At 40.2% G+C, this 105,468-nt stretch overlaps 6 protein-coding genes across 8 annotated transcripts in view; 3 read left to right on the forward strand and 3 right to left on the reverse strand.

Annotated features, from left to right (window-relative positions):
* Positions 1-9,003, reverse strand: part of tpp2 (tripeptidyl peptidase 2) — a 15,235-nt gene extending 6,232 nt beyond the window's left edge. The window contains exons 1-22 of one of the 2 annotated variants that reach the window (XM_061035783.1): positions 8,742-9,003; positions 7,796-7,924; positions 7,482-7,577; positions 7,062-7,166; positions 6,780-6,904; positions 6,504-6,667; positions 6,210-6,364; positions 6,046-6,122; positions 5,829-5,956; positions 5,430-5,678; positions 5,227-5,342; positions 4,483-4,654; positions 4,209-4,366; positions 4,048-4,124; positions 3,837-3,943; positions 3,314-3,468; positions 3,092-3,208; positions 2,883-2,983; positions 2,698-2,794; positions 2,474-2,611; positions 2,129-2,373; positions 1,684-1,762 (exon numbers count right to left, since the gene is read on the reverse strand). In XM_061035783.1, the coding sequence (XP_060891766.1) occupies positions 1,684-1,762; positions 2,129-2,373; positions 2,474-2,611; positions 2,698-2,794; positions 2,883-2,983; positions 3,092-3,208; positions 3,314-3,468; positions 3,837-3,943; positions 4,048-4,124; positions 4,209-4,366; positions 4,483-4,654; positions 5,227-5,342; positions 5,430-5,678; positions 5,829-5,956; positions 6,046-6,122; positions 6,210-6,364; positions 6,504-6,667; positions 6,780-6,904; positions 7,062-7,166; positions 7,482-7,577; positions 7,796-7,924; positions 8,742-8,906 (2,955 nt within the window). In that variant the 5' untranslated portion in view covers positions 8,907-9,003. The remainder of the gene's footprint in view (positions 1-1,683; positions 1,763-2,128; positions 2,374-2,473; positions 2,612-2,697; positions 2,795-2,882; positions 2,984-3,091; positions 3,209-3,313; positions 3,469-3,836; positions 3,944-4,047; positions 4,125-4,208; positions 4,367-4,482; positions 4,655-5,226; positions 5,343-5,429; positions 5,679-5,828; positions 5,957-6,045; positions 6,123-6,209; positions 6,365-6,503; positions 6,668-6,779; positions 6,905-7,061; positions 7,167-7,481; positions 7,578-7,795; positions 7,925-8,741) is intronic. The other variant, XM_061035792.1, reaches the window with a different exon arrangement.
* Positions 9,004-16,081: 7,078 nt separating this feature from the next.
* Positions 16,082-54,468, forward strand: rasa3 (RAS p21 protein activator 3). Its single transcript, XM_061035806.1, has 24 exons — positions 16,082-16,310; positions 30,127-30,244; positions 30,855-30,958; positions 31,937-32,031; positions 34,048-34,124; positions 38,399-38,479; positions 38,574-38,646; positions 40,182-40,255; positions 40,349-40,453; positions 41,744-41,900; positions 42,006-42,154; positions 43,215-43,329; positions 43,484-43,558; positions 43,647-43,770; positions 44,251-44,357; positions 45,150-45,227; positions 45,389-45,466; positions 45,717-45,790; positions 48,800-48,906; positions 49,970-50,052; positions 50,173-50,381; positions 50,467-50,570; positions 50,676-50,859; positions 51,237-54,468. The coding sequence occupies exons 1-24, from the start codon at positions 16,256-16,258 to the stop codon at positions 51,310-51,312; spliced, it is 2,502 nt and encodes an 833-aa protein (XP_060891789.1). The 5' UTR covers positions 16,082-16,255; the 3' UTR covers positions 51,313-54,468.
* A 2,108-nt stretch (positions 54,469-56,576) lies between these two features.
* On the forward strand, positions 56,577-63,599 carry pros1 (protein S). The gene is made up of 14 exons (XM_061035817.1): positions 56,577-56,784; positions 57,395-57,552; positions 57,739-57,763; positions 57,843-57,926; positions 58,052-58,174; positions 58,368-58,493; positions 59,304-59,432; positions 59,536-59,776; positions 60,558-60,744; positions 60,927-61,091; positions 61,262-61,430; positions 61,851-61,987; positions 62,086-62,314; positions 63,106-63,599. The coding sequence occupies exons 1-14, from the start codon at positions 56,706-56,708 to the stop codon at positions 63,291-63,293; spliced, it is 2,040 nt and encodes a 679-aa protein (XP_060891800.1). The 5' UTR covers positions 56,577-56,705; the 3' UTR covers positions 63,294-63,599.
* A 2,279-nt stretch (positions 63,600-65,878) lies between these two features.
* Positions 65,879-80,222, forward strand: gas6 (growth arrest-specific 6). The gene is made up of 15 exons (XM_061036005.1): positions 65,879-66,408; positions 66,647-66,807; positions 69,072-69,096; positions 69,208-69,270; positions 71,836-71,958; positions 72,954-73,073; positions 73,976-74,098; positions 75,145-75,266; positions 75,439-75,557; positions 76,208-76,397; positions 76,516-76,680; positions 76,762-76,930; positions 77,133-77,272; positions 77,347-77,548; positions 78,133-80,222. Exons 1-15 carry the CDS (start codon positions 66,333-66,335, stop codon positions 78,282-78,284), a joined length of 1,950 nt encoding a protein of 649 aa, XP_060891988.1. The 5' UTR covers positions 65,879-66,332; the 3' UTR covers positions 78,285-80,222.
* Positions 80,223-80,370: 148 nt separating this feature from the next.
* LOC132972930 (transmembrane protein 255B) lies at positions 80,371-97,714 on the reverse strand. 2 transcript variants are annotated; one of them, XM_061036095.1, is made up of 9 exons: positions 97,522-97,714; positions 96,881-97,023; positions 96,670-96,732; positions 87,526-87,615; positions 86,330-86,410; positions 85,217-85,302; positions 84,441-84,600; positions 83,650-83,793; positions 80,371-81,981 (listed from the first exon to the last, which is right to left on the reverse strand). In XM_061036095.1, exons 1-9 carry the CDS (start codon positions 97,583-97,585, stop codon positions 81,745-81,747), a joined length of 1,068 nt encoding a protein of 355 aa, XP_060892078.1. In that variant the 5' UTR covers positions 97,586-97,714; the 3' UTR covers positions 80,371-81,744. The 2 variants fall into 2 exon arrangements, with proteins under 2 accessions (XP_060892078.1, XP_060892070.1); XM_061036087.1 differs by having other exon boundaries at positions 83,650-83,796; positions 97,522-97,713.
* Positions 97,715-98,425: 711 nt separating this feature from the next.
* Positions 98,426-104,058, reverse strand: grk1a (G protein-coupled receptor kinase 1 a). Its single transcript, XM_061035829.1, has 7 exons — positions 103,357-104,058; positions 102,432-102,559; positions 101,837-101,994; positions 101,229-101,312; positions 100,085-100,209; positions 99,374-99,575; positions 98,426-99,040 (listed from the first exon to the last, which is right to left on the reverse strand). Exons 1-7 carry the CDS (start codon positions 104,056-104,058, stop codon positions 98,748-98,750), a joined length of 1,692 nt encoding a protein of 563 aa, XP_060891812.1. The 3' UTR covers positions 98,426-98,747.
* Between the last annotated feature and the right edge of the window lie 1,410 nt (positions 104,059-105,468).

Genomic DNA, 105,468 nt, shown 5'->3' on the forward strand with positions numbered 1-105,468 from the left:
TCAGTCAAATCAAAAGTACTACGACGTATGTGTGAAAGAGAAGCACCTGCAACCCACGAGGAGAGTATGAATAAGCACCAGACATTAAATATGTTCCATTATACAAAGTAACAGAGAAGCATCAGGTGAGCAGTTTTACATCACCGTCAAAGAAGTATATCATTCAAGTTAAAGTTATAGTATGTAGAATTGTATGACAATGTTTACATTCAAGTATATCTAAATTAATGGAAAATGGACCACAGTAAGCCTATGTTATACAGATTTTTTTGTTGGGCACTTACATTACCTCAAATATTTCCATCAGTTATCAAAGCCAGAGATATCTGTAATTTTATAGTTGTAACGGGACGTGTCTTCGTGGCAGCCGCCATTTTAGACACAAAATGTTTATTGTTGCCATGGAAACACCAGATGTTAAGTCAAACACAGCTGCATAAGGAAGCGTGAGCTGCTACTGAAAGCTGACGTACTGCTGCTGTATGCGCTGCTGTGATAAAAAACGTCATGGTAAATTATACTTGGAAACATCGTCTGTAAACATGTTGTTTTCCTCAGGTCGGTTTCGCCCATTCGTATTGACTAATGACAAAAAAAAGTATCAAGCAGCCACCTGGGACTAAAGCTAACTTGTGAGAGATGCTGCTGGGATGGAAAGCATTCCTGTCCAGCCCTGAATGTTTGGTCACTTTATTTTGTGCAATTGACTTCCCTCTGAAGACCACACATGAAGAATCAGGGCTTGGTACCAAAACTGGGAATACATTTTTTGTTACTTCCAAGTTTGTCTGCAGCACAAAGTGTACAAATGTAACAGTTTGATCAACTTTAATTTGTCTTATTTTAGAAAATGTTCCTCTTGTTCCGACACCAAGGTTTTTTTTAATCCTTGGCTTTCCGTTTTGTTTTAGGGAAAACATGCTGAAAAGGGTGTTCCGATTTTTTAAAGTCAATCAATTTTTATTTGTATAGCTTCAACTCATAACAAGTGTTATCTCGAGACACTTTACAAAAAGCAGGTAAAATACCTTACTCTTTGTCTGTTAACATTACAAAAGAGCAGGTAAAAAGACCATACTCATTGTTATGTTACAAAAAGCAGGTAAAAGACCTTACTCATTGCTATGTGAGGTTTTATCTACAGTAAGGATCTTTTTGGTGTCAGCGCCAAAAGACAGGCTTAACACTGGCTTCATTAACCAAGCAGTAATATTCAGTACTGCTGAACAAAGAGCATCTGAAGCAAAGTGAATCAATTGTATCGTGAATAAATAACAATAACTTAATTTGCACACATTTAGGCGTTATGGAACAATGGATTAAAATATGTCGCCATGCAGCATCAGAAAATGCAGCAGCCACTTTCAGAAGCAGCGGACCAGATGCAGCTCATCTCTGAAGATGATGAGTGAGTGATAAAAATACACCGAAAACACAATACAGAAAAGTTAAAATCATCAGATTACTGGTCTGTGAGCCTGTACTGCAGGATCTCAGGTACTTAGGCATTAATGACTGTGTTTCAGATTTTGACAAGGTCAGATTAAAGAGTTAATGCACATGTGTTTAAGTCCCTGATGAATCAGAGGATTGATAACTATCATCACTTTAGATCCTGAGGATTAGGATTGATAAATCAAGAGATATAGAGGAATAAAAAATAAAAAAAATAAGGCCACTCACTGCTTTCTTGCCATACTCGCTCTTGGGGACAACCAGAGAGCCTGAAAGATAACATCCTGGGCTCGTCCCCTTTGGGATCCTGGAAACAGGGAGAAACAAAAAGGGAGAAAGGCGGCAACAGAGTGAATAAAGGCGGAAAGATTAAGCTAAATTTGATTAAAATTCTATTCAGGAAATTGGACTGAGAACTGCAGGAATTGAGTGATTAACCATTTAAAACCTCTTAAATAAATCCATGGCTATTTTGACAGTTGACCAATCAAAGTCCTCTCTTTTTTTAAACGCAGAATTGTCAGATGTAATCTTCTTTTAAAGGGATTATTTTCGGTTCTTGTTTCACTTCTGAATATATTAGTTCCATCCCAATAATATGGTTCATTTCATAATATGCTGTTCTATATGACCGTACAGTACACGAGAAACGTCCCTTGATAAATTCACTTACTTGTCATCTGGCAAAGATGTGACGTAGAAGGGCTGCGTGGCGCCCGGGCACAAGGTGACAGAGTTTGCCTTCTTCTTGGCCATGAGGGCCGCACGGTGCGTCTCGTACACGTCCAGACCGAGTGTGGTGGACAGACGGTGAGAAACTACGAACGGTAGGTCCTTAAGGCGCTCTAACTCACTAGACTGCTCGTGACGGACCTGCAGACGCACAGTGAAGTCGCCCTTTTCCAGCTTCAGAGAATACTAGAGACGGAAAAGAGAAAGAGGGAAGAAGGGATTGATTAAAAACAACAGATATGAGCGGTCACATGGAATATGTTCGGGGCAAACTCTCAATGTGTACCTGGTGTGGGTAGGCGTCTCCTGAACCCAGTAGCCTCTTGTTCTGATCAAACAGCATCCAGAGCTGACTGTCAAACTCAGACTCATACAGCAGCTCACACAGCATGGGACAGCTGGGCGTAACCTCTCCACTCTTGGGCTAAGGACAGTTTCAAAAGGAAGATTACACAATCATACAAATAGTAAAAGAATAAGTGTCTTGATCTCATGTTCAGTTCAAAGTACCTGGTGAAAGTTGTAGGTGAGAACAATCTCGTAGAGTTGTCTGTTATTAGGCAAAACATCTCTCAATCCAAGAGCTTTTATCTTTGAACTGACAGGCCTAAAACAACAACAACAGGGAACAGGAAATGAAATGCCAGGATGTGGAGCAATGATACGTGTGTGTGTGTAATTGTTTGTGCGGTTACCTGAGAGGCTGAACCCAAGACTTGAGGGTGATAGTGGGGGACACCTCTTCGTACCTCAGAGGTGACGACACTTCAAAATTAGTTACTCCCTCTGAGGCATGCTGGGTAGACACAAATGAGGGTCAGAAAAATAGAAACTGATTGTTTCTGAGGTTTACGCTTTTCATTTTTTCTGGTTAAATATCCATGTGTGTGTGTGCTCTTCTTACAATGTGCAGGGGTGAAGGGGAAGTGTTGAGTCCATGGAACGAGACGCTGTAGTCCACAGTGACGTCACCAAGGCTCGCCCACCAGCGTGCGATGCATAACTCTACTATCCTACCTGACTGGAGAGATGAAAGAAGCAAAAAAAAAAAAAAAATGAACCCACCATTTGACATTTATGTACATGAAGTGTTGTGTATACGTATAAATGAAGCGTGTGTGTGTACCAGCACAGGGAACGCCTCAGTTAACGAGCCTCTTTCTAACAGTGAAGAGAACTTGTAGAACTCGTTCGCTCTGTACGCTTTCTGTTTGACCAGGTGCACCGCGTGGAGGACGAATTTCGATGACACATCTCCTGAATGAGAGGTCAGAGTGATCTCTGTAGGAGGGAGACGGGGAGAGGGAGGTGGAGGAGCAGGAAAACAATAAGGTGAGAGGATGTAATGGTGGAAAGCAAGAGGTGAAAAAAGAATGCGGGGGAGACAAGAAGCAGAAGAAGAAGAGATGCCTTTAAGATGAAAAAGCAACCATCTATTTCTTTATATTGCAAATGGATTTTCATATTTACCTATGCTACTGTATATTAGACTTTTTTTTTTTTTTTTATACATTTTCTAAAAGAAACCTATTTGACAGAAACCCTTTCAAACTCAATTAAGAGCAGAATAATTGAATGTCAAAAGCCAAGCATTATTCTCTTGTTACAAGAAAACCCTTTGACTTCATTACACACACAGAAACACTGACCTGCCCAGGAGGCTCCCTGAGGAACAGTGAGGAAGTGGCGTCTAATCTGGCCTGGTCTGAAGTGGACGTCTGTGAAACACACCTCCTGATTTCGACAATCTGTCACTCTGTTGGAAGAGAGAGAGAGAGAGAGAGAGAAATAGAGAGCAAGCTGTGAGACACACATACATCTTTAATTGGAGGTAAAATGTGGTTTTATGGAAACACTTACTTTGCGGGAATAATAACTGTGATTGGAACTCTGAATAGAGGGCCACAGGTCGGAGCCGATGTGTCATAGCCGCACACCTTTAACAAAATAAACAGGTTTACATTGATAGACTCAGAAGCAGGGACAATATTTTTCTACACTTTAAATTTCCCTGTCATTACCTCTGTGTAGTGCACTCCTTCTCTCAGTCCCACAGGATCGATGCGGACATTGACGTGACGACATTGGTTCATCAGCTCCAGGTGGGAGGGGCACTGAACCCACGGGGCGGCACATGTGAGAGCCAAGTGTAGCTGCAAGGAGATTCGCTCAGAGTTCCCTGTGATGGACGTAACAAAAATATAATTATTGTAAAAATAAAAACCCTTTTATAAAATGTTTTTTTTTTTTTTTTTTTTTTTTTTTTTTTAATGTGTAACTAACTATGACTAGTACCTGTGTTCTCTGGGAAGATAGGTTCGATTCCTACTCCATGGTCTGAGGGTGAAAGAATTTGGGCTGGGTCCCTGAGGTAGATGCCTTTCTGTGCTCCTACGCTTATTGAGAAGCCAAGATTGCTTGTGGGTAAAGAGGCATGTTGAGTGAGGTAGTCTAATGCCTTGTCAACCTGAGAGGGACACAGAAATGTTCATTTCAATAACAGTAGAATAACTTTGTAAGCCCTTTTACAAGACACAAAATGTAAACGTTCATATTATTTTTACAAATATTCTTTAGATTTTCTTAGGTACATATTACAAGTTAAGACACTTGAAATGAACTATAACAGTTCTGGAGTTTGTAGTAAAGTAACTGCAATACTATTTCAGAATTGTGGATGTCTTCACTACGTTATACTTTTGTGTAGTTTAAGGTATAGTGGAGTTTAAGTATCAAGTTCTATGAATGACAAATTCAAGTTCAGTAACTCAAAACAATACATCTGTGAATTATGAATAATAAGGAGAGGTGCAACGGATCACAAATATTACCTACGGACATTTTTTAAATATTTTTCTTGTATGAGCTTTGACAATCTTGAACACTTCACATACACTCACTGTTCACTTAGCGAATGTGTGTGTGTGTCACTGGATCAGATCATGGACCAGCTGTGATCCAGCCTCACCGATAGCACCAAGTAATATACAACAACTGAGAAAGGGAGTGTATTCCCTGCTGCATCTGTAGTCAATCTACCTGGATTATTCCATGGCCCTGAGCAAACACCTCAATGTCATCGACCTTCAGAGCTGTGTTTTCAAGCGCTCTCCTCACGGCAGGAACAGAGGGAGGGATCCCATTCTGCTTCAGTCCTTTACAAACAAATAAGCATCAGTCCCACATTTCTTTGAGTGCTACATATTCCTATGTGGACTTTCAGTCTGTGTCCCTGGAGTCACCTGAGAGGATAAGTGCGATGCCTCCGCAGGCGTTAGGCGATGACATGGATGTGCCGTTCATCAGCTGGGTCCCACGAAGAGTCCAGTTGGGTACAGATGCAATGGCACCTCCAGGGGCACTAATGCTGACCCCCAGGGCCCCATCTGTACTGGGGCCCCTGGACGACCAGGTGTACTGGTTAGGAGGCAGCTTCTCTCTCAGGGAATACTCTGCCACCATCATGTCCGGAGTCACGTACGCTCCAACTCCTAAAGACATAAGACAGGAGGAATTATGGGGAAAAAGTTAGCAAAGCTTGTGCTTTTCACACATCGGGTGTATGAGGTTTTAATGTGTTGTTGAATAGTAAGTACTTTGTCAGAGGGGTTAAAAAACATTGGATATATCAGTGTGTGTACCTATAACACTGTTGGTGGTTCCCCCTGGGCAGCCAACCGTGGAAAGGCAGGGGCCGTTATTTCCTGCACTTGAAACAAACATCACATTGTGCTTCTGCACAGCCTCTGTGATCACCTCGCAAATCCTCCTGGAATCAACAAATAAGACAAAATGATGTACCCATATGTGCAACATAAAATGAACCCACACAAACACACCCCTTGATTAAATACTTACCCGGAATTGGGCCAGTGTGTAGCTTCCCCATAGCTATAATTCACCAGGTCACACTTGTAGTTTATGACTTCAATCATCTTTGAGTGGCAAAAGAAATTAAAGAAATGTAATTGAAGTTGTACACAAAATACTAATCTTTAATTGACACAGTTTGGTAAACATACAGCACGGATGAGTCCTGTGCCAGTTTCCATGGTGCTGAGACGGGTGTCTCCAATCTTCAGAGCCAGGATTTGGGCACCAGGCGCCACACCGTTGCGCTCAGGTTCCTCTGGGAAGTAACCTGCTGCAATGCTTGCCACGTGTGTCCCATGAGCCCCTTTAAATACACATAAGGAAGGTTACTCTGGAGAATGCACTGCATATTTCCGATAACCCTGCCTTAACACTCTGTTACACTGAACATTTCGGGTTAAATATGAATCACATAAAGGCTTGCTTGCTTCAGGATATATTACCTCCACTGGTGACGATGCAGAGAGTGTTTCCCTCATCGTAAATATTGACGGAGTAGTTAAGCATCTCAGCATTTCCTAACGTGGCATACTCTTGAGACTCTCTGTAAGATCTCAGCACAGTGCACTGGGACAGATCGCCACACTCTGAAGTGTCAACCACAGCCCTTTAGAGTTAAAACAAAACATGACAGATATTGTGAGGAACAGATTAAAGTATTGTGGGTATTGAAGAGAAAAAGGTAGAAAAAAAAGAGGAAAATATATAGTATTGCTTACTTCCAATTGACGCCGTCATCCCAAAGTACACAGTCATAAACAGGACCAGGATCACTGTACTTCTTTTCTAGTGATGCCAGCAGCTCTGACTGACTCTGCAGCTCTTCTTTCTGCAACTTCTCCGTCTGAAGGAGAAGAAGTAGTGTACAGGAATAATGTGAGGTGGAGAAAGGCGGAAAGGCAAGGTATGAGAGCAAGGAAATGCAACATTATAGTGACTATGAACTGCATAGAAACACTGGCAGGCGTACAAAGGAATCTTTTTTTTTTTTAAGGTCTGACCTGTGAGGGTGTTGGATGAGAGAGGTCAAACTCTTCTGTTTTGCGTGAAACCTCAGCCATTGCCGCTCTGTGTGGTGGGTCCCACATCTTTTCCTTTCGTTCTTTCTAGTAGGCCAAAGTAGGAATGTCAACAAAAAGTATTGAGAAGGCTGGCACACTCACACATTTCCCCATTATACATCAAAAATCCAAAAACAAACATTTGTCTGTTTTTTCTAGTCTATAATAAAGTTAAGTGTTGCCGCTGCAATAGGGAGCACATACAACCACCAAGTGAGTCTCAAAGATTGACGTTTTTCTCAGCCAGTCCCAAACATCTAGCGCTGCACTAACCACCAGAGCCCTCAGGTCTTTTCACATAGAGTTGCAAAATCAAACCCATTAAGCACACAGTACAGTAATAATGTCAGGTCTTCCCACCTGTATTCTTTCTTTGAGCGCCTTTGGGAAAAATTCATAGCCATTTTTAACTCCAATGCGATACTTCCCTGATGGATTGACCCAGGCAGGAGGAATCTGGAAGACATCAAAATAAGACACTGTATGAGTCAAATATGATGAAAAATCCTTACAGTTCAAGACTTTGGTATGGTTAGTTATTTTCAGACTTGAATAGGTCAACAAAGATAAAATAAGTCACAGCACATCCACACATTACTGGACCTATCATAGCATATATCTTTGTCACGGCTGTTATTCGGTGAGTCTTAAAAATCACAAAGACGTCCACAGACCTGAAGTATCCTTCCAGAGAGGCCAGCGATTGTCCCATCTTTGGGTTCCGCCAACGTGGTCATATTCACATCGCCGCTGCCTGTTGTGTCAATGATGTCAATGATCTTTGGCTTCCCTTCAGTTGTAACCTAAAGAAGAAAATCAGAAAAGAATTCAGAAAATCAGGCCCAAAAAAAAGGGTTGCAAACCACACTACCAGTAACATGTGGTTTGAGGAGAATCATTAACATTAAATAAAACCACCATGATTTGAAATGTTAACCTCGATCTGCGTTACATGTTAAACCACTCTCCAAGTGTCGAAAAGCAGTATTTGTATTCACACACTGAGGAGGACTGGTTAAAACTCTGCCCTTTTAAGCACAACTGAAGCAATATGAGAAGTGGTAGGAACATAATTGTTTACCTCAATTTAGGCTTATGGTGGGCCAACCCATGTAACTCAGACATGTTTATAAATTGTATTAAAAAAACCCGAGTTATGAAAACCTGTGAAGCTGCTAAGAGTCCAGTGTGACTTAACAAAACATAAACTAAAGGCTCTTGACAGTAAACTAACTTAGCTACATGTATGAAAGTTAGTTTAATCACTGTTGATTTGATCGCAGCAGCAGAACTCTGCTCAAAACCTAATTGGACAAAATGTTCATGCGGAAAAAACTGGAGGAAATTTGAAGCGTACAAATTCTGGCAAACAGGCTAACCAGGCTAAAGGTAAGTCATAAAGTAGTAAATAAAACCAGCACCGACTCGCGATGTAACGACCGGAGAAAACACTTCATAACATTTAGTTTTTGTTTATTTGATTGTCACTACAACTATCGATCCAATTGTTATAGTATTTCTGCTGTGTGTCCATTCACCGACGCTAGCATGCTAGCCCTCGCCGCTGGGTGACTGGGGCCTTTAGCTCAAAGCTAACGAGAGGCAGCCGGTGAGGTTTACCTGCATGCCGGGGGCCCCGGGGTCCACGCCGGTGTCGAGGATAGCGATAAGCACTCCTCGGCCATCGTACTCGGGGAACCTGGTGAGATAAGACGAGGCGCCGGTTTCTTTCTTGGGGAGCAGCCCGTGAAAGGGGAACGGCTCTTCAGTTGAATGAGCAGCCATGACCAAAAAAAAAGAGCGACAATGAAAACAAAGCAGCGAAATGGGGAAGAGAGAGAGAGCAGGACGGTGGGAGAGACGTGTGCTGTTTAAAGGGGCAGTGCGGGTCCCTCTGTAAGGGTTACTCAACAGGCCTTAAACAGAATGTCTCATAATGTTTTAACTATCCATATATATGACACAGGCATATAGACAATATGATTAAAGTTTGAGAACATGTCTCAATAAGTGATGTTTGAAGACATCCACAATTAGTTTGACATTTTGGGGGGGCTTTTGGGCCAGGTGCTGTCAATATATGGGCTGTTTCATCAATAATCATGATTTGAGCTGTTTGCTGTCTCTTAACTCTAAGAAGAAAAAAGAAAATATAAAAAAAAGTCTTGAGAATCATCAGGAGATGCAAAACCCATTTTTCCATTTCTAATCTTCTTATTATGAAGTGACGGTCTATGGAGGTCAATGTTTGCTTTATTTGTCATTGCTTTACCTTCTGGGGAAAATACTCAATAAGGACATTGACTACGAACATGTACGTTTACTATGAGTCGTATTCTGTTTTATTGTTGCGTTTTGACATTACAGTTCTTACTATTAACCAGGATCTGAGTATGCCTACCTTATTTTGTTCCCTTTCATGTACCAGGTACCAGCACGGTCTGGAATGACAAAGCCCCTTTGAATTCTTGAAGCCAAGGCTGTAACTTGCTGTAAAAAAAAATCTGTTGAAATACACAAAGCTGAGCAGAGTGTATTGCCATGATTCCTCCCAACAACAAAAAATGTTTACCTGCAAACAGCACTTACTGCTTCTTCAAAAGGAAATAGCTCTTATTTTACAGAGGGGCATGGGGTCATGCCCAGGTCATTTTATAAAAACTTCTTGTCATAAATCTGAAGTCTGATAGGAAAAGTCTATAGCAGGATTTTCCCCAAGTTGGCTTTACGGACGTAAATCCCAACTAAATTTAGGAATCCTATGTTACCTTACTTCATCCTATCTTATCTCAAGTTAAGCCTCTCACTTCCACCTGCTGACATTTCGCTGGTTGCATAAAAGCAATAAAACAACAGCTATTCGGATTAAAGACGTTAGCTTACACCACCTGGAAGAAAAGTGAACGGTAGGACGGCTAAGAGGTTTTAAAGACTTTGGTATACAGAAGCTTGTGTAACACAACATTTACAACACATAGTCTGACATTTAAATTGGGGTAGAACTATTGATAATGGCTTTTCAATGGTTAACAAACACTGATCAAATCTGCAAGTTTGGAAGCTCCTATAATACCACAATGCCTATTTCTAGGCATATAATAATTCATTCTTTAGGTGAGACCGTTAAACTACATTTTTACCATGCAAAACTGGAGTGCTAGTTTACCCCCATCCATTTAATCTTATAGTACGTTCACTGGCTGATATTTGCACACCAGGTGGTGCTATAGTACTAAAAGTTGTGTGAGAGTTTGTGCTCTGTGCTCTGGCTCCTATAGCCAAGTTAAGTAAACTGATCTACAACTGAAAATATATTCATTTTGTACCCTAATCAGGGGCAAAATAAACATAGAGGACACCGATGTTCAGAGTTAACTAAAACAAATAAATCCTCATGCAAACATCTTCAAGTCCTTGCTGTATGAGGGGGAAAATGCATTTATTCCACCTGGCCGTATATCCTTTGGAGTAAAATCTTTTATCTTTCTGTTTGGTGTTGTTGTTCATGCTTAGGTGGTTTAAGTGCTGCTTCAAGAGATTAGATTAGATTCCAAACTCTGTAGGAACAATGAAGCAAAGAAACAGGTCAAGAAAGCGACAGAGTTTTCTTCGTGTCATCATGGTTTACACACTTCAGTTACATGTGTGATTTGATGGTTTGGGACTTTACCTGCTGGATGGAAACAGTCTGTAAACTCACTTTTCAGGTCAGCTGTGCTTCTGCTGTTTGTGTAGTCTGTGATTAGCTTTTATTATTATTTACATAACAGGTCTCCAATGACCACTGTCCTGCATTAAAAAAGAAGATGATGAATCTGACTCGATGTTTGAAAGATATAAGGAAGTATAAGCCTATGTCTGCATGTGATGACTATTCATTTGTCTTTAACCGCACTACCAGCACGATTGGTTTTTATTGTTTTCATTTTCTGTTTTTTGTTTCCTGCTTACCTGAGTTGGCTAAACCATAAGCTATGTTTTCACCTATAGATAAAAAATTAAAGTTGCATCGCTGTTCTTTCCACTGACCGAATCACATGCGTTCCTCTGACATTTCATTCATGCGCCATCCATAGAGAGGTTTTTACTCGGTTTTTTTCACCCCCATAATACCAGGATTAACTCTGCACTCGTCATTCACCATCTGTTCAACTCAGCACTGTCTGTCTCACATATATGTCCATACACATACAGTACAGTATGTGCACTGTATGTTGCAGGCTGCAGCAAGGAGGGTTAATCGTAAATGAACAGTTATTTTTGAGTGTGCCAACGCCCTCAAACGCTGCACTGGTGGCTGCTTTGTGTGTCATGAAACAACAGTGAGCATCCTTTCACTAATCTGCTTAGAATCAGCATCTGCCGTCTCTTCCTCTTTCTTTCAGCGGCCCCGCATTCTCACGCATTCAAACATATGCTGCACAAAAACACAGTTTGATGCCATGCTGATTCTTTCACTCAAATTTTTATATCCTTGTTCACCTTTTTTTTTTGTCTCAAGACAAATTCGACTTTCAAAGTGACTGTGGGGGCTTTACTGTGTTTCTCTGTTTGACACACGGGCTTGTGGTTTACCACAGGGCGTAGTCGCTATAGCTTAACTGAAATAAAAGCCTGTCATAAATGTGTTTGAAGCATAATTTCCCCTATAATACAGTGCATACAGCTACACAAAACGGCTTTCTCCTCCTTCCACTTTAGCTTGTAGATATGGTACTAATTTGGCTGGTATGTTAAGATAGTGTCAACCTGTGACTCTTGTCTCTTGTTGTGTCGTAGTCGGGTGACTGATGTTACATGTGTGCATGCAAAGTTACAGTCAGGAGGAGAGCCCTTCATTTACCTGTTAGGTTAAACCAGCTTGAAATGAAGTTAGAGCCAATATCTATCATCTTGCTGCACCAACAGTACAGGATGCGGCCTAAAATAATGGACCAGTATTGTTTTTCTCTTCGGTCTGACCGAAGTGTTGCTCCAAAATAAACTTGACTTGGTCGATTATTTGTTCAACATGGGTAATACCATGGTTGTTGTCTATGAAAATACCCACACAGTTTTTCAAAGATGAGATAGTCAAAGACACGCAAAGCAGTACCTGTATGCATCATGTGAGGTATAGACGCACTTTCAGTCAGTAGTCTTTAACAGTCAAATACAACTACAGTCCATCCATTCATAAATGTAAATGTAGAAAATCCAAAAGAATAATGAAAGTGGCCGTGACATTTGGATGTGATGACATTTCTTCACAAAGGATTACAGACAAACTGCAAGTTTCTTGTTTTGGCATTGGCTATGGCCCACAGTAGCCTGTGTTCAATATATTTTAAAATACGATGTATTTTTTATTGATCAATAAATAAAGATTCCAGGTGAACCCATTTGAATTACATGCAACCCCACCTGGGGTCGGGACCCCAAGGTTGGGAAAGCCTGACTTAAGTGAAAGTACCAGACAAACAACCAAAAACCAGTCCTGCAGGGGCGCTCGTGGCGCAGTGGGTAGTGCGCACATCCCATGTATGGAGGCCGTGGTCCTCCAAGCGGGCGGCCCAGTTTGAATCCGACCTGTGGCCCCCTCCTGCGTGTCGTTCCCCGCTCTCTCTTTCCCTTATTTCCAACCCTATCCACTGTCCTATCACTACAATAGATGCACAAAAGCTTAAAAATAAAAATAAAGTCATGCATTCACATCCCTAGCTGCACAAAAGTATGAGGAGCTGGAGGAGATGTATAATGTAAGTAGGCTTACTGACATTTTCTAGTTTGAACTTCTTTACATTCAGGTACATAGTTTAGTGAAATAGCCCCCTGCATATGCAAGAAGAGAAAACAGGTTCTGCAGACCTCTACACCTATTTAAATGAAACCATGTGAGAGGGAGAGGGAAATGTGTGGTTAGTAGAACTGCTAACAACACAAACATCTTACATCAGGCACCAACTGGAAACTTCTTGGTAAGCTGCCCAAAAGCCATAAAGTTTGGGGAAAAACTGGAGTGAACTAAAGTAAAAGGGCATTGACAATGGGAATGAGTTAAGTACTAAAGGAAAGGTATTGAGTTACCTTTCAGCACAGATGGTCTGATATCTGAAAAGTAGAATCCAAAGCTGTTGTAAAAATGTAAAAAATGCAACCTTCCTCCTTAAATTAATTAGTTTTTATACATGTTAAAGGACAACCCAGTGGAAAAACTCAAATGTAAGTTCAAGTGCAGTCATTGAGAAAATCTAGTGGATTGTTTTACTTTCTCTTGTTGCAGCTTTGTGGCTTGTTGGCTTTAGTCTCCTTTCATAAAGCTCAAATAAGCCAACATTAGCGACGAGACATGCAGTCTAATTAGATTTAGAGCTGTTCTGAAGAAGCCACGGCTAATCTGAACACCTTGGCTGGTAACAGAAGCCCTGCAGTTAACCGTCACTACTGATAGACAGACTGTTCTTTAGCCCCACATCTCTGCAGGGTTGGGCTCGGCCAGCTGGGTTTGTGGAGAGTCCCTGACCAGAGTCAGTCTATTTCGAGGAATGTGGTCATAGTGATGTAAGTGGTGTGGCTTGATGGGTTCAACTGTGTGGGCTGCTAATAACCCCTGTCTCTGAAACACCTGAATGGATCCTTAATCCTGTCCAAGCAAACCTCACAGGCCAGGCCAGCACCTGATCTATTCTTCTATGTGTCACAAATAGCCCAAGTCTCAGAGTCCACAAGGAAATGGGGACCAATTATTCTTATCAGGTTATTGCTGTCTTGTTTTCTGCAGCCCTTAAAAACTCTTTTACCTCAGCCCTGGAGGTTATGTTTACTTCAGCGCCTTTATTTTTCTGCCTGTTACCAAGCTAGTGTGACAAAACTTAGGTGGTGGTCATAAAATAGCATTTTAAGTTGAATCTTATCTATTTAAATCCGATAGACTTTACACTTAAAAAAACTATTTATTGCCCAGTAATTTTGACGTACACTATTTGGAGAGAACAAAAAAAAAGTAGCCATTTAACTTACCTACATTCATAAATGGCAAGCTAGTGTTTATGTTTATGCAGATTGGGACTAATTTTCTGTAACCTGTCACTTGTTTCAACACCGAGTACATCTTGCTTTGTGAAATGTAGCAGTCAATACTGTTTGGATCCATGCCATGGCTGATTTCTGTCTCTCTGTGTGAAAGCTTAAAATTCCTTGTCATTTTTTTAAAGCATACTACTGTACACCATGTCTTCAGAACCATGTCAATGTGGTGGTTTAAAGGGGAGTAAGCCTATACTCTATTGTTTGCAGTGTGCAAAGTTCAGTTCGCAAAGGAATAGAAATATATCATCCATAGAAATAACAGTGTAAAAGCAGTGTTGTTCCTTTTTTGCATCTGAAGTATATTTGATTTGGGAAACAATCTTGGGAGATCCAGAGTCAGGCTCGTGCTGCTGCATGAGGGGCCCTTTAAGGGGGAAAAACATTTCAACTCAGTGGACAGCCACATGTGATGCAGATGCAGAGGGAACAAATAAAATGCTTATCAATAGGAGCATGTTGAGCTAGCTTTTCCCCACGACTTATATTTCTAAAATCATTCAACAACGTGAGACTAGATCTTGTCAATTCACAGTCTAGCCGTCCTCATGACGTTTGAGCTCTTGTATGAGGGGTTGTAAGTGCCTAAAGAAAAACACCAAACATATGAGGGGTGATTAATGACGAAAAGTATCGAATTCGGCCTGTGGCTCCTTTCCCACCTATCATTCCAAAATCTCTCTCCCTGGTCTCCTAATCTATCCACTGTCCCAATAAATTAAGTCAAAGCCCCCCCCCAAAAAAAAAAAAGAAAAGATGAAATGTATGACACTATTTCTATTGTCTAGGCCACATGTGATGCCATGCAATGACATACTAATAACAATATTCCTCATGCCAACAAGATAGGAGATAGGAGTCACTTATGTCTGTAAACTTTTATTTAATTGAGAAATGGGTACATGTATATTCGTCATATACTCAAAAGTGATGATCATGTAAAAAAGGAAAATAAAAATAATTTTGCAACCAGTGAGTGAGATAAGTACCAGGGGAAAAAAGAGACTTTTCTCTATCAGAGAGGCTCCAGATAAGTATGGCTATTTCAGTAATCACAGTGTATGTGTTAAAAGGAAATGTGAATGCATGGAGTTGAATCAGAATCAGCTTTACTGGTAAGGTGTACTGTGCAGAAAATATACTACGTCAGTCAAATTGTAACATTACAAAGTCTGTCTTGCTCTTGAGGTGATGTTGGTTTTTCAGATCACATGATGTCCACATAACGCTGGCCTTGTTGCTAGTTTCCCTAATAATGTTAATGGTTGATTATAATCAAAATGGGTAATGTAGGATTGGGGGATGGAAACATGAGTTGGAACAGAGGCTTAATACATTCAGTCTTTGGACTTTTTGACAGGGTGATTGGTGGTAATTTGTGTGCAAGGGAACAGTACTAGAATGTTTTTTTTAATGTTTTATTTTAACAAAAAAAAAGTATATCCCATTGATATACAAGTTCTGGTCAATATGTGCAGCTAGACAAGAAAATAAATTGAGCATACTGGGCTGATCAAACATTATGACCTCAGTCATTTCAACAGATAAAAGCCATTCAAAGATCTTGAGGCGGCTTTCAATCTCAGAGCATTTATGAGATGTAAACCTAACTAAATTAAAACTTGCACTTTTGGTATGTAGACTAAGTGAATTATGTTAAACTTCATTATACTCTTGTATGTCTGGAGCAGAGGGGAGGACTCTGGCAGTCATCGGTTTTCTTAATGACACCACTTCCTCCACACGGTGGCACGTATCACCCTGCATACAGAATTAGGGGACGGTGTCTTTGGAGTCACGCCCCCCCCCCCCCCCCCCCCCAGCTCTGCTCTTGCTGCTGCTGCTGGGACTGAATGCTGGATCTGCTCGCCTGTTTTTAACCAGCCAGTGAGCCAGCCAGCAGCAGCAGCAGCAGCAGCACTGGTCGGACTGGAGTATGAGAACTGTCCGGAGAGCATAGATGAGCAAAACCTCTGGATTATCCGCGCGCTGGAGAGGCCAGAACCGAGCACCGTGGTGGACTGTCTTTATCTAGTCGTCAAAAGGGAAAAGAGCCACGGGGGGGAAGCATGGCGGTAGAAGAGGAAGGTCTGCGGGTTTTCCAGAGCGTTAAAATAAAAATAGGTAAGGAGAAAAATCCCTACCCCCAGTCTGAGCGCCTCAATGGATGGCTCCATATTAACGGGCCAGGCAGTCAGTGAAAACTGGAGGAGGACTGGTCTGTCTTGTTCCTGCTGTTATTGATATTCAAATCACGCTTTTTTTCTCCCCTTTCAGAGCATGGAGTGTGAGCTGAAAATTGTTAGATTTAAAATGTAAGGGGGGGGGGGGGGGGGTAATTCAAAGCCTTATGGGAAATTGTGGGAATTTGGCAGCTGGCATAAGAAGCCAGCTCTAGCCTACATGATCTGAACAGACTGTCTGATTTTCAGTAGTCTGTGCGACATAAAGGCTTCACGGCTGCACATTGACAGATGTTTTTTTTTTCTAGTTACTTCACATCATATAAAGCCTTTATTACACCTAAGCTGAACCATCGATTCAGTAATGTTATCCCCCTCTTCCTTCTCACAATACCACCCCCCCCCCCCCCCCCTCTTCCTTACAGCTTCATGCTTAACTGTCTAGCTATTGATTGTTAGCCCAGATTTCTATATTTAGATATCTTGCTGGTCCCCTGTGGGTACTCTTGGTTGTAGCAGGCATGTGGTGCATGCATATCTTGTGAATGGAGCCATGAGGAGGCTGAGTGCAGTGTGCATTGGAGGACAAGCGGTTTCATGCAATTCAGAAAATGGCATGACTGTCAAGGAGTTAATCAGAATGAAATGGAAGAAATGAATTTTCCACATCTTGAGTTGAAGTGTCGCAATTATGTTATAGGCTAGTGTGGGTTATCTAACCACATTAATCTAATGAATATAAACGAATAATAATAATAATAATGAGAATACTAAGGGGAAGAAATCGACAGACACTCTGGCCAGATTGTTTTCTTTTTTGAGTAACTGATTCAATTTGTGCACACGATTTCAGATAAAAGTTTACCATGCAATAACCCTTCAAATAATGTGCTTCATATGATAAACAGTCAAGAAGGAACATATTTTGGATGATACCAAACTCTGTTGAAGCTGCAAATCTGTTTTAGAATGTTTTGTCAAATGTATTTGTATTTGTTTCAGTAAACGTTTCTGTGGTTATTTTGTTGGAGAAAGATATATATTGTTCATATTTGTCCCGTGTAATATCATATCATTTAAAGCCAGCAGTGACTTGGTCTGCCTGCTCTATAGCTGTTATCTAAAGGGTCAGTGTTGGATGTTTTTACTGACATCAGGCACCCGACCCATCCTGACTGACTGACTGACTGTGCTGTCTGGTTTGTTTTGACTCCAAACATGCGACAGAAGGGATGAGCAGCGGAAAAACAAAATATTTGACACAACAAACACAAACACACACACAGACACACACACACACACACACACACACACACACACACACACACAAACAAACAAGCTGTGGGGCCGTCTGATGATGCCAGCCGGCATTACACAAAAACACTCCAGTGGAGCCTCTTCCAGTTGAGCTGGTGTAAAATGTTAAGCTGTGTTTTTAAGCTCCTTACCTGCTGTTCAAATTGGCCGCGGCATCCCCAGGAAACAGCTGGAGAGATATCATGTTTAGACCTGAAACTCCGGAGAGAGTTGCGGTGTTGAATCAGAAAGGCCTCGTCATATTGCTGCACTTTCTGAATGAACAATCAGTCAGCGTTGAGACTGTCAATGAAAACTTAATGACCGCATGACAGACGTCTTTCCTCTTGATACAAGCCCCACTGATGACTGTGTCAAAGAATCCACTTCAGGGAGTATTCACATCCTTTACAAAAGTAAAAAAAATAGCAGTACCACACTTTTGCATTTACTCTCTTTACGTATAAAAATTACGTCTGTTATAATGACGTCAAAATTCTATAGTTTTATGAACAAAATGTACTTAATGAAAAGTGCCGATGATGCATAATTGTGTACTACAGATTCCTCCATTGGCTTAATGACGTTGTGATAACAATTATAGCTTTATGATTGTCCTGACTTGGTAATTACTGGTAACTGATAATCATGAAGAACGTTTATGATGTCATCACTGCCCAGCGTTGACTCCTCAGCCTTCCTGTTCTTCTTGCACAGTGACAGCAGTAGAGTTCAAACCGTGTCGTTACCTAGCAGCAGCCACACTCGCTGTCAGTCTGCTCCCCACGGAGCTCTTCTCTCGGTAATCCCGGTGTAACACTTGCATCACATTGTTTTCATCAAAGTCTTGTCCTTTGGCAAGCGACCGCGGCCGGCTTGTGACTCAGAGCTGAGAATCGGCCACATATTTGTAGAGCAAAGAGAATAAAGAGAGAGAGAGGGGACTTATGATTGTTTTGGTTATGACTCCTCTCGGTTTCCTGGAGGAACACATGATTTTCGGAAACCGAACAGGACTACTGGGCCTGAGTCTGTGCTGTAAGAGGAACACAGGAAACAGGAAACTACCCCCAATTCACTTCCTGATTGGTTGGAATAGACTACAAAAAGGATTGTGTTTTTTCCTGCATGGCAACAAGCTAATGCAAAGCAGATGTGGTGCGTCGCAGAGCGAGGGGACAGAGGTGGTGTCTCACATACAGCAGCGGGCTGTGCTTCATCTGTCACCAACTATGTCCCTGTCAGCGCTCAGAAAGACGAGGAACTCTCTGTGGCACAGCTGGAGTCGGGATTTTGCTCTAATTAACAACAACATATGTGCATTTGACTGCTCTGCCACTGCGAGTATGACAAATGCATTTAACCATATCAGAATTGTTTATATTACTCTATTATCCTTCAAAGAAATGTGAATCACCACTTACTTTAACGTCTAAATTCCTACTGTGATACAAGCTATTGTGGAACCTATCTTTGCTCAAATCCACAAAATGTAAAAGTAGCCAGAGCAGCTTATGACCACTAGCAGCATGAACAAGAGTTATGGGCGTTCATGCCTCACAAAACCTAACAATGTACCCACAAAGGAAGTCATGGAGATTCTTCAAGCTAGCATGTAAAAAAAACAAACATGCAGGGTTTAAAATATGTCAGGAAAAAAAAAGTGTCTCTTAAGGACAAAAATGCATTCAACAACATTTTATATTCTAGCTGAGACACTCAAGCTTCAAAAAGTTGAAATGGTCAGACTGGATGTTGGTGAAATATTTGAATAAATCAGCCCTGAGATATCAACAATCGTTTTTGGACATTGAATCGCATTGACGCTGAATTTAAAAAAAAGTGATGATAAGGAGCTTGAAGCCTAAACAATAAGCTTACAGGAGCTTATAAGGTCCATAGACCTCTCTCCATTACACACAGTCTTTTGATCCTAAGTTATCCTCACAAGCTTCTCAACCTGCACGGCTGCGGATTTCAAGTGTTCCAGGAGCACTGTGTTGATATTTATTAATACAAACATTAATATAATAATAACTTTATTAGTACTTGCTTTGACACGTGCAGAAGCATTCATAAGCGACAAAGCATCAGAACCCAAACAACAACAACAACCAAAAAATGTGATTAGATCGCAACAATACGAGAGTGACTATGGATGTATAAAAAAAGAATTGACTGAATGGGCCACAGTGAGAAAAAAAAAACAGCAGATAATACAAATTGTGTCGAGGAGGTGAAGTGTTGGAGGTCGAGGAAATTCAGGCAGCTCAGGCTATGCTGACTCGGGCCTGGTCAGGAAAAGCCCCCCTCCCCCCTCCCCGCCTTGACAGCTGGCCAACAGAGGTTCCCAAACTTCCTCCTGTCCAGACTGAACAGGAGACATGGAACGATGAAGAGAATGAGGGCAGGAACACGTGTGTGTGTGTGTGTGTGTCGAGCACTCCAGCTTGTGTTGTCTTTGGGTGAAGGGCTCAGGATCCATTTAAGTTGTTGAGAAGAATAACAATCCTCGTGAGGCTATGATAACACGATGTTCTTAAGACGTGTGTGGGTTAAGAAGCTTCGACGTCACCACTGATGTGTACACTGAAGGCATGTACAGTATGTTAGCCTATGTCTTCATTTCGTCCTAGAAGGCGGCTTTCGGGGAAGTGTAGTTTGCTGTAAACATGTGTGTTGTCTGTTTAGACTCAGAGAGTGTTTCGGTCAAGGCAACTTCAGGCAGGTGGAATAATCCGGGCAGGGTGCAGCAGCTTCACTAGCCCTCACTAACGGCGAACACAGTACTAGGAATTGCGGGGAAGGCCAGCATGCTTGGTAAATGACCGGAGAGTGCCACTCCTTCAGGATGTCCTTCAAATGCCACCCCCGAGTGTGGACTCCTCGCTTGGATAACCCAACTGACTGACAATAGTGTGAACACATTCACCAGAAACGGGGGGGAAAAGAAAGCAGTGCCAGGATCGGGTTACGACTGCACTTATTATTACGGCGGCAATTTTTCATCAGACGTCACGCTCAGGGTGGAAAGCTCAAGTGTTGTTTGTCGTAGGCCTTTGCTCCAGGCTGTAACGTTACACAATTAGTCTATCTTACACATCAAATCTCACTGCTTCTTCATTTATCAGCAACTGCAAAGAAAATCTGATAATCTGCAGAAGAGGAACACGGGCCCATGTTTCAAACTAACACAACATTTTAGCTAACACAGTCAGGCTACAGTCAGAAAACAGCTATCAGTAGCATTTATGGTCCGACTTATGATAACTTAAGTATTGAAGTGGCTAATACTACTGTTTGGTAAAGTCACAGGAGACAACAGGAACAGCAAAGCTACCTAGCCAATGTATTGTCAGCTAGAAATGTACCTGCTAGCTTATAAAATGCTGAATTTATATTGGCCATGCAGCGGTTGAATGCTAGCGTTAGCTTTGTCCTCACAGTAGCTTAAAGGTGATCAAAAATGTAGCTTTTTTCCCCCCTACTGGACCTTCAGCAGCTGATACATTGAGAATCTTGAAATTCTTGCGAAAAAGACTTTCACAGGAAATAGTCATGAGGCGTTCACACACGCACACTGATTAAATCAGATTTCGCAACAGTGTTACTCTCGTCTGGTAACACAGACAATGTCACCTTGCCACACTCACACACACACACACACACACACACACACACACACACACACACACACACACACACACACACACACACACAGTACACCAAACTTCTCTCCCTTCCTGTGCTTGCAACAGACAGTGTATCTTCTCACCACCCGTGAACACAAAGATTGAGAGTATATGCATGAAGGAGAGAGTTGTCCTCATTTTACATTCTTACATTTAACTGTTCACACAGAAGTAATAAAACAGAGTATTTTGTGAAATGTGTGTATTAACATGTAAGCTGAAGGAAGTGTTGAGGTTTTTAACCCGATCCTCTTCATTCACATCCTGAATGAACATTTCTAACGAGACCTGGTTTTCGAGCGTATGTTTTTTTTCCCTGCACCGCATAACTGTACTGCACACGCCCTTTTTTGTGTGCATGTTTGTGGTTATGTATTTGTGTTTTTACTCAACTTTTCCATTGAGACTAACCAATGTGTTTGAACATTAGCTGCAGGCAGGCTCACTCTAGATACGCAGAGAGTTTGATGAGTAACTGAATGTTGGTTTATCACACACTGTGGTGTGCAAAACCGAGAAGAAGAAGAAAAAAACACCTTAACTGTAAACTCTTGTTTTTATTCCCCCATGATGATTGACCTCATGCTGCTCCATCTACTGTTGTGGTCGTGTGGAAACAGCTCAGCTCATGTGAACAGCTCGGCTGGTTTCAGTGTGGGTACATGTATAATGGGGGGGCAATTTGAGACAAGCTGCGTTGCATTTAAAAAGTTAAATTGGACGATAAATTGAGCGTGTTCGTCATTTACACGGGGATAATTACGTGTTTAGATTCATCTGAGGAGGGTCCAGTGTTTCATCTTTCATATTTGAACTGGTTGGATTGTGCTGAATCATTTAGCAGTCAATAAATAATACACGTACTGATAGCTGACTCATAATTGAAACATTTATTTAAATTGCATTCAAGATTTTAAACAAAAGTCAGTTTTGGAGTGATGATAACATGCTGCACATACTACACTACCACTTGATGTTAAAAAACCTTCTTGAATGTGTCGCTCAGCATCAAGGACAAAGTATGTCACGTTAGTCGAGTAAGAAAAAAGCAGAGTCAGTGTGTGTGGCATGTTGTCAAATAGGGTAAACATTTTTAAAAAATCTTCAGCTTGCTTAGATGACATCACTCAACCCAAACTTGGTCTGTTCTATCAAACATTTAGAGGATGTATGCTGTTAAATGTTTGATGTTTGTTTTTTTATCACCCATCGTTCTCCGCTTACAGCTCCTGAAACGGTGTCTTCAGTGACGTGCATGTGGACAGTGCAGGAGTGGACTGCACTGCAGTTGGGAAACAATGTCACTGTCTTACATAACAGTGGAACTGACATTCTACATGTTTACTTCAAAGATAGTGATTAGATCATGGTATTCAGTTCAGTGTTGTCATGTTAATTGGCTGACTATTGCCTTGTACAAGGGCCAATCATCTTAAGTTATATTGATTGTTATCATCTACTTTAAAGGGGCGTTCCAACACTTTTTACACATAAACATCAGGTAACCCGAGTGCTGTTATCGGTGTTGTCTTTTGCGACTTGAAGACAGTTCAGCCCAGTTGTTGTCATTAGTGGGTATTATGGGTTTGGTCTTAAGTTAAAGCAGATAATTGTGAGGTTTATCCTGAAAATTGTTTTCAGGCCTGAGTTTAAGAATGATCTGATACAAAAACCCTCCAGACTAGATTTGACATCTGCTTCAACATTCCCGCTGTAGAAAACATTAGAAATATGGTGTTCGCATTACAAAGTAAACCAACAGGAATGTGCACTTGTGTGTGTGTCTTGGTCCATACAGTCCCTTGCCGCATGGTGTTGTTAACAGTAAAAGGCCTGATGCAGGTCTTTGAGTCCTCATCTGATATCTGGCTTCTTTTGATTATCCAGACAGTCGTATTTCCATGGACCCATGCAGGACTTAAAAAGGTTTCATATTCACGTTTTCTGTTTTTTTCCCCCATTGTATGAAAGTATTTTGTTTTTGTATTTGTCCATAGGGCAATGTCTCCCCCGCCCATTCAAGACGAGACATCTCGTCTGTTACTCCTCACCATGAATGTAAACGTCATGAAAGGCAGACTGATGGGGCGAAGTCATACAATTGCTGAGACGGCATCAAAGTCTTAATGTTGACAAAATGGCATCACTGTAAATATCAGAGACAGAACAACGCCGTGCGATGTGTCTGAGTGTATATGTATGGGAATATATGTATGTTGTATACCCGGCATATCTCCTGCTTCTGCTAACCCGATGAACAAATCACACACTGGGACTCCAACATTATGCCGTTGTGGGGCTTAATGAAGAGGTAGTGGAGGTTGTAGGTACAAAATGCAGAGTGATGGCTCCATTATGCCGCTGCAGGGGAATCTCAATGTAAAATCATGTTTGACTGACGTGTAAGTAGTTGAGGGTGACGTTTGGAATTTCAGGGTTTTGGAGTTTGGCCCATAGTTATAGAGTCAGTATGTCTTGTTGTGTGTGTGTGCTGCTTATTATCCAGTGTTGCTTCGATGGATTTCTCTCACCAGTGCCTCATAATTATGAAGAAACCCTTTAGAACTTGACTTCTGAACAATAGTTCAAATGTTATGTGTTTTTAATTCTCGCTTTTTTAAAAGAGTTAAAACGTTTGTAGAGAAAGCCATCGTGATCAAATTTAAGCCCTAGTTTCAGTCATCAAGGAATGCTTAATTTGGGATCAAAGCCGCTGTGTGTGCGTGTGTTAATGTTTAGTCATCTTCAGACGGACACCAATGACTTACAGTTTTGGTTCACTTTTTACCCTTTACATGGGAGTATAAGAGGAACTGAGTATTATCTGTGGGGTAATAAATTGCCATCGTACAAGTTTCATTTTCTTTCTTTTCATTCTCACGACCATCTCGCTCTCTCTCTCTCTCTCTCTCTCTCTCTCTCTCTCTCTCTCTCTCTATCTGTCTTACACACTCCCACAGACACACACACACTCAGCACTCAGGGGTAACTGGGTTGTTCGCTGCTTTTAAACTACATCTTGGATCCAGTCGAAATTCCTTTCTCCTCATCTCATTTCCTGTTGTAGCTTTCTCCTCCAGAGCGAACCACTCTCCAGTTTTCTATCTGACTGACTTCTCTCTCTCTCTCTCTCTCTCTCTCTCTCTCTCCCTTGATTGAGTACACTGCTTGTGTTTTTCTCAGTGGCCCCCTCCTCCTTTCCTATCCTTAAAGCCTGTGTTTGACAGGCCAAACAGCCACTGAAAGCATTCGCGCCTGTGTATCCTCGAGTGTTTTCATGTCAGAGACTATTAGAAAAACGAGAGCAGCGGTGCCTCTGTAACTGTACGCACGAGTGTGGCCAACTGAAACCAGCCAACATGGGAGAAAGAGGAACAAAGCTACACATTCACTGACTCCATTACGCTATTTCAAACACTTGGGCTTCCTAATTTCTTCCTCCTTCTTGTCACTTTCCTCCGCGGGTATGAGGCGGAGTTCAACCTTTTTGGATTTGTCTATCAGTTCGGATTCACTTTGAACTCTGCGCTGTGTTCCTGTCACCATTATTTCCCCGCAAGTCTGCTGAACGCCCCCATGTTTTGCGTTCCGACCCACAGCACACACACACACACACACACACACACACACACACACACGTGCAAGAGTGTGTGTCTTTTCACTGTGTGTTTTCCCGTGATACTGAAGCAAGATATTCTCCACGGGCAGCTGCAGCGGTGCACAATGAAAAGAGAGAGCTGCTGCTGCTGTTGTTGTTGTTGTTGTTTATACTTCTTGCCTTTTTTAAATCTCAAAAAGGGAAAATGCACCCCTCTGGAGTGGAGAAAGTAAAGAGGTGTTTTTTTTTTTCTTGAATGAAAAAAGGGGGAAATGAACAAAAAAAAAAGAGGAAAGTAGAATGGGGTTGAAGCACATTTTTAATAAGAAATCGAAATCCATAGAAGCTCTACACGGATGACAGAAAAAAAAAAGGTGGTGTTCAGACAAAGAGCTAAAAGAGAAACCTCAGGGACCGTAAAGTCAGAGAGAATGATAGGCAGGTTGAGACAGAGGATTACAGACTGTGGTTTTATAATAAAGTCTTTAATCCTTATGTGTTGAATTGGAGGTTACTGGAGAGGCTAAGGCTTTCTCTTTGTCCCCATCAAACATACACAATGTATACACACACATCACACGTTGTACATTACTTGTTTAACAGGCAGGTATAGAGAGCAGCATAAACATTTTGACAATAACGAAGCACACAGGCAAAATAAGGCCATGCACAACAAACAAGGGAACATATCGGCCTGTTTTCAAAAGTGAAACTTGTCTTCTCCGCCCTCACTGCTGTCCTAAACTTCCCCTGAGAAACTCTCAGGGGAAGCTTCTTAACAACTCATGTAGCTATGCTAATGATGTGGTCAATGCTGCTTAGGACACAGTCATTATTCACTATGAAAATTGACCTCAAATTAGCATGAAACACGGCATCAAACATTCGTTGTAGATCCCTTTATGTGTCACAATAGTGTTATTTTTGAATGGTAAGGCAGTCAGAATAGCTCTATATGTTTTGGCCTTTAGTTAGCATTAGCATATATATCACAAAACATCGAAAACAGTTCAGTATAATGTTACTAATTTTTTATTGTAAGCAATACAAGACGTGCTTTTGTCACATTTTAGTAAAACACTAGTTATACATAACAAACCGTCATATATAAATGTAATTGAAAAATTACATTTTTTCATGCAGTCACAACAATGAGATCTGCATCCCTTTACCATTCAACATCATAGCACTACGGTGTGTTCAAACTGTGCAGGACTAAACATAGCTCATAAAAAATGTTATTTGCATATTTGGAATTGATCAAAAATCAATGCATTAATAATGTTTGAAATAAAAAGTTATTGTCTTAGTACATTACTTAATAGTTGGAAGCAACCGTTTTTCCGAGGACTACCCAAGTGATGCGTTCAGGTGCTCATGGCACAGAGTTCATTCGTGATAATGTGCACACTCAGTGAGGTGTGCATTTGTAAAAATGTAAGATTGAGTCACTAATTCCATTACTGCCCCTAGACATTTGATGTTTTGTTGACTCATCACTCGCCTGAGATAGCACCAACAACTCGAGGTGTTGAAGTTTCTTATTTGCACTGATGATTCACCTTCACAGAGAACCTTTCACCTGCGTTACTTACCACACATCAATTACAAAAATAAAGAAGTGAAGAGGATGAGAGGTTCAGGAAGGATGACTTATCTCGTGCATGTTTCAAGTCTCTGCAAGTTGATTTTCATGCTGTATTGACGTCAGTTGAAACCTCCAGTTGCTGAAAAAATACAGTCGTCACTCCAAGAAGGTTTGAAGAGAGGTTGGAGGTAATGCAACAAACATAAAAAGAAATGCAGCATTTATGAGTAAACATGCCTTTTTTGTAGATGTTTTGAGCTCTACGGTTGCTGATTTTGGCACACCGTTTTTTTTTAATGTACGTTGCATGTTAAGTCCTTAAACAAACACATGCAACACACCTGAGAAAGCCGTGCTAATCCTATGATTATCTTTTATTACTCGGATGAGCCGGATGGTTCAATCCAATCATTGGTCCTTAAAGATGATGAACTAGAGAGGGACTGGACTGAACTGAACTGAACTGAACTTGGGAGCGAGGGGTGAATGAGGACGAGCGCAGGAGAAAAATAAATGCAGGAGGAGAGTAAATGAGAGAGAAGGTGAGGTGAAGAGGAGACAGGAGGAGGATCTAATAACAGTGGGAAGGAAAGGGGATAAAGACAAAGATAAGAGAGGCTTACGTCATCACTCTGCTCGACACATAAACACAGACCGAGCTGGAATCTCTAACAACACATTTAGCCAGCATATCGTGTCTCATCTTTCAGAGCTCACGTGTCTCTTTAACTTGTGAATGAATTTTGTTATGGTGAGCTGTTGGTCTAATGATCTACACGCTAGATGAATAAGCCTCCAGAGGAGCCGTCATAACAGCGTGTTGCATTACAAACCCCACAGAGGGCACTTAATCGTCTGTTTGTCTCAGCATGGTTTTATATTTATCCTCCAGAGGGAATTATGGACTCAAGGTTCAGACATTTGTCTATGTGACTACTTTCTTTGCACGTATTCAAAAGAAATGACAGAATCTCAAGTAACAACAAAACAAACCAGAGCAGAGGAATCTCTCAGAATATGTATATTTTTTAATCCTTTTAGATGTCAAAACTCAAATATGTTTAAGCGACAACAATGTTTTACTTTGTGTCACAGGCTGGATGGCAGAGGGAAACACTATTATTTCCTTCCAGGAGAGTCTAAAAATGTGCAGGGTCAGCCCTGTATTTAAACATTAATCACTTCCGCCTTTTTACTCCAATGTTCCAGTGAATCCATCTGGAACAACTATAAATACTTTTCATTTCCAACATGGTCGGGGGGGGGGGGAACATAAAACATTCTGGACAGTAGGAGCGAACCTTTAGTTGTGGAGGTTATATGATGCTTGTTGTATGTAGAAAAATATAGATAATCATTCCTTTAAAAACTGACATTTCAGTGCTATTGGCAAAGCTGCCTGTGTGTAAATGTATGGATTCATTGATCTGAAATTCGTTCATTAGAGTTCATTAATACATTACATACATAAACATGTAAATATGCCAGATTAGCCAAAGTCTTATTTCCATCTGTGGTCCCCCAGCTGGTTGACCTCACAAAACACAGGCAGCACAACAACAAGCAGAACGCAAACAACAACACAAACTGTACAGAAGTCGACCTAGACAAACATATAACAATACAAAAGGTGGCTATACTATTTTGCATAGACCAACCAGGAATAAGACTGTAGTGATCGTCAGAGAAGATAAGATGTTGCATAAGGAGGCGGAAGGCAAAGTGCTGATGTATTTCACACCATTAGAAAGAGCTGGCGTAAAATGCACTTTTATGTAAAGTGCTAGTATAATTGCGCATAGCTTTAATGCACAAAATTAGCATATACAGACGTGTACATGCACCAAGCAGAAACCTCAGGTGAACCTGTTTTGATTTATGAAAGAAATGAGTTATGATGGGTGTGACCGATCTGACTACAAGCGGCTTGGTTGTAGCGATTTGTCAGGAGACCTGAGGCGGGACTCAGTTCTCTGCTTGTTGTTAGGTTGACTGAAAGTTTGACAGAGTTAGCATTTCCAATATGGTAACTGGGATTCTATAATAGCCCTTCGTAAAACCAATGGGTGACGTCCGTCAGGCTTTATCCATGTTCATTTACAGTCTATGGTACAAACATAGTAATGCAGAGGTAAATCACAGGGTTTTTTTTATAAACAGTGTCACTGCATGTAAGTGAAGGCTACATGATTAATATGATTACTCACCTCCTGTCAGTGTTGCCACATCATATATTTTCAGTTTTTGCAACACCAGCCTTCTTCTCCTTAAGTATATCCCTCTCAGTGTTTGAATTCTGAAGGTGTTAATTTGAGGCAGCAGGAAAAAAAACAAAGATTTTCAGAGAAGGTGGATATCTGTTTTGTGTTTCTCCAAATGTCAACACTCTCCTCTTCCTCTATTCCGGGTTTGTAAGCACTGCAGTGTGTTTAAAAAGCCTTGTGTTCTGCTCAAGACTCCTGCTGCATCTATTTAAACTTTTTCCTTGTGCTGCAGGAGAAGCTTTTGTTCTTTTTAAGAGGCTGGAGAAATGATGATCGGCTGTTTTTTTGAAAGTTATTTTTAAGCATTACAAACCAAAAGGGCTTCGCCTCATAGCTTATAACTAACAATTTACTGTAAGAAGTCAACATATTGAATATATCTTAGTTTAATTGGGTCAAAGGCAAAAAGTAAAGCCAAAGATTAAGTGAAGCACTCATTCATTTAAAGCCAGAAATCCAGATTTGCCATTTCACCGCTTGTCGGCTGAGCAGCAGCATCTGATTCCTGTGCAGATAATGGAGCGCTGTAGTGACCATGACGCGTGTAACCATAGACCACGTAGTCCTCAGGGTCCCTAGGGCGAAGAAAAGAGACAATAAGAAACAGAGACTTGACTAGCATGGATCATTGGCTTCATAAAGGAGGATGTATTGCTCCTGAGGGAGGACTGTAGCACCACCTGTGTGTGTGTGTGTGTGTTTGTGTTTGTGTGTGTGTGTGTGTGTGTGTGTGTGTGTGTGTGTGTGTGTGTGTGTGTGTGTGTGTGTGTGTGTGTGTGTGTGTGTGTGTGTGTTTGTGTGTTTGTGTTTGTTTGTGTGTGTGTGTGTGTGTGTGTGTGTGTGTTAATGTCTCGGTGGGTGGTTGGGCCACATTCCTGTGAAAGGGAGTGCTATCTGTCACACATGTTTGATGAACACATTGAGCTTCAGCAGGATTCAGGAAATGTCCCACGCAGATTCTTTCATTCTCAGATCTGACAACATGGTCAGACACACAAACACAAACACACACACACACACTGAAGGAAGCTGTGTCCACATGCTGTTTTGAAGGTTAAGGTATAATTAGTGTTTGTTTCTGAAAAATCAGCTTAGTATTTCTGACACCTTGCTGACCTAATCTCTTTACACAAGCTGTCAGGTTATCCACTGTACTACAGGTGTAAAGTTACATAATCCTTTTTTCATTTAAACTCAGCTTTAAGCTGCGTTCAAGTGTTCTTAATGAAGTAAGACCTTGCAGGCCTTTTGCTGAATACAAATAATAAACACTCACTTTCTCTACTTTCGGCTGACTTTCCTACTTTTATTGTGCGCAGGAGAGGCAAAAAACATCCCTCCGTACCCGGGGCCAAACAGGATGAGGGACTGCTACTGCACCGTCAACCTGGACCAGGAAGAAGTCTTCAGGACCAAGATCATCGAGAAGTCACTTTGGTACGTTCAAGGCCCCTCATCTCCACTCAATCAGGAAATACAAAATAAAATTTGACTTTCTCAGACATCAAACTGCCAGGCTCATTTGGTTTAAAAATCAGCTGCCTTTTAGATTGAAGACTTTCACAGACATGACTTTGTCTTTCCTCAGAGTACTTTCAATCTTTTCCCATTACGTACATTTTTTGGGCACATAGGAGTTTTTGTCAATGTATGTGGTTCAAAGTAAAGCAAAATTCACTGAGAAATAATGGAAATATCACATACATCAATTTAAGAAGAGCGGCTCAAAGGATTAGGGGGATCTATGGATTTATTATTGTTGGTCACATTTTTCAATTCGCTGGACATTTCATATCTGTATGATGCTTTGACTTTTCCTGCTCTGTAACACATGTTACAGAAATGTCCATACAGACTTTATTTCTTATCTAAGACATTCAGTCACCATTTTTTTTTTTAAAGGAAATTGTATTCATCTTACCTAAAACACCTTTCCTCATAACATTCATTCTTATCGTCTTTTGACATCTTAAATAAAATACCAAATTTCGATCAGGCAAGAGGAGTCTCTAACCCCGCTTTACCTTTTTGTCCCCTCTCTCTTCAGTCCGTTTTATGGAGAGGACTTCTACTGCGAGATCCCACGTAGCTTCAGACATCTCTCTTTCTACATCTTTGACAGGGACGTCTTCAGGAGGGACTCCAGTATCGGTGAGTTTGCAGCTCCATCATCTGTCACACTACACATTAATGCTGCAACCTTAAAGAAGCTGCTTCACTGCATCAAGTCGTGAGTGTCTGAAAAGTTTTACAAAACGTACTGCCGTATTATGATGTTTTAACCAGCTAAAGCAGCACTTCAGACTCCTGCTTAATGAAACATAACGATGATCTTTCTTGTTATAGTTACAAAAGAGACTTTTGTCTCTTCTTTTGTTTAATTTGTGTTCAGTGTAACGTCTGGGTGACGTCGAATCAATACTGTTAGATGGACAGTATTTATGCCCCATATTTGACATGTTTAGTTGGCATCTTGAAAATGATGTTCATAAGTTACTTTTGAAGATGGCAGATGAGATGTAAACAACAGTCATCATATGATAATTAATATTAGCTATCCAGAAGGCTTTTTACCCCAAATTTCCACATTGTGCCCGCCTTTATGGCTGTAGCCTCATATTTAACTGTCAGACACAAAGCGGTGTCAGACAGGTGTTCTTGTCTAACTTTAGGAAACAAGGTCATAACCATATTTCTCCAAGTATTGAATGATATCTCTGCCCTATATAGCATTCAGCTAAACTTCTATCATAAAGTTTGGGTGTCTGTTAGTGGCCGGATGTTTTTATCAGTGTTAATGGGAGTGTCAGTTTTCAAATTTCTAGATTGGTCATTCTGAGAATGTGAGCACTGACAACAAACTGAAAAGTGTGATTTAAATTTGTGGGTGTGTGTGTGTGTGGGGCTGGGTGTGGGTGTGGGAAAGGTTGAATGTATAGTTTCAGTATAGAAATGGCTGGTTCAAATTCAGGCCACTCAGGGAGTTATTCTGCACCTGGTGCCTGCATGCAATAAGAGAGATTGATGAATATCTGGGGTTTTTTTTTTAGTGTGAAACGCCTCCTAACACGTAGGCTTTTCAGGAAGTTTTGAGCTCATTTGTCTTTCTGTGCTATTGTTTGTGTAAAGGCAAGGTTGCAGTGAAGAAAGAGGACCTGCAGAAATATCACGGCAAAGACACCTGGTTTCAGCTTCAACCTGTCAGCGCTGACTCAGAGGTGCAGGTCAGTACACAGAGAAAACACACACACACACACACACACACACACACACACACACACACACACACACACACACACTCATGCATGCTTGCACACGCGCGCACACACACACTAACACACACACACTTTGTCACAAATTTTAAACAAAGCACTCACTTAAAGACCCATCTTCAGGTGTTGACCAGAATGTGTCTTGTTGATATTCAAATCTGTCATTGAACCCTTCCTCGGATTAGAATTTCTCCTGCAAATAAAGAAATTTAAATATATCAAAGTATTTTAAATGTTTTAATCTCAAAAACCTTTACACACAGCTCAGCCTTTAAGTGTATTGATGTTTGATGGTGTTCTGCATGGTCATGGTTCCACCAGGGCAGAACCCAAACAAACACAGCATGTGTGCACCTGAAACAAATGAGCTGCGGGGTCAAAGTCACCGGCCGGCTTTCCCTGTACATGCTGTAGATCCTGGGTTATAGAGACAAGCCAAAGCTTTGATCAAAATCACCATAGCCATTTAAACACATGCAATTCTGAAAATTTCCGGAACATTTTGACAGCCTGCCCCGAAAATTTATTGAGTTGCCTGTTAACATATGCACCTCGCAGTGGGAGTCTATCTATTATATCCCTGTCGGACTGGCAGAAGAATTCTGGTCAGAGTTGGAGTGAAAAATGTTGCTTTTTGCGTTCACACATGCAGCTCCTCTCGAAAATTTCAGGACGTTTTCAGGAGTTTTGTGCATGTGAATGGGACTTTTGATCACCACATGTGTTGTTAGTTTTGCAGAATGTGGCTTTAATTTTATTTTGAAAAACATTCTTCTTGTGGTTGGAAATATTGAGTATACTCCCCTGGGGTTATTGTTAAATGTCTATTCTACCTTTTTATTAAACTTTCCTTAAAAAAAAGATATCAGCCTGGCTGTTTTTTTTTAAACATTGTGATTGTCTTCTCGGCTTCACATACTTATGGCTAATTCTTGGTTCTTTGGGTCAAATGGTGAAATCGGAAGAAAGCATATTTGCACAACTCATTGTGGCGTTTGGATTTGATTTGAGTGAATTTAGAGACTTTTCTTTTATAACAAATGATTTTTCCACCAAATGCAATGCCATAGCACCCCCTTTGGGTTTCCCCAGCAACTTATAAACAAGTTAAAATATTAAAGGATGCACATGTGAATTTCTTAACGAACAATATAAAATCTCAGAAAGGTAGAAAAAAAGCTTTATTTTTATTGTGTTTTTACTGCGAGCTATTTGTCCATGAATTACAAAAATGTCTAGTTATCAGGCTTGGAGCTGTTCCATGCTCATGTGATTATTTTCTTCCATTCAGTATTCAACAGTCTCACTCACCCACACACAAGGTTACACACACACATGCAGTCACAGAGAGAAACACACATACCCAGTTCATAGTGTCATGTGCACACACACACACACACACACACACACACACACACACACACACACACACACACACACAGTGACAGACAGTCAGATCCACAGCGAACAGTAACATCTGCAGACAGATGGGTGTGTGTAGCCCTGGAGCAGGGATCTGAAACAGAGACACATTCATCCGAGGAGCCGGGGAGAGGAAGGATGTGTGAGAGAACGAGAGTAAAGAGAGAAAGCGAGGGAGATGGATCAAATGAAGTAGGAAGATAGAGTGTCTCTCTTCTCTTTTCAATAGAGGACGCATTGTTTGGCCTGTGTGCACATGTGTAAGTGTGTGTGTTTGTTCCCCATGCTTGAATCGGCCAGAAAGAGAAACGCCTGTGAGTTTGCATACTGATGCTGTTAATTAATGGAGCTTTTCTAGACAGCTGCACCACGACACTGTCATTATGTCATTAATCCAATCACTTCCAGGCTAAATAACTCCAGCATGTCTTCAGGCTGGCCATGAATCGATATATAATATCACCACCTCTACTACCACTATATGTTTTACTGGTTGTGTGGTATACATAAGAAATGTCTATTTATTTATATGTTTGCTTTCTGCAGGGGAAAGTGCACCTGGAGCTGCGTCTAAGTGAGGTCATCACAGACAGCGGAGCCATCAACCACAAACTGGCCACACGGTGAGACTGAACACACACACACACACACACACACACACACACACACACACACACACACACAGACACACACACACACACACACACACACACACACACACACACACACACACACACGCCTTTGCACTCACTGTGTTACTCATGCAATTCTACACCTCACAATTTCATGTGCGTAGAAAAACATATTACTTTCCTGACCACATCCTGTGGTTACAAAAATGATTATCTTTATAAAAATAAAACTTTCCTTGCCAAAAGACCAAAAAGCTGCGAAAAAAAAACCAGACATCAGCCGCAGCTACACTTCGTGTTAAGTGACAGCGAGGAAATTAGCATGCTCAAACACTAGACTAAGATGGCAAAACATTTTGAAAATCACACCTTCTTAAATTTGAACAGTGCCGTTTAGAGCATCACTTTTAATGCAAACCTCACTTATGTAAAGAAACAACACAACAACACTGAGGATAGTCTGGTGCTACATGTGACGGGCTGGATGAACTGTTGTTCCTGTAAACCCTCCATCCGGCCGTGAACCTGTATCACTTGTGTTGCTTTCTCTTTCTGATACATGTCGCTGCTGGTTAATGTAATGCTCAGGAGCAAACTTTGTGTTGTTTGTAGAAATCACTCTGATCTTTGCTCATATATAACTTCCAATGTAATCGACACTTGAAGGGTATTTCCATTTTAGAGACTCTATTAATATGTTTGTATCATCACTTTGTAGGTTTTTACTGGTCCTTTTTTGGTTCAATTGAGGGTTTTTGTCAGAGCACTGTTTGGTATGTGACATGCTTCACAATTGCGCCAAGTTGCATAGCTTGTTTCCCAGCAACAGCTTTGACTGGTACAGGGCTACTTGAAGGTTACAGAGTTTTTTAAACAATGACTATGTTTCTGAATGTTTGAATCAGTATGTTGTGGTATAAGTTTCATAAATCTGCCCTTCTAAATTGTCTCTGTTTGGGTTGAGGTGTGTGTGTAAAATGAGGTAAACTTTGCATGAGGTGTGTGTGTGTGAACTTAGTGTTCGGAGAGGATCAATGATATGATTATGGCTGGATTATTCTGTGTGTACATTTGTGTGTGCTTGTTTGCTCCCGAGCTCTTCTTCTGTAACATGCAGCAGTAAAGTCAGATGATGAGCCAGCGTGGCTTCTTTCCCATTGTGGGTAAGGAGCTTAGAGTAGGAGGTCATCTAGTCAGATTTCTCTAGGAAGACATGTGTACGCGGGAGATGGAGGCTGAGTCCATTCAGCTTTACAGATCAAACAAACCAGCTGAGAGAAATTCAAATCTTCACATTCTTCTACGTAAATGAATGAGGAAAAACAAACCCAAAGCAGGCTCCTACACTACCCACAATGCAACTCGCCAACCCAAAGTTAAGTTGCGCGTTTTGGGTGTGTTATTCTAGTAGTGGATAGTGTGGCTCCAAGGTGTTGGCTTATCTATAGAAGTGGGGCTACAGAGGACTCCCTTTTCACCGCCATCTTTTTTTCATTTTCAAGCTTGTTGTCTTCAGATCCATTAGGGCTGACTCAAGTGACATCACTTAAATGACAACACTTGAGTCAGTCTATCAGATTTCCCACAGCAGTCACACAGACATTGCGTGTGTAAAAATCAATGGAGTTATCACTCAGATGATTTGATGTCAGTATTTGACTTGGTTGTTGAGAAACAATGTTTTTCTTTTCCATCAAGTCAATTATTGAAATAATTTCCTCAACCATTGACAAATGCTGTCAGACAGAAAATGTTAGACATTTCACACAAAAACACAGTTACCTTTGGAGGATTTTCACAACGACAGCGACTCATAATCACGTCTGCTTTTCGTGTGTGATTTTGGCACCGTGGTGGTAATTTGTTTCCCATCTTGTTTGAGTGAGATTGTTTTTGACAGGAGACGTGGGCGCAGAAAATGAAGCAACCCATTAACCTGATGTGAGTAATGTCGACTAAAACAAATAAGTCTGCCTCACCACCGCTGTCTGGCATGTCAGCGCCCACAGCAGTGATGAGTGAGAGGGAGACAGGGAGAGAGAGAGAGAGGGATAGAGAGAGAGAATAGGCTGGATAGTAGGCCAAGCAGGGGTTATATAAACAAGCTTATTGGACAGGAAGCACTCTGGTATTAGTGATGCTTAACCCAGCCCACTCCTTATTCCTTAATAGAAAACCTGTGTGTGTGTGTGTGTGTGTGCGTGCGTGTGTGTGTGTGTGTGTGTGTGTGTCAGTACAGTTGTGGGCAGTGCTGTGATTTGCAGTGTAATTCACCATGTGGTGTGAGTAGTTGTGCATCACCATGACACGCAGGAAGTGATTCGTCCCGCTGGGTGTTGTGTCCTGCTTGGGTGCTAATCCCCTTACAGCATGATGTCATCACACAACCATGAAACAAGAACATACATAGACACACTGTAGATAGATAGCTTTAGATTATTCTATTAAATAGTGTTTGAGATAGTATTCACTTCTTTTAAATATTTGAGCAGGTCACACTGTCTTGGAAAGACATCATCCTGCTGTCTTCTACTTCTTTTTTCATCCCGCTGTTTATTTTTTCATCTGGCACCAGTGATCCATAATGGTATCATCTGACCCAGGACAATGTTATATTGCAGTATCGATAATTTGTCCCGCCCCATCATATAAGGCCAAGATTAATTGAATATAAAGTATTATGATTGCATTGACAGTTTTAATATAGATTTTATAGATTTTATTTATTTACTGATTTTCTTCCTTTATGGCTGTGTATACATTTTAAATTCATAAATGAAAGTGATTAAAAAAACAAAAAAACACTATGAAAGGTTTTCTTTCACTTTGACGCTCAGAGATGCAAGACTTCTTCTCTGGACTAACATTTGAGTGTTAAGATATGAAACCTTGTTCTAGATAACCCTCCCTGCATTCTGATCTGTAACTGTCTTTTTTTCAGGATTCTGTCCATTTTCCTGAATAATACATGGACTCTTCTGCTTCTTGATTTTTTTTTTTTTTAGTCTCCACGGTGCTTTTTGTTCAGTGTTTGTAGTTTGCTTGATCACACAGGATTTAAAACTGGCACAGCTCTCAGCCAACGGCTCAAATGGAATTACTTCCCTCCATCTCTTTTCATCTGTCATGCTCTCCGTTTGTGCACTTCTTACGTACAGACACACCTAACATCAACACAAGGGCCAATTCTTACACAGTGGGAAAATATCAGGGAGCTCTTAACTCGGCCCAAAACGTAGACGCAAAGACTCCCAGCGTAGGAGTGCACCGTGGTATGAATGGGCCAGATGTTTTGTATCTGTCAGAAGAAGGACAGGCATGTAGCTTATGATCACATGAGTGTTTTAAACTAAAACTCTTAAGAACATTAAACAATTTGCATTCATGTTTCAGTTTATTAACATTGAAAAGTGTTGCTTTTTTTTTTTAAACAATATTTTCAAAAGTCTCAAAAAAACTGCAGAAATAATAACAATAATAATAATACTGATGATGATGATTATAATTTAAATTTATGTAGTGCCTTTTAAAGGACCCAAGGACGCTTTACATGGTATATGTGAGTCCAAGATCCATTTTGCTTGGGCAATGAAGTGTGACATATCATATCGCATCGTTTCTGACGTATTCCTATCTTATCCAGTGTTTCCCGCAGCGCTTTATAGACAGCTGCCTTAAACCAGGCGTCCTCCTCCTTAACTACCCTTGTAGAAAAAAAAAAATGATTAAGTTCTAACAGCAGCTCCAGATGCTGTTGGATGCTCTGTTTGGATCCTACCCCCATGGATCGGGCCACAAATGATCCGCGAAACTGTACCAGCCTTCTGTAGCGGCAACTTATCTCTAATTTATTTAAACCAGTTTCCTGTTGTTTTACACTGAAGAGGAGGCCTGAGGAGAACATTGACGGCTGTTTGTGTTGGCCGATGGATGGCGTTGATTCTCATGAAGTCATGCCAACCTTTCACATTGTCCTGTTTCTATTTCTGTTTCTGTTTCTTGGGCTGCCATTTTTACGTTTGTAAAGCTAGCACTTCTTGCATTAGGTTTTCTCCACCACGTAGTGTTCATCTTTTTTTTTTCTTCTTTTTTTTATCTTAAGCCCTGATCATTTATCAATGCCAGGCAGTCAGAGTAAAGCAGGGGACTAGATCTGATTGTGCTAATGGTGCGTTAAAAGAAGCACCACATTAGTGTTACATGTGTGTGTGAACAAGTCTATGCAGTGTTCGTGTTCATTAATTTGTGTGTGTGCCTCTTTTCAGAGTTTTGGAGTGCCAAGGCCTTCCTATCGTCAACGGCCAATGTGATCCCTACGCTGCTGTCTCCTTATTAGGACCTTCAAGGTCAGATCTAACACACCGTACACAACTATTTCCATTGCATGTTGAAGCTTATGAACATGAGATTTTACATCCTCTGCCTGTCTGCGTCTTTCAGGTCAGAAGCAAAGAAGACCAAAGTGAAGAGGAAAACCAACAACCCCCAGTTTGAGGAGGTTTTCTATTTTGAGGTAAATATGTCTGTGTTTGTTTTACATTCACTTTGTCAGATAGCCATATAACACAAGGGTATTTGGCTATAAGTAAAGACCAATATTTATTTGTACTTTGTGCCTAAACAGTGTGACAGTGTAATGAAATAATTACCCTTAGCTTTGCACGCACACACCAGTTAGCATCATGATGTGTTGCCTCTAAATTGTTTAGCAACTTGCTAGCTAAATCAATTTAATCTCATTCTTCTTGAATTTTGAGTCCTAGGATGGGTTTTCTTTTACGATAGTTACAGTAACTTAGAGTTGCTGTAATTAATGTGACATTTTGCTAAAAAAAAATCTAACGTTAGCATGTGAGCTTGTCAACAAGCTAGCTGTCCAGCAGAGTCACTTTCGTTGATGGGGAGATTTGACCAATTCAGCATGGTAAAACGGACTCACTGTCAGCTTGACATGTTTAAATTCAAACATGTTAAAAAATAAATAAATAAATAAAAAATGTGTTTGAGGTTAAAAAAATATATATATAGAAGGAGCCCTGGAAACTTTGTAGACAGTTTAAAGTGTATATACAGCTTCTCAGGTGTTGCTCTATATTTTACCATGTTAGAATGTCTTTGAACAATGTGATTTTTTATTATTTATCTAAACATATTTTTTACATCTTATTATACTAGACCAAAAGTTCAGAAAAATGTACATAAAAGTTTATTCTATAAATATCTTATAAGAACACCACAGTTCACTTTATTTGTATTCACGAGTTAATATTTACAAGGTTTTTTTTCACACACACACACACACACACACACACACACACACACACACAAACTCCCTTTCATGCTGCCCCCGTTAACCCTCGCTCTGCAGCAGCTCTGACATTTTTGTGTCGCCCCTCCCTCTGGCGTCTCCGCTGCTGCAGCACCAAAAGACAGCAGGACAAGAGTATGATTGATTCGGACAAACCACCAAACAATCTGGCCCATTGATTTTATCTGACAACAAGACCGTCTCATTTATTCCCCACCAGCACATGAGCGGGACCCTGCCTGCAGCCCCCCCCCCCCCCCCCCCTCTGATTCACACACGGAGGTTCACATCCACACGCAAACACAGGCCATCCATCAAGCATAAATCTGTCATGTGATTGTTCCTCTTCATTCTTTCAAATTTTACGAGGTTAATCCTCCAATTTCACGTGGACTAATGGCCTAATGGCCTAATTTTACACAAAACAACTTCTTCTTTTGTGGGAGACTTTTACAATAAATGACTTTATTGATAACTTTGAATTGTATTCAAATTATTGACTTTGACTTTGGTTATTTTATTGTTCAGTGGTGAGAAATGGCAGAGATTGTCTCTCCAAGCTTACAAATTCAGATGAAGCATCAAGTGATAAAGAAAAAGATTAGAAATTGATATTGAAGAAGCTTGAAACCTTGGCTGAAATGATCGACCAGCTAGTAGTTCCATCTCTGCTTCACACACTTTGTAACAGCTTCCACTAACACACAATTCTACATGTTAACTCTGTCTCTCTTTTCTAGGTGACGCGGCCATTAAGCTATACAAAGCGGCAGTTCGATGTTGAAGAAGAAGACGTTGATAAGCTAGCATTGAGGTGAGACAGCGCGGATTTCTTGAGGTTAAGGTGCCTTGGTGTATTTTAAACATGTCCCATGTTATGAACTAAATCTTTTTTTTTTGCATTCAGGGTGGATCTGTGGAACGCCAGCAACCTGAAGTTCGGGGACGAGTTTCTCGGAGGTGTTCGCGTTCCTCTGCGTGTCTTGGGTCAGGCAGGGGTCCACGATGCATGGTGAGAGACTCATATAAACACCACACTGTCTCCTTTCACACTCCCTTCTTGGTTTGTCACTCACTTCCCTTCTGTTTTATGGGTTTTCCCACTGAAGAAGTACTGTTCTGTGCCCTGCTGCTGCTGGCGGGGTGTGATTTCATTGTCATTGCCATTCTGAGTATGTGTTGCAGTAGAAACGGCAGAGCAATAGCAACAAGTATCAACACTGACAACAGACCCGCTTTAAAGTTTTTCATTCAATTAGGGAAGATTTCGCTCAGCTTGAATTCTCATTTCCAACAGCAGAGCCTCTTGTGTTTTGCCTCAGGCTTAATGTTTTTTTGTAAACTCTGAACACTTCCCTCCATCCCCTTACATTTCATGAAATTATATTCGGTATCTTAAGCTTCTCAATGGGCTGCACATCTTTGCAGCGGTTAGCGCTCTTGCCTCACAGCAGGAGAGTTCCTGGTTTGAATCATCGTTGTTGACTTGGACTTTTCTGTGTGGAGTTTGCATGTTCTCCTCATGCATGCTGTGGTTCTCTCCTTGTGCTCCAGCTTCCTCCTACAGTCTAAATGTTTGTCGGGTTTATTGGTGACTCTAAATTGCCCTTAGGTGTAAGTGTGGCATAGTTGGTTGTCTGTCACTGTATGTCAGCCCTGTGATTGGCTGTTGACCAGTCCAGGTCGTACCCCGCCTCTCACCCAATGACAGCTGGGATTGACTCCGTGGATGGATGGATGAAAGTTTCTCAATATGATTATACAGTTAAACTTTCATTAATTGACAGCATTGAGTGATGATGACATATATGTCAAATGTTTTAGGAAATATTTTTTTAATCCAGTTTTCCTGTTTTTGTCTAATTTTTGGTCTCTACCAATTTACTGTCGAAATACCATATGTGCTGCAGCTGCAAAATACTCTGCTATGTTCCCATACATGTTGCTAGCTGTGTCTTGTTGGTGCCGGTCAGCTAGCATTCAGAGCTTTTTTTTATTAGTACGTTTTTCCACCGAATCATGAACTTGAAGTGAGATTGATAAGTGCAGTTAGTGAACCAAAACCTCTGTAGAAGTGAAATTAACTGCATAGGTGTGTGGGATTTCTCTGTTGGTTTGTCACTGTCAGTAACACCATGAAAAAGAATTGTCATAATAGTCATTATTGTCATAAAAATGAATATCTGTGTGTAACCTTGTTTTGAAAATGTGCAAACCTCATTCCCTGTAAGTTTTCCCAAAATGGAATCAGTGAGAAATTTCAGATTTGTCTGATGAGAGATCTTAAATTCTTCTTCCTCAGGTACTATCTCCAGCCGAGGGAGAACGGCGGGAAGTCAGTGAAGGTAGAAGAGCTCGGCTCTCTGCGTCTTAACATCGTTTACACGGAGGACCATGTCTTCCCCTCCGATCACTACACCCCCCTCAGAGATCTACTGCTGCACTCTGCCAACGTAGGGGTACGTGAACGTCTTGTACACATGAGGCCTCCTGCAGCATCTTGTTCTCTGATCTGGTGTACACTCCACTGTCTGAATACTGTTTGTTCATTTTTCTTTGTTTAGCCTGTTTCTGCGTCCACGGCTCATATTCTGGGGGAGGTGTGTCGAGAGAAACAAGAAGCAGCCATTCCCCTCGTGCGACTGTTTCTTCACTACGGCAAGATTGTGCCTTTTATCAGCGCCATAGCACATGCTGAAGTCAACCGCACACAGTGAGTGTGTCATCACACCTTTTACGATTTGTATAAAGAATGAACACGTCCCAAGTCACTTATTCCATTGTGTATGTCAACTACCTTTTTGTAGACATCCTACATATGTTGTTTCATATGTTAGTGACTTTCAATATCAAAAAACATCTTCAAAAAATACTAGGGCTAAGGTCCAAAATGAATTTATTGCATTAGTTTTCAATTAGTCTATTCGATATCAATTAGTCTATTCGATATGTAAAAAGTTCCTTTTTTCCGTGTTTAAGTTTAAATCATAACCTTTGGTTTACCACAAGTAGCGTATCTTCTTTCAAAATAAAAGCAGCTTTGTATTCAAACAGGATGTAAAGTGTCCTTAACTTTAGACAGAACAGAACTACAAAATAAAAGAAACACTTTCTTTGAAATGCAAAATAATGGAATTTCTAAAATGTAATAAAAAATGCAATTAATCTTTGGGCACCGGATAGCCTAGCAGTCATGTTGCCCTGTGTACGGAGGCTGCAGTCCTCGTTGCAGCAGTCTTTGGTTTGAATCCAACCTCGGCTTGTTGTCTCCCACTCTCTCCTCCCAGCATTCCCTGTCTCTCTTTATCTCATCTAATAAATACAAAAGGCCCCAAAAAATGACTTAACTTGTATGTACTAAAATGTAATTAATCGAGATCAACTATTGAATTTCAGCGATTTATATAGGGATTTAAAAATGAATCGTTTAAAAGCTCTCCTATAACTGTGGCTTTTAACTGTTTTTTTTCTTGATGAATAGAGTTCATGATTCAATATAAACCAGCTGAAAGTAGAATATTTGTGATTTGTAATGAATTTCAACACTAAATCAGGCTCAGATGCATTTCAAATGTATTGAAGAAAGTGACTGAAGAAATGAGGTCATCATATTGAGTACAATATCTGCTAGCTAAGCACATGAATTTCACTGTGCAAATACAGCGAGCCAGAGTAATGCAATGAATTAAATGGCTTGTATAAAATCATGTTATTTATTAAGTTGCTGTTTTAACTGTACTCAAACCTCCTCCTTTGCCTTTCTCTATTTGTAGGGATCCTAACACCATTTTCAGAGGAAACTCGCTGACCTCTAAGTGCATTGATGAGACCATGAAGCTGGCAGGGATGCACTATCTACAAGTCACGCTCAAACCCATCATAGATGAGGTATATGTTTATTCCTTTATTAAGAGTAGTTGTTTCTTTATTTACCAGATGTTACACAGACTTTATTCTCAATCTAATTTGTATCACATGTCTGAAGAAACCGTGCTAAATAATGTGTGAGTGAATTTTTCAATCCTTTTATAAATCTTCATAGATTTGCACAGAACACAAACCTTGTGAAATCGACCCGGTGAAGCTCAAAGAGTCGGAGAACCTGGACACAAACAGGGTGAGAAAACGACCGTGTTGTGTGTTTCTTGTTTGTTGTGTGTTCATCACGGTATCATCTTAACATCTCTATCCTGCCCCTTCTTCAGGAAAACCTTCGTCAGTATGTAGACCGGATCTTCAATGTCATCACCACCTCTGGCGTTCGCTGTCCCACCGTCATGTGTGATATCTTCTTCTCGTTAAGAGAGTCCGCTGCCACCCGTTTCCAAGGTAACTCACCTCAAGTTGAATGACTGAACTGAGAGGGAAAAAAAGAGAGAGCCTGCTGCTAATAAGAAACAGGAAACACAAAATAAAGAACAGGATGTACAAGATGTCCAAGGACACTTTCTTCTCTTACAACTCTGCTTTTTGTGTCAAGCCTGTGAACAATTAAACACACATTATGATTATGTGTGCATAATGTACTAGAAATGGGATGTACTGTGCTGCCCCCTGTTGACTGTCAAATGGTACTGCGGGCACACAAGGAGGAAACCTGAAGAAATAAAAGAGCCGCTACAAGCCCACATTTTATCTCAAGTATATAACATAATTGCCCAGTTCCCTGTAAAAGAAGTATTTTCTGTATGAGAAATTATAGAATATGTTAATATGTGCTTTTCTCTTTCCAGATCAGCAGTACATGGTGTGTTTTCAGATTACATTTATTATGTCAGTATAAAAGAAAATGTCTTTTCTGCTCCCCAGTTGACCAAGATGTCCGGTACACGGCAGTAAGCAGTTTCATCTTCCTGCGTTTCTTCGCTCCAGCCATCCTGTCCCCCAACTTGTTCCATTTAAGGCCGCACCATCCAGTGAGTCTGATGTTTAAAACTATCACACAGCCAACATAAGGGAATATGGGATATGACCATCAGTCAATAATTTGAATGACCATAAGTCAATCAATTCGATGAACCAATCAAGCCAGCTGTGAGGAAGAGTTTAAAAATGTGTATTTCCGGCCTATGTTTGTGTAGCATGTTCATTAGACAGAGTGTAAAACTGAATTTCCCCTCACTGGATTAAAAGTATAACTTATTATTATAATTATAATTATTATTTAAAAAAAGCCCCTTATGGATACAAGCTCTTTGTTTTGTCTTGGTTGTTATGAGTCCTTCTCATGTTCTGAGATAACCCAGTCTGATTCAATTTCATTTTAATGTATGTTTGTGTCGCCTTCATTCAAATTTTAATATAAAGGAAAATATTTCCCAAAAAACTGACATTCTTATAAAACACTAAAGACCTTTTTCTATCATCACATGATATCTCACCTTATTGCAAAGCCATGATAAACAATTTCACACTCTGAATACAGGTGCTGCAAGGATACAAGGATACTAATTTCATAGGAAACAGTGGAAAAAGTAGCTTTAGTACATTATGTTCCAAAGTAAATATTTCTACTCCATTTCACATTAAGGATCTCTCATGCCTGTTTATATAAAGTCAGAGTCGTACTAGATGTTCTTGATTAATTTGGCCTGAGCAGGTCGTAGTTATCCAAACAGTGCTTTTACGAAGTGGTCAAGCAGGATTGCTGATTTCTCTGGATTTAGTTTATTTTTAAATGCGTTGGTTTTTTTTTGTTGTTGTCTTAGGACCCTGCCACCTCTCGAACCCTCACCCTCATCTCCAAGACCATCCAGACCCTGGGAAGTCTTGCCAAGTCTAAATCAGTGAGTATCTGTGGGATTCAAGTGCATTTCTCAGTTTCTATTCCAGGGACCGATCTAGGCTTCTTTTGTTTTTTTTTACTCTGAAGAGTTAAATTTAACACATCGTTCTGATCTTTCCCTCTCTGTCTGTCATTTCTTTCCATGCTTTGTTCTTTTTCCAGGCCAATTTCAAAGAGTCTTACATGGCTGCGTTTTATGACTACTTCAATGAGCAGAAATATGCCGACGCTGTGAAGAATGTGAGTGTTCGGTTCCTTTTCTTGTTGCACTCAAAAAAATAAATCTCTTCCAATGCATAGACACACGATCAAATATTGTTTTTTTATTTTGTTCGTTGGATAAAGATACACCTGAGATGAATGGCTAATAAAATTCATTCCTGGACGAGGGTTGAGACAAACTGAAAAGAGTGAAGTGGAATGTGTGGTTTGATTGGACAGAAGAGATAAAAATGTTGATATATATTGCCTTATTTTCTTCGCTCCATAGTTCCTGGACCTGATCTCCACCTCTGGAAAGTGGGACCAGAAGAGTATCGAAACACCGATCATGCTCAAAGAGGGGTAGGGAAACTTTTCATCAAACTGATATTAAGTAACAATGGCGGCTAAGAAGTAAAAATTGATAAGAGATTAAATTGCCGTCATTTGAGGGATAATTGAGATAAATCATTTAAAGTGTTGTTATTGTATTAACACTGTTCTGATGAAGCTACTTTTCTAGCGTCACCAAAGTGTCTCATGCCCCTTTCACCTCTAATGAAGCAGCTTCATTTTTGTCATCTTACTACTTTATGAAGGTCGTCCTGTGCGGCACTCGTTTCTAGCTTCTTTAAATGCAGTAAATGGTTTGACTGTTAAGGCTTTTTGCCCAGACTGAGATATTTTGGGAAACACTTACACCACACTCTCACACGCCTGTGTGGTTGATATGATGCGTCTATGAGCTGCTGGTCAGAAAAACAGGAAGTTAGGAGAAATAGCTAGCTACAAGCTCGGCAACATAAGCTTTCCCTGTAAGCTTTACAGCAACTGGCAGACAGATAGTCTGTTTTCCTACAGCTGAATTGAGCCACACTAGGTGTAGGATTTTTGTATTTTTAAGCTAAACTAAGCTACATGGCTGTGGCTTCATATTTATCTCAATGACACAAGAGTTATATTAATTGTCCCATCCAATTCTCTACTAGAAAAGGAATAATTGTATTTATTTTGTTTCGTCACCAGCTAACAGGAGCTTTAACACGTTTGACTCTTGTGTAGCGATAAATAGTAAAATCAAAGATTACCTGAAGTTGTAATCAGGGTGCTTTCCCGCGACACACGGGCCGTTGTTTGATGATATTTCTGCTGAGGCTGTAAAACGGAGAAGGGTTGACAGTAGTTGTGTCAGCGCCTCGCTCATCAACATCCCCACCCTCTTTTGTTTCTGCTACCTGGGCGTAGGAGTGTAAGACTCACTATAAAGAGGGTTGATGGGAAGGGGTCAAAAGGCACCAAGGGCAGGTAAGAGCTTACTCTATATAAAGGCTTTGCCCTCGTGACCCCCTGTGTGTGCACTGTGACCTATCCAATCGTAGCTGGCCATTTTGTCTCCCGATATGCGCTACCGTAAATGCTGCTGCACTTTACTTTATATCCAGCCCAGATTTGAGCAAGCTGTCAAATAATCTGTCACTATATGTGATGGTGGTTTAGTCTTTTTACATTCACAAGGCACAAGTATGATGCCTTCAGGGACTGTATGGTATAAAGTAAAGTGGTTACTTTAAAGCCTGCTTATGAAGAAGACGTCACCAGTGCTCGTCTCGCCATGTCGGACATGCTTGGTGTGAAAGTGACAGCAAGGGTTGGTTACTGTACAAACATTGGTTACTATAGAAACGTGTTTCTGCCTGCACTCTGCTCCTTTACACCCTTTGACCACTGTGTGACCGAGTCACTAACGTAACATAAGGGTTCCCAGCACAGCTCCAGGCGTTACTCCACATGTGAAAGCAGCAGGTTTTTGGCTTAATAGTACAGATGTGATCGTGGGAGAGTAGAACATGTGCTGTTTGTAACCCCTGTGCCCCATATTCAGTGTGTCCTAGAACTCTTTGTCAAACACATCCTGTTTATTCTCCCTGAATGGTCCATAGTAGTGGTTTAACATGTTTTATCCCATTGACAACCCAGAGTGTACAACTATATCTTTATTAGATTGATTGCAGGGGACAGAAATCCACAGATCTCATTTATTTAGTTACACTGTGAAAGCTAAACTAGCTTGGAAAAAACCTTAGAATAGCTAAATTATCATGGAGGATTTGTGCTTTTATTTATTTAATTGTTTATTTACAGGTAAATTAGGAATTAGTCCTTAAAAAAAAAACGCATTCATCAGCAGAAAATCATACCTATGAAAAAAACAACATCCTTCGTCACAGCTACGTTAATAGATTAATTTTCCAGATAAATAAATTCATCATTTGATCAATAGAAAGACAGAAAAAGTGACAAATGCCCATCTTAAATATCCAGAAACGTTATAAAGGCGAAACTTTTCCAAACTTAAAGGTTCAGAAGCACAAAACTGGTACAAAACTGTGATATAAAAAGAGATGATAAAATAATATAAGATTATAAAAGGTTTTTTAGCTTTAACTTTGGTCAGTTATCTTTAGCGTTTAGAAAAACAATTAATTCGAGTGCTGGATGGCCTAGAGGTTATGACGGTACGCCCCATGTACAGAGGCTGCGCTCTTCATCGCAGCGGCCGTGAGTTCGAATCTGACCTCGTCCCGTTGCTGCGTGTCATCCCCCACTCTCTCCTCCCACTGTTTCCTGCCTCTCCAGCTGTCCTATCCATGAAAGAAGAAAAAACGGCCAAAATATAATTAAAAACAAACAAACAATGAATTAATTAATAAAAAATCAACTTGTGACAGCTCTTGTTTCTTACACTTAAAAGGGATTGTTGCTCAACAGAATCAGGTCATCCATTAACACAGCATCAAGAGGTGTTTACTGAATATTCCCCCAGTGAACGACACACATATGTGACATATGATTATTACCTGCTGTGACATAAAGATGTCATTAATTGTTGGTGTGATGGACTAACTAGAACTAGCTTTTATGTCTTCTGACTTTATTTTAAAGAAACAATTTAAAAACAATCAAACCAGTGGAATGAAATCTGACTTTAATTTTGTGTTTTGATTTGGCATAAGTCTGTATTTGTGATTTATACATGATTTCTGAAGTAAGGGGTAAAACATGGATACCTTTGACCGTCTCCTGACTCATAGAATTTGAAATGTATGAGAGCTGAACATGTGCAGCAGCGTTTAACACGAGGAGCTGCAAGCATGTGAATGGAAAGAGAAACGACAAATTCAAAGGATGTTTATTTTTTTTAACAGAAGGAAAGGATAGTTTTTATGCAATCTTATACATTTACAGTGGTGAGATTAAAGAATGCATTGTGCAAAAGAATAAAAGCATAGTGACGCATTTAACAATCTGTGTGAAACATGAGCTCCTCCGTGAAGGTTTTCAGTGGTATTTCTCTCACTGCTTTTCCCTCAGATTTATGATCAAGAGAGCTCAAGGAAGAAACCGTTTTGGAATGAAGAACTTCAAGAAGAGATGGTTTCGCCTCACCAATCACGAGTTCACCTACCACAAAACCAAAGGTGAGGACCGGGATGATTAAGAATCCTCTTTGGGATGCATTGTTTCCTTCTCGGTTTATGTTATCATGTGAACTTCTGCACGAATCAGCAGGAGGGAGAGACTCTGCTGAATGTACATTTAGTCTGAACACAATGTGTGTTCAACACATGTGGTGGAGATTATGTTCATGAGCAGGAGAAGCATTTGGGCTGCATCCAAACGAGCTGAGGCCAAATCATACACATGGGCAGTTTGTAATCCAGACTACATACCAGGATGAAGAAGAGAGTACTAAAATAACTCAGTATGCAAACTAAAAGGTTTACGTTTTTAAGTGTGTTGTTTTGTTGATGGACACTGTTCTCACACTGTTAAAGCTGTTAAATCAATGCACAAAGTGAAAGGGATAAGATGCTCAGAGCTGCTAAAACAGTTCAATTAAATAGCATAAAAATGTTCATCTTTGCTCAAATATTCACTTTTTTGTTCTTAAAAATTTTATTTTGTAAAGAGACTGCATAAACTGTGTACTTAAATATGTACTGTACTTTGGCTCAGAATGTCCCATATCACAGACCTGGTTTATGTACATATTTGATTGTTTATTTGTATTAGTTTATTTCATACGAATATGTTGGAAACTTTGATAACTGTGCTGCCGCCTGTCTTGGGCAGAAAACAATTTGAATATAAAAGCAAGTGTGTGGGTGAGGTAGAAACCTGTTAGTGGTGCATCTTGGGAAAAGTAGCACTCCCCTTGTCCTTGTATGTCAAAAAGATACTGTGTAATTACTACATGTGGACATAAAGACAGAAATTAGAACAATTAAGTTAAAAACTAAATTTTGGGGGTGACTGGGATTTAGGGAACCAGTTTCAGACTTTGAAACTCTCTGCTTCAGATTATTATTATGTGTTATGGAATAAGAATTCAGTATAATAACTAGAATAAAATTTGTGCTCTAATGACTCTATGGACACACATTTCATAAACTCATATTGATTCCATAAAGTTCGACCCTTTCCTCCATTCTCTACCTATTTGTAGTTTTTAATATCTGCTGTGTTTCCTTGTACCTCCAGGCGAGGGCGCTCTCTGCAGCATTCCCATAGAGAACATTCTGGCTGTGGAGCGGTTAGAGGAGGAGTCTTTTAAGATGAAAAATGTAAGGAACCCAACACATCAACCCCTTATAAAATCACTGGCTGTTTGCCGAAATCTGTTCAGATTAGCTCTGTCATTTAGATTCCTCCCTCACTTTTTGTCCTCTGCATCCTTCCTCCAGATGTTCCAGGTGATTCAGCCCGAGCGGGCGCTCTACATCCAGGCTAACAACTGTGTGGAGGCCCGTGACTGGATCGACATTCTGACCAAAGTCAGCCAGTGTAATCGCAAACGTCTTAGCACCTACCACCCTTCAGCCTACCTCAACGGCCACTGGCTCTGCTGCAAGCTCTCTGCAGACACAGCTCCTGGGTGCTCGCCCTGCACTGGGTATGTAAGGTTGTCCAAATCCACTTATTGTAAGGTTACTTTTCTTTATGTCTGCACTCTTATCCTCGTGTGTGTCTGTTTTCAGCGGCCTCCCTGCAAACATCCAGCTTGATGTAGATGGAGACAGAGAGACGGAGAGGATCTACTCCCTGTTCAGCACGTACATGACCAAACTGATCAAAATGCAAGGTCAGACAAAAGTCATTTTAGGAGTATGAAGCGTCTGTATTTTTGTGTTTATTTCCCACATTGACTCTATTCCTTCCTTCTACTTCTGTTGGTCTTCCCTTGCAGAGGCCTGCGGCAGTAAATCTGTGTACGATGGGCCTGAACAGGAGGAGTACTCCACATTTGTAATCGACGACCCCCAAGAGACCTACAAGACCCTGAAGTTGATCGTTTCGGCTGTGCAGACTCTGGAGCAGCAGCACACCAAGTACAAACGGGACAAGTTCAAGAAAACAAAGATAGGCAGCCAGTAAGTCCTTTTTTAAAATTTTATGTAGGCTTTTATCCTAGATGATGATGTCGATTAAAACAGTGTGTTCCAAACATAGGAACTTCCAATTAGGGCCAATAAGTGGTGTAGACACACAATCCACAGTTGGCTATTATTTATTTAACATGAACAAAACAATGCTGGAGATTAAATGTTACACTTTGAACATTGAAAATGAATTCTCCCATCTTACAGTTCAAATCACAGTTTGGTTTGGACCTTTTTTTTAATTGGGCCTCTAGTTTAGCTCGTAACTTAATCATCTTGACTGAAAACATTGATTTTTTATGTTATCTTTCTTTCCTTTAGAGACCGCTCTGTAACCTATAATACCCTCCATATCTCTGTTTCCTCAGGGAGCATCCAATTGGAGACAAGAGTTTCCAGTGCTACATCCGCCAGCAGTCGGAGAGCTCCACCTACTCCATCTAGCAGCGGCCCTGTGAACTATTTCTATGATGCCTAGAACCAGCATATCTTACTCTGCTGCAAAGAAATCCATCATATCAATGCTCCGTGTCTTGTGTTGAGATTTAAATCTCTATTCTCCCTGAAAGTGGAGAACTTTGGAAGCAGGTGATCGTGGTGAGGAAACAAGTCTCTTGAGAGTTGCTTGTTTGAATAATTTTAAGGAAAATAAGAGTTTTTCGACACACACCAGACTGAAGCTGAGCTGATGGACTAGATGGACTTTTCCTCTGCAGTCGCTTAAGGTGCATCACACTCCATCTTTGGAGAGCAGACCTCAGATCAACAAGGAAAACGGAACAGTTCTGTATGAAAGGAAGGATGTGAACGAAGAGATAATCACAACATCCATCTTTTTCAGACGACGAGAGAACAAACAAGAATTTTCACTGGACAGTTTTGACAGTGACAAACACGCACTTTAATCGCCTCCAAATCTATGGATGAACAAGCCTCGCAGCACACTTTCAAAAAAGCTTATTTTATCTGTTTGATTTGTATTTGTGTATTTTAATGCTCGTTGAAATCTTCTGTTGTATTTCATTCTAGAAAGAAGGAAGGAAGGCCAACTATTTTTTTCCCTTCTCAGGCGTTGTTATACCCATGAACCTGTTTTTTTCTTCTCGTTTTTTTATTGTCCCTGACCTCCTCAGGAAGGCTGTGAAGGTCGAGGGCACACAAGAAAGGAATTGTTGGGACCAAGGACAGCCAAGAGAAGCTCGGTGTTAGCAATCAAAAGAAATCACACCACAGACAATTTTAGCTGCAGTTTTCAAAGCTCATCACCAATCTCAATGTTAAGTTCAGGACTTGGGCATGTTATTTAAAGAGTTGCTCGGCTGTAGTTTGATATTGTACCCCTATGAGACCAGCACCAGGGTAAGAAGAAAGATTTCTCTTTTGTTCTGCTTACACTGAGTCAGACAAACATGGATGCCAGTTTCTGGATCTTCATTTGATTTATCAAGTTGACGCTTCTCTTTAAACTAAGACATCGTACACTTGATGGCAGATTAGATGAACTTCATCGTATTCCCCATTTGTGACCAAAGAAATTAGAATGATTTGAACCCCAGAACAAATTTCTATATGAATCAGAACCAGACTGACTCACCCAGGCTTACATGCTGTAAATCCACGTTGACTCCCATATTCTATGAAGTAAAAGAAAAGTGAATGAACATACATGTATTCAGTTGGATTCTGTGTTTAACCACAATTTCTATAATTCAGTTGTCAAAATATCCAATCAGAAGCCACGTATTAGTACCCCTGACCAAGCAATCACAACCATCCACTTTTAATGAGCTTTAACCGTATCCTGACTTTTGAAGGTCCACATTCATCAAAAGTAACTAAATCTGCTTCTTTAAAGAGGTGGTGATACACGCAGACATGTTTGTTTCTCTTTGGAAGTAGAAAAATAATTCAATCCAAACTATCCCGTCAGCTCACACAGCAGTCTATGTTTTAGCACAGCTCATTCACAAGGATAGTTTTTAGCTCAACTTAATCTTATATTTTAACTTGAATCTATATACTAACATTTTAACCATTCTTCTCTCCAGTTAGAAAAGTCAAATGGATAGCATGTCACTGGTTGTGTTGCCCTGTTGGCTGCCTAATGATACAGTTCCTCTGTTCTGTGAGTTTAGCTCTGTCTTACTTTAACGAGCTGCCCCCCCCTGTAGTTTCAGACCTTTTCATAATGCATTCCTCTGAGAAACTGCCTGCTGTGAATTTTTACCCCGACAGAATCTGTTGAAGGTACAGGATTTAATGCGTTTCAACATTTTTCATGTTAACGTACATATCAATCAGCATTAACTCTCGCCAAACCAGTGCATGTGAAATCTAGTTGTAGTCGCAATGATAGCCTCCACGGTCACTTCTGTGCAACTGTGTGACTACAAACCACCACTTTTTTTTTTTGTTTGTATCGTCACAACGAAATGGTTATGTAGCCTCATGGGTGTTCACAGGACCCTGAACAGTGCCAGTCATCACTTTTATAAAATTCTCTTTATGAAAAACAAACAAAAAAAAAAATCATTGTTAAGATCTTCTTTTATATCTCAACACTGTTTAAAAAAAAAAAAAAAACAAAGACACACAAGCAATTTATTCCAATGTCACATTTTTTCTTTATCAAATATGTTGCTCTATGAGGACGTTTCTCAACAGATCGACTCTGTTTTCTATCTTTGTCTTGTCATACAGATATCTCGCTGTGTATCTGAACTGAATGACTGAGTTTTGTGCATTTTTGTGAGTGTGCGTTTGTCGGTATGTGCAGGAGTGATTGAAATGACGGGTTGAATTGCCAACTGAGTAAACCCAGTGTTACGGGTAAGGAAAGGAAGAGTCCCACTTTAAAAAAAAAAGAAAGAGAAAATCACTGCCTGTAGTTGTAGTAAGGACTAGAAGGACTGAAACAGTTCCTCTACTCTCTCACCTGATCTAGTGTCTCTCCTTTCCCCTCTTGTATAGAACCACTGTTCCTTGTTTAAGGAACCTTTGCCAATATAATATCCCTAAACATTTGTATGTATCTAACACTGTAATAACATTGAAACAAGAACAAAAACAGCATTGCTTTAACATCTGAACTTTGGTGAGTATTTGTTTCCACCAGTTACTAACTCCCCTCAGGGTTTATGAAACTCAGCAGCTTTTTGTTGTTGTTGCCAAAACCAATCACCAAACGGTTCCGTCTCTCATCTCTAACTTGATAATCATATTTATAATCATTTTCGGTTAAACCTTCCCAGAACTATCTGCTAAGCTGGTGGGGTCATGACATTGACAGTAATGGTGAAATCCTTCACCAGGAAACCCACAAAGGAATGACTTATGCAATAATGATGTTTCAGCATGCAATAATGAACAACCCCCCCCAATAAGCCCATCAAATGATCGAAAAAACAACGCACATCTTCAGCAAAATGCCTCTTCAGATAAATGCATATTATAAAGGGAGAACAGTGTATTTTGTACAAATATTTTAAAAGTATTAAAATAAGCCTGTTATATGTGTACATACAAATGTTGAATGAATGGTGAAAATGTGATGTGTTTTTTTTCTCCTGGATAACTAAATGAAACCGATATTAATGCAAATGCTGGTGTCCATGTCATATGTTGAACAGTTCATTCTGCCTTCACCCTCCACTGCACACAATAACATCGTACGGTTAATTTGGTGTCAATGAGACTTTTTGTGAAAATAGATCTACCAGAAAATATGCTTTATTAAAATATGTATTTTCTTTGCTCTAGTGGTACAGATAGATATATAGAGATATAATGCAAACAAATGTTTATGTTTGTACAAGCCTCAGAAAATTTATTGATCCCAAATTAATTTGCACTCCCTGGATATACCCTACTGAGGACGAAAGGGATCATGGCAATTACGGTAGATTTCAGACAAATGCCTTTACGTCATGCATCCCCTAGTTTTTTTTTTCATTTGTCTTTTATCATAAAAGCGATGAATCTGTTGTTTCTCCTTAAAAACTTAGAATGAAAATCATTGAATTCATGCAATCGACATTTCGTAGCCTAATGGACACACGGACACTTTACATCAGAACACAAAGACAACACCATTTACCCAGTCCAAAGTCCATCAGCTGAAGGCCGTGGAGATGGTGAGGAGGATGACTGACTGTATGCTTGGTAGTTTACAGTTACAGCCAATATTAAAAAAAACAAATATTTCCAACCAAGTAATCTGTTTTTACAAAAGACCTTCCAAGAGTAGGCTTCTGATATAAAGTAGGCTATAACAGCGTATTGACAATAATTGATATGACTAGGGATGCACGATACACTTTTTTCAGTTCTGATCTGACCACGATAAATATGTATCATACCAATACTGATTCCGATCATTTTTCTTAACATATTAATATTGTTATTGTTGGTATTATGTTAAGTGTATGGATACACAGAGCTGTAGTAAACATTTCTTATTCATGTGCAAAGAATTGTAACCAGCTACAGTTCTTGCACTTCAATTGAAAATAGGGAGCTGTTCCATCGTATCATCTTGTCTGAACGTCTTGATGAAGACGATTCGTGGGCACTTGCAGTTCAGTCTGAATGTCTTTAAAGCGAGACGGTGCAAGCTGAAAATAATGCCCAACGATCTCTCTTAATCTGTGATGTGGCTAGGTGCCGTCAGTCCAATATACAGTATAGTCCATTTAAATCACGTCAATATCGACCCGATACAGATATTGGATCGAATCTGTCCAATCCCTATGACCACCCCCAAATGCAGGCCATCCCTATTTTGTCCTTCATTTTCTTTTCTAAAACATAATCTTAAAAAAATGAAGCAAACTGATTGGCTACATTTACTTACAGCATTATTGGTCTGCTGTCTGTTTTCTGACAGCTGTGCAGGAAATATTGCAGCAGAGGTCATGCTGTCCTACTGAATCTCAGCACAACTTTAACAACCTTCAGCGGAAGTGATGCTAAGACAACTCTCCCTCTCTAGAAATAAAAGTATAAACTGTGAAGGTCAGTTTATTATTGAAAATATTGGCTGAATGTCATAGCCTACGTGTCAGTTTGAAACATTGGCATTTCTTGTTCGTCACTTTGATTTATTTTATGTGTCTGTGTGTGTCTGACACTCCCGGACATCCTTTTATGGCGTTAGATCAGTCTCAATATTCACAAATGCACACAGAAGGATTCACAAATGTATTTCAATGCACACACAAATATATTTCATGTGCAGCAGGGGAGTCTCAAAAATCCCGCACACAAATGCAGTGAGGTTCACAAATGACAAACAGTTTGTAAATGCAGACTGAACAGTTTATATATTTGTGCATTTCTAGTACACATATACAAAACTATAAATATTTGTGTGTGCATTGAAATACATTTGTGAATCTTATTTTTTTTATTTGTTTTACATTTATATAGCCTAGAATGAAATATATTTGTGTGTGCATTGAAATACATTTGTGAATCCTTCTGTGTGCATTTGTGAATATTGAGACTTGATCTAACTCCGTATCCTTTGTGCTCCGGGCCTTCTGTCGTGTATTGTATTTAGAAAACCCATTTTCTGCATCAGTTCAGCCAGAGCATCAACAAGTTGGCGTGTAAGTAAACAATAGTGTCGCTCAGCGTGTACGCAGCGCTCCCTAGCTGCCTCCCCCTCATTCCCCTCTGGATCTGCTCTCCTGGCGGCCCCCGTCACTCCTCCTCTCCCTACGAAAAACACTTTCGGGAAGAATAAAGTTTTTCTCCCCCTCTAACGGACTCGTACGCAGCCAGCCAGGCGTTACTCAGAGCCAGCCCTTTGGCCTAGCAGGAAGAACAGCTCGACTATGTGGAGACAGAAGCGGGCACTTGGGGAATCCTTGGCTTGTCTCGTGTTTCTTGTGACGCTCGTCGATGCTTATCGATGTAAGTATGCAAGTGTGGTTTACACTTTGAACCCGACGTGGTGAAGTAATTCACGGAATGGCCTGTTACAAACTATTTGTTGTCAGTAGGCTACCCCAGATTTAGAGCAGCTCTCAACGTGAACGTGAACAGCCAAGGACTTTTTAAAACAACGCTGACGTGACAGCAGCTTACAGGGAGCCGATGGTGTTGAGGGGTCACGACTCCTTTCTACACCGTGGTTCATACGAGCTGCTTGTTGCGACCAGGAGGGGTCATTTCTGGGAAATAACGGTTTCGCAATGACCTTTTTTTTTTTTTTTTTCCTCAGGCCAACTCATAGTAATTGTCCACTTTGTCCATGCATGCATGCAGCAGCTTCATCAGCCATCTGTCATGGCAAACAGAGGAGTGGAATTCCTGCTGGGATCTGTCATGTGTTATTATATTGTAGCTGCCTGTGCCTGCTGATCTTAATCACATATGTGAGAGAAACACTAAGATAGTAAACTGCATATTAACAAGAGGCCTCTGGTTGTTGTAGTTGCAAGCAAACCTCACTCACAATGGAAATATACATAATGCATTTGGATGAGTGTGTGATTTATGTCTGCATCTGTGTCTGTTCTAGTCCTGAGCCAGACCACAGCCTCCCAGTTCCTGAGCCGGCACAAGAGAGCAAACTCACTGTTTGAGGAGAGCAAGAAGGGCAACCTGGAGAGGGAGTGCATCGAGGAGCTGTGCAACAAGGAGGAGGCCAGGGAGATCTTTGAGAACCAGCCCGAGACGGTAAGAATAGCTGATCTCTGAATAACATCTGGCTCTATCCAGATGTTTTACTGGAGTTACGATTATTTCCAAAAACAGCTGGCTGTAATTTCCCTTGTTGCACGATCTCATCTGGTTGTACCCTCTTTTTCTTAATGTCAAACATGAATAAAGTCTGTTCTTTCATCTGTTTGGTGTTTCATTTAGGAGTACTTCTACCCCAAATATGTTGGTAAGTTTGCAGGTTTGAGTTATGCTTGTTCTTATGTTGTAGTATTACTTTTCTTTTTCTAACTTTTCTGTTGTTGCAGCATGTCTGGGTTCACACCGTGTGGGCATACCAAGTCAGAACTCAGGTTCTGCCATCCCATCAGACCTTCGCACCTGTGTGAAAGGTGAGGGGGCTTTTTGGTGGAAAAAAAAGTCTGCAATTTATGTACTTTTTTTAAAGGTATATAAAGCTTCTCATGTTGTTATGCTTTAATCCAGGCTTTGATGTTGTGTGTGTGTGTGTGTGCAGAAATTAGTGACCAGTGCACGCCGTATCCATGCTATAAGGAGGGCTCAGAGCGCTGCGTGGATGGTCAGGCCTCCTTCACATGTGTGTGTAAGCCTGGCTGGAAAGGGCCACGCTGTGAAGATGGTGAGTTCTGACACATCAAGTGGGAATTTAAAATGTTAAAAGTGAAATTAAAAAAGGTTAAAACATAATGGCTTATGCCTTACATCCTGTATACATTTAGATTTTTTTTTTAATTAATTCAACCAAACAACTAATAAATGTAACCCTCTTATGTGGCTGACCTGCCTGCTGATATGTTTTCATTTCTGGGCAGACATCGACGAGTGTTCAGATCCTGAATTTCCAGCCGGATGTAACCAAAAGTGTAAAAATTTCCCCGGCAGTTTCCACTGTATGTGTGAAGAGGGCTACTTCATCACTGACAAGATCACCTGTGTGGGTAAGACTCTGAAGTTATTGTTAAAGGCTTCACAGTCTTTACTGCTTCATATAATTGAACTTTCAGTGTATTTGCGTACCACTGAAAGACAGAAAGGGACGGTTATATCGTCTCTCTTGGTGTGCATGTGAAGTAATGGCTAACATCCCACATTATGTGAAGACATCATGTCCCAATAGAAAAGGGCTACATACAGGGCTAAGGCAGCTGAGTAAACACATTTCTATACAGTGCATTATTCTTTGTTATAACTTCCTTTATATTTATCCATATGGACGAAGGGACCCCCATGCACTTTAAAACCCAGCTGTTGTCCTCAGGGGCTGAAGCATTTGCTATTTCTAAAGCTGACCTGAGGTGAACTCTTGTGAAACAGAATGTGAAAAGATTTTACTGCATGAAAAGACCGTCCATCTCTTTATGCTTTTGACAGACCACCAGTGACAGTGCTGATTGAACCTGCTCATAGCGAGTAGATGCTTGGATCTGTCAAATGCTGTGTGGGCAGTTCTATCAGTGTTTATCTACGAGTTTGTTGAGGACAAAGTCTTAACAAACATCAGAATGAGTCAGCACAGTCCATTTGCTCATCCTTTTTTAAATGTTCTTTGGCTCTTCAAAGGGACCCAGATCTTATGACTTGACCCCTTTTTTTTTCCTTTTAATAATTTTAATTGCATTTTTTTGCAGTTTTACCCTATGTAGTTGAAATGCCTTTGTTATTTCATTATTGAGGACCGACACAGCTCATATCAATAATCTCACTAGACAATTGAACCTTTTCCAATTTCCATTGACTGTTTTTTTCAGATATCAATGAATGCCTCTTGTACCAGAGTATCTGTGCACAGCCTGCTAAATGCGTCAACACACCGGGCATGTATGAGTGCCAGTGTCCCTCAGGGTTCAAATACAACTTCACTTCCAAGACCTGCAACGGTGAGACTTCTGTTTGATGGAAAACATGTTATAATATTATATCACTCACTTAGACGTATGTATCTTGACTGACTGCATCAATATGTTTTCCCTGTTGTTGCAGATGTAGACGAGTGCGAGTTTAATGTGTGCGATGGGACATGCTTCAACACCGTGGGCAGCTATGCGTGCCACTGCGATGGTCGCGTAGGTCTTCGTTTGGGAGAGGATAAGCGATACTGTGAAAATATCCCTGTGTGTGTGGAGTTGTACGACTACAAACACCCTGAGATGCTCTACCTGGGGGAACAGTTCGCTGGCCTTCCTGTCATCTATCTGCGCTTCCGTCTACCAGAGAACACAAAGTGAGAGTCTGTCACACACACACACACACGTTGTATCCCATCTTACACAGATACAACGTGCACTGCATTATACCATCACAAAAAAATCAAAGAATAAAAAGTCATTCTTGACCTTTAAAACATTAGTTTAGAATAAAGGGGAAATTAAATGAATGAAAATCTTACTGCAGCTTCTTCTTTCTCTTCCAAAAATTATTTACTCTCAGCGATTGTCGAAAACCACTGAACATACATTTTCACATTGACAAACTTAGTCATGTTTTTTTTTTTACTTCTGTCTGCAAGTTCTAAACTTCTAGAAACAAACACATCCATAAATGAAGAAGTGGTACAATCCTGTTCTGCAGAAAAAGGTCCTTGAACAAAGAAATGAGTCAGCACTTTGCCTGTCTGATTCCATCGATTAAAATCTAGTTCCTTTTTTTTGACCGGGTAAAAGGTCAGTTCTCGAAATGAGATCTCTCCTTCGAACAAACTTATGAGATTTTAATGTTTTGTGGTACAATCTTAATTAAAGCTTTAGTCTGCATTCACTTCTCAACAATCTTTAAAAGTGTTCTTTGTACGTGATGATTATCATTCTGAACAGAAATGTGTTCAAGTATTGGACTTTTGTCGCCTACAGTTCTTAATGTCAGCAAAAATCCAGCAGTTATATTAATCCTATTGCATTTAGTGAGGTACAAATAGAGATGATAACATCCATGTTGGCATATTATGTTGTCAATGCAGCGCATAACATTTAATATTCAACAGCTGTCATTTTGTTTCTGGCTCTCAGGTTTGCAGCAGAGTTTGACTTTCGCACGTTCGACCCAGAGGGCGTTGTCTTGTACGCAGAGTCATCCCAGGACTCGTGGTTCATGCTTGGACTGAGAGGAGGTCGAATTGAAGTCCAGTTCAAAAACCAGCACACATTCAAAGTGACCAGCGGAGGGAAATTCATCAATGATGGACAGTGGCATGTGGTAAGAAGAAGCATGAGTCCAATATTTTCCTACAGACACACACACACAGCTTGTTTATTTGTAACTAACTGGAAAGCTAATCGATAAACTGAACTGATGGAGAGTGGATTGTGCTGTGATGATGACTGTCTCTAATGCTGAGTTACACTAAGGTTAATACTGTTTGTGTAACATGCATTCAGATCTCTGTGGATGAACTGGAGAGCAGCATCAGCGTGAAGATCAGCAAGGAAGCCGTGATGAGCATCAACAGCCCTGAGAGTCTCTTTACTTCAGTGAATGGCAAACTAGAAACCAAGGTGTACATCGCTGGTCTGCCAAACCGCACAGATAACCTCGTCAAACCTGTAAGCATGCCGCACTCAATTAATCCAATCAAGCAAGGATTTTCTGTCCCTGTGACCACATGTAGCAGATGAATGAGAATCATAAAATTTACATTACAAGTTACACTGATAAATAGGGGTTAGCATTGGACCAGCTCCAATCCAGTGTTTTGTCTCCATCCATTCATTAGATCAACCCCCGACTCGATGGCTGCATCCGGGGCTGGAACTTAATGAACCAGGGGGCATCTGGGGTAAAAGAGGTCATCCAGGAGAGGAAGAGTAAACACTGCTTTGTGTATGTGGAGCGAGGCTCTTTCTTTTCTGGGGCAGGACTGGCACAGTTCAACAATGACTACAGTGAGTAAGTTATACTTAATACATACGTACGGGGAAACATCGCTTCTGTTCGATTTTATGAGCATTGAGCAGCTATAGTAACAGACCAAAATGCAGTTCTGAGCATGTTTTAAATGCAGCAGCGGGCTTTTACTGCATTGCTGTTATCATCTAGAGGATACACATGGAAAAAAAGGAATGTCAAATTCCAAAAAGAAAGGCCCCAGTTGGCTCTGGCGGGTTTTCAATAGAGACCTATTTTATGTTTTACTGAAGACCAGCACATGTGCAGTATAAAGGAATGTTTCTTTGGAAGTGATTTATGCAAAATTCAAGGATATTTGCAAGAGTTGAGTACACCTAAAGCCACCTCCATTTAGGTTGAAACATGGCAAAGACCTTCTGTATGTATTTGTGTTTGTGTATTTGTTTTGTAATCAGGGGATTCTGGGAGCTGGAATGTGGATGTAAAGCTGAACATACGCCCATCCAGCAGCACAGGCGTCCTCTTCGCTCTGGTCCAAAACAACACAGTCCCCCTGTCGGTGGCTGTCGTAACGCAGGGAGAAGAAGAAGCTGTACGTTTTTTTTCATGTTGCATGTCTTTACTGTACACACATTTAAGCACAAACATGCACAATTAAAGGACGTGATGTTGTTGACGTCTCTGCTCCAGAACCTGCAAGTGTTCCTAGATGGCGAACTGGTTGCCACGCTGGACTCACTCATGCTGTGTTACCCTGATCGGCTGACAGTGCAGCTGAATGTGACTCCGACAGAAATCCAGCTCTCGGCCAACTCGTCCACCGTCACCTACGTGAAGCCTGAGGGCCTGCAGAAGGCGCTGGAGCGTCTCAACGGCACCATGCAGAACCCCATCAGTACATATATAGGAGGAGTACCAGGTCAGTAACCGCAGCATGGTGACTTCAAGATGATTTATCTCATGTGGCGTCCTGGTTATTATCATTTCAACATGATCACCAAACAGTCATGATCTAGCTGGCAGGGTTTCAATGCTGAATGATGATTAGAAGCTCCAACCAAATAAAAATGGAATATCCTCTTCATTGTAGTGAAACTGCATAACATTTAGTTATGCAGGCAACTTTTACCCAGGTACAATATTGTATTACAAGTAGTAGTTTTTTTGGAGGGGGTGGGGTTAGCCTTTATTTGAAAAGTGGTTAAAATAGGACATCAGGAACAGAGCATGGGGAATGACGTGCACAAAAATAGCCACAGGTCGCACTCAAACCCGGTCCTCCTGCTTGGAGAACTAGTTCCAAAGAATAGAGTCAAACCCCGGGCTGCTTCATCGTGGACTCAGCCCGTGTAAATTGGGGCACCTACTCTACCAACTGATCTAAACCGGTGACCCTACAATTTATATTTTTGACCAGATGATGGCGCTAGATGAAAGCGTGAGGGCTTGACAGTTCATCCTATGGAGGACACAGATTCTAAACTCAATTGCAGGCAATCCATACAAAAGTTGGAGAAATACTTCCCCAAGACCCTATAGACAACATCTCGCTGTGATCGTAAACTTTACAAAAGTCTTGAACTTTTGTGTTCTACTTATTTTTCAAATGTTTAATTGTGTTTTCTTTGTGTTGCCTCTAGTAACCTTGGTATCAAAAATGCTAAAGTAACCATAATCTCTCTCTCTTTCTCTCTCTGGCTCACTCTACAGACAATGTCCCGTTACCTGCCACCCCCGTGTCAGCGTTTTACCACGGCTGCATGGACATCACTATCAGCGGCAAGCAGCTGGACTTTGACGAGGCTCTCAGCAAACATAACAGCATTAAGTCCCATTCCTGTCCTCCTGTTTCTGCTCCTGAGAGCAACCCTGAGGCTGCAAATCCGCACAGAAAGTGACCCTAATTAACAAGCCATCAAAAAAAAAAAATTAAAAAAAAAAGACGTCACAGGAGGCAGCATCCCACAGCGGCCACTTCTTAGATAATTTTGGAAAGAGAGATATAGAGGTTGAGAGAAGACAAGAAGCAGGATGGGGATGAGAGGGAAGTGACAAGAAGAAGTGATAGAGCTAGATTGTTACAGTCGTTTTTGTCGACTCTCTGTGATGGTTCAATTTCTGTTCACATCCTTTTATCCATACAGTATTATTGTTCCTGTCCTGGGAGCAGGTTTTTTTCTTTCATTAGTGAAGCACAACGAAAGCTGACTTGCCAGTGAGCTCGTCAAAAGCTGAATGGTTCAATGACGTAGTTGTAGCACTTTGTTACAATGACACAATTGCTTTGTAGGAAACTCTTAAAAGGAGCTGAGCTCTGTAGCACACATTCCCTGTTTTGGGGCGAGAGATGATTTTATTTGTGTAGAAAAAAGTAAACAAATGGTCACTGTGGGCCAGGCTTTGGGACCACCTGCATCTTTATCACTGTTGCTGAATCGTGGTACTATCTCTAAATCCTGTTTGCTGTGGTTGTTGGTTGATTGGCAAGAAAGCTAAGGCGCAGGATCCAGATCTGTTTATTTTATTGTTTGTAACTTGATATATTATTCAAGGTCAGTCTGCCTCGGGTATCGCATCGTCTAAGAAGCAGTTTAAAAACCTGGTGAATCGTTTTTTGGTCCTAGAACCCATTATTCTTGTCAACAGATGAATACACCTTGCATTATTGCTTTTTTTTTTTTTTTAACAACTTCAGTGTTTGTCCTCGTCAGCAAGGATCTCCTTCTTGTCCCATGTTCAGAATGCATCTTGTATATAAGCCATCTTTAATATATAACTTAAATGTAGTTGTTCACTGTTGTCTTTGTTCTATGTTTGTTTTAATAAAAATTGTCAAAGCATCCTTCATGGATAGGGTTACATGTCATCATTAATCTGCCAACATTTCTTCCTTGAGGTATCCAAAAATAAGGTTTCTGCTTGTTGCTGCTTGTGTCCTAAGACCTTGATCATACAACAAACAGGCTAAGCAAAAATGTACAAAACAATAGGTGTGTTTGCCTCTAATATCAAGGTATTTCTCAGTCATTTAGAGGTTTTAGTAGCAATGGATAGCAGTAGGACACCACCATGTTCCAATATGTAAACATATTTTTTCAATATTTTTTAACTGTTAAGCATTTACAACATCTACTATTTAATGAGACAGACATGATTAAAACTTTCAGAATCTTTACAATATCTATTATCAATAATAATTAAAGATTCCCTAAATGTTATCAACTGGGCCTTCCATTTTGTCTCGTAAACAAATTATATATATCACATATTTGAACATGTGATAAACTTTAGCCTACTGGCCTAGAAACTCAAATGGGAATACAGAGGAAACGCAAGTAGAACCCAAATAGCGTTTGAAACTCTTAAAACAGATGTTAGGTCAAACAAGATCATGACAAACAAAACAGAAAGAAAAACTACTTGGAAGAAGGAGATTTTGTAATTTCAGTAAGCTCTGATTTCACCACCAATGTTGAGTATGAAGCTCTGTTTCTAAGAATTTGTTTATCTGCAGTTTATGTCAGTAACTGTAGCACGCTGCACTTTGAATCATCAAAGGCAGAACTTTATATTGACTATATAAAGCAGAACAGTCAGAATTGAAATACTTAATACCTCTACAAAAACTAATCTCAGAACTCATAAATATGGTAATGAATTTTTAAACACATTGTGTAAACACAAAGAGTTGCTGTAAGGAATGTGTTTTGACTGAGATAGCTTACTGTTTTAGTCATTGCTACACTAAAAATTCATCATTATCACTATAATATCAACTAAGAGCACAGGTAGGCCATTAAACATGTAAAATTCCAAGTTTTTTATAGCCTACACTAAATTGTATTTTTGGGAGTTACTGTGGGAAAGACAATAAATTCATAAATACATATAGGTCTATCTCAAAATTAGAGGAGTTACTCATACAAGTTTTTATACAAAGTTTGAGGTAGGCTTCTTCTACTTTATTTGAACATCGTCATTCTCTCACTACCTTACACTTCTATTCCAGTAGGCCTACATTCAAGATATAAATATTACGATTGTGAATGCAGGACATTTATGGAAGAGGATTAAAAAATTAAAAGAGTGGGAGGACTATAGGTTCTGACTTTTTATCTATAATTCTGACTTTAATCTCAGAATTCTGAGAAAAAAAAAAAAAAGTCAGAACCCAAAGATGTTTTTTTTTTTCCAGTGGCCCTAATCGTCTTCCGTAGCAATAAACTTGAATCGGAGAATTCAAGATATTATTAGGCTACTTGTAGCCTATACAGTATTGTACTTGGGGTAAAAGTAGTAGTCAGTTGGTTTACCACGCAGGCTGGAGAAAAATACCGCAAACAGTACTGTGATGAATAAAGCCCATTGCGTACTGAGCTTTAATTTAAGCACACACGCACACGCGCGCGCACACACACACACACACACACACACACACACACACACACACACAAGAGGAGGGAAGGGATGAAGGAGAGGTGTCTGAGGACTGCATCGTTACAAACTCCTGCCTGCACTTTTCAGGGCTACTCCCCCTCCAGAAGCAGCTAAGGCGTGAAGTCTTCCTCTCCGCAGAGTGGAGACTTAACAGTCCGGGACAGAGACACAAGCGAGAAGGGGTCACAAGTAAAGTGCATACCGCAATGGGGACGAGCTGAATCGCGGGAAAAAAAAAAAAAAAAAAAAAAAAGGATAAGGAAAAGCTTCATATGCCGGAGTGGTGAACAAGACAGTTCAGGACACGACGGTCCACCGCAGTGATTTCAGATCAGCCTTCGGGAGTACCTGAGAAATACCTGCAGTGTTTCGCTGTATCGTTAGCCTCGACTTGGTGCAAACAGCAGTGACATTGAAGGATTTTTTTGGGGGGGGAGACGGAGAGGGGGGTAATAAAGGAGAAAGTTTCTGAAGCTTGGTGCAGACACAGCGGTTGAACAATGTGGTTGACCTCGACAAAGTCCCTTTCATCAGCAGCCCTGCTAATCCTGCTGGTGGTCCGCTGGTCCGACAGCAGTAAGTAAACACTTACCATGCTAGGTGGCTAGCTAGCTCGCTAAGTCCCCCTTTTTTTTTACATTTGTGTTTAGGTTGGTGATGATGCATGCCACAACGTCATTAATGTTTCGCAACCGTGCCTGAAATGTTTTTGTTTTCCAGGACCTCAGATGTTGCCTAACACAGAGTCGTTTGACCTTCCCTTGCTCTCGTGTGTTAATTCATGCATTTTTTTTTTGTTTTGTTTGTATTTTAGTTTCACTGTCTCCCCAAGAGGCGAACCAGTTTCTGAGCAGACACCGGAGAGCAAATCAAGTTTTCGAGGAGACGAAGCAAGGGCACTTGGAGAGGGAGTGTGTTGAAGAAAAGTGCACCAAAGAGGAGGCCAGAGAAGTGTTCGAAAACGACCCAGAGACGGTGAGCATATTGGATATTGTGGCACCAAATCAAAGCTTTTTTTTTTTTTTTTTAGTCAAGGTTGTGTGCAGGTTTTCTCCATTTTTAAACAACACTACGCCACCACACCTTCATGTGGCATCATCTACTTTAAGATACTGCAGTAGGCTACTACAAAGTTGGTCTAATAATCAAAATAATTCCAATTTACACTGAATTTTGTCAAAGCTGCAAGGTCTGTTGTTTACATCATGTTCATATTGACTGCAGATTGATGACTGTAATGTAACAGTAGACTAATGATTCACTGTCTGGCCTGCTGAGTATTCATGCTCCAATAAGTCCAGCGTGTTGATAGCTGTCGGTGACATTCAGTAACACTCTCATGTCAAAGACTTGGCCTCTTTCATTTTGTTTGTTTCCGAGACAGACTTGAGTCATTATGACTAAGCTTAAGTTAATGAAATTCAGTTGAAGTAAAGACACTCTTCCTTTTTAACGATACGAAATGTGCAAAAGGATTGTGTTCTTTTTTTGGCTTCAATAGGTTCCAGTAGTTGTAGTTTTGTTCTGTCAGCTGAACCACGGCTTGACTTAGGTTCCTTTCAAAGATATCGATATCTTCTCTCCATCTCTATATTGCTGTAAGTGTGTACTCTTATACATGTGATCTGATTGGACTCTTTGGGAGGTCATTTGCAGTTTCCCGTTAGAGAATGAACATGTGGTGAGTTACACGTTTCCTTAAACGCAGCAGTGCACATAACGTCACTAATCTGCATTCATGCTCCCGCCCACCTTTTTTTATTTGGTGATTACCAACAAACAAACTGAAACACTTTGTGTGTGTGTGTGTGTGTGTCTGTCTGTCTGCTTGGGAATATTTAGCGCTTATGCAGTCTGCATTTATGAACGTGCAGATTAACCTTTGAATCCATGTCAATACATAAGCCTATTGCAAACGCACTACATGTGCTGAGTATGCAAAAAAAACAAAAACTGAGAGGTGTAAATAATGTAATGTGTCAGAAAACGTGCAACATGTGGTCAAGAGTGTATTCATTCATTGCCTGAGAGTGTAGACATGTGGAGACTGTTGAGTCTTGCTCGGCACCTTTTTTTAAGAAGTTAGCTGGCTAGATATATCAGTAACAAGTGCACCCTGACATTGTACGTTTTCTTTTTTCATATAGTCATTTATGCCGCTTTATTTAAAATGTGTTCGCTGTCAATTTTTCTGTAATGTTCTCTTGAGCAATTTCTGTCACTCTAGAAGCTGTAGTGTTTCAAATCGTTGTAGAGACGGAGTGGACGAGGCAGTCAATGACTCAGTGATTACTTGTAAGATTAGCCAAATGAAGAGACATCATGACAGCTGTGGGAGGGAGGATTAAGTGAAGTTGAGCTGGGTTCAGACTTCAGAGGAGAAAGGTGGTGTCAGGTGATGTCCCGTCCAGTTGGGTTTGAATCAGCTGGATGCACGCCACAAGCAGCGTTGAGTTCGTGAGGCTGTATATATTTTTATTTCATGCCGTGCCACAAAGCTGCAGTCTCATTCACGGCTGCATTATTCATTCCGAAAGGGCTCGTCTCTGACTCCGCATTTCCTCCTGCTGCGGCTTCCTGGCTCTGCAGAGAGAGGGAGAGTGGGGTGTCCCTGGATACTTGTGATAATCCTCTGAAACGCACGCAATCACACAAACTTTTGGGTCACACCACTTGTTAGGTAACCTCTGAAGTGAGGCAGATAGCTGATAAAAATGTTAGCTGACTGTTAGGTCAAGGCTATGTTGCTCAATAGCCCCCAAACTAGTTATTTCAGCTCATCCTGCTGCATGTGGCTTCTACTGCATTGTCTGTGCCTCAGGAGCCAAAACTCCCCAAATTTTGACCCAAATGTAGAGGATTACTGCTGCTGTTTTGGTGGGAGGGATGCTACTACTACAAGGAATGCAGAGAATTCCCAGGAAGCCTTTGGCAAAGGGGCGACACCCGTTACAGAAAACACAAACACAGAGATTAGAGTAATCATTTTGTAATCTCTCTCTGGGCACTAGTTTACACACACACATTAAACGTCCAAGGCAAAATGAATGATTGTTTATGAGTTGCATTTAACTCCCTTCTCTATAAAATAAAAGCATATCCTAGATTTTGTCAAGTATTAATAGAACCATTGATATATATATATATATATATATGTATATTTATTTAAATGATCTTGCTCTGTTTGTATGACTGTTTAACTTTATCCCTTTCTGTTGTCATCTATCTCCCTGATTTAGGACTACTTCTATCCCAAGTATTTAGGTAAGTTATCATTTCTGTCTTAAACTCTTCATCTCTACTCAAAACAGCCAGACGACAGATTACATTTTTACATGATCTTACATTGAATGTATTTTTTTTCCCTCAATGTAGCCTGTGTGGAAAGGTTTGGAGATGCTGAAAAGAAGAAGCAGGATCTGATTACATGTGTCCACAGTAAGAATACTTTTATAATTTTCATGGTGGCTCATTTTAAGATGTGTTTCATTGCATTTGAGAATCGAACTGTTGTTACATGGAGAGAGAGGCAGAGGGTTGTAGTGCAGGCAGGACTGCACTGCAGTATCACTGCTCTGCTTCACAGAAAAGTAAAGAGGAAAGATGATTAGCAGGTGGTGAAGATCTTTGGCTCCTCCAAGTCAGATTTTGCAGCGTGACGCACCTAACCTGTGACTTTGAAGTCGAGTAAGTGTAGTAGATGTGTGCGTTAGCCCAGGAATCTATGAGTAACAATGCAGCACTCTGCTCAAGTGATGCTGCACATTGGTGAATGAGTGACACACCCCTTCAGTCGTCACATACTAGCTCACATGCACTCTCACTGGGTGACTGCACCAGCTCCTTCGTGACGTGGCAGAATAGTTTGACGTGAGTGGAGCACAGGAATTCTGCTGCATCAGGATACAAGGAGCAAACCGGCTTCGCTGCTATTGGCCGAGAAACCTCAAGGGGGGGTTTCCATGACTCAGCTGCAGCATCGTGGCACGACAGCTCTTTTCTTTTCTTTTTTTTTTACCACTTTTCATCTGTCAGCACACACTATCTCTCTCACCAGCTCTCTCCTTTATCTCTCTCTCGAATCTCTGCCCATCTGTCTCCTGTACTGCTTTTAATGCAGATCATGAAATACCACAAATTCCATTCGTCAAACCTTACTTACATGCCCTATTAGAAGCAAGAGATGTTCAGGAGGATATTATCTTCATATTTGCACATACCAAAATCTGACTTTGTTGTGAGCTAAGCAGGCTGTGTTTTATTCTTTCCCTCTTGACTGTTTCTGTTCTTTAGTCTGCATTTAACTAAAAATAGAACCATTAAAAAACACATTCACCCATTCTCTAGCATATATATACGACAAAAGTAGTTGCTGCTCTCTAAACCTAAGAGACCCTATCCAAATCGTCTTTGCTGTAGCCCGCAAGGTGTGATTTATTAAATGAAATTAAAATTTGTGAAAATTTGAAATTAAAATTTGATCTGCTGTTAAGGGACCTCTAAAATTTAGGCTGAGGAAAAGTGAGGCTATCGCTGTTTGCCAGCTTGTTCATAGTCCCTGCTATATTACTGGCAAGGATCTTTGGGCAACTTGATCCTCATTACGTTATTTTCAAAGTATTGGGCTTGTCCTTTACACAGTTTGCACTTATATGTTATCACCAAAAGGAATGAAAAGCATTTTTTATTATTATTACAGATATTTGTCTTTATACTTTTCGATCCAGTAGGCGTCGCTCTTGAGCTGCAGCATTAAACCAAAACAAACTTCTGTTTGGCGACACCTCCGCTCTCCTGCGGCGGCACACCTCCAACCCCTCTCCACTCGCGTTCGCACTAAGGAGTTATCAGTTAGAACGCACCATAATTCAAGCACCATTATTTGCAAGCGGTGGAAAGAATAGTCATTTGCTTGAGATGATTGCCTGTGGCCTCCATTGTTGCGTTAGCAGGCTAATGTTAGCAAACTTTGGCTAACTCATAGCTTCATATTGCACTTACGTGACATCCAAATAAGCAGTGAGTAGGATATGTTCTATCTTCATTTCTCTAGTCCTTGACTAAAACAGCTTTATATGCAAGGCCGTCCATGTAGACATGATGTAAACACAGCTCTGACAACAGTACAGCTGGCGATGACTCAGGCTTCTCACTCATTGTTGACAGTCATGACTTTAAGAGACATTTACAGAGGAGATACCGTACTTGATTTCTGCTCTATTTATGTGTACAATGTCACCCATTCTTCCTTTAAACGTACATTAATTTAATATGAATTTGTTCACTAGCTATTGGAAATTGTCTCTAAAACGTAATTGACGATACTATTTAGTTCCCTTGGGTTGTTAAAATGCTCAATAAAGTGAGAATGTTGTCAGTGTAGATATACCAAAGCTCTAAGTGATAATGGGAAAAATTTAAATATCTCTGGGAAAAAAAAAAACCTCTAAATTTAGCAATTCAAATCCACAGTTCAAACCAGATGGCTCTTTGTTTCACATGTGAGCTTATCTCTCTCCTGTTCCCCTCATTTTTCTCCTGACACTGTCCTTTTCTCTCCCGCTCTCTCTGCTCCAGCTAACATGTCCAGACTTGTCTGCTAGGAAAAGGAAACTTTGTGGGGAGAGAAAAGATTTTCACATGTGCTCACTTACACAAGCCTGCAGTGAAAGTTCATGGGGTTTTTTTTTAAAGAGAGAGATTGGCTGAACAACTGTGAACAGAGAGTTCAATTTCCATTTGATCTTGTTTTCCTGTGAGCTAGAGGACAGGTAGACTGGCATGGATGGAATTAGGGCATCTCTGACAGAAAAGCTGAGCCAGCGTTCGTCTATTTATATTGAACTCCTGATATACAGAACACAGGAAATGCCCTTCCGCCGTCTCGTATCGGTGTACAGTTACCGTACACTTGCTGTATTCATCAGCCAGACAGACTCAGTTTTTCAAGCAATAATAACTCTACTTTGTCTTTCTGTCTTCATTTCTTTCTCACACAACAAGATATTCCAGACCAGTGCTCTCCTTCTCCCTGTAATCCCAGAGGTACGGTGCGCTGCGAGGACAAAAAGGGCGACTTCCTTTGTCATTGTTTTACAGGCTGGACCGGAGCCATTTGCGAGCAAGGTACTGTCATCACTATGGAAAGACTGAGAGGAAATAAAGTTGTACAGTATGCTATAGAGCTCAGCAGAGGTTGACTCTTTTTTTTGCACCGTCACTCAGTGTCATTCCCAGCATCTGTGGATAGATTTTATAGTCTCTCTGACCTTGCTTCTCTCAGCCAAGTCCCATCCCAGCCACTGAAAGAAAGAAAGGTTTAACTTCCCATCACTGCCATTAGTCATATAGTTGTTGTTTTTGTCCTTGAACCTCTACTTCTTGTGTTTCTGTTTCAATTTGATCCTACAGTTACAAGTCCATTTTTAGTATGTCTATTTAATATCTAACTGCTGCTGCAGTTGTTAACGATGTGTTAATGGAGTGGCAGGTCAATATGAACTGCACGTACAGGAATGTGTGTGTCTCTTGTAGAGGTCAAAGCTTGTTGCTGGTTATTGATGTGAGGAAATGCTTACTTATCTTAAGTTAGAGACCAAGTTAGACCAAGGATTCCTTTTTTTTTTTTTTAAGAAATGAAATGCAACAAATATTAGGGTTTTTTTTACATAGGAACTGGAAAGCACACATCATATATACACAAGAACTGTGAGGGAGAGAGGGAAACATGTTTCTTTGATTTATGGCACAGCTACCATTCCACACATTTCCACTGTGACTCATCTTGCCACCTGACTGTGAGAGGAAACCAAAAGAGATTCAGTTTGACCTGGACCGAGTCTTTTCCGTTGGAAGTCCACACTCCTCCGAACACTCAGCTGCAGTGACATAAAGTATCAGTTATTTGTGATTCTTTCAGCAAAGTACTAAAATAATTCATATAACATTGAGGAGAACATTTGGAACAGTATTCATCTTTAAGCTCCACACAGACTTTCAAAATGTGATCCTCAACTTCTGGTGGAAATCTCAACACCAGCCAAACAACATAATGCTGTTCACTGCCCATGATGATGATTTTCCCTGTGCTCACGTTGACCGCACCACCCTCCTAATTGCAGATGTCGACGAGTGCAGCAAGAGAAACGGAGGGTGTGACCACGAGTGCAACAACACCATGGGCAGTTACCGCTGCTCCTGTCGCCAAGGCTACATGCTGGTGGGACGCCACATGTGTCGTGGTAAGCCACAAACTATAGATGGTCGTCTTCTAACAACTTAAACCACAATAGTTTGATATAAAACCCACTGCGTTTGATTAAGTCTCGATTTAGGAAATCACTTTAGACTATGAAAGTCTTCATGGTTTGTGTTCATTGTGGTGATCCAGTGTCGGTGGGTTTCTGTCTTGGGACATACTAATAATTGTAAGAATGAATATTGTGTTGAAGGACGCACTCACAATAGGCAAAGTTCCCCCGCTGGCCTGCAGTCACACTGCTCCAGGACTAACCAGGCCTGAGCACGGTTACGTCTTGTACATAGCATCGTAATACAACACATGCATGGCTTTCACATGATAAAGCGCTTTTAGTTTACAAGACAGAAGGACTCAAAATAAAAAGGGAAGCCCAGTTGAGTCTATCGATTATACTTCTTGTACATGTTGTGTACCTGTGCTTGTGCATGAGCAACTATACCGTGCCGAAGCCCACCTTTTCACAACCGTGCCAGGGCCAAGGAAGTGGAACGAAGCGCTCGCACTAGTCAAACGGATCTGGACTTTAGGGGTGAAACTTGCTTGGGCACGGTACGGATTGCCTAGTGTGAGTGCAGCCTTACAAATTATCTAACATAAAAACACCACAGAGAAATGTAAACACAATCTCAGTAAAGACATCTTGGCATTTCTTAAGTGCTGGAAAAAAGTTGTATGTTGTATGTAATTTACAGTGTAAAATAAGTCAAATATAGGATTCATATTGAACTTGTTGTATGATATGGTTTATGTTGTTTTACGGGTTTGACACTAATGAGCAAAGTAACAAAAAACAGCTAAAGTGTTGATTTTACTCTTCTTGGTACTTTTAAATTTCCACCAGATTGTGACCTTCCCTGCTGACAACAGATTGTCTTTTTTCAGACGTGGACGAGTGTGAGGATCCCATGGTGTGTGGAACAGCTCGCTGTGAAAATAACGAGGGCAGCTATGACTGTTTGTGCGATGTCGGCTATGCCTACGACAATGAAACCAAGAGCTGTGTTGGTAAGTGTGTATGCACACACAAACACACATCAGATCATGAGAACTGACTGAAGAGCAGCTTCAGCCTCAGCAGGACGTGATGCAGCTGTGTTGTGGGGTCAGGAAAGGAATGCAAAGACATTCGGAGCAATTCTGTATAAGTAGGTGACAGGTCAGGGTCTCTATGCCTTTGGACAAAGTTCAGGAGTAAAATACACAGACTGACCTTGTGATGCACCTTAGTTTGTTAATAAATGTTATTGTTACTATTGCAGTGTTATTTTTGATGTACAACTTGTTCTGGGTAGAAATCGCTGACAGATGAAGACAATCTAAAATGCAGTACTCACAATTCACAAACAAGGATGGTATGTCTCACTTTTCATATTCCCCTAAAGCAAACCTTACGTTGCTTTTAACATGCAATGGTTTGGAAACACCATGCTTAGTAGTAGTACAACCACAACACTATAACCAGGAGAAATGATTAAGAACATTTGGACCGTGAAATATGTAGACGCTAAAGATTTACAAACATGTATGTCATCCTATATTTTCCACTAAATTCATAGCAAGAGAAATGATTTAATATACATTCAACAACATGCACTTTTATTCTCAGCAAAGTCGAAGCAGAATGCTGTCTTGGTATTTAATAAGATAACATAATTCAGTCATTTGAACTGTTTTTCTCTGCTGTGGAAACCAGACTTTTCATAACCTCTGTGATCCTCCTCTGAGAATTAAAGTTTATTATAGCTAACCCTCTCATGGCCTTGTAGGGTCGTATACAGAGCTTGTAGATACCACCCAGACAACGTCAAACACCACTCGACTCAAGTGTTGTTTGCATTCCTTGATATGTTGACAAGAAGGACGTCTGATATCTTCTTACATGCTTGTGAAACTGATGTTTTTTTTTAGACCCTGTAAGTTAATGTTTGGCCTAATTGCTCAGCTGAGCAAACATTTCATGAACTCTCCCAATTCTCTGAAACTTTCTACCCCACTTATAACTTTCGTTTCTCCTCCTGCTTCTCCTCTCCTACCTACTTGCCGCCCATCAGATGTGGATGAGTGTGAGACAGGTGTGTGTGCAGAGGAGTGTCTGAACACTCCAGGGAGTTTCCGCTGCTTCTGCGATGGTCGTCAGGGCATGAAGCTGGGCCAGGACCTCAGGAGCTGTAAGGTGAAACACGTAAACTGTGGCTCTCTTCTAAGTTTAGCTTTTGTTTTGAAATGATTGAAACTGCCTTATTGATGTGTGATATCGTTATATAAATGAATTACTCTTAAATACACAACTGGTTGAAGGAGAAGCAAACTTTACCTCCTGTTTGTTTTCTGTCTGTGTTTTTCAGCCCATGACTCCTTGTATGTTGCCGTCTCTGAAAAAGAACACGCGTTCCCTCTACCTGGGTCGCATGTTTAGTGGCGTTCCGGTGGTGAGGCTGCGTTTCCGCCGAAAGATTCAAACTGGGTGAGAGAATTGGTAACTTCAGATCATCAGCGAGCCAAGCTTTTGTTTCTTAATTACAGCCTCACCTTCTGTTTGGTACCGGTAGAACTGCTTTATTTTCAAACAATGAGCACAGCAGTAAATGTATGTGCAATTTTCCTTTTCTTCTGGAACATCATTCAATCTGTCAGTCAAGTGCCAGCAACATCTCCTAGTACCAACTAAGCTATTGCGTTGGAATCAAAACCTTTAAAAAAACTACATATTTATCAATGAGCTGACAACGATAATTACAAACCAGGAGTTGGCTTTTAGTGTGACTTTTTGTTTTCCACTTTCAAAATGCTCGTGAAAAGTGTACCATTCCACGTCTGTAGTTCCAGTGTGTTACCATGTTTGCAATGTAAACCCCATTGAGAATGAAAGCAAACAAATTGTTTCAAAGACTGGAAGGCAAAAGTGTTTTTTTTTTACCAGAAGTAATCACTCTGAAGTTATACAAGCTAGTTCTAAAAATAATACTAACATCTGTTGGGAAAAGTCATTTCAGTTTTGTTTGCCTGCCAAAGGGAGAACAGATAAAATAGTTTTGAAAGAAGTTGTGTCTCGACGGTTTTTCTGCTGCTATGATATCCTTATTCTTTCTTTCTTTCTTTCTTTCTTTCTTTTAGCTTTTCAGCTGAGTTTGACTTGCGCACCTACGACCCTGAGGGAGTGATCTTCTTTGCCGGAGGTCACCTTAACAGCTCCTGGATCGTTCTGGCAATGCATCATGGGAAGCTGGAGCTACAGTTGAAGTACGGTTCAGTCAGCAGGGTCACCAGCAGCGGGCCTGTTGTCAATGATGGCCAGTGGAGAAAGGTTGGAAGTTTTTGTCATGCACCATTTATAAAAACAAACAAACAAAAAAAAAACTTCTGTGTACTCAGAGCTTCATCAGCAGATTGAAAACTCTTTAAATGCTTTGTTTTTGTCTCAGATCTCGGTGGAGGAGCAGGGGCGGAGTCTGGTGATTAAGATCGACAGAGAGGCCGTCATGAAGATAGCAGTAAACGGTGATCTGTTTACACTAAAGAAAGGCATGCATGAGCTTAACCTCACCGTGGGAGGAGTCCCTTTTAGAGAAGACGGCCTCGTCAACCAGGTGTGTTTATTTATACGTGCTTGTGTGTTTTCCCAAGTGTGTACCAAAACAAGATGTTCAACTGTCATGTACATGACCTAGGTGAACCCACGTCTAGACGGCTGTATGAAGGAGTGGAGGTGGTTGACTGGTGAAGATACATCCATACAGGAAACTGTTCGGTCCAACGACAACATGCAGTGTTTCAGCACCGAGGATCCTGGAGCGTATTACCCCGGCACAGGCTTCGCTCTCTTCAACATCAGCTATGGTGCACTTTGTGTTTGTGTGTGTTGATGTGTGTGATGAGCTTGGGGTAATTTAACTGACCCTACTTGCTTCCTCCTGTAGTCATTAGTCAATGTTTAATTTGTTTGGGTTTACAGTTAGTCCGCCTCCATCATTTCTTACCCTTTTGTCAACAACTTGCCTCTTCGTCAAAAAGTTCATGACCTGCTGTTCTGTCTCTTCAGAATCACAGAACTTGAGCGTCCGGTTGATCCTGCGTCCAACCTCTGCAATGGGAGTGCTGTTTGCGCTTGTTTATCAGGACAGAGTCCCTCTCTCCATCACTCTGGCAGACTATAATCCCCTCACTGAAGAATGGCGAGATGTGAGTACTTAAAGCGTAGTCTGTTGCTATCACTGTGTATTTGATCTCCGCGCTGACCTTTTGTGTGTCTTCAGTTCATCCTAGTATCTGTGGATGATGTCATCATTGCCAGCTCTCCTGCGCCCCTGTGTGATGGCGATAGTCATGAAATCCAGGTGACTATCTCAAGCAACCAAACCCTGCTGCTGGTCGACGGTCACCCTGGACGTAGTGAAGGCACTGAAGTACCTGTTGAACTCCTGTCACAGTCGAGCACCTTTATAGGAGGCATACCTGGTGAGGACTGAGACATGTAGACAAACATTTAACACAGTATGCAGAAAAAGTGTATATGGCCATGCTATGCACATTGTTGTGGGATATTAAAGCATTTTACTTCAGTCAACACATTTTGGTGGAAAACAAAAAGTATACAGAGGACAAAAAACATGATTTTTTTCTTATTTATACTGTATATAGACTTTAAAACCACAAAAGATGTGCTGATCAAGTGAATAACCAAAATATCTCTCTAACTATTAACAATCTCAGCCAAAGTTTTTTGTTCCTCCAGTCAATTAAAAATGATCTAACCGAGTGTCTGATGAGAATAAACGATTAAGTCTTAACATTTATGCGACTGGGAGATGAATCCGAATAAGGAACAACAGCCCTCAATTTCCCAGAACTGAAAAGCAAACACATTAAAGGATTTCATTTCGTTTTCACTAAAGTAAACACCTTGATAACAGTTGTCATGTATTAATGTTAATTGACTTGAGTCTGTTAGCAAACACAAAGTGCCTTCACAGTCATTGTTTTACTAAGCGCCCACAAAGACCATCTTGGTTAATTGCTATGTTATCATTTCCCTCCCTTAGATGTTCCTCTGGTGTCCACGCTGGTGTCGGCGCCCTACAGTGGCTGTATGGAGGTCAGTGTTAATGGACGGCCCCTGGACTTGGACCAGGCCATCCACAAACACAATGACATCCGCTCACACTCCTGCCCCCTGCTGGACTCTCTCCAGTGACAGCAATCAGTCTGCCAAAACTGATCCATTAGTAGTTCATTGAGGCAATGGGGATCATTTCCAACATATTTATAAAAGCTTTGAACAGTGGGGTGATGTTTTAGTTTGGAATGAAAAAATAAAGCTGGACCTGATATCATGATGCAGCTCAAGCCTTAGCCCAGGACCCTGTCTTTTATCTGGGATGAACCTGCTGCCTAAAGGCATGAGCAGGGAATTTTATGGTGCTGTAAATCAGCCGATGGCCAACAACCTCTACTAGGTAGCAGATATGGGAATAAATGCTGCTCAACATTGCCTCAAAAACTGCCCATGTATCACAGCCTTGTTAGCCCTTAAGAACACACAGGGCCTTATCTTAATCAGTGTCAAATGGTTGGTCTTTAGTTGGCCTATTAAACATCCGGTATCCTGTGCTTAAATGTAGATCAAAATGGACTTGTGTTGGCAAAGCTGCGTTCACATTGCTTACATCCAGCATCACCAACATTAAGGTCCATGCTCAAAAAGCTTGAAGTAAGCAAATGCTTGTTTGACATTTGGCAATAAAATGACAGACAGTAGTCCAACATGAGCTATCGTACACACAGAAATTGTTGGAATCGGCGACTTAGAGGTTGATCGGGGGCTTAAGCAATATTATCTTCCCCTAACACGTTGAATCCCCTGTTGTCCCCCTGCAGGGAGGCGTGGTATCAGGCATTACTTTGTGTTCTGTAAAAAAAAGATAAAGAAAAACCTTGCACATTGTTGCAGGCAGAAATGGACTTCATGAAGCCATTTTGACTTGACTAAAGCAGCACTCCATGTCTGCCTGCAGCCTTAAAAATCAACCATGTGCCTCCAAAGAACAACAAACCCAAACTTATAACAGCTTCCCTTCAAACAGGTGAATCATTTCACAATGGTGCAGTACTGTAACAAACAGAGGTAAACGCTGTACTCGCTGCAGAAAGTACACTATGCATTCATCGGTGGAGTCTTGTAAACATCTGACTGACACCCTGATTCTGAATAATCTTCAATCAATATTCTCGTCACAAAGGCCCCCTTCTTCCCCCAGAATCACCCACTCACAGTAAAAACAAAAAACCTGCCATAAACCGATTTTAAGGAAAATCAATAAGTCACAGAAGCACAGGGACACGGGGAGGGGGCCCTCTCCAAGAAGGAGAGACAGTGAGCACTGCATCGAAACGCACCACACAAGCTACTGAAAGTAAAAAAAAAAAAAGAGTGCGCTGTAATATACTGAATCTGTAAATAACGTGACTGTACAATGCTTTATAGAAGACATGAAACGAACACTACCTTTATGCTCATCAAGGTTTTTTTCTGCATATTTCAGTTTACCCAAAGTCAAACGGTAACATGAGTCTCTACTTCATCTGCTTACTCTAGAAAAGATCAAAAACAAAGATCGTTTCATGGAAATGGAAATTAGGAGACTGTGCGATACCATTCCTGGGTATCAAAGTATCATGGAGTTTTAATGACGTTTTTAATTGACTATTTGATTTTATAGGTGCTAGCAAATCAAAACACAATAAAAAAAAAAAAACAAAGAATGTCAGAGGAGCGTTGTGATTGAATGCCAAAGGGCTCCGGTGTTTCTTTCCTTTTCCTCCGTAATGTATCATTTCTAGTTTTACTGATGAATGAATGCCAGATTATAAGAGCTTGACGAGTTAATGTTTGTTTTTATCTTGTGTTGTGTATATTGAACTTTTAGTTTTTATTTTTCACTTTTACTGCCAGTGTGTGTACAATGCTGAGAGAAGTCTGCCTTTCAGTTTCAACTTCTCCCAACAGTGAAAAATCCTATTTAAAAATAAAAGCAGTTGTATGAACATCATAGGGTCAAATTGTATTTTCAAAAGGAATGCTTTTGTATGCTGTGTGCTTATGTTCAAGATAAACTTTTTATGTGTTGCTCAATGTGTGACATGTTCATTTCCTTACCTCACCAGTAGTTCACTTTTTTTTCACAACAGGTTCACACTCAGGCACACGACTCTCACTAGATGAAGATTGAGCTAGCTCCATTTTCTGATCACTGTTAAGAAAAAGCCTTCAGTCCTTTAGTGTAACTTTTATAGTATGTTAAACATTGTGTAACAGTAGTACAAGTAGAGAACAGTCACAACTGTGGCTATTGAGCTAAGCAAAATGTTTACATTTAATAAACACAGTGAAACACCTCGTCATACATTAGAACAGGTGATCATTTAAAGGGAAAGTTTGACATTTTTGGAGATGCTTTTATTCTCTGTTTTGCCAAGTGGTAAAAAGTTTAGCATCAGGAGGAAGCTTTAAATAAAACACTCCCTCCAGAAGTTGCTTACTGAATGCAGCATAACGACCAAAAAACGGGGAGAAAAAGCTTTTTCTGTGCCTTCCCCTTTAAAATGACAAATTATAGTTTGTATTCAAATTAAACAAGTGAGATAAATGTGTTCGTTAAACAATTATTCTCCCCGTCCTCATGTGATGTGAAGCCGACAGCCGGCTGGCGGTAGCTTCATATTGCTCAAGCTTTAGATTGGTATTGATTGTGTTATTGAACACTCTGCTAATAAGTATTTTATAATCTCTAAAATGTTGGAACTCTTCCTTTAAATCAAACATCTTTACATCTGGAGCCCTTGCTCCACATGAATTTGTGTACAACATTGAATGAATGCATTTCTAATAGGTGTGTCTTTAATACATAATGTATTCAATAGCAGCAGCAGCAGCTACAGAACTGCATCCCACAGCAGTTAACATGCATTATCAATAATGAATACAGTTTGTTGACTTAAAGTGCACATTAAACGAGTCACACAGACGTAAAAATAACAGCAACATCAGCGTCCTTTACATTTCTCTAGCCGAAGAAAGCCCTTTTAATTACTTGTACAGTAGTATGGTGAGAAAAATACACAGGAAGACCTCTGATCCAGTCGAGCAAAGTTAAAGTTAAAACGGACACAGCTATCAGATCACTGTATTACCACACATTTGTAACATGAATTCATCTGAAGACCAGGTAAGGCTTCAAGAAAAGAGTTTGGGAAATATCTGGGGCTGAGATGTGAGTGAGCAGTTTCTTCAGGGTCGTCTGGCACTACTAACGATGAATAGTTCTGCACGTAACGCGCTGCTTTTTGGTCATTTTTGTTGTTTTAAAATTCAGTACAGATGAACATACAGCGCTGCAGCTTCATATTTACATCTTGAGTCTCCTATTTCCCAAACTGTTTCCTTTAATCATGTCTATATAAGTACACTACAAAGCTCTAAATATGTGTCTCTCCTCAGTGCCACCACATGAAACATCAGTACAGAGCAGTCGTGAAGCTCAATGAGTGTTTGGTGTCTACATGGTCACAGTTAAAATGTCTTGTGCTACATCCAGTCTGATCAAGCAGGATGATTTTTTTTCTTCTCCAACATGCCCTCTTGTCTGCACGAGGGCTCAGCAGGCGTAAGGCGGAGGTTTTTCAAAGGGGCTGTAGGCTGATCCGTAGAGGACAGGAGCGTTTGGTGTCAGCATGTAGCCCCCCGGCTCTTGGATGGCTCCCTGAGGCTGTGGCTGGCTGGGAGCCTGAGAGGGCTGCTGGCTCTGGTTCTCTTCGGAGAGGCCAGAGTTGGAAGCAAGGCCTCCGTTAGAGATCATCTGGGGAGTAGAAGGTTGCTGAAAGCTGCCGTTATGCTGTGGGAGAAGAGACAGGGAGTGGTAGGCTGCAGAGAGGTATGTGGAAGTAGAGCCAAGATATCTGAAATCATTTCAGACATTTTTATGTGGAATGAGCTGTTCTCTGGTAGTTGCCACAGAAATACCAGCAAAAATATGAGCAATCATCACTTTTTAAACCTGTGGAAAACATTACATATTTACAGAAAATCCTGTGAGGAGTTTTTAGCAAGTAATAATAAAGCTCAAATGTATACTGACGTCTCTATTTGACCTTCAAAAGTAAACAAGACCATCACTGAGTAGATTGATTATTTCTATAGAGTTACTGATAACGCCTGTAACAGCTGCTACCATGATAAAGATGAGGCAGTTGCTAAAACGTAAGCGTAAATTTACATTTTCCACAACTAAGACTGACAGAGATTGATACATTTGACTGTCAAAAGAAAGCAGGATCGGATATGTCAGAAGAATAGGATTTCTTTACAGGGCAAGATCAGTAAAGAGCTAAGTCACGCCATTTTGTTAACAGGGGCGCCAAAAATGACGCAAACCAAAAGTCCCTCACTGGATCTTTAAAAAACACTGCTGATGTGTCTAGTGATTCAAGGTAAGATGAGTGGTTTGTTTAGGAATTACATCCCAGTTTATGCAGTTCAAGACAAAGGCGTTCTCCATCCCACAAACTGAACATAATGACAAATAGGAGAATACACATATACAGCCATAACTATGATGATGATGTCATTATTTTTGCAAGGATTTAGAAATTAACCAAGTAATTGAACACATTCTACCTTGATGGTAGTGCTACATGAATTAAAATCCATCCTCAATGTTTACCATATATGTTTTTTTTACCTGCTCTTTTGTAATGTTAACAGACAAAGAGTAAGGTATTTTACCTGCTTTTTGTAAAGTGTCTCGAGATAACACTTGTTATGAGTTGACGCTATACAAATAAAAATTGATTGATTGATTGATTGACCAAATTTCATGACAATCATCTCAAAGGTTGTTGATATAATTCAAACAAAGAAATAGACTTCACCTTGGAGCAAAAGAAAAACTCTGCCAATCATCAAAGCTGGTTGGGTTTATCTTCTGGACTTTGCTATATTTCAGTCTAAACTGAATCCGTCCACAGACTCATTGCTTCGATCTGTGCCACTCACGGTTCCGAAATTGTCTTCATGTAACAAGAAAGTTGTATTTTATTGTTCAGCAGATATTTAATTAGTACGACAAATAAAAAACGGTTCGATGTTTGAACGTTAGAAATCTGCAGCAGAGCAGGTGAATATTTGTCTTTTTGTTCCAGTGCTTTGATGTCGGAGGAAAACAGCTGTGCTGGTGCTGTGAAAACATATTTTATGTCTGCTGCTCATGTGGCTGCCATACTCAAACAATGCGAGGGAGGAAGAACTTTATTCACTGAAAGCATTTTTTCCTAGCCTTAGTGAGAGGCACATGTCATACTTAGAGAATAAATGACGGCTCTGTTCCATTCCTGTGTCCCAGTAGAATCACAATGAACCAGCATGAACCCTACCAGGACAGTGAAACTGGAGCAGCCGAATGATTTCTTCCTAATTCATTTTCTTTTTTTTTACTCAGATCCTCTGTTTTTTGTCTCGCGTGAAAAGGCTACTACTCTTCTTTTCTTAAGCCACGGCTCCTCACCTGCATTGGTATTGGATAATTGGGGTAGGCGGGCAGAGTTTGTCCTGAAGGGCAGAAGCCGCTGTAGGGGAACATGTGCTGGGTGGGGTTGTACAGGATGTGTGGTGATGGTGAAGGACTGGGAGCCATCGGAGGAGTCGGCTTCTGCTGAGGGAGAGAGACAAAAAATGCAAAGGTATAAAGATGACCAAACATCACAGGTAGATGTGAGTGAGTGTGCCCCAGTTATGCATAAAACTCACACTTTTTTTACAGTATATCACAGGTAAAGACACAAGCTAAGATAAGGACCATTCAGGCCGACAAAATACGACCAGGTAGGACCACCAATCTAGTCTTATCTAGAGATTAACAGTGCTTATTTTATTCTGGAGATATTCATTGTTACTGAGTGTTCAGTGTTATCACATTTAAGCATGACGTGTGATGATGAGACATTGAAAAAAAAGACATGTTAACAAATCAATACTGTAGGCCTATTACAATTTGTTTTCATGCTTTTAAGTCTGCTATTATTATCTGGTAACTTAAGTCCCTTCTTAATGAACAGATAGTGTTTTTATCCTTTGTAATACATTAACCTACATAACAGTTCATGCTCTAGTACTGCTGAATTAATGATTGTATTCATAGATAAAACAGTTGAATTTGAACTGTTTCAATACTCTTCATTTAGTAGTAATCATTTGTGTACTCTTGGTTTGACAAACCAGCGTTGTGGTTACTTAGACAAATTAGGAAGCTAGACCTTTTAAGTCGAATAATAGATATTTCACGCCTTTAGAGCTCACCATATCCTTGTAGGCTCCGAGTATGGCTGCAGTAATGATGCCGAGGAACAGGCCGATCACGTTGAGCACCACTGAGGCCCAGAGCAGACGGTGCAGGTGGATCACGTCCCAGCAGCTGTTGACCCCGGTATACTCGTAGTACTTTGTGTGGTGCTCGATGCTGGAGGAGTGAGAGAGAGAGAGAGAGAGAGCAGGGGTCAGTATTACTTAAAGGGCTACAACAGCAATGTAACCTGTGGACTTTATGCTAAAACGTGTCAAAATGTCTGCCATAGAAAAGGCAAACCACTTTACAAATCAGTGTTTTTTCTTTATTTCAAACCTTCCTGGCAGTGAGGAAAAAAACAAATAATGTATTACTTTTACAGACTTTCAGAATTACAAACATAGCTGCAAGCGGAGGGAGCCTTAAAGCTATTCTTTTTTAACAAATAACTCCCACACCAGGGTTTTAAAAGTGGGTTGTAGGAAAGGTAATTTATAATGGGAGAAAGATTAAAAAAGAACAGATGAAGAAAAGAACCTTGTTAATTTGTGTGTTGTTTAAAAATGATCAACAGCAGAGCCTGAGGTAGGTTAGGATGTTGTTACATCATTTTCTGCTAATCATGAATACCTGGAAGATACAAGGTCAATCTTAAATCATGCAAAAACTCTGCAGTTATGTATAAAGTACATACAAATGTGCAAACTCTTGTTAAACCCAGTACTTATCTATAACATGTAAACACATAAATGTGACATGAATTGGATCTGAAGAGTGTGTTGAGCTTCACCTCTGACAGTTGTACAGGTAGCAGCAGTAGCAGGAGTTGCTCCGCAGTTTTAGCTTGCACGCTTTTTCAGACGCACGGCACGTTACCTGTTATGTCAGAGGTACTTTATTAAATAGTCATCAATAAGTCATCCATCTTTATTTACAAAGTGTCAAATCCAAACCAAGTTATCTGATAGAGACACAACGAGAAGGTCTAAACTATACACTTCTCAACATTATTAACAGAGAATCAACTTAATACCATCCAAAAAAAAAAAAAAAGCATAAAGAACAGCAAGATAATCAGGAGACAGGGAAACAGCTTCGGTGAAGAAAAGCATCAGCATGTCAACACAACAACTCCAGAACTTCTGTGTGCTTGTAATTTTATTTTGATGAAATCTGAATAAGATGTGTCTGCCAGTGAACTGTCATTATTTGACCAATAGATGTCAGTATACACTTTCATTCAGGCACCCAGAGGCTGCAAAGACAGAGAACACCCCAACATCCACCTCTGAATTTTGTCTAACAAAAAGTGCATTTCAAGAATTATTTACACCTTATAAAGGAAAACTTCAGAGACATAAAGAAGTGTGTAAGAGGAGAGGTAAATGGTGATACATGAATTTGATGGAAACCATAGACAAGCCAAGGCTACATTCACTTCATGAGTCTAAACGACTGTGATGAATCATATGCCACTCAACACAGACAGAAGTAGTTGATGTATTAAAGAAACAACATGCCATTTCTGTAACTCTGTGTCTTTTGATCAAAACAACAACAACAGATGCTGTTTATGATGTCATGAAATAGTATGGGATTGTGGGGGTTGTTGTCTTCACTGATAAAAACTGTGAAACTAATAATCTTGCTCCATAAAAAGTGATCTATAAAAACAGTAGTAAACAACAGAGAGGCTAGTGAGCCATAGCTTGTTCAAAAAAACTTTATTAAATCTTTATTTATCTACTAAAGTCCTGATGCTCAAACATAGTAGGAAACAACTGTTATACACATCTCTGAAATATAAGTAACAGCATGTGTAGTGGTTGGGGGACATCTCAATGTGGACAGGATCCATATCATGCCTTTAAGTGTGTATGGATTATATGTATGAATGAATCACCTCAGTGTAGTAGTTGTCGTAGGCGTAGCCCGATCCACTGGTGTAGAAGTCACACATGTCCTCAAGCAAGAGCCTCGAGTCCTGTGAGTGTCACAAACAAAACCTTATCTGGCGTTTTGACAGCAGATGTAGTAAATGATGTTTTAGATACAAATAAAATTCATTTTCTTTCTTTTGAGGGGGTAAAAAAAACTCCAGAGCATTTCATTGATGCATTCGTTGTTTTTGTGAATCATAGATAACTGCACGTGTGTGTGTGGCTTGTGTGAATCTGTGCATCCTCCCGAGGTTACGGTTTGTGCCTGATCTAAACCCTCCAACGCACCGCACCATAAAACCCACAGTGATGAACCACAGTGGACTTTATGTAATGTGATTGCAAAGCTTGAAGGTGCAATAAATATGACTTTTACTGTCCCGTGTGCGCAAAATGAAAATATGTGCTGAGGCTCTGATGGCACTGATGATCAATATCAGTGACTCTGTGCCAGGTGCTGAGAGGTCCAGCTTTTTAAACACTCTCTGGTCCACACTCATTAAGACGCTCATTTAAATTCATGAGGCTGATGTGACCGACTGAGGCGCCCACGTAACACACCATAGATTTAAAAAAAAAATCCACCTTATTTGACCTGCTTTTTTCTCCTGATTCTCACACAAACATATTCAGATATTTGTACTAATTTCGCTAAATAAAAATAGTTATTAAATGAAAACAGACAACAAGGGGTCTTGTCACACTAAGTACCCAAAGACTAATGCTATGCTATTTACTTTTTATCCTTATCTCATTGAAGTTTCACTGTGAGTTTACATGAACATGTCCTTGTAAATATTGTCTAATTTGAAATAGTCTTCTTCAAAAGTCTATCCATGCTTACATGTTTCATTATGATTATTTTTTATACGTGTTTCCGGGTAAAACAAAAGTTTTGTCGTGTTTTTCTGAACTTCTGGACACATTTAATCAGCCCTTTTGTGCTGAATGTTTTCCTCGGCTCTCTGCAGGTCGGCTGCTGAGATTAGTTTGTCTGATCCACATGTCCAAGCTGACAGCTCGGTCTGATTACAGCCGCAAAGTTTCTGATCTCAACAGGGTTTCTGTGCCAGTCTTGACCTGCATTCCTGCAAAACCCTTGTTTTTTTTGTTTTTTTTGTCTGCTAAACTCAGGCATGTAAACACATTTCATACTTACGATAAATTCTGAAGCGATGATCCCATCCACTATGGCACAGAAAAAAGCTGCAATGACTCCGATGCTGATGAATATGATTGCTGCTGTGAGCTGAAAGACAGAAGAACAAAGAGGGAGAGAAAAAAGTGTTAAAGTCACGAGGAATGTTTTCTTAAAAAAGTAAATGTTGCAGTTCGTATCCTCAGAATCAATCCAGTTTATTTACAATTATCAGCTTGTGTTATTTATGCACAACTATATCAACTACAGAGGCATTTGATTTACTTGATCATTTTAAACGTCTCCCTCAACTGATATACCAGTTTTTATTATATAAAGGCAAAGTGTTATTAGGCTATTCATACACACACACACACACACACACACACACACACACACACGCACACACACACACTGGTTATGTTAGCTCAGTGTTTCTGCTCATGTGTGTCCTGATTGGTCCTCTGCAGCGTCTGGGCTGAAGGACGATAAAGAAAATGTATGGCTTCTCGCTCTGCCAACACAGAGGTGCTTTGTGGGTAAATTATAGGCAAAGAGGCAAAGAACAGGAGACGAGGATAACCTTCTTTACCAGCAAGGTCAATCTCATTCTCTCGATCCGACACACACACACACACACACACACACACACACACACACACATATAGGCACACACGGTATTGCTTATCTCTAAGAGTTATTAAATCATGTGGAAGAATCTGATCACTGATCAAATCATTCTAAATTTCCATTTGAAAATGAAGACACACACATGTTCTGCCATGTAGCGCTTATTTTGTAAGACAATCTCTCAATATTTTATACACACACACACACACACGCACACACACAAGCACGCACGCACACACACACACACACACACACACACACACACACACACACACACACACACACACACACACACACACACACACACACACACACACACACACACACACACACACACACACACACACACACACACACACACACACACACACAGGGAGTAGACCCAGCTGGCTGATCACAGATGTCTGATCGGGAACTTTATCACTGAGCATCGTTTACTGTCTGTTCAATCGCTCCTCCCGGACCGAACCTGCTGTACTGAGGCAGCAAATTAAACACACTTTTTTCTATACACTGTATCTATCTGTCCCAGAGGGAAGCTGGTCTAAAACAATTAGTCGTAGTGCATATATTTAATAAATATATAGTATCCTGATCCTGTATTTACATGATGAGTAACTAAGTTAGATCTTCAGTTATTTTATGTAGAAGTAGATTATCCTCTGAAGTATTCTGACAAAAAAAGTTTATTTATCTAATTTGTGTTTTGATTTCCCTTGTTCAAAAGATGCTTTGAGGATTTTTTTCAGATTTTAATTAGACTAAAAATGAAACTATTTGTTGATTTTCTGTTTTCATTCTTTTCTTTTTTTAATTAACCATTTACTCTTCATTTTAGACCAGAACAAAACACATTTTAAATTTGCAACCAAGACACTAGAAAGTCTCGTAGTGGGAGTCAATGAGCCTTTTTCATAAATGACACTTTGACATGTCACAGTAAGAAAATCACAGGTGTGTTATAAAAATTAACAATGGCTGAATTCCATTAAGCTGCATAGTTGAGAAACCTGTGCCTTTTCTACACCGAGAACTCAAAATGTTGGCTGTTCAATTTTTTTTTTTTTTTATGTATTTATTTTTATTTTACAGGGACATTGCATATTAATAAACATTTCAGTAAATATGCCAGAGTTAGCCAAAAGGCAAATTTTCATCTGTTGTCCCTGGCCAGATTTTATAAAAGGCTCCCTAAAAAAATAAAAAAAATTCAAACATTGCTAAAAGCTACAAAAACAAGTATTAATAAAAGCACATATCCAATAACCTAATAAAAAGTAATAAAGTAATGTAACGTGCACACAACAAGACAACATGTAACACTATATACAATAAACATGTACAAATTACAAATTACACAAGGCCACATAAAAAACATTGAGTGAGCTATACCTGAAGCTCACCTCAACAGACAACTAACACGCAGGCCACATTCATTTAAAAAACAGGACACATTCATCAATGAAATATAGAATTGAAAAGTTACAACACTTGCAGCATTTTGTGTGAAATAAATATTAATTTGCTGTGTGTTTAGGTTTACCAATGTTATGTAAGCAGGATTAATTCTCCCTTGGCACATGCACTGCTGCTTTCATTTATCTTGTCTAATTAGATGAAGCTGTCTATTACGTAAGAGAATTAATTAAACATAAACTTAAACATGAGATACACTAGATTTATTTATGAGATGAACAATCAATTGCAGCAACAAGAGAGAAACCTGCAGCCTCCTACATCAGGCAACAGGTAAAAAAGAAAAACTTCCATCATGTTATTATCAAACATAAACATATACTGGAGAACTTAAATACACATTTCATGTTTTTACAACCTTTAAGTGTTGCCAGACAGATTTTGTATTTAATTGGCATTCAGCCAATACTATAAATATGTGTCTAGTATCCTGTAATGTAGTTGCCTTGAGAGTTCATGGTCCAATTAAACCCTTTGGGCGGGGGGGATGGGGGTATCTGCTATGAGACTCTAAAATTGACCCCCTGCACCTTTTCAATAACAAATGTGTATACAGCAGTACGTACAGCTGTTTCTTTCGGTTGCCAAGAGACAAACAACTGAAGTGTTATGAAATGTATCTTGTCATCTCAAGGAAATCTGATTCCGATTTAAAGATCACTGTCATGTCTATGGGGCGAGGGGGGATTCAAGATGGAATCCTGTTTGGGGCATAAATTACTGAACAGGTAGTCAGTTCCTTTGCATTAGTTATGTCATTGAAGCAGACACTTCTTCAGTGTAACAGCCAAAGATAAGCCGGAGATAGTTAGGAGTCAGTTCCCTTGATTAACCTTCTATCTCAAGCTTACAAAACTACTTTTCTCTGTACACAAAAATAATTCAATTAATCTTAAGATGAAGGCATAAAAATGACTATTGCTGCTAGGGTGCCCTTGTATATGTATAAAAACATTAAAGTAGATTTGAATGCCTGAAAGTGGGGTCAGTTACCCACTTTGCCCACTTGTTAAGTCTTTGGTTTTAGGGCTCACCTTATAATAAAGGTGTGAGTTGTATATTTAACTAGGGAAGCAAAGCTTGAACGTGTGAGAGCAATACTGAACAAGCTCAAGGAGCATCTGTCAGTCTCGTTCTATTTTTGTTTCACAGGTCGGATTTGTTAAAGGTCCTCCTTATTTACATTTATCTGTACATGTGAGAATAACACATGATTTGTGGAACGAATATTACAAGAGATTTTAAAAATGAATTTCCCTCAAAAAGTCAAACAAAAGGAGAGCTGAGAAAGACTTTTTTTTTTTTCCTCTGCAGGTTTTATCTGCCACCGGCCCAGACTCTCCACTTCATTAGCCGTTTAAATGACTCTGCTTTTATGGGCTGTAAGTGGGAGATGAAGCCAGCGGCAGAGACAATAGAGCCTGACAACTGCATTACTTCACATTACCTTAGCACCAGCTGCCAGCACATAAAACACCTCAACACACACTCAATATCCCAAAACCCCCCCAATCTTCCCTAATGCCACTGAAGCAGAGAGAAAAATCCAAATACTGTAAAAGATGAAGACACACAGACCCACTGTGGACAGTTTTCTGCTCTCTGGAGACGAGTCCGGGAGGAAATATCAATAAGAAAGAAGTGTTGGATGTAAGAACATTTTAAAAAGAAGTCTAAGTAAAATGACTTCTATTTAACTCTACGATAAAATGTTACACTCCTACATTTCAGGTAGACAATTTGTGTTTTTATAATGTATATTTAAGTGACAGCTAACTATGAGTATGAATTCAAGTTCTTTAATTTTAATGGATTTTGGCCACTTGGGGGCATCAGAAACAGACCTATAAATGGACAAGATGATTCGGAAAAAACAGTTAAAAACATCTATCAGCCACAGACAGACTTCATGATTTATCTGTAGATGTGCTTTTGACTCTTTGGTCTCCATCATCTCCAAGGGTCACACTATATGTTCACCAGCTAGTTGATAACTGCCTGCTAATGCTACGAGAGCGGTGCGAGTCAACCAAGATCGCATAGCCTCACAACTAAACAGAGCTGAAACCTGTCATAAGAAGGTTTAAGGGTGAAACAGGGGCATGTGCAGACTTTTGTGACTGGGTAGGCCTAATTGAGATTCTGCACAAAAATACAGCATCCTACCGGTCGATGCGCGACCAGATTTTGGTATCGGAAATGTTCATAAAAACAGTCTGTGTAAATAGTAAAAGCGGCAGAACACGACTGCTGTAATGCAATCCCAGAACCCATTGGCATTCACCTGATAACGACTTGATTTTAAATAATGTTTATGAAAATACACATCTGTGCAAGAGCAGCTAACAATCGGCCATTAAATGTATCTTCTCAATACCACCTTCAGTCTCGCTTCTTAAGTTTCTAGTCGGTTCCTACACATTGCAATGCAGAGGCAAGGAAGTATTGGTTGCAGGTTCTGTATTGCTTATCGCTGGTTACATCCGAATTCCATGAAAAGTTGTCTGACACTCCCAGCTGCCGTATTGTCGTCAGACGGTAACCAATGAGTTACTTCTTTAAGACTAGAAAAGAAGATGTGTTTCCAAAAGTAACAGTATTAAGTATCAACGAAGAAAACCTGCTTCATGGAAATTATATGAAAGCCTCTTTCTGTAACTTTGCACTGACATTTGGTTTGAACTTCAGTCCCGGCTAATGAGCAGGGAGATCATCATTCTACGTTAAACATAAAGGTACCTGGGGTGGCCAATCTACCTGGTTTAAGGAGGGGGCAATGTAACCCAAGGCCGTGCCCGTGTACACGCCCCTGGTGGGAAAGGGAAGCTGCATATTCAGGTGTTAGTAACCTGCAGATTCATGACAATGACCAACTACTTCCATAATAATTGTTAATGTGATCTGACAGACTTTTTTTTTAAACAGAATTAATTATAATAGCCACTTGAATTATTAAAAAAAAAGACCAATGCTAACTGATGCCAAGAGACACACATGAGGAGAGTTTTAGAGAAGATCCATCAGATCCAGATGAGGAGATAAAGACACAAAGAGGAGTTTTATAGGAGTCAGTAAAGATACCTATCACGTTATGTAAGTAAAGTCGCTGACTGGTGCAAGGTCTTTTTCTCCTGCTCAGCGGTCCAGTGACCAATCATGACCACAGCTGGACACACTGCTAATGGGAACTTGTTGGGTAAAATACGACCCTTTAAAGGTTCACTGTTCTGCTGTCCTGAGCTTCAAGGTGACCAAAAGGGCGACAGTCTGTGAGATACAGACAGTAACTGAAGGCGCCTCGAGAAAAAGAACATGAGCCGCATGAAAAGGTTGAGCCATAAAAAAATCAGAGTGTCAGTGAGGTGAGAATATGAAGGGAGTTTGTCTTTTTATTTCATCTTTTAAAGGCGTTCATGCTCCACAATCCTTTTAAAGATTTTTGGAGGACAAGATTAGAAAAAAATGAAAAATTGAATTACACGAGTCATTAACATTTTTTAAAGCTTTAGTTGAAGAAAAATCATCCACCCATTCATAAAAAAAAGGGCAGGTCCTATCACATTCTGGGCGAGCAGAATTAATCTAAACAATAAAATCTAGAGATATAAAGTGTTTCACAAGGCAACTCGTAAGAAGGCAATTTAATACAGATCTGAAAGGTGGAAAATGATTATTCCTCATTTCTAACTAAAGATTTGCTCTGCATTGATTTAGATGCATTATGTTTGGCTTCCTACTTTAGAATGAGTCTTATTATTCTGTCTGTCACAATAACGCTTTTTCAGCTGTATGGGGCTGAAGACCTTCATTTCATTTGTATGTGTTTTCTACTTTGCCAAAAGGCAGAAAAAAAAGGCTGTAAGATTTCCCAAACAAGGATTCAAATAAACACAAGTTGAAAAACGTGTCTGTCTTCACAGTTTAATGGACATCAAACAACTCGTCAGCTACTTTTCATGTTCAGTGGCAGAGCAGCAAACAGAGCTTGTGACATCCAGGAAGTACAAGAAGCTTCAGCGCTCTCAGGTGTCCGTGGTATTGTGGTAAAGTTAGTTGTTCTTTAATGAGCAGCCTCCCTCGACCATCTGCAGGCTCTCTTGTTTCAGTACAAGTCTCAAACACAGGAGGAAAGAAGACACCTGCGTGAGGGGAACATTGAGCCACACTGGCCTCATAGGAGACACCGAAGACCAGCCACCCCAGCGTTAAAGTTTAAAGCACTGGACTGGGAGATAAATAAATCAGGATGTCAATGTATTTCATGTTGTTTTCTGCTCTGTGGTCACTCATTTAAAGAAAGGAGTGAGAGCCTACAGAAAATATTTCACTTTTTTTAATGATAAAACATTCTTCTATATGTGATACTTTACAGAGAGAGGCTTTTCACATGCATGAACAGCTTTAAAATGGGTATCTGTGTGGACCAGATTAGATTACCATGCTGTGGTAGAGGCAACGTAAAACAACAACACAATCAGCAAAAAGACAAACTGATATACCGCAGTGACAAGCAGAGGGAGCATGTACGCGTAACACATTTCTTCTATTCTCTAAATCATTGGTTCCCAGCCTGAAGTCCTGGCCCACCAGGGTGGGCACAAAAGATCTCAGGTGGGGTGCGTGCGATGCTTTGTCTGCTCTGAGGTCGTCAAAGTTACATTTGCACATACCAACTGAAATCATGATAGGACCCTTACTGGATACAAAGTTTTTTTTTCATAAGAACAAGTGTGTGTAGAACTAATCTGTGTGAATTTTATCAATGAAAACTACCCAAATTGATGTTCATTTTCCGGGGTCCCGGCTTTTCTTAGATACAAATAGGTCGGGCTCCAAGTCAAAAAGTTGGGAATCACTAAACTGCAAAAAGCCTGTAAAAAAAATTTTTTTTTTGTAAATTAATTTGAGGAAAAATCATAATCTGGAGAGAGGTAGTTAGTTTAGCGCTCACACTCCAAAAAATGAACAGAGAATATTTTACTGTCTGAATGTGTTTCTTACTCGTTAGCCACATCTTTACTTCTACAGCTGTCAGGCCATCATGACTGAATGGCAATACTTCAGACGACAATTCTAAAGCTTCAGTTTTACTATCAAAAATTCTATCTAATTTATAGTGCTAAATGTATAACAATATAAATCCTTGATTTCACTCAGAGGAAAAAAAAGACAATTTCTTATAGTGAAAGTTACCTTAGTGATCTTACAATTACCTCTATTGCTAATAGGATTTATTTACAGCTACATGAAAACATTTGCTGCTTCGGTTAAATTGCTGAATTTTGGTTTTCACAACTGACACCTTTCAAAAACGAATATTGTAAGTGTCATGTGAGTGTTTCTTTAAAAGCTGGTCCAACAAACTCTACATTTTATGCTGATATAGCTACAATCCGAGGTGTACAGTCCACATGATAATATGCTTGAGCTCCATACTCTGTTGTTAATATTATTCACATATGTCATAGATGAAAAGTATGTATTTATATTGCAGTTTAGTAAATTCCAGTATGATAAGCAAGCAGAAAAAGTATTCTTATTGACAAACCAAATGCTACAACTCAAGGTTGGATAGATTTTTTTTGTGTCACTGGTGTCCTCTTGTCTTTGCAGGAACTTCACACAGGTCTCATTGTGAATGTGATACTGTCTTCATTACTTAAATGACACAGAGTAGACTTCTGGTTGCCAATTGCCCTTAACGTGCAATTGTCTGAAACGTGAAACACTTGTCAACGGTTGTAACAAGGTATGGTGATTGGAGGTAATACACTTTTATTATGTTTTATCTCTTTAAGTATGACTCTGAAGCTCTCAAACTGGAGTTTCTAATTTTGTTATGTCACTTTAAGTTGAAAAATCCAGAAGTTATACAGAGCGGCACTTTGATGAAATGATACCTGTGTCCCTGTACAGTATGACATAAAGGAGCCCTGTCACAGACTGACCAATACTAATGCAATTTCCCCTCATGTCACTGAAGTCCAGAGCCAATCACATTCACTGCTCCAGACCACATAATCCATTCGAGTACACTGACCTCGGTACAAGGACCAAGAACACATTACACTGCCACTGGGTAATCAGATTTGATTCTTGCTCATAATAGAGCAATTTCCCATTAAATGGTTTAGTGGATTTGCAAAGTCGGTAACATAATCCTTTAACTTATGGCACATACGTACTGTTTCCAGGAACAGTGTGTCATTTGGGGAAGATGAACATAAATGATAGAATATACACTGACAGAAGTTACCTTAAGCAAGATCAAACAGGAGGCTAAAATGTTGAATGTGTTTAGTCACTCATTGAATATTTTTAAATACTTTTTTCTACTTGGCTGTGCAAGCAGTGCAAACTATAACCACAATACTAAATCTATATATAGTTGCCTTAAAAAAACCAGGTGTGACCAACTTGATGGCAAACAACAGCACAGATTTAACAAATCCAGCAATTATTCTTAATATGGACTTGTGTCTAAGCTTATTATGTCATCATTATCTCTCCCTTTTGCTCCTTTTGGTGTAAAAGCGCTTTGAGTGGTCAGAAGACTAGAAAAGCGCTACAAGCTCAAATTCAATTAGGCTACCTTTTATCATAAGATAATTAATTTTAGATACTGGCCCTTAGAAAGAACACAGGTTGAAGGCTCTACAACATTGGCTTCACTTTTCAGTCATTGAGCCTGCATCCAACTCTAATATACAGTCTATCGGTACATGGAGTTGAAGATGTGCGCGCCTAGTAAGCAACAGTAAAAAAAATTTAGAGCCAAGGTAGAAATACCCTCGGCAAATATGAATTTCTTCGCTTAAGACATCTATGGTGTATAAATTCAACCAGCTGTCATTAGAAAGGTAAAGGTCTGGATTTTTATTACATTTTCTTCTTTGTTTTTTAGCAAAAGAAAAATAGCCCACATACAGCCACTGAATTGGTTCTACATAAAACTCAGAAAACCAGGCCTTTAATGGATGATAGGAACATTAAATTATATATATATTGTGATTCTAAATTTGTTCCAACAACAGCATAAAAGTCAAGGAACGGACTCACCATGGGTCGGCGGTTTTCCACCAGGTGTATGCCAACAATACCCAGAAACGCTCCAAAACTGAGCTGGAGGTGTAAAGAGGTCAAAGTGGAAGACACAAGAAGAATCATTAGACGCAGGAAGGAAGGAAGGGAGGAGTGGGTAATAATGAACAAATAATCCAAGAAGTTTTTCTTCAGGGGAGCAAATGACAGAGATTTGACTGTGACTCACAGTGATCCCGGGGTAATAACCAGCAACAGGCACATTGTCTGTGCGAGTTGCAGAGACCAGACCCACAGTCAGCACCACCAGAGACAGAGCCAGCAGGGATACGGTCATCCACAGAGCCGATTTCCTCCGACGCAGGTACTGATCTGAGGACAACCAAGAAAAAGAAGCAGGGTGACGTGAAGTCCATTTTTACATTCATTGCATTCATTGCATCCTTTTTAATTAAGACGGCGAGCACAGTATTCCAGTATAATATTGTAAAACTGCTCTTTAACTATTCCTGCATACACATTTATGCTTCTATAATTATCTACAAACTGCACTGAAGTATAGTAAAAAAAAAAAGAAAAGTCAGTAAAACTAGTGTTCACTGTGTTGGTGTCCTCTATCATCATCACATCATTATACATCAAACCCACATCATAAACATAAAGGCAGCATTTCAAGTTGATGCTGGCTATAGTTTTATAAAGGACACATTTCTAATATGATAATTTAAAGACTCCCCTTACTCTGGAGAGGCTTCTTGTTCAAATATATAAGCCTAAATGCAAGTTTACAATGCATTGTATTTAAATCTACAGCAACGTGTTTCATATTAGACGTGCCCATAGGAGGGACATTGCCTTAATGTTGCATACCTGCTGGATCCAGTATTTCAGTTGCTGTTTGCTGAGTTGCCTGCTGGGGTTCAGGCTGCTGCATCTTCACTCAATCCGGACAGACACTACGATACTTACTGGAGATCAGGCAAAGACGCCGTTGAAGTTTTGTAATGCAGCTGGTTTTTATCCCTGTTGATTCAAAACTGAGTTCTCCTCATCCTCCGCCAAGAGTCCACCGACAACGAGCTTTAGTCAGATGTGTCTTTTATCTCGGGGACATGTGCTGTTCTTCTTCTTTTCTGTGATAAATAAGAGTTCGGTTTTTGTTTCCACAGCAGCCTGACTCTGAAAACAGACAGGTTCAACTTTTTTCAAAGCTCCTGTGAGACAGAAAGAGAGAGAGAGAGCGAGAGAGAGAGAGAGAGAGAGAGAGAGAGAGAGCCAACCAGCTCCCGTGTTCCCCCTCAGTGATAAATGATTACATTATTTATTTTATATAACTTTAATGATGTATTAATGCGGTCATTCTGGGCGTATGATTCATTAAGATAATTCTTACAGTAAGTGGTTAAAATAGATACTTAACACAATTATGAGTAAACTGAGTTTTTGACGGGTTTCATCATCTACATGCTGCATCCCTCTCGCGTCATGATGCTGTTCATCATGAGTTTACAGCACCCCCTACCGGCCAGAAAATGCATAATGGGCCATTTACTCATTTTGCTTTCTTTCAGTAAAAGATAACAGAATTTCATTTAAATATGTATGAAATACGCAACTATAAAAAAAACCCACCAAGTTTGTACTAAGGTTAATTGTGAAAAAAATCTATTGGATTAAAAAAACTGCTGCAGCTGGATACAATCTATTTACACTTACAAATAAGCAAAAATGTGAAAATGTAGAAAGAGAACTTGATGAAATCATGTGTACATTCAACTCGGCTTGCTGTGAAAGCGTTTGTTGGAAAGTTTAGAAATACTGAACTGTGAAACCTTGGCTAGCATTGTATTAAATAACGAAACAAAACTTGCTAAATACGGCAAGTCTCTCATTCTCTATTAGAGCTTCATTGAAAAATAAAAACTTGAGGTTATTATCATTATAAAAAATGTTCATTGGATTGCAAAAACAATACCAGCGTGAACTGAAATGTTTACACAAAGTTCAAAAACAGGCAGTTTTGATTTATTACGTATAGTTCATTGGCCTTCCATCATCTGCACAAGTAAATACTGTCATGCACTGCTGCCAGTCCCTCAGGACAGAGCGCAGGTAGAGGACTTGGCCTTCTGTTCCAGGATGGATTCACGCCGCAGGTCGTTGGGCAAAGTCCCACCGGGTCCCCAGATGTTGAGCTCACTGTAGATCCCCGTCTCGATCATCTCCTCCTGCCAGGGGATGGAGATGTTCCCCGAGGCGAACTCATTAAAAAACTTGCTGTCTTTGTCTTCAAGTTGCACACCTTTAACTGTGGAGAAGGCCCCCACATTGTCGATGTCCTTGGCATAAACCGTCTTGGAGTCCGGCACGAAAGGGGGAGTAAGGATCCCTGGAAGGAAGGTGCAGATTTTCAAAATGGTTTGTTTAAATTGAAAGGATATGAGTCTCAAACAACTGAGCCTCCAGGATGTCCCCAAACAGCATCTCTTATCAGCATGTGAAATGTTTGTGTTTGAAACAAATTAAAACGTACTTCCTGGAGGTTTTAGAGGTGTTTCATCAGAATTATTTTTAAACAAAGAACACACCATAAGGCTTGTTTTCACTCCTCCAACTCTAATAAGATAATTAGACCATGATGAAACAGTTTCACAAAATGTAAACATTTAGACATCAACAAAGTAAAATTTTATGGAAAAAGAAAATTCAGGGTTGAACAGACCTGAACTTAGTTTCCTCCAGTTGATCTCGACGAAGAAGGGATGCTCTCTGAGCTCATCACATGATCCGTTCTTGAACCCGAGCCTCTTGTCCACCTCTTTAAACAGCAGACCCTCACAGATGGATCGAGCGCTTTCACTGAACTTCTCTGGAAAAAATACTGGATCATTCAGGGTCCTCTTTTTCACCACTTTGTTCTCCACCTTAGCACAGAGATCAGAAAGAGATACAAGTCAAACTAGTCCAAAACCTGCACACTTTACATAAAGTACATTTACTGAATACCTGTAAGAACTTCTCAGAGGTACATATACTTTAAATAAGCATTACAATTTTAGCTACATAATATGTTTACATTAATTAACCTGAAGCATTCCAAATAAAAGGACTCACCCCAATTTAACATTTGATACTTTGAGTACATTTCATTTACATTTTTCTAAAGTCAAATCTTGTTCATGTAAAACATTTCAGTAAGTGCTGGGACATCTTAGGTAAACGACATGAGTACTTCTTTACTACTATTTAAATGTGCCTCATATTTCACAGCAGTATCAGAAGAGGCCACAAGAGGGAAATCTGGAGTCGTAAAATCGAAATAAAAAAAAACTGTTACAAGACTATCAAAAAGGTTTTGGTACATGTTAATGTATCCCAAGTAAATGGAGCCTGAAAATAGGAAAAGGTCAAAGGTCAAAGGTATGTGTTTTACCTTCTCCCCTCTGCTCCTGAAGGGTCCCTTAGCGGCCATAAACTCATACAGAGTGACCCCAAGAGTGAAATAATCCACAGAGAAGTCGTACTCCTCTCCCCTTAGCAGCTCTGGAGCCATGAAACCTGCAAGTGACAGAAAACAGGTTCTGACCTTTCAGTTTAAGAATTGACATTTGGATGAGAAAAGAAAGTAGTAGGAATTTTAAAATGTTAGCAGCACTATTCTGAAATGACATAACTTTATTAGTAATTCTGTAAAAAAAAAAAGATGGACCTCTTGAAGCCGAAATTCTGAAATCATGTCAAGCCACAGAGTCTTTTTGAATATAACAATACGACTACAAAATAACAATACTATGTGAAATTGAAATAACTCTGTAGCTATTATTTGAGTTTTACATTTTTTTTTTGTGTGCAAACATTACCCTGCATTTCAAACTGAAATGTTATGCTTTTTCTTCCTCATATAAACGGACTGAAAGTGTAACAACTGGTGAATGACATGTTGAACAAATTAAACTTAGAGAAAGGAAGAATAACTAAACATTAAACTACACTTTAGTTAGTTATATGTGGCACTTAAATATATATATATATATATATATATATATATATATACTAAAGCACAGGTTCATTTTACAAGTATTCATATTTAGTCCAAATTCCCTTATGCACAGTAGAAAAGTGTTTGACTATAGCTACTTACCAAACTCTGAAGAGTATCTTCATTTAGTTTTTTTTATCACATATTATCAACTCATTTTTTTTTTTATTTAAAAAAGACACATCTGTATATTTAATCTTCACAACTTTTCATCCACAGATTTCTCAACTAACAATATGTTGTTTCTTTAAGTAAATAGGTGATAAAACAACATGACCAGATTATGTTAGTACTGTCTGTTAATGTTGGATTCTATCTTTGCAGTGGTTGCAGTGTTTCAGTGTAGTCCTTCAGGTTACACTCTTAGGATACAGGTAACAGTAGCTTACTGTCTGTGTACACTACAGCCTGTGTTAAGTAAATGTCATATAACAGTCAGATAATGACCAAGTCAAACACTGTGGTGCTGTGAGTTTTGTGGGTGTGGGTTCACAGATCCTGCTGTAAGAGAGAGTAAATGTCCCAGGCTTGACTCTACCTGGAGTCCCGGCGTAGCCCTTTGTTTTCATCTGATCGTCAGCCAGCTCCACAGCCAGACCCAGGTCGGAGATACGCACGTTACCTGTGAGAACAAACAGCAGGGTGATGTCAGGAGCTGCGCTTGTCAGGGATACAAACAATGACTTGTAGATTACATCGATGATGTGTGGCAGAGGGAGACGTTCTCAAGTTAGAGGTAATACACACTGTAGACGTGGAACAAAGCAGGTGGTGTGTGTGTGCGTGTGTGTGTGTGTGTGTGTGTGTGTGTGTGTGTGTGTGTGTGTGTGTGTGTGTGTGTGTGTGTGTGTGTGTGTGTGTGTGTGTGTTTTTGTGTTTAAGCTCAAGAGGGAAATAATCAGACACATTTTTGGAGTCAATAACAAAGTCTTTACAAGGGTTTGGTTTGGCATCTGGCTTAATTAGGTTTAGACAACAACAGCACTCTCATGTGTTCAGTAAATATGAAACAGTGGACAGGGGACATTTAGCTGTTTAGAACAGTCTGTGATCAAGAAAAACAATAACTTTACCTGAACCTAGACACAGCTAGCAAACCATTCCCTCACTAAAGACTTCTTCTAGTGCCTTGTGTTTGTTTTGTACCTTGATTATCCAGCAGCACGTTCTCTGGTTTGAGGTCTCTGTAGATGATCCTCTTCTGGTGGAGGTGCTCCAGACCCTGGATGATCTGAGCGGCATAGAAGCAGGACCGGGTCTCGTGAAATCCTGGATTGTCCTCGTCCACATTATAAATGTGATACCTGGTGGAAGAACAGTGAAGCAAGTCTGTTATCGACATTTATTATCTAAAGGTATATTTATGTCTCTATATGTTACATTTTTATTTCTGTCACACTGGGCTGGGAAACAAAACATTTAGTCTTTTTTATGTATGTAAATAAATGGAATCTTGAATATTAAAGACATTGTGGGTAATTCTAGTATGATCGCATCTGGCACCATAACTCACTGATCCTTTATTTAATGCTTCATACAGCGCTGTATTGTCATGAAATACATAATATCAATAAGTCTTGGTACTTTATATTTACTTGAGTAGGTCCATTATACAGTATCTTTTACTCCCACTTGTAGACAAATAGGTTACTGCAAAATATCCACACCCTTCCTTTACATGAGGGGTGAAAGGGAGAGATGAGACTACTCTGATCAGGAATATCAGTGAGTGAGATCTGACCTCAGGTCTCCTCCGTTCATAATGGTCATGACCAGACACAGCTCTGTTTTTGACTGGAAGGCATAGGCCAAAGAGACAATGAACCTGCTGTGGACTCGAGCCAGGACCCTCTTCTCCACCATTGCCCCCTGAAGGAGACAGGATTATTCTTTAACGCAGGGCACTCATAAAAAGTGGATTATGTTCAGTGACATTTTTTAAAAGCATTAAGGCCCCCTTCACAGTAAAGTCATGACATCCTCCGAGGTAGTTTTTGGCGCTCTTTCTGTTTGTCACTGGGATAACATAAACACTACTTGCCCAATTTTTTTTGCAAATTTGTAGAAGGGTTCAGAATGGGCCAAAGACAAACCCATTGCTTTGTGCGGAGAATGCTGGTTAGACCCCCAAAGGACAGCCGTTGATGTTGTTGTTGATGACAATATATTAACTGCTCTGCCTTTGAGCACTGCCTGTCAACACCTGTCGATTGGACTTAAAGCTGTTTGTTTGCACTTTCTGACTTTGTTTCCCCCTTTCTAGACTTCTTCTTGTGTTGTACTTACTCTCTGATGTTTTTGCTCACATTTGATAAAAGGGTCTGCTCAATGAAATGTAGGATTGTAGAATCGGGAGCCGGGTTAAAAACATATTTAATAATAACTGATCTGCCTCACGGACAAGCCATATCATTGAGCGAATTTGCAAAACCTGTTGTCTAGGCTTCGGTGTCTTTCTAGTTGATTGTGAGAAATAAGCAGAAGATTAGGAAATCCCCTCTATAGCAGCTGTATTCATAAACATGGTAAGATGTGCACTATATAAAGAGATCATAATGTTGTAATGAGGGCACTGATCATATAAGTCAAACGGAAAATTGTCTGCAAAGCTTTGTCTAGACACTGACTGTAGTTCAGAATAAAGGAATAATGATTGGATTCCTCACCTCGTAGCCTTTCCTCTTCTTCAGCCTCTTCTTGTTGAGCTTTTTGCAGGCGTATAGTTTCCCAGTGGCCTTCATTTGACAGGCCGAAACTTCCCCAAAACCCCCTTTCCCCAGTACACGAAATACCATAAACCAGTCCTCTCCTACGGGCTGCATCTCCAGCCACTTCCACTGCAGAAACCTTTTCAGATACATACTCTCCAGGAAGAACGTGAAGGGCACTTCCTGCAGAAAGTCCGTAACACTGTCCATGGTCTCACGGAAAAGGTGGTCCCCAGCTTCTTGGTACTTCTCTTTGACCTTTGTGATGCTGTTTTCAGGCAGAAAGCAACAGAAATACTTTGCCCCAGGCTCCATGTACCTGGACAAGATCTTGCTGGCTCTTTTGACTCGATCCTCGTCCTCAGCCGTGGTGTACTCCTCAATATCCTTCCACAGGCGGCAGGTGCCTTTATATTCATTGTTGGAGTCCAGAAACTCCTGGAAGAGACGTTTTCCAATCGGCTGCTTCACGCAGACCGCCCTGAAGCCGAGGTCTAAAGTCTCCGTCAGGCCTTCACACGCTGTGATGTGAGGAAGCTTCAGGAGGGAGTGGTACTTCTTGTCTCGGTTGGACGCAGGGTTGGCAGTGCCATCAAAGCTCCCTCGGGCCGAGATGTAGGTAGAGTTGGCTACCACTGTTGTGAGGCCACCAATATCCATGATGAGACAATCGATGAGTGAGGAGGAAGGGAGGGAGAAATAGGTAGAAAAAGAAGGATATACAGGGAAGTAAATGCCTGAAATGTGTGCAGAGAAGATCAGATTGCAAAAGGAAAAGGAAAGCTGCAAAGAAGTAGATTCTAGGTGATGAGAATTTCTTCCTCCTCTGGTTCTTCAGTAGCAAAGTTATGACATATCTGACCGACAATGACAGTGTTTCCATCGATCACCTTAGAGTCCCATCTCTCCTTCTCATAGACATGCTGATCTACCTGACTCATCACCTTTCCTCGAAGGGATTTGTCCAGTATGTAGGCTAACTCTGTAATGCTTTATCCTGCGCTGACCCATGTTCCCGCAGCAGTAAAAGTGAAGGGAGACCACAGAGTGAAACAAAGACTCTGGAAAAGTGTATGCATGCAGCGGGCTGGTGGTGACAGGAATGCAGGGAAGCAGAGTGATCTACTGTCACAGAGAGAAATGAGAGATGGAAGTTTGCACAGAGAAAAAAAACCATCATATCTGCAGATTTGTTTCTCTTCAGGCCGAGAAATAAACACAAATTCAGTCTAAAAAAACAACAATCATTCCAACAACATAGATGGATACAGATAAATTGGGTTTCTTAAAGATAAGATGTATTGCAATCTCTAAATTTCAATTTCTCTAAATCTAGCGCTCTGGTAGTCTTGTCATAAGGTAACATTTTACTGCGTTTAAATACTTGTTATAAATCCGAAGTCTCCATATCACAAGGTTATTCTCTTGGACTTTTCTCAACACAAAACAACAGTTTTCATAGGCTGAGTGATGTCTGGGCGAGGAAACTTTTCAACCACTGTGGCCAACATTGAGTCCTTAACTTTATTGCAACCAAGTTAGCTTAGCTTAGCATGATGAAAGAAGTTCAAACAACTTGTGCTGCTCCATCCAAAGGTACAACAATCTGTTTTAATACACCTCTTGAACTTACTCATTCAATTTATTATGCAATAAAAACTTGAACAAAAGACGTTTGCAGTGACTTTCATCAGTCTCCCCTGCCTTGCTCTGATCATACGACACATTACTTCCTATAGAACTACAAGTTGTTGCTTTTTTTTTGTAGTTTTATAACACAAAAGACGAAGTGTAAGTTTGTGAAATGTGAGATGCTAGCAGGAGAATGTTGTATTTGAAGGAGCGGTTTCCCTGTTGAAAGTCTAAATGCTAAGTCACACAGTTTCTGGTAGTCCTCTAAATGCAAAGACACAATAATGACCCACTATTTGTTTTTTGTTTGTAAGTCTTATCAACATGTCCTAGGAAAATATATGTATATAAAAAAACAATCAACATATAATACGTTGTGGTAACTTTCAACTCACCTGTAGTGATCAATGAGCAGCTATTTGTCTGTAGATCATCAGT

The sequence above is a fragment of the Labrus mixtus genome, chromosome 1, assembly GCF_963584025.1.
Source record: "Labrus mixtus chromosome 1, fLabMix1.1, whole genome shotgun sequence".
NCBI classification, from domain to species: Eukaryota; Metazoa; Chordata; class Actinopteri; order Labriformes; family Labridae; genus Labrus; species Labrus mixtus.

What these genes read in the sequence shown, in the direction of transcription:
- gas6 (XM_061036005.1), top strand. Translation starts at nt 66,333, where the DNA reads ATGTGGTTGACCTCGACAAAGTCCCTTTCATCAGCAGCCCTGCTAATC. An exon ending in AGGACCTCAGGAGCTGTAAG is followed by an intron (nt 75,267 to 75,438) that starts GTGAAACACGTA and finishes TGTGTTTTTCAG; the next exon opens with CCCATGACTCCTTGTATGTT. An exon ending in TCACTGAAGAATGGCGAGAT is followed by an intron (nt 77,273 to 77,346) that starts GTGAGTACTTAA and finishes GTGTGTCTTCAG; the next exon opens with TTCATCCTAGTATCTGTGGA.
- rasa3 (XM_061035806.1), top strand. Translation starts at nt 16,256, where the DNA reads ATGGCGGTAGAAGAGGAAGGTCTGCGGGTTTTCCAGAGCGTTAAAATA. An exon ending in CCGATCATGCTCAAAGAGGG is followed by an intron (nt 45,791 to 48,799) that starts GTAGGGAAACTT and finishes CTTTTCCCTCAG; the next exon opens with ATTTATGATCAAGAGAGCTC. An exon ending in CACCTACCACAAAACCAAAG is followed by an intron (nt 48,907 to 49,969) that starts GTGAGGACCGGG and finishes TTGTACCTCCAG; the next exon opens with GCGAGGGCGCTCTCTGCAGC.
- LOC132972930 (XM_061036087.1), bottom strand. Translation starts at nt 97,585, where the DNA reads ATGCAGCAGCCTGAACCCCAGCAGGCAACTCAGCAAACAGCAACTGAA. An exon ending in TCATCGCTTCAGAATTTATC is followed by an intron (nt 86,411 to 87,525) that starts GTAAGTATGAAA and finishes TGACACTCACAG; the next exon opens with GACTCGAGGCTCTTGCTTGA. An exon ending in TCGGAGCCTACAAGGATATG is followed by an intron (nt 83,797 to 84,440) that starts GTGAGCTCTAAA and finishes TCTCTCCCTCAG; the next exon opens with CAGAAGCCGACTCCTCCGAT.
- grk1a (XM_061035829.1), bottom strand. Translation starts at nt 104,058, where the DNA reads ATGGATATTGGTGGCCTCACAACAGTGGTAGCCAACTCTACCTACATC. An exon ending in CGTGCTGCTGGATAATCAAG is followed by an intron (nt 101,313 to 101,836) that starts GTACAAAACAAA and finishes TTGTTCTCACAG; the next exon opens with GTAACGTGCGTATCTCCGAC. An exon ending in CTGGAGGAAACTAAGTTCAG is followed by an intron (nt 99,041 to 99,373) that starts GTCTGTTCAACC and finishes CCTTCCTTCCAG; the next exon opens with GGATCCTTACTCCCCCTTTC.
- pros1 (XM_061035817.1), top strand. Translation starts at nt 56,706, where the DNA reads ATGTGGAGACAGAAGCGGGCACTTGGGGAATCCTTGGCTTGTCTCGTG. An exon ending in CCTTCGCACCTGTGTGAAAG is followed by an intron (nt 57,927 to 58,051) that starts GTGAGGGGGCTT and finishes GTGTGTGTGCAG; the next exon opens with AAATTAGTGACCAGTGCACG. An exon ending in CACTTCCAAGACCTGCAACG is followed by an intron (nt 59,433 to 59,535) that starts GTGAGACTTCTG and finishes CTGTTGTTGCAG; the next exon opens with ATGTAGACGAGTGCGAGTTT.